At 45.2% G+C, this 124,675-nt stretch overlaps 2 protein-coding genes and 1 pseudogene across 4 annotated transcripts; 1 reads left to right on the top strand and 2 right to left on the bottom strand.

Moving 5' to 3' along the window:
- Positions 1 to 57,921: 57,921 nt before the first annotated feature.
- polr3d (polymerase (RNA) III (DNA directed) polypeptide D) lies at positions 57,922 to 90,636 on the top strand. 3 transcript variants are annotated; one of them, XM_069917583.1, is made up of 9 exons: positions 57,922 to 58,086; positions 64,126 to 64,304; positions 67,554 to 67,597; positions 75,075 to 75,229; positions 77,632 to 77,756; positions 79,935 to 80,100; positions 83,759 to 84,030; positions 85,823 to 85,975; positions 90,173 to 90,636. In XM_069917583.1, the coding sequence occupies exons 2-9, from the start codon at positions 64,140 to 64,142 to the stop codon at positions 90,290 to 90,292; spliced, it is 1,200 nt and encodes a 399-aa protein (XP_069773684.1). In that variant the 5' UTR covers positions 57,922 to 58,086; positions 64,126 to 64,139; the 3' UTR covers positions 90,293 to 90,636. The 3 variants fall into 3 exon arrangements, with proteins under 3 accessions (XP_069773684.1, XP_069773682.1, XP_069773683.1); XM_069917581.1 differs by having other exon boundaries at positions 57,972 to 58,055; XM_069917582.1 differs by lacking the exon at positions 57,922 to 58,086 and adding an exon at positions 63,910 to 64,039.
- A 1,774-nt stretch (positions 90,637 to 92,410) lies between these two features.
- On the bottom strand, positions 92,411 to 93,256 carry LOC138752418 (profilin-2 pseudogene; annotated as a pseudogene).
- Positions 93,257 to 98,482: 5,226 nt separating this feature from the next.
- Positions 98,483 to 108,844, bottom strand: LOC138753951 (WW domain-binding protein 1-like). Its single transcript, XM_069917579.1, has 4 exons — positions 108,666 to 108,844; positions 104,469 to 104,571; positions 103,299 to 103,460; positions 98,483 to 101,728 (listed from the first exon to the last, which is right to left on the bottom strand). The coding sequence occupies exons 1-4, from the start codon at positions 108,825 to 108,827 to the stop codon at positions 101,136 to 101,138; spliced, it is 1,020 nt and encodes a 339-aa protein (XP_069773680.1). The 5' UTR covers positions 108,828 to 108,844; the 3' UTR covers positions 98,483 to 101,135.
- Positions 108,845 to 124,675: the final 15,831 nt, after the last annotated feature.

The following is a 124,675-nucleotide window of genomic DNA, read 5'->3' as shown; positions in this document are numbered from 1 at the left end:
ACAGATTTGTGTTAACCTCTAATTTAATGGTAAACTATATTTCATTTATAAAAATGTCTTAGTAAATTATAATTAAAATATTGTATCTGTATTCTTAGTAAGTTAGCTGTGGGTTGGTACGAAGTCACACACATTTACAGAGAACCATCGTTTTCTGAGAAGAAAGTTCATTCTCGGAGTCGATGTGTCTGGGACAGACAGAGCTAATGGATTTCAAGTGGATCTTAATTCTTCAAGAACTGCTGAAGGAAGCCTCCTGATTTTAATCAAAGCCACTTAAGCCTCTTGAACAGAGATGAGATCAGAGGTTGCTATGGGTATGAAATGGTTTTGAAAATGGAACAGAATTTTGGTGGAAATAGAACTAATGGTCATGTGGTTTCCAAGAATTGGACACACCTCGGTGATGATGTAATGGTCACATGATTTGGAGAACTATATTACCGAATTCAGACATTTGAGTTCAGTTTTGGAAGAGTTCAGTTTGGAGTTTACAAAAGTCAAAACCCCTGTGACACAAGGGTTGAAACCTTGTGAAAGGTGGGTTGAGTTACAGTAACCAGAATTGGTGCTATTGTGGGTTACTCCTGGGAAAGGGGAACACAGAATCAGTGGCTTTTGAAATAAGGAAGACCATTTCACTGTCACTTTGGAAAAGAGGTCAGATTTCTACTGGGTCTATTTTTGTGTGGCCACATTGTTTAACTCTTGTCTAGTTTGTGACTTCATTGTGGAAGAAGATAACCACATTTGTTTCTCCCTTGTCTGGGTTTGTGAATTCATCATGGAAGAAAATAGCCACATTGTGAGTAAAGAGGCCTGAAGATATTGATGTTTAAAAGTGCTTTATAATTATTTCTGAACTGAGAATTTAAGACCTTCAAGCAAGACTAAAATGAAGCAGAACTTTTAAGAATGAGACTTTAATTGTACACATACCCATATATTTACAATTGCGCATAAGGTTAAGTTTAGAGTTAAGTAAGTTAGAGATAAGTAAGAAATGTTATGTTGTTAATAGTTTAATAAAAAAAACTATTATTTTGAATTTACCATTGTCTGGTGAATTTTCCATTGCTGTTCCTGTGTTAATGCTAACAAAATCCTTTTGATCCCAAAAATAATTAAAAGGGTTGTTAGTTCATAACAATGGGAATATATGGTAACCTCTGACCATGTCCTCCTTTGGAATGGCCACCCTGTAAGCCCAAAAGACCAGTTCTGTGCTCTATGACCCAAAACTTAATGAATAGGAAAAAATCCATTGTTTTCAACTGTTTTTTTGATTAACTAGTGTTTCTGTTAAAAGTGCGTCTATTAGTGAGCAGTGTTGTCTGGGCAAGTCATTGGGTGTATTTAAGGGAGAGATTAGCTGGAGACAGGGGTGGATTAAGGCCAACTGATGCCCTAAGCACAGAACAACATTGGTTCCCTCTCGACCCCTTCTTTGGCTTGGCTTCGCGGACGAAGATTTATGGAGGGGGTAAAAAAGTCCACGTCAGCTGCAGGCTCGTTTGTGGCTGACCAGTCCGATGCGGGACAGGCAGACACGATTGCAGCGGTTGCAAGGGAAAATTGGTTGGTTGGGGTTGGGTGTTGGGTTTTTCCTCCTTTGCCTTTTGTCAGTGAGGTGGGCTCTGCGGTCTTCTTCAAAGGAGGCTGCTGCCCGCCAAACTGTGAGGCGCCAAGATGCACGGTTTGAGGCGTTATCAGCCCACTGGCGGTGGTCAATGTGGCAGGCACCAAGAGATTTCTTTAGGCAGTCCTTGTACCTTTTCTTTGGTGCACCTCTGTCACGGTGGCCAGTGGAGAGCTCGCCATATAATACGATCTTGGGAAGGCGATGGTCCTCCATTCTGGAGACGTGACCCATCCAGCGCAGCTGGATCTTCAGCAGCGTGGACTCGATGCTGTCGACCTCTGCCATCTCGAGTACCTCGACGTTAGGGGTGTGAGCGCTCCAATGGATGTTGAGGATGGAGCGGAGACAACGCTGGTGGAAGCGTTCTAGGAGCCGTAGGTGGTGCCGGTAGAGGACCCATGATTCGGAGCCGAACAGGAGTGTGGGTATGACAACGGCTCTGTATACGCTTATCTTTGTGAGGTTTTTCAGTTGGTTGTTTTTCCAGACTCTTTTGTGTAGTCTTCCAAAGGCGCTATTTGCCTTGGCGAGTCTGTTGTCTATCTCATTGTCGATCCTTGCATCTGATGAAATGGTGCAGCCGAGATAGGTAAACTGGTTGACCGTTTTGAGTTTTGTGTGCCCGATGGAGATGTGGGGGGGCTGGTAGTCATGGTGGGGAGCTGGCTGATGGAGGACCTCAGTTTTCTTCAGGCTGACTTCCAGGCCAAACATTTTGGCAGTTTCCGCAAAGCAGGACGTCGACCCACAGTTTAAGAATAAGGGGTAGGAAGGGGTAGGCCATTTAGGACAGAGTCGAGGAAAAACTTTTTCACCCAGAGAATTGTGAATCTGAGGAATTCTCTGCCTCAGAAGGCAGTGGAGACCGATTGTCTGGATGCTTTCAAGAAAGAGTTAGATAGAGCTCTTAAAGATAGTAGAGACAAAGGATAAGGGGAGAAGGCAGGAATAGGATACTGAATGTAGATGGTCAGCCATGATCACAGTGAATGTTGGTGCTGGCTCGAAGGGCCGAATGTCCTATTCCTGCACCTATTGTCTATTGACCCTTCCATAGTCTAACAGATAAGACATTAAGACTCAATAAGTACTGAATGTGAGATAATAGATCAAAAATTCAGTTTTCTTCCAGGCCAGGTCCCACAATTAGATTAAATACGACCTTGTTGCAAACTGTGGACTATTCCACAGTCCGACAGAAGTAGCGACATCCGAACACGATGACCGAGCAGGCAGCATGGGCCTAGACAGCCTTCTTCCATAGGCCAAAAGGACAACGGAGGAAACAGACCAATCAGCAGCTCGTAAAGCCACCAATCGGCCACGCCCACTGAAGACATAGCATCAAGGTTCGGCCGGCCTATAAAAGGCAGAAAGAATGACCCAATAAATCAGTACTGCTTGTACTCTCGAGGGTGAGTGACTTCTCTACAGCTCTAACCCAGAGCGATAACTGCAACCACATGCTGCAACCTGTTTCTTTTTCATTTATTGTGGGGGGCCCTTTTTGTGGAGCCCTAGTTCAGCTGCACCATGGTAAATTGGGCACTGGAAAAGAAATTTGTGGTTCCACCCACCACCACCCCCCCCCCCTTCCCTTGGTGCCCTAAGTACTTACTTATTTTGCTTCATGGTTAACCGAGGCCTGGTCAGGGCATTAAAAATTATGGGAAAAAGGCCGGGCAGTGGGGCCGAGTGGGGAAATGGATCAGCTTATGATTGAATGGTGGGTAGACTTGAAGAGCTGAATGGCCCTATTTCTCCTCTAATGGATGTCTGGAATCGCTAACTGCAAAATGGAGTTAAACTAAGAGCAATGGCTCGGACCAGGAACTCTGATTCTCGGATGGTGTAAATGAGAAATATCCTCCAAATGTGCAATGATTAAGGGGATGTGTGAAGAGAAAATTCCCAGGAGCAAAAGATGGATTGTGAGAACCAGTGGAACCTACACAACATAGAGCAAACAGACTCACTGATGAGTATAATAGGATTCAAAAGGTGTGAGAGAGGAGCAATATTGAATCAGGCAATAAGAAAATGAGAGACGTTGATAAATTACCTGGCTCTTTTATGTGAAAGATTTAAAGTGTGTGAAATCAGCTGAAGACCGTTTCATTCACAGGTGAAGAACTGCCACTGGGATAATATATTGAGAGATTCCGAGTATCTGTGAATCTTCCTGAGCAAAAAGCTGATGACTTTGTAAGTAATTGGTAGAAAAAAGGATTTCTATATATAAAACAAGTCTAGGTATCATTTTCCATGCAATGCAGTAAAGGTGATGTTGGTCGGTTATCATTTTCACTGTGCTTTCTTACAGGATGCCTTGATATTTCTGCTGCCTCACAGCTGAAGTGATAGTTTCGATCCTAACCTTCAGTGCTATCTATGTGGAGTTTACATGTTCTCCCTGTGATCATGTGTCCCCCTGGGTGCTCCAGTTTCCTCCAATGATCTGCTGGTAGATTGCCTACTCATGTAATCGTCGATACTGGGCAATACTTCCCTTCCCCCCCCCCTATATTTTGGCCCAGCCACCCGCCCACTGGAGCTCTCAATGCTCCAACGGCAGACCTGGGCCCCAGCCGCCCACTCGTCTGAGCTCCCGACCTGCAGATCCTCGCCCCAGCCGCCCACACATCAAAGCTCCCGACCTGCGGATCCTCGTTCCGGCCGCCCATGCATCCAAGCTCCCGACTGAAGATCCTCGCCCTGGTCACTCGTGCATCCGAGCTCCTGACCTGTGGATCTTTTCCCCGGGCGCCTGCCCATCAGACCTCCCAACCTGCGGATCCTCTCCCCGGCCACCCACCCATCCCAGCTCCTGACGTCCCAGAAGTGGACTTACCACCCGGTCCCAGTCATCCAAGCTTCTGATGACTTGAATGACTCACGAACTTACTGTGGTTAAAGGTTTGACTCTTTTTTGGACTGAAAAATTGGTACAAACAATTTGACAATTACACAAGTTTATATGGTAAATTATCGCACATGGCAGGACAAGCAGGAAGTGGGGAAAGTAAGAGAGGGTAATAGGGGAGCAATTGGGACTGGAAAAGACTTGTTGGGCTGTAGACTCTCCTGTGTGACATTAATAAGAAAATGATGGAATGGAAAAGGAGACCATTCATCCTTCATTAATGAAAAACTTCTAACAATACAATGATTTATAATGTTTATCTTTATACATGATGTACATCCACACACCTGCCTGTTTGTGGGCTTTGTGGAGCAATCCATGCTGCAAACCAATGCAGGCAAGATCCCTCAACTCTTCCTCCAGTATACCAATTACTGCATCAGGGCTGCCTCATGCACCCGCAATGAACTTGTCAACTTCATTCACTTCGTGGCCAACTTTCACCCCGATCTCAAACTTACCTGGTTCATCTCTGATAACACTCTCCCCTTCCTGGATCTTTCTGTCTCCATCTTGGGAGACCAGCTTTCCACCAACATATACTACAAACCCTCCAACTCCCACAACTACCTGGACTACACGTCCTCACATCCTGACACCTGCAGGGATTCCATCCCTTCTCTCAATTTCTCCTTCTCCGCCACATCTGTTCCCAAGATTAGGTCTTCCAGTCCAGAGCTTCCGTAATGTCTGCCTTTTTCCACAAACGAGGCTTCCCCTCCACCACCATCAGCTCAGCCCTCACCGGCATCTCCTCCATTTCCCGCTCAATATGCTCTGGCCCCCTCTGCCCCCAGATGCAACAAACATAGAATTCCCTCATCCTCTCCTGCCACCCCACCAGCCTCTGCATCCAACACATCATCCACTGTAATTTCTGGCACTTATTACAGGTACCCCACCACCAGACAAATTTTTCCTCTCCTCCCCTCTCAGCCTTCTGCGGGTTCTGATCCCTCCATGAGTCCTTCATGCGCTCATCCCTCCCCACCCATCGCACCCCTGGCACCTTTCCCTGTGCCCACAGGAGGTGCAACACTTGTGCCCTCACCGTGGGCTGGGGCCCCAAACAGGCCTTTCATGAGAAGCACCACTTCACTTGTACATCTAGAGGACTAATTTACTGCACCAAGTGCTCTCTTTGTGGCCTTCTCTGCACCGGATGGTCCAATCGCAGACTGGGGATTGCTTTGCTCAGCACCTCCGCTCCATTCGCAACCACAGCGACCTCCCAGTGGCCAACCGTTTCAATGCCGAGTCACACTCCCACACTCACATGTCTGTCCAGGGCCTTGTGTACTATCCCACCCTGACCACCCATAGATTGGAGGAACAACATCTTATTTTCTGTCTGGACACCCTCCAGCCACATGGCATGAGCATTAACTTTAGTGCTTTCTATTAAACCTGCTTGCCTTTCCCCTCCCCCTTTCCTGTCTTTCCAGTTCACCCACCCAGCCATTCCCCCCTCCCCCTCATTGCTGCTGTCCCCTCCCTCCTTTCTCCACCTATCATCTCCTGCCTTTGCCACCCCTTCCCCCCCATCTCTTTTGTTCAGACACCTGCCAGCATTTTCGCACACCTTGATGAAGGGCTCAAGCCCGAAACGTCGTTTCTGTATCTTTACCTTTGCTACATAAAGGCCACTGTTTGACCGGCTGAGTTTCTCCAGCATTTGGTGTTTTTACTTCAACCACGATATTTACAGATTTTTGTGATTTACTTCTACATACACCAGCTGTGCAGGTACTTGTTTAAAAAAAATCAAAATGGTAAACTTAATTGAATAAGAGGCAATAAATACATGTTAGATACATTTTTCACAGTAATCCTAGTGTATAAAAAGTGACACAATGGTGCAGACAGTTCTTTTATACTGTTGGAGCAATCCCTGATCTGTTTAACAAGGGGAGGTTCAAGAGTCTTATAGCTGTTAGAAAGAATCCGTTCTTGAATTTAGAGGTGCTTGTTTTCAGGCTTCATCCCAAAAGTAGCAGTGAGAAGAGGTTGTGACCGGTTGCATCACTGTGCGGTACAGTTGCTGCAGAGAAATGGATTAGAAGTCAATCCACTGGACCACAAGAGTGACAGAGAGGATCAATGGAGTGTCCCTCCACCTCCCCCCCACCCCGCCCAGCACTGACATGTTCTACCGGGATCGTAGTCTGAAGAGGGTGTGCAAAATCATCGAGGACCCCTTCCACCCTGCACACAGCACCTTTTAGCTGCTCCCATCGGGGAAGAGATTCAGGAGGATCAGAGCCAGCACCACCAGGCTGAGGAACAGCTTCTTCCCACGGGCAGCGAGAATGCTGAACGACCAAAGGAACTGCTCACACGAACCATCCAAGACTCTCATTTGCACACAATATTTATTTATTTAGTTTTATAGATAAAATACTTGTCCTGCAGGTGTATTGTTTGTCTGTATGTGTGTTATATCTGGTTGTGTGTCTGCGTGTTTTGCAGGGAGGACCAGAGAACGCTGTTTTGTACACAGATAACAATAAACTTGACTTGACCAGGGTGATGGAGGTTTATGATATTGGCTGCCTTCTCGAGGGAGTGCCTCACATAGATGACTGCATTGGATAGGACGTCAGACCATGTGATGGATCTGGCTATGTTTGTTATCTGCTGCAGCCTTCTGTGTTCCTGGGCACTTGAATTTCTAGTTCAAACCAGCTTTAGATATGGCCTTTCTGAATTTTCTAAGCTGACAATTCATGTGCCCCAATCAATTTCAGGAACACAGGCATCATTATCACACTACTCCTGATTTGGGGAGGGTACGATCCATTGGTTTTAATCCATATTTCGTGTCTGAATGCGCGTGTGTGTCCTCTGTCGGTCATGGTCGAAGTGAAGCTGGAGTGACCTTTCCAGGGAGCAGGTCAGAGCAAAGTTGATATGGAGATTCATTTGCTGCCCATGCAGTGGGACCACCTCCCCCCCACTTCATGATAATGACAGGTCCAAAGGAATAATGAAAGTCGATACAATTTGGGGCCAACAGCATCGCGGGAGTTGCCGTGTCAGTGCTAGGTAGAGCAGTCGGCTGCCTTCGGCACCCTGACTCCGGATTTTCCCTCGGTGTTTACTCCCAAAGCCTCTCCTGTGAGTCGGTATAGTCACAAGGCAGCAGAGGTTTGAAATCGAAGTTTTCCCTCTCCTAGATGAGTTGCCATACGTGGTTAATAAACTCCATCTTTGCCCCTTCTCTGCTCAGTGATAACAGATCTCCTGGGCATAAGAACTAGCCCACACATGAAAGCCAAGAGTTGGCCTTGGTTGTCTGAGGCTGTTTGAGGCACAAGGCATGAAGAGCATTTGTGTAGCAGCAGGAACATGTCCCCACGACCACCCTTCGGCTATGACATCCTTTAGACCCTTCTCACCATTATGACAGGAACTACTGAGCAAAAATGTTTGTGAATTTAAAATTAATGTTTTTTTGTGGCTGTCAAAACTATGTACAGATTCAAGATATAGAGCTCTTTCTTTCTCACACACACACACACACACACACACACACACACACACACACACACACACACACACACATACCCACACACACACACATACCTACACCCACACATACACACAACCACACACACATACACTCACACACATACACAAACACCTACACACACACCCACACCCACACACACACATACACACCCACACACACATACACCCACACACATACACAAACACCTACACAAACACCTACACACACATACACCCACACACACACCTACACACATACATACACATGCACACATATACACACACAGCCACCCACACACACACCTACACATACACCCACACACATACACACACACCTACACATACACGCATACACACACACCTACACATACACCTACATACACATACACACCTACACACACATACACATACTCACACACCCACAAACACCCACACACACACCCATACACACATACACACACTCCCAAATACATTCACCTACACACACACACCCACACACTGCTGAGTTCCTTCAGCAGTGGGGTTTTTTCTAGAGAGAAATGTTTTATTCAGAGAAGTGTCTCTTTGCAGATGCTGATGCAGTATGCAAAGTGAACGTGTGTACAATCTCCTCAACTGCAAATCTCTGGGAGCCAGAGTGTGAACCACATTCCTTGGATCCCATTCACAACTCCGGGAGTAAAAACACAACCATATGAAAGAAGAAAAATGGCTTTGAGGTGTCTTGGACATTTTCAAAAATACCCGCCCCCCAGTGGAGTGGTTTGAAGAGTCAGTGATCCACACATTCCATTCATACTTGATGCCTCTGTTGAGGAACATAACTGATGCTGAGACTAAAACACTAAAGTCTGCAAACACTGCGGTTTTTTTAAAATTTTTTATTTTTCACACCATAAATCACATTCGCCATGATACACACTTTTTCTTTTTCACACATATACAGTGACTTTTTCTCCCCCCCCCCCTCCTCCCAAGCAACCCCCCCCCCCCCACCACCCCCCCTCCCATCCATTTTAGGTATACAATCTAGGTTACATTAAACCAGTCAGACAATGTTGTCATTCAACAAAAATACACCAGAAATTCTACTGAGTCCATTCTTTTCTTTCCTTCTCCTTCCATCAACTTAGGTAATGATTGTCCCCGGTAGGTTTTCGCTATTGTATTTAATGTAAGGCTCCCATATTTGTTCGAATATTTCAATATTATTTCTTAAACTATATGTAATTTTTTATAATGGAATACATTTATTCATTTCTATATACCATTGTTGTATTTTCAGATTATCTTCCAATTTCCAGGTTGACATAATACATTTTTTTGCTACGGCTAGAACTATCTTAACAAATCTTTTTTGTGCATCCTCCAAATCAATTCCAAATTCTTTGTTTTTTATGTTACTTAGGAGAAAGATCTCTGGATTCTTTGGTATATTGTTTTCTGTTATTTTATTTAATATCTGATTGAGATCTTCCCAAAATTTTTCTACTTTCTCACATGTCCAGATTGCATGAATTGTTGTTCCCATTTCTTTTTTACATCGAAAACATCTATTAGATACTGTTGGGTCCCATTTATTTAACTTTTGAGGTGTAATGTATAGTCTGTGTAACCAGTTATATTGTATCATACGTAGCCTCATATTTATTGTATTTCTCATCGTTCCAGAACATAATTTCTCCCATGTTTCGTTTTTTATCTTTATATTTAAATCTTGTTCCCATTTTTGTTTAGTTTTACCATTTGTTTCCTCATTCTCCTTTTCTTGCAGTTTAATATACATATTTGTTATAAATCTTTTGATTAACATTGTATCTGTAATCACATATTCAAGGTTACTTCCCTCTGGCAAACTCAAACTGCTTCCTAATTTATCCTTCAAGTAGGATCTCAATTGGTAATATGCCAGCGCTGTATCTCCAGTTATATTGTACTTATCTCTCATTTGTTCAAAGGATAAGAATCTACTTCCTGAAAAACAATTTTCTATTCTTTTAATCCCTTTTTTTCCCATTCTCTAAAGGAAAGGTTATCTATTGTAAAAGGGAGTAACTTATTTTGCGTTAATATTAGTTTTGGTAATTGATAATTTGTTTTATTTCTTTCTACATGAATCTTCTTCCAAATATTGAGGAGATGATGTAATACTGGAGAACTTCTATGTTGTACCAATTTTTCATCCCATTTATGTAATATGTGTTCAGGAATCTTTTCCCCTATTTTATCTAATTCTAATCTCGTCCAGTCTGGTTTTTCCCTTGTTTGATAAAAATCTGATAGGTATCTTAATTGTGCGGCTCTATAATAATTTTTAAAGTTTGGCAATTGTAAGCCTCCTTGTTTATACCATTCTGTTAATTTATCTAGTGCTATCCTCGGTTTCCCTCCTCTCCATAAAAATTTCCTTATTATTTTCTTTAACTCTTTGAAGAATTTTTCTGTCAGTTGTATTGGCAATGCCTGAAATTAGTATAATATCCTTGGAAAAATGTTCATTTTAATACAGTTTATCCTTCCTATTAGTGTTAGTGGTAAATCTTTCCAATGCTCTAAATCGTCCTGTAATTTTTTCATTAGTGGATAATAATTGAGTTTATATAATTGGCCGAGATTTTTGTTTATTTGTACACCTAGGTATCTTATTGCCTGCATTTGCCATCTAAATGGAGATTCCTTCTTAAATTTTGAGAAATCCGCATTATTCATAGGCATTGCTTCACTTTTATTTACGTTTATCTTGTAACCCGACACTTCTCCATATTCCTTCAATTTCTTATATAATTCTTTTATTGATAGTTCTGGTTCTGTTAAGTACACTATAACATCATCCGCAAATAGACTGATTTTAGATTCCTTGTCTTTTATTTTTATTCCTTTTATATTATTATCTATTCTTATCAATTCTGCTAGTGCTTCTATAGCTAACGCAAACAATAAAGGTGATAGTGGGCATCCCTGCCGCGTTGACCTGCTTAAGTTAAATTGCTTTGATACATGTCCATTTACTGTCACTTTCGCTAACGGTCCCTTATATAATGCTTTAATCCAATTAATATACTTCTCCGGTAAACTGAATTTTTGCAATACTTTGAACAAATAATTCCATTCTACTCTGTCGAAGGCCTTCTCTGCGTCTAAAGCAACTGCTACTGCAGGTGCTTTATTTCCTTCTACTGCATGAATTAAGTTAATAAATTTACAAATATTGTCTGTTGTGTGTCTTTTTTTGATAAATCCAGTTTGGTCTAAATTTACCATTTTCTGTACATGCTCTGCTAATCTGTTTGCTAATAATTTAGCTATTATCTTATAATCTGTGTTTAGTAAAGATATTGGTCTATATGACGCTGATGAGAGTGGATCTTTCCCTTGTTTTAGTATTACTGTAATTATTGCTGTTTTACATGAATCTGGTAAGCTTTGTGTTTCATCAATCTGGTTGATTACATCCAGGAGGGGCGGAATTAATAAGTCTTTAAATGTTTTGTAGAATTCTATTGGAAATCCATCCTCTCCTGGTGTCTTATTATTTGGTAATTTTTTTTATTATCTCTTGTATTTCTACTGTTCCAAATGGTTCTGTTAATTTATTTTGTTCCTCTATTTGTAGTTTTGGTAGTTCAATTTTAGTCAAAAATTCATCTATTTTCCCTTCTTTCCCTTCGTTTTCAGTTCGGTATAATTGTTCATAGAATTCTCTAAAGTTTTCCTTAATTTCTTTTGGATTATATGTAATTTGTTTGTCTTTTTTCCTTGATGCCAATACCATTTTCTTAGCTTGTTCTGTCTTAAGCTGCCATGCTAGGATTTTGTGCGTTTTTTCACCCAGTTCGTAATATTTCTGTTTTGTCTTCATTATATTCTTCTCTACCTTATATGTTTGTAATGTTTCATATTTTATTTTTTTATCCGCCAATTCTCTTCTTTTAGTTGTATCTTCCTTCATTGCTAATTCTTTTTCTATATTTACTATTTCCCTTTCCAACTGCTCTGTTTCCTGATTATAGTCCTTCTTCATCTTGGTTACATAACTTATTATTTGCCCTCTAATGAATGCTTTCATTGCATCCCATAGTATAAACTTATCTTTCACTGATTCCGTATTTATTTCAAAATACATTTTAATTTGTCTTTCAATGAATTCTCTAAAATCCTGCCTTTTAAGTAGCATGGAGTTTAATCTCCATCTATACATTCATGGAGGGATGTCCTCTAACTCTATTGTCAATATCAAGGGTGAATGGTCCGATAATATTCTAGCTTTATATTCTGTTTTTCTTACTCTATCTTGCATACTAGCTGATAACAAAAATAGGTCTATTCTTGAGTATGTTTTATGTCTAGCTGAGTAATATGAATATTCCTTTTCTTTTGGGTTTTGTTTCCTCCATATATCCAAAAGTTGCATTTCTTGCATTGATTTAATTATAAATTTGGTTACTTTGTTCTTTCTGTTAATTTTTTTCCCAGTTTTATCCATATTTGAATCCAAATTCAGGTTGAAATCCCCTCCTATTAGTATGTTCCCTTGCGTATTAGCTACCTTCAAAAAGATATCTTGCATATATTTTTGATCTTCTTCGTTAGGTGAATATACATTAAGTAGATTCCAAAACTCCGAATATATCTGACATTTTATCATTACATATCTCCCTGCTGGATCTATTATTTCCTCTTCTATTTTAAATGGCACATTTTTACTAATTAATATAGCCACTCCTCTTGCTTTTGAATTATACGATGCTGCTGTTACATGTCCTACCCAATCTCTCTTTAATTTCTTGTGCTCCAATTCAGTTAAGTGTGTTTCTTGCACAAATGCTATATCAATTTTTTCTTTTTTCAGTAAATTTAGCAGTTTCTTCCTTTTAATTTGGTTATGTATTCCATTAATATTTAAAGTCATATAGTTCAACGTAGCCATTTTATACTTTGTTCATCTTCCCTTTCCGTTTTTCCATCATTACCTTTCCTCCTTTTCCATTTCTGTTTTCTTATTTTAAACCCTTTATAAGACAACATTCCTAAAACATCAAACATTTTCCTTATTCTCCTATTTATAACTTCTTTAGCCCCAATCTCCCCTTCCCCTCCTGAGTTGTCCTTTATCCCTTGTCGGACAACCACATCTCCCCTCTCCATTTGGGTTTGCGAATTCACTCGCAAGCGTCAACTGATTTTGCAGTGACCGCTATTCCCCCCCACCCAGCCCCCCCCCCAGAAAAGATTTTACTTTTCATATGTAACAAAGGTCACTCTTTTAATTCCCTCCTTATTCTCTCTATTCCATTACCTTCCCTTATTAATTCTTGTCTACACTATCTATATTTTCCTCTAAGTACAGATACATTCACGTATGCACATTATACCTATACACTCTTATACCTCTTTACCCACATACATATCAATCGTGATCATTTTTACTCTCATTACACGTCTTCATCCCTCAGTCTATTTTGTAATTGTTCTGCAAATTTTCGTGCTTCTTCTGGATCCGAGAATAATTTGTTTTGTTGTCCTGGAATAAATATTTTCAATACCGCTGGATGCTTTAGTGTAAATTTATAGCCTTTCTTCCATAAAATCGCCTTTGCTGTATTGAATCCTTTCTCTTCTTTAGGAGTTCAAAACTTATATCTGGATAAATGAAGATTTTTTGCCCTTTATACTCCAGTGGCTTGTTGCCCTCTCTTACTTTTTCCATTGTCTTCTCCAGTACCTTTTCTCTTGTAGTATATCTTAGGAATTTTACTAAAATAGATCTTGGTTTTTGTTGTGGTTGTGGTTTAAAGGCCAATGCTCTATGTGCCCTTTCTATTTCCATTTCCTGCTGTAGTTCTGGACATCCTAGGATCCTAGGGATCCAATCTTTTATAAACTCCCTCATATTCTTGCCTTCTTCATCTTCCTTAAGGCCCACTATCTTTATGTTATTTCTTCTGTTATAATTTTCCATTATATCTATTTTCTGAGCTAACAGTTCTTGTGTCTCTATAGCTTTTTTATTAGATTCATCTAATTTCTTTTTTAAGTCCTCTACCTCCATTTCTGCTGCTACTGCCCGCTCTTCCATCTTGTCCATTTTCTTTCCCATTTCTGTTAAGGTCATATCTATTTTATTCATTTTCTCTTCTGTGTTGTTTATTCTTCTTCTTAAATCATTAAATTCCTGTGTTTGCCATTCTTTAAATGACTCCATGTATCCTTTAATAAGAGAAAGTAAATCCTTTATCTTGCCTTTCCCTTCTTCTTCTCTTTCACTGTACTCTTCCTCTTCTTCTTCCTCTGGGTTGGCCATCTGTTGTTTCTTTATTGCCCTTTTCTTCTCTTCTTTCTTGTTTTCGTTGTCTTCTATGTTCTCTTCTTGCTGCAGGTGTTCTGCAGCTGTCGTTGCCGGCTGTGGAGATCGACTCCCCAGCTGGTCACCCCTCCCGTCGGTGTGTTTTTTTTCATGCGCATCGCGCATGCGCGACTCCTCGCGCATGCGTAGTTGCGCACTTTTACTCGGCTCAGCGAGCCATTTTTGTAGTCCAATTTCTACCGACCTGAGGGAGCGGGTTTCTCTCTCCACCGCGGGCCTCTTCGAACAGGTAAGGCCTTCTCCTTCTTCCTCCGTTGTCTTCTCTTCCTCTCTTCTTACCGTTGATTTCGATTTTTCTTTTTTTGTCGCCATCTTCTTTCCACCTTTATACTCACTTTTCTTTAACTTTTATTTCTGTGCTTTTGTGTTTTCCTTTGTTTTTTCCGACTTTTCTGGAGAGGGCTGGAGTTCACCGTCCAGCCACTACTCCATCACGTGACTCCTCCCAAACACTGCGGTTGAAGTAAAAACACACAAAGTGCTGGAGAAACTCAGCAGATCAAAGAGTGCCCCTTATGTAGCAAAGGTAAAGCTGGTGCCTGAACAAGATGAGGATGAGGAGCACAGTCCTGCAGGCAGGAGGTGTTGGAACTAAGGGGTTAAGTAATCATAGAAAATATGCCTATGTACTATTCATTATGTATTCATTAATCCAGTACTATGTAACAATTTACTATTTACTTCAATTATACTGTTTAAGGGAAATAGGAATGCAATTAAGTAACAGCCACAGTATGTAGCAAAGTTGGCTGAGTATAGTATGTGCAGAATTTGCTGTCTCCAAACACAAAAGAGAGAAAATGTATGAACCAATTTAGTAGGAATGCTAAGTCATGAGGAGGTGTTGAGTAGAACAGAAGACTATGGCCAGACGAGAACAAAGAAATAATTAGAAATATATGGGGTATGAATTGATTTCTGATCAAGCCAACAGGATGTTCTGGCCTTGAGGATTAAGATGGGAGGTCTACACCCTAGATAACTGCAGAGCAGGAAATTGCTTGAGATAAATCTTATGCAAGGAATCTAGCAAAGAAAGCCAACTCTTGTTCAGTGTAATAATGTTGATCTATATAAACAAAGAGACTGGACAGTAGGAGTCAGTCTTGGGGAATAGCTCACTGAGCAGGTGACCTATGAACTAACGACTGAACCTGAGCTCTGTTAAGCTTTATTCTTGTGCTGTGACACAGACAAAATTAAGGGTAGGGTAAAGCCAGAGTCCGACAATTTGGTGACCCCGATGTGATAAAGATGGAGGTGACGGAAGACAAAGAGACGAAACAATGGTCAATTGTGGTGTGGTGATAACAACAAGTGGGCACTCAACAAAAGGAGGTAAGCAGATGCCTGTTTAAACGAAGTTCTGCTATTGGCAATGATAAAATTGTGTGTTGTCACCACTCTGCAAAAGTCCTAGTAGAAGCCAATGAATAAAGCTTAAAAAATCCGGGGGTTAGAGTCCCCTGGAGAAGAATCCGGGGGTTAGAGTCCCCTGGAGAAGAAATCCGGGGGTTAGAGTCCCCTTGAGAAACCGGGGGTTAGAGTCCCCTGGGGAAAATGGGGGTTAGAGGTCCCCTAGAGGAATAGGGGTTAGAGTCCCCTAGTAGAGAATAGATATAAAAGTTAAAGGTCTTGGCCATTTAGTTAACATATTGCATAAGAGTTATTTGTTTTAGTATTGCATAAGAGTTATTTGGTTGAGTATTGTGTTAAGTTTTTCTTTTGTGGTTACGAGAAAGCGTTAAGGTTCACAGTAAGTTGAAGGGCGGCCAAATTCTACCAGGTGAGAGACTCATTGGATTACGAGGTCTGAAGGAAAAAAGATAGGAATGAAAGATGGAAGGAGAATTAGGGGAATGTCGGGGGTATGGGGGATGTGTATGGATTCCTCCATCTGTGAACCAGCAGTGGGAAAAAACAAGGAGTCAATTAATGGGAGGATTACCAAAGGGAGAGGAAGTAAAGCCTATGAAAACGGTATGATCAGATATGGAAAGAGCTGCAGAGTCAGGGGAAGGTGCCGCTAGGATTAGAAAAAATCAGGCTTGTATGGTATCTAGGAGAAGCCGAAAGGGAGGTGACAAAGGAGGTACAAGAGCATGAGAAAAAAGGACAAGGATCTATCTTGAATAGAAGAAAATTTAAACAACAGAAGGAAGCGAAGGAACAAAGAAGGGCAAATTTACATAATATGACATTGGCTTGCATGGCTGTGGAAACAAACCTTCAGCATTCTACTAAAAAGGCATCCCCTATCACAAAGGAGGAAAAGGGGAAAGAGGTGACAGGGGAGGTTAAGCCATCAGCCCCACTCTATCCAAAGTTACCAGAGACGTGGCCACCACCTTATCCAATTCCCCAAATGCCAGTGATGCAGATAAATGAGGGAATAGTGAATGTCACTGAATTAACAGGACAATGTTAGAAACAGAAGTACCTTCACAGAAATTGCTCGAGACAAAAATTGAGAACAAAGAACATTTATTATACAACAATGCTAAGTTGAGTGCTTTCCCCTTACCCTGGGAATACACACACATACTGGGGCTCACCCAACTTTTATACAGTTTATTTCAGTAAAAAATAAACCCTCCCCCTTACATTCTTCTGCCTCCTGGATGAGTTTGGCATGAGGCAATCTTGTCTGCCTACGTGCTGTTTCTGTGAACTTGGAGGACCAGGGGGTATCCTGCCTGTGTCCCATCATGTCATTGTCCATATTGTTCTTATTCACACCTTCCCAGCCCTCAGGGCTTACTATATGCAGAACTTGCTAATTCTGTCTAAGGCTAGAAGACCCTTATCTTATTTAGACTAACTCTACTTCCTACATCATTCTATTATCTACCCTTATCCTATTCATACTGGCTTTATTCATTACACATATATCCATACCAGCTTTCTTCATCTCTCATATTTTTATATTAGTTTTACTCATCTCTCACACGTATAGAGGTATAAAGTTATGTTATTCTCGACTCCCGCAGGGCTTTATCTTATCCCCAGGGATTTTCAATCAGGTTTTGAAAGAACAGCTGAGGGGGCTAGTACTGCCAGGTGGGGTAGTTCTGATCTAGTACGTAGATAACATCTTATTGGCAGCACTTGAACCTGTCTCCTGTTTGGAGGTCACAAGGCACCTGCTAATACAGCTGTTCAAGGCAGGTTTTAAAGTCTCTTGCTTAAAGCTGCAATGTTGCAGACAAGTGGTCTCCTTTTTAGGAAGAATGGTCTCAGCGAAAGGTACAGGGATCAAACAGTGATTCTACATCATCCAAAACCAAAGACAGTTAACGAAATGCTTTCATTTTTGGGGTTGACGGGTTATAGTAGGCAGTTTATCCCATCATATGGTAAGTTGACACATCCACTGCGAACTTTGGTGAATGAGCAGGGGATGAGGAATCTGGGGGCTACACTTGATTGGACTGCACAGGCTGAGGTGAGTTTTATTCTACTTAAGCAAGCTCTTACTACCGCTATAGATTTAGCAATTCCAAATTATAGAGACCCTTTCTTTTTGGATGTTTCTGGAAAAGCACACACAATTAATGGTGTCCTTTTTCAGAAAAAAGGGGATGGAAGATGTGTGCTCATGTATGTATCACACTGGATCCGACTGAAGACAGACACCCACCATGTACGAGACATGCAGCAGGGGTAGCAAACATTTTACAAAAAGTGGCACACATAGTGATGGGACATGCCCTGACGGTATTAACAACACACAGTATTGTAGCATTTGTGAGCTCGACAGCATTTACAATGACGTCACTGAGGGAGACGAGACTGGAAAACCTCCTGAATGCTCCAATATTACACTTACCCATGAAGGCATTAACATGGCAGACAATATGGGAGAGGGAGAACCACACTGTTGTGAGAAGAGGGTTCTAAGTGTGAGAGACGAGTAAAACTGATATAAAAATATGAAGATGAGGAAACTAATATAGATATATGGGTAATGAATAAAGCCAGTATGAACAGGATAAGAAATGGATATTAGAATGTAGGAAGTAGAGTTAGTCTGAATAAGATAAGGGTCTTCTAGCCCTAGATAGAATTAGCAGGTTTTGCATATGTAATTAGTAAGCCTATATTAGCAAGTTCTACATATGAAGAGGTTGTTGCCCTGAGAGTTGGGAAGGTGTAAATTAGAACAAAGACAGGTTTGTGAATAAGGACAATGAGGATAATGACATGATGAGACACCGACAGGATACCCCCTGGTCCTCCAAGTTCACAGAAACAGCACGTAGGCAGGCAGGATTGCCTAATGCCAAACCTATCCAGGAGGCAGAAGAATGTAAGGGGGAGGGTATTCCTATACTGAAATAAACTGTATAAAAGTTGGGTGATCCCCAGTATACGTGTGTATTCCCAGGGTAAGGGGAAGCACCCAACTTTGCATTGTTGTATAATAAATGTTCCTTGTTCTCAATTTTTGTCTCGAGCAATTTCTGTGAAGGTACGTCTGTTTCTAACAAATGGGGGCTCGTCCAGGATCCCACTCCCTCCACTGACAGAGTGCCCGACGACAGGGGTAGGTGCACCTCAGCTGATTCAGCTGGACTCACGGACGAAGGGTGACTGGTCAGTGGATGAAGCGAGTGATATCCGAGAAGAGGCATTGAGAACAAACAACGAGAGGACGTTAAGGAAGCGCGCTAGAACTAGCTACTGGACCTTGGTAAGAGAAATTTTACTTACCTGTTAATATGGGAGGTGTGAGTAGTAAGGAAGAGAGTTCTAGTGAAGGATGAGAGGATCAGATAACCAAGCAAAGTCTGTTAGGATTAATGTTATCTGATTGGGGTGCGGGGAGTACCCGTGGGTAGGACAAACTGACCATGGTCAGGTATTGTTGTTTGGAATGGGTTAAAAGCCCGATTAAGGGGAGCTCTGTATATTAAGGGGAGCTCTGTATATTGGCCAAAGCTCGGATCCGAGAATGACTGGATGTGTCAAGCATTGAACGTCTGGCTCTATCAAAACCAAAGAGATAATCTTGAGAGCAGGGAATTTGCAGCCTGCTGGCTCAGGGGATCATTTGATCAACTGGTTTTGAATGAAAAGGAATGCAAGGACAAGAAAGATAAGGAACCTTTTGTCCCTGAAACACAAGGATGGGATGTGTTACATTCCCTTCCTCCACCTTATGCTCCTCCTATGCCGGCTCCTATCTTTCCCCCCCCCCCCTATGCTCTACCCTTCTGCACCTTCCCCTCCTCCCCCACAGCTAAAGAAAGGAGAAGAAAGTAGGGGTGGTATGATGACCCTTCACAAAGTACTCGATTACCACCTCTATTGACAAGAGAGAGAGGCGACTTTAATTCAGAGCAGTGTGAGACCCTCCGGGAAGAAAGGGCAGAACCCTTTGATTCATTTCCCAGAGAGCAGGAACCTAGACATAATAAGCCAGAAACTAACTGGATGAGACCTTTACAGGAAGTTCCCATGGGAGGGGGTCTCGGTTTTGTAAATGTGCCCCTGATTAGTCCGGAGGTGTGTAATTTTAAGAGAGAATGCCCAATGCAAGCCAGGGAGACGCGACCTTACGCACTGATGTGTTGGAATATAGGGGTTAATTAATCATAGAAAATATGTCTTATGTATTATTCAGTTTGTATACATGAATCCAGTACAATGTAATAATTTAATATTTACCTCATGGTGAAGGGAAAGAGTAATGTAAGTAAGGGGCAGCCACAGTATGTAGCAAAGTTGGCTGATTACAGTAGGTTTAGAATTGCCTGCTCCCAAAATACAAAAGAGAGGATATGTATGAAACAATTTAGTAGGCAAAAGGAGGTGTTGATTAGCACAGGAGACGATGGCCAGACAAGAACAAAGAGAATCCTGACAGAGACTGTCAGAAACAAAGAGAATGGAATCAGTAAGAATAAGACAGAAGGAGGTGTTGAGTTGAACAGAATAATATGGCCAGATGAGAACAAAGAAATAATTAGAAATATCTGGGGTATGAATTGATTTCTGATCAAAACAACAGGATATTCTGACCTTGAGGATTAAGATGGGAGCTCTTCTTTGGCTTGGCTTCGCGGACGAAGATTTATGGAGGGGGTAAATGTCCACGTCAGCTGCAGGCTCGTTTGTGGCTGACAAGTCCGATGCGGGACAGGCAGACACGGTTGGAGCGGTTGCAGGGGAAAATTGGTTGGTTGGGGTTGGGTGTTGGGTTTTTCCTCTTTTGTCAGTGAGGTGGGCTCTGCGGTCTTCTTCAAAGGAGGTTGCTGCCCGCCAAACTGTGAGGTGCCAAGATGCAAGGTTTGAGGCGATATCAGCCCACTGGCGGTGGTCAATGTGGCAGGCACCAAGTGATTTCTTTAGGCAGTCCTTATACCTTTTCTTTGGTGCACCTCTGTCACGGTGGCCAGTGGAGAGCTCGCCATATAACACAATCTTGGGAAGGCGATGGTCCTCCATTCTGGAGACGGGACCCACCCAGCGCAGCTGGATCTTCAGCACCGTAGACTCGATGCTGTCGGCGTCTGCCATCTCGAGTACTTCGATGTTAGGGATGAAGTCGCTCCAATGAATGTTGAGGATGGAACAGAGACAACGCTGGTGGAAGCGTTCTAGGAGCCGTAGGTGATGCCGGTAGAGGACCCATGTTTCGGAGCCGAACAGGAGTGTGGGTATGACAACGGCTCTGTATACGCTTATCTTTGTGAGGTTTTTCAGTTGGTTGTTTTTCCAGACTCTTTTGTGTAGTCTTCAAAAGGCGTTATTTGCCTTGGCGAGTCTGTTGTCTATCTCGTTGTCGATCCTTGCATCTGATGAAATGGTGCAGCTGAGATAGGTAAACTGGTTGACCGTTTTGAGTTTTGTGTGCCCGATGGAGATGTGGGGGGGCTGGTAGTCATGGTGGGGAGCTGGCTGATGGAGGACCTCCGTTTTCTTCAGGCTGACTTCCAGGCCAAACATTTTGGCAGTTTCCGCAAAACAGGACGTCAAGCGCTGAAGAGCTGGCTCTGAATGGGCAACTAATGCGGCATCGTCTGCAAAGAGTAGTTCACGGACAAATTTCTCTTGTGTCTTAGTGTGAGATTGCAGGCGCCTCAGATTGAAGAGACTGCCATCCGTGCGGTACCGGATGTAAACAGCGTCTTCATTGTTAAGGTCTTTCATGGCTTGGTTCCGCATCATGCTGAAGAAGATTGAAAAGAGGGTTGGTGCGAGAACACAGCCTTGCTTCACGCCATTGTTAATGGAGAAGGGTTCAGAGAGCTCATTGCTGTATCTGACCCGACCTTGTTGGTTTTCGTGCAGTTGGATAACCATGTTGAGGAGCTCTACACCCCAGATAACTGCAGAGCAGGAAATTACTTGTGATAAATCTTATGCAAGAAATCTAGCAAAGGAAGCCAACTTTTGTTCTGTATAAGGTTGAGCTATATAAACTATAGAGACTGGACAGTAGAGGTCAGTCTTGGGGAATAGCTCACTGTGCAGGTGACCTATGAATTAATGACTGAACCAGAGCTCTGTTAAGCTTTATTCTTATGCTGTGTAATAAACTGATTCTCCTATCACTTCATTTAACGAACACGCTGGACTCAGACGACACATAGACTAAATTAAGGGTAGGGTAAAGCCAGAGTCCGACAGATGGAAACAGATTATGAATAGGGGGGGTCACGGTTCTCAGTTAATACACACCATGAGGCTGCAAGGAGAACCATTGGTAAATTTAAGCATAGAACCCCACAGTGACAAGATGACCTTTTTAGTAGATTCTGGGGCAGCCCGGTCTAGTATTTTACAACCACCCGAGGGTGTTAAGATAAAGGGGACAGTGATGATTTCTGGAGTAGAAGGAAGAGATGTTACTGTCCCTGTATTAAGGGATGTAAGAATACAAATGGGAGAAAAGGTAATAACAGAGGATATTTTACTAGTTCCCCAAGCTGGAGTTTGTTTGTTAGGACGAGATTTACAGGACCAATTGGCTATCGGCACCAGAACACAGGAATCAGGTATCGAAGTTCAATTGTATGTATTAAGCGAGGAAGATCGAGAACTAATAAATCCTGGAGTATGGGCAGAAAGAGGCAATAGAGGAGTGTTAGATATTCCTCCACTGCAAGTTACTTTAAAAGATTCTGAACAAGTAATTAGACGAAAACAGTATCCAATTCCTATGGCTGGCCGAAAGGGGCTGCAGCCAGTAATTGACCAGTTGGTGAAAGATGGTATACTCGAATCTTGTATGTCACCTTTTAATACCCCAATTTTACCTGTCCATAAACCAGACGGCACCTATCGATTAGTGCAGGACTTGAAGGAGCTGAACAAAATTATTCTCACCCGTCACCCGGTTGTACCTAATCCCTATACAATAATGGGTAAAATCGATCCCCATAGTAAATGGTTTAGTGTGATTAACCTCAAAGATGCTTTCTGGACCTGTCCGTTAGCAACAGAGAGCAGAGACATGTTTGCCTTTGAATGGGAAAATCCTTTTACTGGACGCAAGAATCAATACCAGTGGACGGTCCTTCCCCAGGGCTTGACAGAATCAACAAATTTATTCGGCCAGGTCTTAGAACAAATACTAGATGAGGCTCCTGGGGAGAGAGAATTGTCAGTTGATACAATATGTTGATGATTTGTTAATTATGAGAAAAACTTACGAATTAGTTAAACAGTATACTGTTGAACTTTTGAATTTTCTGGAGAATAAGGGTCTCAGGGTGAGCGAATCCAAATTACAATTTGTTCAATCAGAAGTTAAATACTTAGGTCATCTGGTAAGTCAGGGAACTAGGAAAATAAGTCCAGAAAGGATACGTGGTTTTCTACAGATCCCCCCTCCCAAGAATGCCCAAGAACTTAGGAAATTCCTTGGTTTAGTGGGATACTGTAGAATCTGGATTGAAAATTATTCTAGCCTGGTCAGATTTCTCTATGATAAACTCACGATTCTAGGGAGCGAAGCTGTTGTCTGGACAGAGGAAGAGATTAAAGATTTTAACTTGGTGAAACAGCACCTTATTAGTGCCCCAGTGTTGGCTTTACCCAACCTAAATAAACCATTTGACCTATATACCAATGCGAAAGGAGGTGTAGCCACCAGAGTACTAACACAAGAGAGGGCAGGCTGTAGACAGCCAGTTGCTTTTCTGTCAAAAGTTTTAGACCCTGTTTGTCGTGGTTGGCCAGAGTGTGTTCAAGCCATCGCAGCCACTGCTATTTTAGTTGAGGAAGGACGAAAGATTATGTTTGGTGCCCCGATGATAGTTCACACCCCGCACACAGTTCACAATATTCTCTTACAATGTGCTGGAAGGTGACTCACAGACTCTAGAATTTTAAAATATGAAGCGATCCTAATGGATAGGGATGATTTGTCCCTGATTACGAATAAAGAACACAATCCAGCAGCTTTCTTGGTTTCTCCAAATTCTGACAATACCATAAATGAGTTAGAGCATGTATGTTTAGAGGTAATAGATTTACAGACCAAAATTAGAGAGGATTTAAGTGATGAGCCTTTACAGGAGGGTGAAAGGTGGTTTATTGATGGATCTTCTCATTGCATTGATGGCACTCGCTATAGCGGGTATAGTGTAGTGGATGGGAAAGAAGGAGTGGTGATGGAAGCCGGTCACCTTCCCGGTCATTGGTCAGCACAATCTTGTGAATTGTATGCCCTCTGTAGAGCTCTCCAGGGTCTAGAGAACAAGGAGGGCACGATCTACACAGACTCAGAGTATGCTTTTGGTGTAGTGCACACCTTTGGGGAGATCTGGAAAGAGCGGGGAATGATAACTGGAAAAGGACAAAAGTTGATCCATGAAAACTTAATTGTCCAATCTCTAGATGCTCTTACACTACCTGAGGAAATAGCTGTAGTTCATGTACGGAGCCATCAAAGTGGTGACAGTCCGGAGGAGTCACGTGATGGAGTAGTGGCCAGTCGGGGAACTCCAGCCCTCTCCGGAAAAGTTTAAAAAAAACACACAAAACACAAAGGCACAAACATAAAAATTAAAATAAAGTGAAAGTAAAGGTGGGAAGAAAATGGCAGCGAAGAAAGAAAAGTCGAAAGCAACGGGAAGAAGAGAAGAAGAAAGAACGTCGGAAGAAGAAGGTGAAGGCCTTACCTGTCCGAGGAGGACCGCCGCAGAGAGAGAAGCCCGCTCCCTAAGGTCAGTTTAAATCCCGAGCTCGGGAGTACAAAAATGGCTCACGGAGCCAAGTAAAAGAGCGCGATGCGCATGACAAAAAAAAACACTGATGGGAGGGGGGACCAGCTGAGGAGTCGATCTCCACAGCTGAGAATGACAGCTGCAACACAACAACAAGAGGAGAACACAGAAAATAAAGAGAACAAGAAAGAAGAGAGTAAAAAGAAAACAAGGAAACAACAGATGACCAACCCAGAGGAAGAAGAAGAAGAAGAACAGAGAGAAATGGAAGAAGAAGGGAAAGGCAAGACAATGGATATATTTCTTTTTAAAGAATATATGGAACCAGTAAAAAAATGGCAATCACAAGAATTTAGTGAAATAAAAAGAAGAATTAAAAGTACAGAAGAAAAAATGAATAGATCAGAGATGGTCATGTCAGATATAGGAAAAAGAGTGGACAAGGTGGAAGAACGAGAAACAGCCATAGAAATGGAAATAGAGGACTTAAAAGAGAAATTAGAAGAATCTATTAAAAAAGTTAAAGAGACACAAGAGCTGTTAGCTCAGAAGATAGATATAATGGAAAATTATAATAGAAGAAATAATATAAAGATAGTGGGCCTTAAGGAAGATGAAGAAGGCAAGAATATGAGAGAATTTATAAAAGATTGGATCCCCAGGGTCCTAGGAAGACCAGAATTACAGGAAGAAATGGAAATAGAAAGGGCACATAGAACATTAGCCCCGAAACCACAGCCACAACAAAAACCAAGATCCATTTTAGTAAAATTCCTAAGATATACAACAAGAGAAAATATATTGGAGAAAGCAATGAAGAAAATAAGAGAAGACAAAAAGCCACTGTAATACAAAGGTCAAAAAATTTTTTTCTATCCAGACATAAGTTTTGAACTCCTGAAGAAGAGAAAGGAGTTTAATACAGCAAAAGCGATCCTATGGAAAAAAGGATATAAATTTATGCTAAAGCACCCAGCAGTACTTAAAATAGTTATCCAGGGCAGCAAAACAGACTATTCTCAGATCCGGAGGAAGCACGAAAATTTGCAGAACAACTACAAAACAGACAGAGAGATGAAGGCATGTAACGAGAGTAAAAATAACCACAAACTATATGTATGTGTGTATATGGGTATATGGGTATGACAACGGCTCTGTATACGCTTATCTTTGTGAGGTTTTTCAGTTGGTTGTTTTTCCAGACTCTTTTGTGTAGTCTTCCAAAGGCGCTATTTGCCTTGGCGAGTCTGTTGTCTATCTCATTGTCGATCCTTGCATCTGATGAAATGGTGCAGCCGAGATAGGTAAACTGATTGACCGTTTTGAGTTTTGTGTGCCCGATGGAGATGTGGGGGGGCTGGTAGTCATGGTGGGGAGCTGGCTGATGGAGGACCTCAGTTTTCTTCAGGCTGACTTCCAGGCCAAACATTTTGGCAGTTTCCGCAAAGCAGGACGTCAAGCGCTGAAGAGCTGGCTCTGAATGGGCAACTAAAGCGGCATCATCTGCAAAGAGTAGTTCACGGACAAGTTTCTCTTGTGTCTTGGTGTGAGCTTGCAGGCGCCTCAGATTGAAGAGACTGCCATCCGTGCGGTACCGGATGTAAACAGCGTCTTCATTGTTGGGGTCTTTCATGGCTTGGTTCAGCATCATGCTGAAGAAGATTGAAAAGAGGGTTGGTGCGAGAACACAGCCTTGCTTCACGCCATTGTTAATGGAGAAGGGTTCAGAGAGCTCATTGCTGTATCTGACCCGACCTTGTTGGTTTTCGTGCAGTTGGATAATCATGTTGAGGAACTTTGGGGGACATCCGATGCGCTCTAGTATTTGCCAAAGCCCTTTCCTGCTCACGGTGTCGAAGGCTTTGGTGAGGTCAACAAAGGTGATGTAGAGTCCTTTGTTTTGTTCTCTGCACTTTTCTTGGAGCTGTCTGAGGGCAAAGACCATGTCAGTGGTTCCTCTGTTTGCGCGAAAGCCGCACTGTGATTCTGGGAGAATATTCTCAGCGACACTAGGTATTATTCTATTTAGTAGAATCCTAGCGAAGATTTTGCCTGCAATGGAGAGCAACGTGATTCCCACACTCCTGTTCGGCTCCGAATCATGGGTCCTCTACCGGCACCACCTACGGCTCCTAGAACGCTTCCACCAGTGTTGTCTCCGCTCCATCCTCAACATCCATTGGAGCGCTCACACCCCTAACGTCGAGGTACTCGAGATGGCAGAGGTCGACAGCATCGAGTCCACGCTGCTGAAGATCCAGCTGCGCTGGATGGGTCACGTCTCCAGAATGGAGGACCATCGCCTTCCCAAGATCGTATTATATGGCGAGCTCTCCACTGGCCACCGTGACAGAGGTGCACCAAAGAAAAGGTACAAGGACTGCCTAAAGAAATCTCTTGGTGCCTGCCACATTGACCACCGCCAGTGGGCTGATAACGCCTCAAACCGTGCATCTTGGCGCCTCACAGTTTGGCGGGCAGCAGCCTCCTTTGAAGAAGACCGCAGAGCCCACCTCACTGACAAAAGGCAAAGGAGGAAAAACCCAACACCCAACCCCAACCAACCAATTTTCCCTTGCAACCGCTGCAATCGTGTCTGCCTGTCCCGCATCGGACTGGTCAGCCACAAACGAGCCTGCAGCTGACGTGGACTTTTTACCCCCTCCATAAATCTTCGTCCGCGAAGCCAAGCCAAAGAAAGAAATATGGGTATATGTATATATATATATATATATATATATATATAAATATGTGTGTGTATGTATATATATGTGTGTACATGAGTGTATCCGTATTTAAAGGAAAATATATAGAGTATAGATAATAATTAATAAGGGAAAGAAAGGGAAGAGAGGAAGTAAGGAGGGAATTAAGAGAGTGACCTTTGTTATATATGAAAATTAAAATCTTTTCTGGGGGGACTGGGTGGGGAGGAGTTACAGTCACTGCGAAATTAGTTGACACTTGCGAGTGAATTCGCAAATCCAAATGGAGAGAGGAGATGTGGTTGCCCGACAAGGGATAAAGGGCAACTCAGGAAGGGGAGGGGATAGTGGGGTTAAAGAAATTTTAGATAGGAGAATAAGGGAAATGTTTGATGTTTTAGAAATGTTGTCTTATAAAGTGTTTAAAAGAAGAAAGCAGAAATGGATAAGAAGGAAAGGTGATGATGAGGAAACGGAAAGGAAAGATAAACAAAGTATGAAATGGCTACGTTGAACTATATGACTTTAAATATTAACGGAATACATAACCAAATCAAAAAGAAGAAACTGCTAAATTTACTGAAAAAATTAAAAATTGATATAGCATTCGTGCAAGAAACACATTTAACTGAAATGGAGCACAAGAAATTAAAGAGAGATTGGGTAGGACATGTAACAGCAGCGACATATAATTCAAAAGCTAGAGGAGAAGCTATATTAATCAGTAAAAATGTACCAATTAAAATAGAAGAGGAAATAATAGATCTAGCAGGGAGATATGTAATGATAAAATGTCAGATATATTCGGAGTTTTGGAATTTATTCAATGTATATTCACCTAACGAAGAAGATCAAAAATTTATGCAAGATATTTTTTTGAAGATAGCAGACACGCAAGGGAACATGCTAATAGGATGGGATTTCAACCTTAATTTGGATTCAAACATGAATAAAACTGGGGAAAAAATTAACAGAAAGAACAAAGTAACCAAATTTATAATTAAATCAATGCAAGAAATGCAACTTTTGGATATATGGAGGAAACAACACCCAAAGGAAAAGGAATATTCATATTATTCGGGTAGACATAACACATACTCAAGAATAGACCTATTCCTGTTATCAGCTCTTATGCAAGACAGAGTTAGAAAAACAGAATATAAAGCTAGAATATTATCAGACCACTCACCCCTGATATTGACAATAGAGTTAGAGGACATCCCTCCAAGAATGTATAGATGGAGATTAAACTCCATGCTACTTAAAAGGCAGGATTTTAGGGAATTAATTGAAAGACAAATTAAAATGTACTTTGAAATAAATACGGAATCAGTGAAAGATAAGTTTATACTATGGGACGCAATGAAAGCCTTCATCAGAGGGCAAATAATAAGTTATGTAACCAAAATGAAGAAGGACTATAATCAGGAAACAGAGCAGTTGGAAACGGAAATAGCAAATATAGAAAAAGAATTAGCAATGAAGGAAGACACAACTAAAAGAAGAGAATTGGCAGATAAAAAAATAAAATATGAAACACTACAAACATATAAGGTGGAGAAGAACATAATGAAGACAAAACAGAAATATTATGAACAAGGAGAAAAAACGCACAAAATTCTAGCATGGCAGCTTAAGACAGAACAAACTAAGAGAATGGTATTGGCATCAAGGAAAAAAGACAAACAAATCACATATAATCCAACGGAGATTAATGAAAACTTCAGAGAATTCTACGAACAATTATACCAAACTGAAAATGAAGGGAAAGAAGACAAAACAGATGAATTTTTAACTAAAATTGAACTACCAAAATTACAAATAGAGGAACAAAATAAATTAACAGAACCATTTGAAATAGTAGAAATACAAGAGATAATAAAAAAAACTACCAAATAATAAAACACCAGGAGAGGATGGATTCCCAATAGAATTCTATAAAATATTTAAAGATTTATTATTCCTCCCCTCCTGGAAGTAATCAACCAGATTGATAAAACACAAAGCTTACCAGATTCATGCAAAACAGCAATAATTACAGTAATACCAAAGACAGGGAAAGATCCACTCGCACCAGCGTCATATAGACCAATATCCTTACTTAACACAGATTATAAGATAATAGCTAAACTATTAGCAAACAGATTAACCGACAATTTACCAAAAATAGTAAATCTAGACCAAACTGGATTTATTAAAAAAAGACGAACAACAGACAATATTTGTAAATTTATTAACTTAATTCACGCAGTAGAAGGAAATAAAGCTCCAACAGTAGCAGTTGCTTTAGACGCAGTGAAGGATTTTGACAGAGTAGAATGGAATTATTTATTCAAAGTACTACAAAAATTCAGTTTACCAGAGAAATATATTAATTGGATTAAAGCATTATATAAGGGGCCATTGGCAAAAGTGACAGAAAATGGATATATATCAAAGCAATTTAACTTAAGCAGTTCAACAAGGCAGGGATGCCCACTATCACCCTTATTGTTCGCGTTAGCTATAGAACCACTAGCAGAATTGATAAGAACAGAAAATAAAATAAAAGAGATAAAAATAAAAGACAAGGAATATAAAATCAGTTTATTTGCAGATGACGTTATAGTATACTTAACAGAGCCAGAAATATCAATAAAAGAATTGCATAAGAAATTGAAGGAATATAGAGAAGTGTCGGGATACAAGATTAACGCAAATAAAAGTGAAGCAATGCCAATGAATAATGCGGATTTCTCAAAATTTAAGAAAGAATCACCATTCAGATGGCAAATGCAAGCAATACGATACTTAGGCATACAAATAAATAAAAACCTCGGCCATCTATATAAACTCAATTATTATCCACTAATGAAAAATTACAGGATGACTTAGAGCATTGGAAAGACTTACCACTAACACTAATAGGAAGGATAAACTGTATTAAAATGAACATTTTCCCAAGGATACAATACCTATTTCAGGCATTGCCAATACACTTGACAGAGAAATTCTTCAAGGAGTTAAAGAAAATAATAAGGAAATTTTTATGGAAAGGGGGGAAACCGAGGATAGCACTAGATAAATTAACAGAATGGTATAAACAAGGAGGCTTACAACTGCCAAATTTTTAAAATTATTATAGAGCCGCACAATTAAGATACCTATCAGATTTTTATCAAACAAGGGAAAAGCCAGATTGGACTAGATTAGAACTAGATAAAATAGGGGAGAAGATACCTGAACATATATTATATAAATGGGATGAAAAATTGGTACAACGTAGGAATTCTCCAGTATTACATCATCTGCTCAATATTTGGACGAAGATTCATGTAGAAAGGAATAAAACAAATTACCAATTACCAAAACTAATACTGATGCAAAATCAGTTACTCCCTTTTACAATAGATAATCTTTCCTTTAGAGAATGGGATAAAAAAGGGATCAAAAGAATAGAAAATTGCTTTTCGGGAAATAAATTATTATCCTTTGAACAACTCACGATACAGTGTTGGCATACTACCAACTGAAATCCTACTTGAAGGATAAATTGGGAAGCAGTCTGAGGTTACCAGAGGGAAGTAATTTTGAATATGTGATTACAGACACAATGATAATCAAAAAATTTATAACAAATATGTATATTAAACTGCAAGAAAAGGAGAATGAGGAAACAAATGGTAAAACTAAACAAAAATGGGAACAAGATTTAAACATAAAGATAAAGAAGGAAACATAGGAGAAGCTATGCTCTGGAACTATGAGAAATACAATAAACATGAGGTTACGTATGAAACAATATAACTGGATACACAGGCTATACATTACACCTCAAAAGTTAAATAAATGGGACCCAACAGTATCTGACAGATGTTTTCGCTGTAAAAAAGGAAATGGGAACAACAATTCATACGTGAAATACAATAGAGAAAACCTACCGTGGACATCTACCACCTAAAATGACAGAAGGAGAAGGAAATGAAAAGAATTGACTCAGTGGAATTTCTTGTTTGTTTTTATTGAGTGACAACATTGTTTGAAGGGTTTAATGTATCTTAGATTCTGAACTTTAAATGAATTGGAGGGGAGGTTGGGAGGGTGGGATGGGAAGAGGGAGGTGGGGGGGGGGAGAAAACGACACTGTATATATATTTGAAAAGAAAAATGTATGTATCTTGATCAATGTGGTTTATAGTGTGAAAAATAAAACATTTTTTAAAAAAAGTGGTGACACTCCTGAAGCACAGGGGAACATACAGGCAGATGCAGCTGCCAAACAGGCTGCGCTCACGGAGAAAATAGACATGCAGCTGTTACTGCCCACCCCTGGAGTATCCTATTCATTCTATTAAACCTGGTGATTGGGTATATGTAAAAGCATGGCAAGATCACCAACTAAAACCTGTCTGGGATGGCGCCTATTGTGTACTTTTGATTACAGACACTGCCGTGTGAACGAAAGAAAAGGGATGGAGCCACATCCAACAAATTAAACGAGCTGCTGAACCACAGACTAACGACATTGATAATCTACCCTCCACCAGATGTGTTGTCCTTCATCCTTCTGATCTGAAAGTTACACTACGCCGGGAAAAAGTGCTGTAATGTTGTTTTTACCATTTACTGTATTGTTTATTGTTGGTTCCCCGTTTTTGGGACATCCCTAGATTACTCATGATGTATTAAGTCCTCCTGGAATAGGGGCAGCAGAGGTGACAATTATTTCACAGATATAAAGTATAGTCATAGTGGGGTATGGGTTAATATAGGATCCCAACATGGACCAGGGGAACAGAACGGCTCTAGAGAAGTAGATTTGATTTGTATTTTGGCCTCCACAGGTATTAAAGAGAGGAGTTTTAAAGGGATAGCACAAAGGAGATGGTGGGACAAAGACAGACAGAATGTTAGTCAGGATTGTACATGTGGCAGAGATAGAGTTAATACATATGCTAATGTTCACAGATAGGCTGCAACTCACAGGCTCAGTGATACTTATGCTAATGTTCGCAGACAAGCTGCAACTCACAGGTTAAGTGACAAGAAACACCCCTCCCCAACTTGGTCTCCTGTAAAGCATCCTTTGGGTCACACAGACATTCGGAATGTTAAAAAAACCACCACTGTAAGGGGAGTTCCAGCTGTAAACGAAGTAAGCTGCTCCAGAATTCTAAAGCTGCTTGGCATTTAAATCGTTTAATCAGACTCCAGGCAGCCTTGGAGATCATCACCGAACAGATAGCAATGGCCCTGAATTTAGGGGCTGAAGAAAGACGACAGATACGAGCCACAGTTCAACAAAACCGCCTGGCTCTCAATTACTCGTTGGCTGCTGAAGGCAGCGTTTGTGAAAGACTGGTTAAGGACAATGCTCACAACGGTCAGGCGGTTAAAGACACTTCTTCAGGAGTTCGAAAATCTTCCCATGCCCAGGTTCAGATGTGGCAACCTTGGTCCGGTGTGGGATGGACTAGACTTTTTATTGGTAACTGGAGTCTGATACCCACAGCCCTTATAGCAGCTGGACTCGCTATTCTGACCATTATGGTGCCCCCCCTGCCTAAAGATTTATGTGCAGTATTTAATTCATCGAACCCCTCGTCAGAGCACTATCACCCAAAGGATGTATGTTTCCCAAATTCTGTCTGATGATGCTGAGACTGCAGTTCGTTTACTGACCCGCTGGGAAAAAGACCAAGTCTGCAAATAATACATTTCAGTTGAGAGATCAGTAATACTGATCTAAAAGAAAAGTGAGGATTGTGAGTGTTAGGAATTAAAGTACCTTTAAAGAAATTGCTCGAGACAAAAATTGAGAACAAAGAACATTTATTACTACAACAATGCAAAGTTGGGTGCTTCCCCTTACCCTGGGAATACACACATATACTGGGGCTCACCCAACTTTTATACAGTCAATTTCAGTATCAGAATGCCCTCCCCCTTACATTCTTCTGCCCCCCTGGATGGGTTTGGCATAGGTAATCCTTCCTGCCTACGTGCAGTTTCAGTACACTTGGAGGACCAGGGGGTATCCTGTGGGTGCCCCATCATGTCATTGTCCTTATTCACACCTTCCTGATTCTCTGGGCTACAGTCTCTTAATATGCAGAGTTGACTCATTCTATCTAGGGTTGGCTAATTTCATATGTATAAATCTGTGTATGGTTAGCTAATTAGAAATGTATGACTTGGTACTTCTGTCCAGGGCTAGGAGACCCTTATCTGATCCAGACTACCTCAACTTCCTACATTCTATTGTACCTTACCATTCCTTATCTTAGTCCTATGGTCTTGTCACAAAGGATAGAAGATTCTTATGTTAATCGTGCTGACTCTGCTTTCCTGCATCCTAAGCCCCAAACTTATCCTGTTTGAACTGGTTTCAGCCATTTTACTGATGAACTTTAGTTTCTTCCATGTTCATAATTTTAGGTCAATTTTCCCATCTCTCACACGAGAGATGAGTAAAACTGATATAAAAGAAAAGTTAGGATTGTGAGAGATGAGTAAAACTGATATAAAAATATGAAGATGAGGAAACTAATATAGATATATGGGTTAATGAATAAAGCCAGTATGAACAGGATAAGAAATGGGTATTAGAATGTAGGAAGTAGAGTTAGTCTGAATAAGATAAGGGTCTTCTAGCCCTAGAATTAGCAGGTTTTGCATATGTAATTAGTAAGCCTATATTAGCAAGTTCTACATATGAAGAGGTTGTAGCCCTGAGAGTTGGGAAGGTGTAAATTAGAACAAAGACAGGTTTGTGAATAAGGACAATGAGGATAATGACATGATGAGACACTGACAGGATACCCCCTGGTCCTCCAAGTTCACAGAAACAGCAGGTAGGCAGGCAGGATTGCCTAATGCCAAACCTATCCAGGAGGCAGAAGAATGTAAGGGGGAGGGTATTCCTATACTGAAATAAACTGTATAAAAGTTGGGTGAGCCCCAGTGTATGTGTGTATTCCCAGGGTAAGGGGAAGCACCCAACTTTGCATTGTTGTATAATAAATGTTCTTTGTTCTCAATTTTTGTCTCGTGCAATTTCTGTGAAGGTACTTCTGTTTCTAACATAAGGGATATTAAAATAAGACCTGATTTACAGGCTACACCCTTGACAGGACCAGATGAAACCTTATTTACAGATGGTTGTTGTTACAGACACCCCAAGGACAGATTAAAAGCCGCCTATGCGGTAGTACGGATAATTACAGAAGGATTTGAAGAAATTATTACAGGGGGACAGTGAGAGGAAAGGAGTCAGCACAACTGGCCGAACTACAGGGAATGATAGCAGCATTAGAATGGGCAGAAGGAAAGGAGGTAAATATATATACAGATTCGGCATATATGGTAGGGACAATACAGGTTGAGCTTAGTCAATGGATTAGAAGTGGGTTTTTAACAGCAGCAAGGACCCCAATTAAACACGAGAAGGATGTTAGGAAATTGGCTGAGGCCCTCCTGCAACCAAGGGCATTAGCAGTTATTAAATGTAAGGGCCATGATAAAACAGATACAATGGTAGTTCGGGGAAATAAGGAAGTGGACACGGCCGCATAAAGGGCAGCAGGATACGGCCCTCAGTTTATTATGATGCAGGCAGATAAAACGGCACATGACTTATTGCCACCTTGTGAGGTAGGAGTAATAATTCAGGAACAAGCGAAGGCATCACCCCAGGAAATGATGGCATGGAAAGAAAGGGGGGCAACCGAAGAGCAAGGACTGTGGAGATCAATGGACGGTAGGCCAGTATTACCATCTGGATTCATGAAACCCCTCCTGGAGGAGGCGCATGGGTTAACCCACTGTGGGGAGAAACAGATGATAAGTTATTTGATACATTGGTGGCACCCCTTCCTGCCGGCGATGGTGGAGAATCATATCAAAGAGTGTAAGGTATTTATAACATATAATGTCAAGGTGACTGTGAAACCTCACGAAGGACAGTTTCCATTGCCTAAGTGACCAGGGCAGGAAATTGTAATTGATTACACGGACATGATAGAGAGGGCAAGGGGATATCGATACCTCTTAGTACCAGTAGATGTGTTCACAGGGTGGCCGGAGGCAATCCCTGCCAAAAGAGAAGATGCAAGGACGGTAAGTAAGTTCCTGATCAACCAGTATATTCCGAGACATGGATTCCCCAGAAAAATTCAGTCAGATAATGGAAGTCATTTTAAGAATAAAGATCTACAGGAGGTAGAAGCGATGTTGGGGTTGAAACATGCCTTTCCCAAGGAAAAGTGGAGAGAATGAACCAAACAATAAAAGGTAAGATTGGGAAAGTGCAGGCACGGACCAAATTAAACTGGGTGGATGCGCTGCCCCTGGCATTGATGTCAATAAGGAGTTTGGTAAGTTATGTGACAGGATTTACTCCGTATGAACTGCAAATGGGGCACCAGTTTCCGGGACCTGGAGCCAGGATTCAGACCACGAAGGAAGAGGTTAGTCCAATGAGATGTAAGCTTTATTATGATAGAAACATAGAAGATAGGAGCAGGAGTAGGTCATTCGACCCTTCGAGCCTGCTCCGCCATTCAACGAGATCATGGCTGATCTTAAAGTTCAGTACCCCGTCCCCGCCTTCTCTCTGTAACCTTTAATACCCTTATACTGAAGAAATAGATCTAATTCCCTCTTAAATATATTCAATGAACCTGCCTCTACTGCCCTCTGTGGCAATGAATTCCACAGATTCACCACCCTCTGGGTAAAGAAATTCCTCCTCATCTCGGTCCTAAATGGTTTGCCTATTATCCTCAAACCATGGCCCCGGGTTCTGGATTTTCCCATCATTGGAAACATCCCATCTGCATCCATTCTGTCCAGTCCTGCCAGAATTTTATAGGTCTCTATGAGATCCCCTCTCAATCTTCTAAACTCCAGGGAGTACAATCCCAATTTGCGCAATCTTTCCTCATAAGTCATTCCTGCCATTCCAGGTATCAGCCTGGTGAATCGCCTCTGCACTCCTCCATTGCAAGAACATCCTTCCTTAGATAAGGTGACCAAAACTGCACACAATACTCCAGGTGGGGTCTCACCAAGGCCCTGTACAGCTGCAGTAAGGTATCCTTGTTCCTATACTCAAACCCTCTTGATATGAAGGCCAACATACCATTTGCCTTTTTAACCGCCTGCTGTACCTGCATGCTCGCCTTCAGAGACTGGTGTACAAGTACCCCTAGGTCTCTCTGCACTTCCCCATCTCTTCTATTGCCATTCAAATAGTAATCTGCCCTCCGGTTTGTATTACCAAAGTGGATAACCTCACATTTATCCACATTGTAGTGCATTTGCCATGTATCTGCCCAGTCCCTCAATTTATCCAAATCACACTGGAGCTTCCTGACCCCCCTCTTCCATGCACACAACCCCTCCTAGCTTAGTGTCATCTGCAGATTTGGAGATATTACATCCAATCCCCTCATCCAGATCATTAATGTAAATTGTGAACAGCTGGGGTCCCAGTACAGATCCCTGTGGCACCCCACTGGTCACCGCCTGCCACTCAGAAAATGAGCCGTTTATCCCAACTCTCTGTCTTCTACCTGCCAGCCAGTTCTCAATCCACATCAATACTTTGCACCCAATCCCATGAACCTTGATTTTGGAAGCCAGTCGTTTATGCGGGACCTTATCGAAGGCCTTTTGGAAGTCCAGGTACACCACATCCATTTACCTGTCACCATCTCAAAGAATTCCAATAGATTTGTCAAGCACGATTTACCTTTTGTAAATCCATGTTGACTCCATCCGATCCCTTCTCTGCTAGTCATATGCTCCGCTATTACATCCTTAATAATGGATTCCATCATTTTGCCCACTACTAATGTAAGGCTCACCGGCCGATAATTCCCCACTTTTTCTCTACCCACCTTTTTAAATAGTGGGGTAACATTAGCTACCCTCCAATCCATGGGTACTGATCCTGAGTCTATCGAGTTCTGGAAAATAATTCTTAAAGCATCTGCTATCTGAATGGCCACTTCCTTAAGTACCCTAGTATGTAGATTATCAGGCCCTTGGGATTTATCTGCCTTCATTCCCATCAATTTCCCCAAGACCATGTCCAGGAATTAGAGATACTGATTTCTTTCAGTTCCTCCCTTGCATTAGTCTCTATGTTTCCCAACATCCTTGTGTGGTTATTTGTATCCTCTCTTGTAAAAACAGAACTAAAGTAAGAATTTAATTGGTCTGCCATTTCCTTATTCCCCATTATATATTCCCCTGATTCCGACTGCAAAGGACCTACTCTGGATTTCACCAATCTTTTCCTCTTGACGTATTTATAAAAGCTTTTGCAGTCGGTTTTTATATTTGCCGCAAGCTTACTTTCGTAATTTATTTTTGTCCTCCTTTGCATCTTGATAAACTAACGGCTCTGGTATCAGCTTTTTCACAACAGGTTACAAGTACCGAACGAAAAGGTGAAACCCCGATCCCATCAGTTGCGGAGTGGGTTCTGCTGAAGGTGACCGAGAGAAAGTGGTCGGAGCCCAGGTGGACAGGACCCTAGAGAGTAGTGGAAAGAACGTCCCACGTGGTTCGACTACAGGGAAAAGGCGAGATGTGGTATCATTGGAGTCAGTGAACAGCAACGGACCCACCAACACGGACACTGGAACAGATTCGAACGGAGATGACTGGGACTCTGTGAAGAAACTACGGACTAAGAATTTTTTTTTTAAACTTTATTTAAAATTTTATGACATGAATAAAATAAAAATTACATTTAAAGAAATAATAAAAAATAAGATAATAAAAATTAGAATACTACATCATTAAATTACACAAATTAACCCCCCCAATAATTATAACACAACATTAATCATCTAATTTAAAATTAGTCCAACCCTCCCCCCAAAATAAAGAGTGAAGAATTAATTAACAATGTTGTAAATAACATTTAAAAAACCCCACTTACAAAAAAAGATAAAACTTAACAACAAAAAAAATTACTAACAACAACAAAAAATATCAATACTAAAATAATACCCTTAAACATATATTTAAATCAAACATAATACATGTATTTAACAAATGAAATCCACTTTAAAACTAAGTTCAAATATTAAAATCATATATCAACCACATATCTGTTATACAAAAAATCATAATTAATAATACATAAATACAGAATTTCCATTAATACCGTTTCCTTTATAATTCATCGAGAGAACAAAAACATCCCTTAGAAAAACAATCAGATAAACTTTTTATTCCCTTCCCCTCCCCTTATATTAAAAAAAAAGAAAAAAAAAGAAAAAAAAATTCAAACTCTTATAAAATTCTCTATATTCATCATTTATAACATCTTCAAAATTCTCTATGGAAATTAACTTAATTTTATTAAACTCTTCTCCCTCAATGTATTTGTACTTAATTTTCTTCTTTTTCTTCTTATCACCTTTCCCCTCATCTTCCTCTTCATCTAATTCAACATCCTCAATTTTTGACTTATTATCTTCTGTGACTTCATCCTCTTAAAAAAGAAAAAAGAGAAGAAACCCCTCTCCCTAAAAAAAAGAGAAAAAAATGAGAGAAAAAAAAACACCTCCTAATTCCCTCTCAATTACAATCAGAAAACAAAAAGAGTTAAAAAATAAAATTATTTATTTTTTAAAAAATAATAAAAAAAAACCTTCACTTCTTAACCCAAAAATTAAAAAGAAAAAAAAACAGGTCGGAGGTCACAACTACCTCCTCCTGTTTAAACCGCCCAAAGTGGTAACTCCCCCAAAATATTGGGTGTGAGATAACTCACAGGTAGCTGATGACTTCTGGAAACTAGTGCGCACCCAGTTCCCTCTCCCAACTTCCATTTCATTAAACTATCATCATTATTTAAACTATTTAAACTCTTCTCAAAAAAAAAGATAAAAGATTTACTTTTTAAAATCAACGTTACCACTTCGGTCACCATTGCTTCCATTTCTTTTAAAAATCTGGATCCCACCTTACATCTCTACTCTCTTTGGAGAACGTGAAGGACTACATCATTCCTGAAACTGCATGATTAGTAGAGACTAGGCAAAGTCCATAACCTCTTTAGGATTGTCAAAGAACTTTGGCTAATTTCCATCCTAAAAAATCCTACAGAGAAAGATTTTTCTTTTTATTCCTCGCGACATAATTATCAATATCAATTAAATTCAAATCTGCCATCATATTAATCACTTGGATTGCCATCTTAGACTTCTTAATTACTCTTGAGTACTTATCCAATAAAGGCTCCAACACCACATTCAAATCTCCCCCAACATCACATTAGAGTTCAATAGTCCAAGTAATAAAGACATATCCACAACAAAAGCTGTATCCTCAACATTAGGAGCATAAACATCAAGTAAAGTCCATGCCTCATTAAAGATTGTACAATTTAATTTTAATAATCTTCCACCATTTTTCTCTTCACTCTGTAACTGAAATGGTAGATTCTTATGTACCAAAATTGCCACACCTTTTGCCTTAGAATTAAACGAAGAATAAAAAACTTGCCCAACCCATTCACGTTTGAGTTTCAAATGTTCCTTATCTATTAAATGAGTTTCCTTTGCCATTGCGACCACTGTTTCTTCCATTTCTTCCAGAAATCAAATTCCCTCTTGCAGCTCTGCCCTCTTTGGAGACCATGGAGGACTACGTCGTTCCTGGAATTGCGTAATTGGTAAAGATTGAGCAAAATCCATAGCTTCTTTAGGATTATCAAAGAACTTTGGTTGATATCCATCCTGAAAAATCTTCAGTACCACAGGGTATCTAAATGTTGCCTTATATCCTTTTTTCCACAATAATTCTTTCACAGAATTAAATTCACGTCGTTGAAACATAATTTCCTGACTCAAATCTGGATAGAAGAAAACACGATTACTCTGAACCATCAAAGGAGATTTGTTTTGCTGTGCATTTCTAATAGCCATTGTTGGAATCTAGGGGTTAAAACAGTATGAAATAAATGATTAATCAATAAGTTTATTTGGACTGCATGAGTCAGGGAAAGAGGAATGTGGCTAAGTGGCTGTCACAGCATGGAGCAAAGTTGGCTGAACAAAATTGGCTGCTCCCAAGATACAGGGAGAGGATATGCATAAAACGATTTAGGAGGAATGCTCAACTGAAGGAGGTGGGAAGTAGCACAGGAGAAACAGGCCAGATCAGAACAAAGAATGGCCCGCAAGAATCAAAGGGAATGGAAAACCAGTCTAGGAGGAAGATTAAGGCACGAGGAGGTGTTAAAGACAACAGCAGAAATTGGCCAGACAGGGACCGAATGGTGATTAGAAATATCTGGGGATGAATTAATTTCAGATCTAAACAACAGGATAGTCTGGCCTGGAGGATTAACATGGGAATGCTACACCCCAGAAATCTGCAAAACAGGAGATGACTTGTGATAACCCTTATGCAAAAAGATCTAGCAGGGAAAACAACTTTTGTTCTGTGTGATAAGATTGACCTATATAAACTGTGCCAACTGGACAATAGGGGTCAGTCTCGGGGAGTAGCTCACTGGCAGGTGACCTATGAACTAACAGACTGACCCAGAGCTCTGTTAAGTTTTATTCTTGTGCTGTGTAATAAATTGACTGTTGAACCGAATACCTTCTCCTATCACTTCATTCAAAGAACGCGCTGGACTCAGACTACACATAGACTAAATTAAGAGTAAGTTAAAGCCAGAGTCCAACAATTTGGTGACCCCGACGTGATGAAGATGGAGAAGTGACGGAAGAAAAAGATACGAAACACCGGTCGATTGTGGTGTGGTGATAACAACAAGTGACCATCCTACAAAGGGAGGTAAGCAGACGCCAGTTTTAACGAAGTTCAGCTATTGGCAAAGATAAATTGTGTGTTGTCACTACTCTGCAAAAGCCCTCGTTAAAGCCAAAGAATAAAACAAAAGGGGGTTGGAGTCCTCCTAGTAGAACGGGGTTAGAGTCCCCTGTAGTAGAAGGGGGTTGGAGTCCTCCTAGTAGAACGGGGTTGGAGTCCCCTGTAGTAGAAGGGGGTTGGAGTCCTCCTAGTAGAACGGGGTTGGAGTCCCCTGTAGTAAAAAGGGGGTTGGAGTCCTCCTAGTAGAAAGGGGGTTGGAGTCCTCCTAGTAGAACGGGGTTGGAGTCCCCTCGTAGCGATCTCGAGAGATAGCTTTAGACACTTGGCCAATTAGTATAAGGTGTATGGTGATGGTTATTTGCTTCTATAGTGTATAATAAGGTATAATAAGACTCTACATCACCTTTGTTGACCTCACCAAAGCCTTCGACACCGTGAGCAGGAAAGGGCTTTGGCAAATACTAGAGCGCATCGGATGTCCCCCAAAGTTCCTCAACATGATTATCCAACTGCACGAAAACCAACAAGGTCGGGTCAGATACAGCAATGAACCCTTCTCCATTAACAATGGCGTGAAGCAAGGCTGTGTTCTCGCACCAACCCTCTTTTCAATCTTCTTCAGCATGATGCTGAACCAAGCCATGAAAGACCCCAACAATGAAGACGCTGTTTACATCCGGTACCGCACGGATGGCAGTCTCTTCAATCTGAGGCGCCTGCAAGCTCACACCAAGACACAAGAGAAACTTGTCCGTGAACTACTCTTTGCAGATGATGCCGCTTTAGTTGCCCATTCAGAGCCAGCTCTTCAGCGCTTGACGTCCTGCTTTGCGGAAACTGCCAAAATGTTTGGCCTGGAAGTCAGCCTGAAGAAAACTGAGGTCCTCCATCAGCCAGCTCCCCACCATGACTACCAGCCCCCCCACATCTCCATCGGGCACACAAAACTCAAAACGGTCAACCAGTTTACCTATCTTGGCTGCACCATTTCATCAGATGCAAGGATCGACAATGAGATAGACAACAGACTCGCCAAGGCAAATAGCGCCTTTGGAAGACTACACAAAAGAGTCTGGAAAAACAACCAACTGAAAAACCTCACAAAGATAAGCGTATACAGAGCCGTTGTCATACCCACACTCCTGTTCAGCTCCGAATCATGGGTCCTCTACCGGCACCACCTACGGCTCCTAGAACGCTTCCACCAGCGTTGTCTCCGCTCCATCCTCAACATCCATTGGAGCGCTCACACCCCTAACGTCGAGGTACTCGAGATGGCAGAGGTCGACAGCATCGAGTCCACGCTGCTGAAGATCCAGCTGCGCTGGATGGGTCACGTCTCCAGAATGGAGGACCATCGCCTTCCCAAGATCGTATTATATGGCGAGCTCTCCACTGGCCACCGTGACAGAGGTGCACCAAAGAAAAGGTACAAGGACTGCCTAAAGAAATCTCTTGGTGCCTGCCACATTGACCACCGCCAGTGGGCTGATAACGCCTCAAACCGTGCATCTTGGCGCCTCACAGTTTGGCGGGCAGCAGCCTCCTTTGAAGAAGACCGCAGAGCCCACCTCACTGACAAAAGGCAAAGGAGGAAAAACCCAACACCCAACCCCAACCAACCAATTTTCCCTTGCAACCGCTGCAATCGTGTCTGCCTGTCCCGCATCGGACTGGTCAGCCACAAACGAGCCTGCAGCTGACGTGGACTTTTTTACCCCCTCCATAAATCTTCGTCCGCGAAGCCAAGCCAAAGAAGAAAAGAAAGAAAGAAGAAAGTATAATAAGGATTTGTTTAAGAATCGTGTACCATAGTAGTGTATAATAAGTATCCGTATAAGGTGTATTGTGTTATAGTTATTTGTTTCTATAGTGTGTAATAAGTATTTGTTTAAGAATCGTGTACCATAATAGTAATAAGTATCTGTATAAGGTGTTCGGCATTTAACTGTTTTTTCATGCACGCTGGTATTGTTGCTGTGTATATCACTGTATTACTCTCGATGTTTTAAGTACTTCTGAAAAAGGGGCAGCAGAGGTTACAGATTGTACTGTTTTACAGGGTAGAGAGGGCATAGAGGCAAGGTATTTAGAATACGGATCAGGGAAACACAGTGGGGATAGGCAGTCACACAGTGAGGCATCAGTGTACACAGACTAACCGCAAAACAAACAATGTACATTTCACACAAAGGGGGAAACTAACAAGCTAACCGCAAAACAAACAATAGACACTTCACACAACCACGAGACACATAATCCCCCAGCTGGCTCTCTCTCTGATCATCCCTGGAGGGGAACACCTGTTTTCAGGGAGCTGCTGGTCATCTGGTGGTTATAATAACGTGGAAAGGGTCGAAGTAGAGTGCAGGGTGTCAAAATCCTACCAGGAGAGAGAGCCAGGGAGTACGAGGTCTAAAGGGATAAAAATCGGAACAGAGATGGAAGGAGTAATAAGGGATGTAGGGCAAGAGTTCGGGGAAGACAGAGGAGTTCCCCCATCTGTAGACAGACAGTGGGAAAATACAAGGAATCAATTACTGGGAGGATGACCGAAGGGAGAGGAAGGACAGGCTAGGGAACGGTACGAACAGATTTGGAAAGAGCTGCAGAGTCAGGGGAAGGTACCACGAGGGTTTGAAAAAATCCGGCTGTTACTGTACTTAGGAGAAGCAGAGAGGGAAGCATGATCACACACAGAAGACAGGGTCAGGAGAACCCTCGCTTCCCTTTGGGATATGCGTTGCGGGAAAGGGGGGAAGTACGGCTTCCAGAAAGATATAGACAGATGCCGCTAATTTATGAGGGTCCGCAAATTGGGGAGAGGTATCAACCCTTCTCATTCACTGACATGAATTGTATTTTGGATAAAATGCCACCTCCGACTGAGGGAGGTGGAGCGTGGATGGGAAAGTTCTGCCAAGTTACGATGGGACATAAGATAGCCATAGGGGATTGGAGAGCATTATTGGGGAAACAGCTTGGGCTGTGGGAGATTCAGCAGGTAGAAATGATCGCAGGAATCACTAGGTGCCTCGATGCTGAGCCATTTGCCAACCATGCTACGGCAATAGGAGGGGCAATGAGAGATAAGTTCCCCGTTCCCCCCGGTGTCATGCAGTCCCTGACCTTTTCCATAAATGATGATGAGGAGATCTCTACTTTTTTGAGTCAGTGTAAGGAGAATTGGACCAATAAAGCAGGAGTACACCCGGCCGCAGATCCCTTGCAGACTACACTCTTTAGGGCTGCAGTAACAAGCGGACTGCCAGCTGTTGTGAGGGAGACGTTAGATAATAACCCTGATATTCCTGGCTGCTCGAATGAGCAATGGGAAAAATATTTGACCCATCACCTGAAACGTTACAGGGCTAAGCAAAAGGAGGACAAACAAACTACGGAGTCTGGCAACTCCTTAAGCTTCAATTGGCAGAGGCTAGGCAAAAGGCAAATGAGGAAAAAAAAAGATTTCCTCAAAGGGTGCGAACCAGATGATTCAGCAGCCACCGCAGCCACCACAAGGGAATGATACTAATTGGCACCCGGCCCCATATTGGGCACCGGGTCCCACCGATGGGGGCAGAATGGGAGGTCCAATGGGGGGATTCCGAGTAAGAGGGAGAGTTCGGAGTGCTCCACGAAGGCAGCCAGCCGTATGTTTTGGATGCGGTCAGCCAGGACACTTGAAGAGAGACTGTCCCCTAGTTTGGGAGCCTCGGGACCCGGGGGCAAGGGGCTATGGACCACCACAACAGGAGCCTTGGGTCCAGCCCCAGAGATCGTCAGTGCCACCCCCGGTACATCAGGCACCCTATGCGGCTCTAGCTCCGAGGAGACAATTCCCTTTGCTGACAGAGGAGGAGCAATATTGCCCACAGTGACGGAGCCCGAGCACCCACGAGCCGGCTAGGTTGGCAGACCCTTTCCTGCAGATTAAAGTTATGGACATGGAAGTATCCTTTTTAGTGGATACGGGAGCCAGATTTTCAACACTCACTGGCACTGAATTTCAAGATAAAACATCATCCTCTAGCGTCCAGCTGTTAGGGTTCTCGGGTACACCAGAAAATCTGCCGTTTTCTACACCACTAGTCACTTCTGTGGCAGGACAGACTTTTACACATCAGTACATTTTGTCAGCCAGGTGCCCTACCAATCTCTTGGGCAGAGACCTGTTGGTCAAGTGCGGAGCATCGATCCTTTGTGGACCCAGCGGAATAGAGGTCACCTTTCCAAATGGATATTCTATGAACTGTTCAATAACTACACTGCATTCCAGTTCTCAGATGTTGTTGGCGGCAGCTGGAGGATCCGCATCTGAGGGACAATGGGCTGACATTTACTGGGGGCTGCTGCAACCTGAGGACCCACAGAAGGGAGGGCTGCTAAAGCTTTATAATCAATGGAAGCCGTGGATCCAGACGTTACACCCGTATACCCCTCCCTCGGACCCTCCCCATATGACCCTCTTTTACGATAGGGATGGGGATGAAATGTATCAGCATGCCTTTTATGAAGAGGTAGAGGGCAGGCAATGGGAAATTAATTCGGACTACATAGTGATAGGAAAGGAGGGAGTGGCCGCTGCGGTGGCACTGACATCTGAACAGCTGGAATGGTATGAGATGGCAGGTGAGGCCATTCCTCATGTCACCCTTGCAATTGGCACTACTCATCAGGCAAAAGATTTGGGACCGATGTGTCGGAACTTGAAGTCCCTAAGGGACTGATCTGACACCCAAATACCGACAGTGCAGTTCTCCTCATCTGGTCAGGCATACAGAATTTTGTCTCCGACACATGATCAAGTCCTCCTTGAGCATAGACAGATTGAACGCTTTCATGGTAGAGAGAAGATGGATCACCCCGACTCGGCCCCTATGCTAGATTCTCTCCCTGAGAACCTGTGGTCAGTGGGACCAGCAGATGTGGGTTTTTGTCAGCAGGTTGATCCCATAACCTTCGAACTGTCAGATTTCACCCCTATTTGGCAGATGCAGTATCCCCACAAACCTGATGCTGAGGAAGGTTTGGCAAAGACCATTGATGGCCTTAGGTATTCAGGGGTGTTGGAACATTCGCGTTCTAGTTGGAATACACCCATTTTACCGGTTCCTAAACAAGACACGGGCAAATATCAGATGGCCCATGACTTAAGGCGCATCAATGGTATTGTGAGTACACCCACAGTTCCAGTACCAAACCCATATACTGCCATGACTGCTTTAACCCCCAACCACAAGTGGTTCTCTTGCATAGATTTAGCGAATGCTTTCTTTTGCTTGCCGCTGGCAGAACCATTAAGAGATGTGTTTTCGTTCACGTATAGAGGTAGAAAGTTGCGGTATACTAGGCTTCCACAGGGCTTTATTTTATCTCCAGGGATTTTCAATCAGGTGTTGAAAGAACAGCTGGGGGGGCTAGCACTGCCAGGTGGGGTAGTTCTGATCCAGTATGTAGATGACATCCTATTAGCAGCACCTGATCATGCTTCCTGTTTGGAGGCCACCTGTCTCCTGCTAGTGCAGCTGTTTAAGGCAGGCTTTAAAGTCTCTCGCTCAAAGCTGCAATGCTGCAGACAGGTGGTCACCTTTTTAGGGAGAATGGTCTCAGCGAAAGGCACAGGGATTTCCCCTGCACATCAAACAGCGATACTACATCATACAAAACCAAAGACAGTTAAAGAGATGCTTTCGTTTTTGGGTTTGTCAGGTTATAGTAGGCAGTTTATCCCATCGTATGGTGAATTGACACATCCACTGCGAACTTTGGTGAATGAGCAGGGGATGAGGAACCTGGGAGCTACACTGGATTGGACTGCACAGGCTGAGATGAGTTTTATTCTATTGAAGCAAGCTCTTACAACAGCTACAGATTTGGCGATTCCAAATTATAAACTACCTTTCTTTTTGGATGTTTCTGAAAAAGCACACACAATTGATGGTGTTCTTTTTCAGAAAAAATGGGGTGGAAGATGTGTGCTCATGTATGGGAGTATCACACTAGACCCAACGGAAGACAGACACCCACCATGTACAAGACATGCAGCAGGAGTAGCAAAGATTCTACAAAAGGTGGCACACATAGTAATGGGACATGGCCTGACAGTATTAACAACACATAGTATTGTAGCATTTGTGAGCTCCACAGCATTTACAATGACTTCGTTAAGGCAGACGAGACTAGAAAAGATCCTGAATGCTCCAAATGTTACGTTTACCCATGAAGGCATTAACATGGCAGAAAATAGTGGAGAGGATGAACCAAACAATAAAAGGTAAGATCGGGAAAGTACAGGCACGAACCAAACTAAATTGGGTGGATGCGTTGCCTCTGGCATTAATGTCAATAAGGAGTTCGGTAAGTTCTGTGACAGGATTCACTCCATATGAACTACGAACGGGGCACCAGTTCCCGGGACCGGGAGCCGGAAGTCAGACTACGAAGAATGAGGTAAGTTCAATGGGATGCAAGCTGTATTATGATAAACTAACGGCTCTGGTGTCAGATTTTTCACAACAGGTCACAAGTCCCAACAGAGAAGGGGAAACACCGATACCTTCAGTCGCGGAGTGGATTCTGCTAAAGGTCATCAAGAGAAAGTGGTCGGAGCCCAGGTGGACAGGACCCTACCGAGGGGTGGAGAGGACGTCCCACGCGGTTCGACTACAGGGAAAAGGCGAGACGTGGTATCATTGGAGTCAGTGTGCAGCCACGGACCCACTAGCACGGACACTGGAACAGATTCGTACGGCGGCGACTGAGAACCTGTGAGCAACTACGGACTCAGAACTTTCTGAACGGGTCCCTTTAAAGAACATATTGGACTCCGGGGACTGTTGATGGTAGAATCTATTGTTGTTTAAAAATCGATGACAATGGGCAAGCAGTAAAGGAGATTTCTTCAGGTATTCGCAAATTAGCTCACGTCCCGGTTCAGACCTGGCGACCCTTGGGCAGCGCATGGCTGGGAAATTTGTTCTCTGGAGACTGGGGATGGATACATACTATAGTGCTAGTTGCTGGATTTGTGGTTTTGGCGTTGATTCTGATCCCATGCATCCTTCCCTGCCTCCAGTGCCTCATTCAACGAGCGCTGTCACAGAGAGACATCCCCAGACCCCAAGGCATGTATTTGTCCCTACTGCCCTCTCAAGAGTGTAATGATTACAAGGGATCAGAAATGCCAACCCTAGCATGTAACCCGGATTTCTCTATCTAATAAGTTAACTGGTGGTTGGTCTCATTTTCATGAGACCAAAAGGGGGACTGTTGGAATCTAGGGGTTAAAACAGTATGAAATAAATGATTAATCAATAAGTTTATTTGGACTGCATGAGTCAGGGAAAGAGGAATGTGGCTAAGTGGCTGTCACAGCATGGAGCAAAGTTGGCTGAACAAAATTGGCTGCTCCCAAGATACAGGGAGAGGATATGCATAAAACGATTTAGGAGGAATGCTCAACTGAAGGAGGTGGGAAGTAGCACAGGAGACACAGGCCAGATCAGAACAAAGAATGGCCCGCAAGAATCAAAGGGAATGGAAAACCAGTCTAGGAGGAAGATTAAGGCACGAGGAGGTGTTAAAGACAACAGCAGAAATTGGCCAGACAGGGACCGAATGGTGATTAGAAATATCTGGGGATGAATTAATTTCAGATCTAAACAACAGGATAGTCTGGCCTGGAGGATTAACATGGGAATGCTACACCCCAGAAATCTGCAAAACAGGAGATGACTTGTGATAACCCTTATGCAAAAAGATCTAGCAGGGAAAACAACTTTTGTTCTGTGTGATAAGATTGACCTATATAAACTGTGCCAACTGGACAATAGGGGTCAGTCTCGGGGAGTAGCTCACTGGCAGGTGACCTATGAACTAACAGACTGACCCAGAGCTCTGTTAAGTTTTATTCTTGTGCTGTGTAATAAATTGACTGTTGAACCGAATACCTTCTCCTATCACTTCATTCAAAGAACGCGCTGGACTCAGACTACACATAGACTAAATTAAGAGTAAGTTAAAGCCAGAGTCCAACACCATACGTAAAATAGTCTCTCTATCACAGTAATTTAAACAGCGAACCAGAACAGGTCTTGGATTCTGTCCTGAAAAAGGTCTCCTTCTCAAAGCTCTATGAGCCCATTCCAACGGACTAAGAATTTTTAACGGGTCCCTTTAAAGAGACTATTGGATTACGGTGACTGTATTTCAGTATTTGAAGTGATATCTCTATATTGAAGTCAACAGAATTTAGGGGGCTGTGATGAACACTATGTGGGGACTATGAATGATGTTGTTCCTAGCCCTTGAAGGGTCTGGAGAAGAAAACAACTGTACAAAGTATTTGCGGTCAGCCTGGGGAGGCCCATAACGAACCGGAACAGTACTTTGCGGATTGGACTGACTTTCCCGAACACTGTGTTGGGGCCCCCATTGGACTGAAGTGTGTTCATAATGGCCAAGTTTATGAGGTTAAGTTTAATAAGGGGTCGGGGATGCCGGTCTTTGCCAAAACTCCTGAGGTCCCATAAGTTAACAGGTGGTTTGGTTGGTCTCATTTTCATGAGACCAAAAGGGGGACTGTTGGAACCAAGGGGTTAAGTAATCATAGAAAATATGCCTATGTACTATTCATTACGTATTCATTAATCCAGTACTATGTAACAATTTACTATTTACTTCAATTATACTGTTTAAGGGAAATAGGAATGCAATTAAGTAACAGCCACAGTATGTAGCAAAGTTGGCTGAGTATAGTATGTGCAGAATTTGCTGTCTCCAAACACAAAAGAGAGAAAATGTATGAACCAATTTAGTAGGAATGCTAAGTCATGAGGAGGTGTTGAGTAGAACAGAAGACTATGGCCAGACGAGAACAAAGAAATAATTAGAAATATATGGGGTATGAATTGATTTCTGATCAAGCCAACAGGATGTTCTGGCCTTGAGGATTAAGATGGGAGGTCTACACCCTAGATAACTGCAGAGCAGGAAATTGCTTGAGATAAATCTTATGCAAGGAATCTAGCAAAGAAAGCCAACTCTTGTTCAGTGTAATAATGTTGATCTATATAAACAAAGAGACTGGACAGTAGGAGTCAGTCTTGGGGAATAGCTCACTGAGCAGGTGACCTATGAACTAACGACTGAACCTGAGCTCTGTTAAGCTTTATTCTTATGCTGTGTAATAAACTGATTGTGAAACTGTATACCTTCTCCTATCACTTCATTCAACGAGCACGCTGGACTCAGACGACACATAGACTAAATTGAGGGTAGGGTAAAGCCAGAGTCCGACAGAGGTAATAGGTGGATAAAGGAGGGAGGACACACCAGCAAACAGGGGGAGGTGGGGTGACCCTGTGACTGGAAAGGGGTGGAAAACTGAAGGAAAGGAGAGCAGAAACCAGGGAAGTTATGTTGATGCCATCTGGCTGGGTAGCGCCCAGATGGAATATTCAGAGTTGCACACCCAATTTATGGGAGGCCTTGGTTTGACAGTGCATGAGGCCATGAACAGACATGTCAGTGTGGGAGTGGGGTGCAGAATTAAAAGGGTTGACCACTCAGAGGTTCCTGTCACTGATGTGAACAGGTCAAAGGGTGCTCTGCGAAGTGATCTCCCAATGTGCGTCCAGTCTCTCCGATGTCCAATGTAGAGAAGGCCACAACGGAAGCACTGGATTCAGTAGCTGTTGCTTCACTTGGAAGGACCATTTGGTGATGGAGGAGGTGCGGGTACAAGTGGAGCACTTTCTGTGGCTGCAAGGAAGGTGCCAAGGTGGGATTAATGGGAAGTGATGATTGGACAAGGGAGTCACGGAGGAAAAGTCCACGGAGAGGGGAGGTGAGGGGAAGATGTGTCTGGTAGTGGCATCATTAGGTCGCGGACATTACAGTGTGCTGGATATAGAGGCTGGTGGGGTGGTAGGTGAGGACGATGGAAATCCTGTTTTTGTTGCGTTTGGGGACAGAGGGGGCCAGGGCAGATGAGCAGGAAATGGAGGAGATGCGGGTGAGGGCGGAATTGATGGTAATAGAGGGGAAGCTACATTTTTGGAAGAAGGAGGACATTTTGGATGATCTGGACTGGAAGACCTCACCTTGGGAGCAGATATGATGGAGGTGGAGGAATTAAGAGAAAGGAATAGAATCCGTGCAGGGGTCTAGGTGTGAAGAAGTGTGGTTGAGTTACTTGGTAGGTTTGTAAAATACTGTCAGTAGAAAGCTTGCCTCCTGAGATGGAGGGAGAGAGATCAAGAAAGGGGAGAGTATCGCCAGAGATTGACCAGGTGAATCTGAGGTCAGGGTGAAAGTTAGCAGCAAAGTGGATGAAGTTGACGAGCTCATCATGGGTGCACGAGGCAGCACTAATATAGTCATCAATGTAGCAGAGGAAGAGTCGAGAGGCCTTGCTGTTGTTCGGGTTCATGTGGGTCCTACAGGTTAAGAACCAGACCAAAGTGCAGGTACAAAGCACATGTTCATTTCAGGGATGGAAATGGGACAACCGAGTCGATAGGTTAAGCAAACTTCTACACATACCCAATATGCAGGGATGACAAGGGGAAAACTGACAGGAACTGTGGAAATTACAAGAGCATACACATTCAACAATTATATCAATTATATCAAGGTGATATTACATGCCCCACCCCTTGACCAATACAGACACGTCTCTAGCTACCTAGCCTCGAGACTCACCCCAACCCAGTATGGAAAGTGATAATGGCAGAAGAAAGGGGCACATGGTCCTTTATAGTTCTGGGGGCAAAGCTGGGGGGGCCAATCGTAAGGGTCAGTGTGGGTCCCATTGGTTGCTGTGGCCAATGGCTCAAAGACAAGTGCAGGGGCTCAGCAGGGGTGAACTGAGGTGATTCACCTGGGCCAATTGGGTGAAGGTCAGGGCTGAGTCCGGGCGGGCTGCCTAGACTGTAACACCTGGTGATTTAGATGGGCCATTCGCAAGGATCACCTTGATGGCTTGGGGTGTCTTTGACCTTGATTGGCAGATAGTGTGTCCTCTGAACAGGAGCACAGCAGCACCACTCAGTGGTGGATGCTGCCTCTCCATTACACTTGCCTGTGTAGGCTTGCGGCATGGATTGTCCCGCAAAGCCCGTGTGCCACGCTTGTGCCCACGCCTCCTCACTCACCACTATCGGGGCCTCAAAGTGAAGCCACATTGTAGTGATATGATTATGTGTACTGGCTGGCCCGCCCTCCAGGTGTATTCCTGCCTTGGCTCCTCCCTGGTCCTGAGTCCCCTCTCCTTCCCGCTCATTCCTAGCCTTGGACCTGGGCCAGCAGTCTCTAGTACAATAAAATCTATCGTTCCCCTCAGTCTTTGTCTGTGTAGTTATTGGGGCTACTGATAGCGCCCAACAATTTATTGTACTAGATTTTGGAGGTCTCCAGTAATGGAGAAAATGCTGTACCCAGAATGGGTGGAAGTTGACCCCCAAGTCCCAGGTGCTTCAGTGCTCTTCGTGGAGTAGATGAACTGCTTCAACAACTTCCTCGATGCTGCTTCTGAGGTGGTCGACTCTAACAAAAAGAAGCTAAAGATCCTTCAGGCATGAGTCGGCCAGAGGGCCTACCTGGCCATCCAAGGCAGCGCGACCTACAATGAGGCGATGGCTGAGCTGCGGGCACTGTACAAGCCTAAAGTGAACGTGGTCTACTCTCATTACCTGCTGGCGTTCAGAAAATAATAGCCTGGTGGGTCCACTGAAGAGTTCATCCGATCCCTGGTCACACTGGGAAAAGACTGTTTGGGGGAACTCACGGCCATGATATCACTAACCCAGTGCGTGGAAGAACTGATTTGAGACGCCTGCATGTCAGATCTGAGGTCGGATTATATCCGGCAACGACTCCTCAAGGAGGACCTTCTCCCACTCAAAAGGGCTATCAACTTGATCAGGACTTTAGACTCGGCCCAGCACCATGCGGTGTTGATCGCGGGCAGAAGTGGTCCATCTCCGTATGTTCCACCATGAGGGGCTTCAGCCTGGGACTCAGCGTCGGGTGTTACCGACCTGACCATGGCTGCAATTACGCCAATGGCATTCTCGAGATGTGACTTCTGCAGGCAGTCCAAGCATTTGAGACGCCTCTGCCCCGCGTGGGGGGCTATGTGTTTGGGCTGCAGTAAGAAGGGCCATTACCAGAAGATCTGTAGGTCTCGACCGCAGCCTGGGAGCAGTGCAGCGTGCATTCCAGAAGAGCTTCCGGTGCTGACCATGTGAGTGGTAAGGGGAGCGCCATCTTGTCAGCCACCGCTCCCAACCTCAGCACCTCGGCCTACCGCCCCGATGATGTCACTTCTGACTGCCACGACTCCACTTCCACCTTCTTCCACATCGAATACTGCGTGATCAGCTTGGAGGTCGCCATCTTGGGAAGGCCTCCCTACCACTGCCAACGATGAAGGAATGCCTATCCTGGCATCAGTGACTCTGAACCAAGCCAGCCCTCACTCGATCTCGAACTCCATGATGCGGATCGAGGTGAATGGGCATAAAACAAACTGTCTTTTTGATAGCGGAAGCACGGAAAGATTGGTACTTTCCCTCCCTGTCCAACCCATGACCGAGACGGTTTCAATGGCTTCAAGTGACCGACAGACCAGTATTCAGGGGTATTGTGTAGCGTCATTGACGGTGGGGGGGGGGGGGGGGGGGGGTGGGAATGTTATAACAATTTTGTATTGTTAATTATGCCTCACCTCTGCGTGCCATTCCTCCTGGGCCTCGACTTTCAGAGTCAGTTCAGGAGTGGGACGATGGCGGTCAGGAGCCCCCAACCACCACTGACCATCCACAACCACTAGTCCCCGGCACCGCCTTGTGGTCCCAGAACTCAGCCTCCGGCACTGTCCTATGGCCTCAGCACCCAGCTTACCATCAACTCCCCCTCCGTCCAGCCATTTGAATCTATACAGGTTTCAAGGTGGACGGGAAACTTTTCCACTTCCTGCAGGTGCCCTTCAGGGTTACTAATGGTGTTTCTGCTTTTCAGAGAGTAATGGACCAGGATGGTGGAGAAGCACGAGCTGACGGCAACATTCCCCTACCTCGACAATGTCACCATCTGTGGCCATGACCAGCAGAACCATGTTCTGCATACAGCCAAGTCCCTCAACTTGACGTACAACAAGGACAAATGCGTGTTCAACACAGAGCGCCTGGCCCTTCTTGGATGTGTCGTGGCGCATGGTGTCATTGCCCCCGACACTGACCGCATGCGACCACTCATGGAGCTTCCAGTCCCAAACTCCCTGAAGGCGCTTAAGAGGTGCTTGGGGTTGTTCTCATATTATGCACAATGGGTGCCCAACTACGCCGATAAGGCCCACCCCCCTAATCCGTACGACCCCCTTCCCATTATTGGCGGAGGTCCAGGCTGCTTTTGACCAAATTTGAGGAGACATCGCTAAGGCCATGATGCATGCCATGGATGAATCCGTCCCCTTTTAGGTGGAAAGCGATGCCTCTGATTTTGCACTGGCCACCACATTAAACTAGGCAGGCAGGCCTATTTTTTTCCCGCACCCTGCATGGTCCTGAACTCTGGCACTCCTCCATCAAGAAGGAGGCTCAAGCTATCATTGAAGTGGTGTGCCACTGGCGGCACTACCTAGCCGGTAAAAGATTTACCCTGTTGACTGACCAGAGGGCAGTGGCCTTCATGTTCAGTGCCAAAACAACGGGATAAGATCAAGAATGACAAGATTCTGAGGTGGAGGATTGAATTATCCATCTACAACTATGATATCTTGTACCGGCCGGGTAAGCTCAATGACCCCCTAGATGCTCTATCCCGAGGGACGTGCGCCAGCACGCATCTCGACTGTCTCCAAATCTTGCACGACAATCTGTGTCACCCCAGAGTACCAAGGTTGTACCATTTTGTCAAGACACGAAACCTCCCGTACTCTCTCGACGATGTCCAGACACTGCCAGATCTGCACTGAGTGTAAGCTACTGGCCAGAGAAGGCACAGCTCACCAAGGCCACTCGACCTTTCAAGTGACTCAGTGTCGACTTCAAGGGCCCCCTCCCAACCACAAATAGGAATGCCTACTTCCTGACGGTGGTGGATGAATTTTCCAGGATCCCCTTTGCAATCCCCTGCCCGGATATGACCTCAGCTATGGTTATTAAGTCCCTGATGACCTCTTCAGGTATGCCGACTATATTCATAGTGACCGGGGGACCTCGTTCATGAGTGAGGAGCTGCTTCACTACTTCCTGACCAGAGGCATAGCCACCAGCAGGACCACCAGCTATAACCACAGAGGTAATGGCCTGGTGGAAAGGAAGAATGGCACTGTCTGGAAGGCAATGTTCCTAGCCCTCGGTTCCAAATATTTGCCAGTCTCCCGCTGCAGGATGTCCTGCCCGAAGCTCTCCACACCATCCGGTCATTACTGTGCACTGCTACTAACACCATCCCGCATGAACGCCTCTTTGCATCGGTAAATGGTTCCTCCATCCCTCCCTGGCTGACAACCTCAGGGCCGGTTCTGCTTCGGAAGCACGTCAGGGGCCATAAGACGTATCACTGGTTGAAGTGGTGCACCTCATACATCCAAACCCTCAATATGCATTTGTGAGGTACCCAGATGGCCACAAGGACACTGTGCTAATACGAGACCTGGCAAGGGCTGGAGACCCTGAGACTGCCTTGCCGGCTACTGACCATGCCGCGGACCCAATTGTGCTGCATCAGAGCACGACCCTGGAGTCTGAGCTGCCTGCATTGCAGCTGGACGTCCAGGCATCTACCCCCTCGTGCAGCAGCAGAGGACCCCCCCAGCACTCCGGGAGTCCACCGCCAGCACCCCAACCCTGACAGTCCCTGCAGCAGATGCTCCCCTGTTGGTCCCCTTTCAAGAGGAGCGCCGTATGGACACGCCGGTTCCACGGTGGTCCGGCAGACAGAGGAGGCTGCCCGTGTGGCTCAACCTCTAGCCGTCTGCTTCTCCCGCCCTTTTGTAATAAGTGTTAATACTACTGCTGTTGTTCTTACTGTACTGTCATGGTAATGGTTATTGCTGTTATTACCCCCGATTTTGCTGTCTGTTTTCCGGTGGGTTCCACTTTTAAAAAAAAGAGTGGGTGAATGTAGTGATATGATTATGTGTACTGGCTGGCCCGCCCTCCAGGTATCTTCCTGCCTTGGCTCCTCCCTTAGTCCTGCCCATGTGACCCCGGGCCGTAAAGGTCGAGTCCCCTCTCCTTCCCGCTCATTCCTAGCCTTTGACCCAGGCCAGCAGTCTCTAGTACAATAAAGCCTATCGTTCCCCTCAGTCTTTGTCTGTGTCATTATTAGGGCTACTGAGAGCACCCAAGGCACACTTTACTTGTGTACCTGCAGGAGTCATCTGCTGGTTCAGGTGCTCCTGTTGCGGCCTCCTCTGCTGATTGGAGAGAGTGGACTCAGACTGGGAGATCAGTTCCCTCAGCCCCTTTACTCTGTCCGCATCAGTTATGGGGGAATCTCCCAGTGGCCAACCATTTCAATTCTGCGCCCCATTCCTGCACTGATATGGTCTCAAGGACTGTCACCCATAAGTTGGAGGAGCCACACCTTACATGTAGTTTCTGTCTGGGCACTCTCCAACCATTGACATCAACTTCTCTGGCTTCTGTCAGCCAACTCCCTGTTCTCCCTCTCTTCCACATACTCTTTCTTTCCTCCAGCTCTTCACCACCTTCTCTCTTCAATCACAGAGCTTTCCCCCTCCTCTTGTTTGCTGGTGTGCCCTCCCTGCCTGTGGGCCTGCACTCCTCCCCCTGCCCCTCCACCATTTTGTTTGGGTAACTGCCTTCATTTTGCTCGTACCTTGATGAAGGGCTCCAGCCCAAAACGTTGGTTCTGTATATTTATCTTTGCTACATAAAGTGCACTTCTTGACCTGCTGAGTTTCTCCAGCATTGTTTTTTTTATATTGAAGCTAAGTATAACCACTGTAAAGGCTCTGCGGGGATAAACTACAGTCTCAGACCATTAGAACAGGCCACAGTCATCTCCTGTTTGGAAATAGTCCCCATTTTAAGCCCACTTTGTCACTCCCCCATACCATACCATAACCCCTGCTCTTTTTCCACAATATCACTTGTCATTTTCATCTCCTGCTATACCAGGCCTCATATACAGCTGGACCATCCCATCCAGATTCCATCTCAGCTGTATACTGATTTATTGGATATAGTTTCATGAATAAAATATATTTTTAAAATTAAAACCGTCTTCTTCATTCTGAGGAACCTAATGCTTCTCTCAATCACTGAAGTCCAGAATTAACCTGAACAATTTTGGCATCTAAGTAATGACAACATCAATGAACGAACAGAATATTGACAAATACAAAGGGGTTTTTTATGCTCAATATCAATAAGCATAGAATTGATATTTTATCTATTATTTTACACTTAATTATACTCTTAAAACTGTTGTTCTTGGAACTTGATGGACCTTAAAACTCTGGAGATGTGGTTGAGAGTTGCTCAGTTTGACACAAGAAGCTGCATTTAATTACGAGAGAGGTGCAAATAAATTTGATGCGGGTATCAGAATGAGGCCACATTAAAGCACTTAGCTACTTCCAGCACAATGAGTGAGACCAAACATCTTTCATACAACGAGCAAGCCCTTCAAAACTTCTGCCTCGCTTTCCGGCGCCATGTCAGTGCGGGGCAAAGCTCGGCTGCCAGTCGCGCATGCTCACTCCGCGAGAAAGCCGCGAATTGCCCCGCAGCAAGATGACAGCTCAGCGTGGCCAGGGTTCGGAGTGAGAAGTGATTTGCGAGCGGAAGGGGAGACAGGAATTCGGTCGGGGAAGAGAGGACCAGGAAAGAGCAGACGATCGGTTCAGGTACCAGGCGAGAGGTTCAACACGCGTGCAGGTAACTGCGGCCTAGTGAAGGATGAGGATTGTGCTGCAGCTGGAGTTGGCTGCAGGCGAGGCCGTACACCCTGTACCAGCTCCCCCCACGCCCTTGTAAGAGCCCCTTCCTCCCTCATTCCCTCCCGCACCCCTTCCCCCTCCCTCCCGCACCCCTTCCCCCTCCCTCCCGCACCCCTATCCCCCCCTCCCGCACCCCTATCCCCCCTCCCTCCCGCACCCTTTCCCCCTCCCTCCCGCACCCCTTCCACCTCCCTCCCGCACCCCTTCCCCCTCCCTCCCGCACCCCTATCCCTCTCCCTCCCGCACCCCTTGCCCCCTCCCTACCTCCCGCACCCCTTGCCCCCTCCCTACCTCCCGCACCCCTTGCCCCCTCCCTCCCTCCCGCACCCCTTGCCCCTTGCCCCCTCCCTCCCTCCCGCACCCCTTGCCCCCTCCCTCCCTCCCGCACCCCTTGCCCCCTCCCTCCCTCCCGCACCCCTTGCCCCCTCCCTCCCTCCCGCACCCCTTGCCCCCGCCCTCCCTCCCGCACCCCTTGCCCCCGCCCTCCCTCCCGCACCCCTTGCCCCCGCCCTCCCTCCCGCACCCCTTGCCCCCGCCCTCCCTCCCGCACCCCTTGCCCCCTCCCTACCTCCCGCACCCCTTGCCCCCTCCCTACCTCCCGCACCCCTTGACCCCTCCCTCCCTCCCGCACCCCTTGCCCCCTCCCTCCCTCCCGCACCCCTTGCCCCCTCCCTCCCTCCCGCACCCCTTGCCCCCGCCCTCCCTCCCGCACCCCTTGCCCCCGCCCTCCCTCCCGCACCCCTTGCCCCCTCCCTCCCGCACCCCTTGCCCCCTCCCTACCTCCCGCACCCCTTGCCCCCTCCCTACCTCCCGCACCCCTTGCCCCCTCCCTACCTCCCGCACCCCTTGCCCCCTCCCTACCTCCCGCACCCCTTGCCCCCTCCCTCCCTCCCGCACCCCTTGCCCCCTCCCTCCCTCCCGCACCCCTTGCCCCCTCCCTCCCTCCCGCACCCCTTGCCCCCTCCCTCCCTCCCGCACCCCTTGCCCCCTCCCTCCCTCCCGCACCCCTTGCCCCCTCCCTCCCTCCCGCACCCCTTGCCCCCTCCCTCCCTCCCGCACCCCTTGCCCCCTCCCTCCCTCCCGCACCCCTTGCCCCCTCCCTCCCTCCCGCACCCCTTGCCCCCTCCCTCCCTCCCGCACCCCTTGACCCCGCCCTCCCTCCCGCACCCCTTGCCCCCGCCCTCCCTCCCGCACCCCTTGCCCCCGCCCTCCCTCCCGCACCCCTTGCCCCCGCCCTCCCTCCCGCACCCCTTGCCCCCGCCCTCCCTCCCGCACCCCTTGCCCCCGCCCTCCCTCCCGCACCCCTTGCCCCCCCTCCCTCCCGCACCCCTTGCCCCCCCTCCCTCCCGCACCCCTTGCCCCCCCTCCCTCCCGCACCCCTTGCCCCCTCCCTCCCGCACCCCTTGCCCCCTCCCTCCCGCACCCCTTGCCCCCTCCCTCCCGCACCCCTTGCCCCCTCCCTCCCTCCCGCACCCCTTGCCCCCTCCCTCCCTCCCGCACCCCTTGCCACCTCCCTCCCTCCCGCACCCCTTGCCCCCTCCCTCCCTCCCGCACCCCTTGCCCCCTCCCTCCCTCCCGCACCCCTTGCCCCCTCCCTCCCTCCCGCACCCCTTGCCCCCTCCCTCCCTCCCGCACCCCTTGCCCCCTCCCTCCCTCCCGCACCCCTTGCCCCCTCCCTCCCTCCCGCACCCCTTGCCCCCTCCCTCCCGCACCCCTTGCCCCCTCCCTCCCGCACCCCTTGCCCCCTCCCTCCCGCACCCCTTGCCCCCTCCCTCCCGCACCCCTTGCCCCCTCCCTACCTCCCGCACCCCTTGCCCCCTCCCTACCTCCCGCACCCCTTGCCCCCTCCCTACCTCCCGCACCCCTTGCCCCCTCCCTACCTCCCGCACCCCTTGCCCCCTCCCTACCTCCCGCACCCCTTGCCCCCTCCCTACCTCCCGCACCCCTTGCCCCCTCCCTCCCTCCCGCACCCCTTGCCCCCTCCCTCCCTCCCGCACCCCTTGCCCCCTCCCTCCCTCCCGCACCCCTTGCCCCCTCCCTCCCTCCCGCACCCCTTGCCCCCTCCCTCCCTCCCGCACCCCTTGACCCCTCCCTCCCTCCCGCACCCCTTGCCCCCTCCCTCCCTCCCGCACCCCTTGCCCCCGCCCTCCCTCCCGCACCCCTTGCCCCCGCCCTCCCTCCCGCACCCCTTGCCCCCGCCCTCCCTCCCGCACCTCTTGCCCCCGCCCTCCCTCCCGCACCCCTTGCCCCCTCCCTCCCGCACCCCTTGCCCCCTCCCTACCTCCCGCACCCCTTGCCCCCTCCCTCCCTCCCGCACCCCTTGCCCCCGCCCTCCCTCCCGCACCCCTAGCCCCCGCCCTCCCTCCCGCACCCCTTGCCCCCCCTCCCTCCCGCACCCCTTGCCCCCTCCCTCCCTCCCGCACCCCTTTCCCCCTCCCTCCCTCCCGCACCCCTTGCCCCCTCCCTCCCTCCCGCACCCCTTGCCCCCTCCCTCCCTCCCGCACCCCTTGCCCCCTCCCTCCCTCCCGCACCCCTTGCCCCCTCCCTCCCGCACCCCTTGCCCCCTCCCTCCCTCCCGCACCCCTTGCCCCCTCCCTCCCTCCCGCACCCCTTGCCCCCGCCCTCCCTCCCGCACCCCTTGCCCCCGCCCTCCCTCCCGCACCCCGTTCCCCCCGCCCTCCCTCCCGCACCCCGTTCCCCCCGCCCTCCCTCCCGCACCCCGTTCCCCCCGCCCTCCCTCCCGCACCCCTTGCCCCCTCCCTCCTTCCCGCACCCCTTGCCCCCTCCCTCCCTCCCGCACCCCTTGCCCCCTCCCTCCCTCCCGCACCCCTTGCCCCCTCCCTCCCTCCCGCACCCCTTGCCCCCTCCCTCCCTCCCGCACCCCTTGCCCCCTCCCTCCCTCCCGCACCCCTTGCCCCCTCCCTCCCTCCCGTACCCCTTGCCCCCTCCCTCCCTCCCGCACCCCTTGCCCCCGCCCTCCCTCCCGCACCCCTTGCCCCCGCCCTCCCTCCCGCACCCCGTTCCCCCCGCCCTCCCTCCCGCACCCCGTTCCCCCCGCCCTCCCTCCCGCACCCCGTTCCCCCCGCCCTCCCTCCCGCACCCCGTTCCCCCCGCCCTCCCTCCCGCACCCCGTTCCCCCGCACCCCGTTCCCCCCGCACCCCGTTCCCCCCGCACCCCGTTCCCCCCGCACCCCGTTCCCCCCGCACCCCGTTCCCCCCGCACCCCGTTCCCCCCGCACCCCGTTCCCCCCGCACCCCGTTCCCCCCGCACCCCGTTCCCCCCGCACCCCGTTCCCCCCGCACCCCGTTCCCCCCGCACCCCGTTCCCCCCGCACCCCGTTCCCCCCGCACCCCGTTCCCCCCGCACCCCGTTCCCCCCGCACCCCGTTCCCCCCGCACCCCGTTCCCCCCGCACCCCGTTCCCCCCGCACCCCGTTCCCCCCGCACCCCGTTCCCCCCGCACCCCGTTCCCCCCGCCCCCCGTTCCCCCCGCCCCCCGTTCCCCCCGCCCCCCGTTCCCCCCGCCCCCCGTTCCCCCCGCCCCCCGTTCCCCCCGCCCCCCGTTCCCCCCGCCCCCCGTTCCCCCCGCCCCCCGTTCCCCCCGCCCCCCGTTCCCCCCGCCCCCCGTTCCCCCCGCCCCCCGTTCCCCCCGCCCCCCGTTCCCCCCGCCCCCCGTTCCCCCCGCCCCCCGTTCCCCCCGCCCCCCGTTCCCCCCGCCCCCCGTTCCCCCCGCCCCCCGTTCCCCCCGCCCCCCGTTCCCCCCGCCCCCCGTTCCCCCCGCCCCCCGTTCCCCCCGCCCCCCGTTCCCCCCGCCCCCCGTTCCCCCCGCACCCCGTTCCCCCCGCACCCCGTTCCCCCCGCACCCCGTTCCCCCCGCACCCCGTTCCCCCCGCACCCCGTTCCCCCCGCACCCCGTTCCCCCCGCACCCCGTTCCCCCCGCACCCCGTTCCCCCCGCACCCCGTTCCCCCCGCACCCCGTTCCCCCCGCACCCCGTTCCCCCCGCACCCCGTTCCCCCCGCACCCCGTTCCCCCCGCACCCCGTTCCCCCCGCACCCCGTTCCCCCCGCACCCCGTTCCCCCCGCACCCCGTTCCCCCCGCACCCCGTTCCCCCCGCACCCCGTTCCCCCCGCACCCCGTTCCCCCCGCACCCCGTTCCCCCCGCACCCCGTTCCCCCCGCACCCCGTTCCCCCCGCACCCCGTTCCCCCCGCACCCCGTTCCCCCCGCACCCCGTTCCCCCCGCACCCCGTTCCCCCCGCACCCCGTTCCCCCCGCACCCCGTTCCCCCCGCACCCCGTTCCCCCCGCACCCCGTTCCCCCCGCACCCCGTTCCCCCCGCACCCCGTTCCCCCCGCACCCCGTTCCCCCCGCACCCCGTTCCCCCCGCACCCCGTTCCCCCCGCACCCCGTTCCCCCCGCACCCCGTTCCCCCCGCACCCCGTTCCCCCCGCACCCCGTTCCCCCCGCACCCCGTTCCCCCCGCACCCCGTTCCCCCCGCACCCCGTTCCCCCCTTACTTCCCATCCTTCCCCCCACACTTCTCCCCCACCGCCCTCTTCTCTCCCTTTAGACCTGTTTGATTCATTTTTCTACCAATTAGTTTCTTTCCTTTTCCTGTAAACCTCTGCAATTTTTCCTCTTGTGCACATGCCCATCAAACCCCCCACCCCATTCGTTTTGCCATTTCCCTTTTTTTAAAACAGGTAATTATGCCGGCACGTAGAACGATCCGAAACTTAAAAATGTTGCCTCAAAAGCAGCATCATCATATACACCAGGTCTAAAATCCAAACCTTCACATCGAGGTCTCATCACCACTGCCATCTTCCTCCTTCCCTCCATATCCTATCCCCATCCCGCTGCCTCTCACTCAAGTGTCCCGGTCAGGCCCTTGGCACACCTTCTTTGCACTGACAACCCGGCTCACCTCCTGGTAACAGCAAAAGCAAAAGAAGTTTGCAAATGTCTCATATGTCATTTTGCAGAAGGCGTGAATGTGCTTCAAAGATTTTGTTGGGGACCATATTTAAAGTTAGTCTTGCATGCACATTGAGGGCATCACCCGTTCAGCAGGGCAAATTGCGCGTGTCCTGTTAGTGATGAACAAAGTCTCAGCGCTCCTCCGTGGGATCCTTCCACCCAGCCTGACTGCTCTCGGCTCAGTACAGACTTAAAACGGCCAGTCACAAAACCAGAAGGTGTTTTAAGATATGTGTGGCATTGCTAAAGGCAGAGCTGCTGAAATAAGTGCTGCAAGCAAGTAAACCAGTAACTGTCGTTTATTCAAACCACGCGCGTTCCTGTTTAGGGAAGGCGACAGGCTCAAGGAAGTGATGTCATAATGCTGCTGTGAAGCCTGGCTGTTCCCCTGGCAACGCGCTCCTGCAGCCTGGAACTTCTGTGCGGTTGGGGGGGAGCCCCTGTGTCCTGCCGCGCTGGTTGTTCGCCATGGCAATTCAGCCCGTTATGTGCGGAATTGACCCGGCCCACTAGATATGAAATAAAATTAAAATCTTCACAGGATAATTTGGTATTAAAATATAGCATCACTCCACTGGTCAGTGGAGAATGCCAGACTGGGTGGGGGTGCCTTTACAAAGGGAATATCTCAAAACCAATATATTAGGTGGAAAATCTGTTGGGGTCATCCTATACACGAGGCGTCATATACAGTAAATGAGCTGTTTGTCTTTGGGATGTGACAGGAAACTGGAGCAGCATGTGGTCATAAAGATAATATTTTAACCTTCTCACAGTCAGGATCGAATGTGGGTCCCAGCAGCTGTGAGGCAGCAACAAACTGTTGTAGCACAGTTGCTGCCATATCTTGGGCATTCTATCCCTTCAAGGAGACCAGATTTTTAAATGCTAAAAAAAGACTGTGGAGAGGTCGGAGGGAAAGTATTTCCATGAAGTCACGGCTAAAATGTCCTCGAGATGCGTAGCTTTTTGAAACTTATTTTTTTATCTTTCAGAACAGCAAGCTGCTATGTCTGAGAGAGGACCCAGCGGTGACCCTGGCCACCCAAGCGGGATCCGACCCACCATTACAGTTGGCAGGGGTCTTCCAGGTCGCCGGAGCTCAGCGGCAGTCAGTCCCGGGCGCTTGCCCTCTATCCGCTCCCGCGATCTAACCCTGGGAGGAATGAAAAAGGTTGGAGAGAGGGCCGTTGTGCTTCAGGTTCCAGGGACTTGGCAGGGATCCTAATTTCCAGGCCAAAAAAGTAAAAACGCAAAGCTGGAGAAACTTAGCAAGTCGAACAGTGTCTTTTATACGGCAAAGATAAAGATACATCACCAACGTTTTGGGCTTGAGCCCTTTGTCAAGGTGTGAGCAAAATGTGGGCAGGCGCCCAAACAAAATGGTTGTGGGGAGGGGTGGTTGGGGAGGAACATAATGTCATAAGCCCCTTTCAGGTGGCCAGAATACCCCAACTTAAAGCCACCTAAAATACCCGAATGCGGCTGTTGGGAGGCCACCCGAAAATGGAGAACCCTGACTCGAGGAGTTCTTACCCAACCCTCCTCGGATAGGTGTATTCTCCGCTTCTGAGCGCTCCCCCCATGGCACCTGAAAGCGGGCGGGGCTACAGCCACAGTCAACAGTCCGCGGCGCCTCTCCCTGCTGCGGACCTTTCAGGTGCCAGAACAGCCCCTTCAGTGCTGCCACCCGAATGTCACTTCAAACGGCCCCGGAGCCGCATTCTCCCAGCTATTACACCTGAAAGCGGCTATAGGCAGGAAGTAAATGGTGAAATTTATGGGACTCTGCTCCTCCCTCCTCCACCCTCGCCAATTTGTTTTGGCTCCCGCCACATTTTGCTCAGACCTTGATGAAGGGCTCAAGCCCGAAACGTCAGTTCTGTATCTTTATCTTTGCTGCGTAAAGGACACTGTGACCTGCTGAGGTTCTCCAGCGTGGGGATGATAACGAGATTATTAGTCTGCCAGAATCTGTAAAGTTCATGATGTATTATCGTCTCTATCAGCTGCTAACTGTTTTGCATTTGCAGCAGTTATTTTTCATTTCCAGCCCTCAGTTTCTATTATTGGAGCTCACTGGTGCGTACTGAGCTGAGATTAAAACATGCAACAAGGTTGTGGAGGGAGTGGTGCTGTTGATGAGTATTCGTGTCATGTAACGCGATAGCATTTCAGTAACTTGAACATCTGTGCTGAGCTGACATGAATGCAGTTTTGAGAGTGCTACTAGTTTGTGGCTCATGCTGTCTGTTGGTGGAGATGTCAAACCAAAACTCTGCCAACCCTCTGGCAGACATAAAATATTCCAAACGGCCATTTGAAAGCATTCTTGATAGCTTTGTAAAATAGCATTAGTAAAACTGCTCATCTATTTCAATGGAGTGATACACAAGACTCAACAGATGCTCTGATTGTGGTTAAAAACACAAAACACACTCAGCAGGTCTTGCAGGTCCGTAGGTGGTAAACTGGCATTAGAGCCACATCCCCTCCCCCATTCTGCCCTCCTATTCATGTCCAATTATGCTTCTCCTCCCCCAGCTTGCCTGCTTTTTGCTCCCACTTTGAGGAAGGGCTCAGGCCCGAATCATCGGTGATCTTTCTTTACCTCCTACGGGCGCTGCGAGACCGGCTGAGTACCTCCAGCGTTTGTGTGCTGTTACGGATATTTTAGTTGCTATTTAACTGGAGCTTCGTGATGCCATCATCATCACCCTGTATAAACACAAAGGCGAGAAATCAGACTGCTCAAACTACAGGGGTATCACACTACTCTCCATTGCAGGCAAAATCTTCGCTAGGATTCTCTTTAATAGACTAATACCTAGTGTCGCCGAAAATGTCCTCCCAGAATCACAGTATGGGTTTCACGCAAACAGAGGAACTACTGACATGGTCTTTGCCCTCAGACAGCTCCAAGAAAAGTGCAGAGAACAAAACAAAGGACTCTACATCACCTTTGTTGACCTCACCAAAGCCTTTGACACCGTGAGCAGGAAAGGGCTTTGGAAAATACTAGAGCGCCTCGGATGCCACCCCAAGTTCCTTAACATGGTTATCCAACTGCACGAAAACCAACAAGGTCGGGTCAGATACAGCAATGAGCTCTCTGAACCCTTCTCCATTAACAACGATGTGAAGCAAGGCTGCGTCCTCGCAGCATGATGCTGAAACAAGCCATGAAAGACCTCGACAATGAAGACGCTGTTTACATCCGGTACCGCACGGGTGGCAGTCTCTTCAATCTGAGGCGCCTGCAAGCACACCAAGACACAAGAGCAACTTGTCCTTGAACTACTCTTTGCAGACGATGCCGCTTTAGTTGCCCATTCAGAGCCAGCTCTCCAGCGCATGACGTCCTGTTTTGTGGAAACTGCCAAAATGTTTGGCCTGGAAGTCAGCCTGAAGAAAACAGGTCCTCCATCAGGTCCTCATGCCCAAAAAGAATGGTGCTTCATCTATGACTAATCAGAGAAATTAAAGATAATATTAAATCAAAAGTTGCTAGAAATAGCAGAAGGCCTCCTGTTGACTGCTGAATGTTGACTGTGCATCTTCAGGCTCCTGTACCTCCTTCCTGATGGTAGCCTTGAGTAGAGGGCATGGTGAGGGTCCTTGATAATAGAAACTGCTTTGTTGAGACACTGCCTCTTGCAGATGTCCTTAATGGAGTGAAGATTAATGCCCATTAATGCCCATGGCTGAGTTTCCACTCCTCTGTAGCCTTTCCCTGTGTGTTGGCACCTCTATTACCAGACAGTGACGCAACCAGTCAGAATGCTCTCCATGGTACACCTGTAGAAACTTGCAAGAGTCTTTGGTGACCCCCAGGATAGATCTTCAGAGATGTTGACACCCAGGTCCTTTCCACTGCTAACCCCTCAATGACTGGTTCATCTTCGCTTGATTTCCTCCTCAAGTCCACAACCAGACCCATGCCAGTGTGCGGTGACCCATGGCTGTCTCTGAATTAATGTGGCATGCTACTCAGTTATGCAAAGCCACTGTGATGTGTGCAAAAAGAACTGTGATTCAAAAATAAATTCCATGTAAACGGACACTTTTATTGCTATGATCAATTGAATCAATTGAATGTCGTAAAAGAACAAAGCCACATGTTCGTTCTGCTATCATCCGAAGTACTGGCATGGCAAAGGAATACCCAGCAAGTTCTGAGGACCTGTCCCACAGAACTGCCACATAATAACCTGGTGTGCTGTCAGAACCTTTACCATCCCATGTGACAGTCTGCACAGATCTACCGAGGTTGTGGCACACTGGTGTGTAGATACCATGCCATTGGTCAAGACTGAGCCTGCGACCTTGACTTCAGATAGCATCATCTGACAGGCAGTGAAGTCGATTTTATTCGCCATTTGTTGATTGAACTGTGAATGATATTTAATGTCCTCTCTTACAGAAAACCTTTACCCCAAACATCATCACCAGGAAAGTTAAGGAAGAGTAAGTATTCATTTGTAATGAAGAATTTGTGTCGTTTTTAATTTATTCTAAGAGATCTGGGTGCTGGCAGGTAGGAAGAGTAACTGGCCTTCAGTTGCATAAACACTAAATGCTGGAGGAGGAGCTCAGCCGGTCTCACAACATCCATATTACCAAGGTTTCTAGCCTGAGCCATTTTTCAAGGTGAGAGTAAAAGAACAGGAAGGTGTCAGGATAAAGACTGAAAACTGGTTGGGGGAGGATGCCAGACCAACAAAAGGTTGGATATAATAACAGGAAAGGTGAGAATTGATTTTTGCTCTGTGGAAAGGAGACAGAGGGAAAAGGGGAAGAGATAGAGAGAGAGAGGGGGGGAAAGGCGACAAGGGGAAGAAGTGGGGGGGGGTGGGGGGTTCACAAAAGCCAGAGAAGTCAATGTTAATGCCATCCAGTTAGAGGGTGCCCAGTCGGAAGATGAGGTGTTGTTCCTCTAATTTACAGGTGGTCTTAGTCTGGCAGTGCACGGAGACCACATCAGCAAGGAAATGTGTCGGGGATTGAAATACCTGGCCACTGGGAGATCCTCGTAATTGCGGTGGCAGGCAGTCCCTTTGCTAACGTGTCTGTCTATGGTCACATGCTAATTGGAGGAACAAAACCACATCTTTCTGGACACCCTCCAATCAGGTGGCATTAACATCAACTTCTCTCGTTTCTGTTTAATCCCCCCCCCACCCCCTGTTGCTTTTCCCCCAGCTTGTGTGTATGCTCTCTTCCTCCCCCCCCCCACTTTCCCTCTGTTTCCATTTATTTACAGAGCCAAAATCTATTCTCACCTCTCCTCTTAACATAACCTTTTGTTGGTCTGGACTCCTCCCTCTGCCAATCTTCTTCATTCTGATACCTTCCTGTTATAACCATATAACCATTTACAGAGCGGAAACAGGCCATGTCGGCCTTTCGAGTCCGCACCGGTTCACTTGAACAACTCCACTAGCTCAATCCTCTCGCTCTCCACCAATATCCCTCCAACCCCCTCACCTCCATGTACACATCAGGTTCCATTATTGTCACATACCACATTAAGAATGTAACATACACAAAATTCTAACTTTTGTCTAGCATAAGTATGATGAGGTTCTGCAAAGAGAGTTCAGAGTTAGGCACTAGGTTGAAGGGCATGACCTCCAGGATTGTGATCTCAGGATTGCTACCTACGCCATTCTTTTGCTTGTTCCTTGAAGGGCTCAGATCCAAAATGTCGGTAATATATCTTTACCTCCTATGAATACTGTCAGACCTGCTAAGTTCCTCCAGCATTTCTGGGTCTTTTTACTACAATTACAGGGTGTCGTGCTTCACTACTTGTTTTTGTATGCCCTCCGATCATACACTGATAGTTTCTTACTATGGTAGAGGTGTAGGCATGGCTACCAGCCCCCCCACATCTCCATCGGGCACACAAAACTCAAAACGGTCAACCAGTTTACCTATCTCGGCTGCACCATTTCATCAGATGCAAGGATCGACAATGAGATAGACAACAGACTCGCCAAGGCAAATAGCGCCTTTGGAAGACTACACAAAAGAGTCTGGAAAAACAACCAACTGAAAAACCTCACAAAGATAAGCGTATACAGAGCCGTTGTTATACCCACACTCCTGTTCGGCTCCGAATCATGGGTCCTCTACCGGCATCACCTACGGCTCCTAGAACGCTTCCACCAGCGTTGTCTCCGCTCCATCCTCAACATCCATTGGAGCGCTTTCATCCCTAACGTCGAAGTACTCGAGATGGCAGAGGTCGACAGCATCGAGTCCATGCTGCTGAAGATCCAGCTGTGCTGGGTGGGTCACGTCTCCAGAATGGAGGACCATCGCCTTCCCAAGATCGTGTTATATGGCGAGCTCTCCACTGGCCACCGTGACAGAGGTGCACCAAAGAAAAGGTACAAGGACTGCCTAAAGAAATCTCTTGGTGCCTGCCACGTTGACCACCGCCAGTGGGCTGATATCGCCTCAAACCGTGCATCTTGGCGCCTCACAGTTTGGCGGGCAGCAACCTCCTTTGAAGAAGAGCGCAGAGCCCACCTCACTGACAAAAGGCAAAGGAGGAAAAACCCAACACCCAACCCCAACCAACCAATTTTCCCCTGCAGCCGCTGCAACCGTGTCTGCCTGTCCCGCATCGGACTTGTCAGCCACAAACGAGCCTGCAGCTGATGTGGACTTTTACCCCCTCCATAAATCTTCGTCCGCGAAGCCAAGCCAAAGAAGAAGAGGTGTATTACCTTTGGACATTGGTCATGAGAATCAATCCTGTGTATCTGACTTCCCTGGGGGATGTTTTTGTCGTGAACAGAACCTAATAGCCTGAATACGCCTTAGGTTATCTAATCTCGGAAGCTAAGCAGGAATTGGCCTGGTCAGTACTTGGAGGGGAGACCGCCAAGGAGCACCAGGTGCTGTAGGTTTCTGTGAGGGGTGCTGTAGGTTTCTGTGAGGGGTGCTGTAGGTTTCTGTGAGGGGTGCTGTAGGTTTCTGTGAGGGGTGCTGTAGGTTTCTGTGAGGGGTGCTGTAGGTTTCTGTGAGGGGTGCTGTAGGTTTCTGTGAGGGGTGCTGTAGGTTTCTGTGAGGGGTGCTGGAGGTTTCTGTGAGGGGTGCTGGAGGTTTCTGTGAGGGGTGCTGGAGGTTTCTGTGAGGGGTGCTGGAGGTTTCTGTGAGGGGTGCTGGAGGTTTCTGTGAGGGGTGCTGTAGGTTTCTGTGAGGGGTGCTGGACAAAGTGGCGACTCTGTCCGCTTTATGGTAGACAAAACCTAAAGTATTTTCATGTATGTTACCTTTGTTCATTCTGTGGAATCTGTGAAGGTTTCAGCGACTTTTGTAACAATATTAATATTTGGGGAGAATTTATAAGATTTAGAGTAGGTACGTACACTCATTTTAAAACAGATCTTATTTGAAAGACTGAAGAATTCACATTGCAAGATCTCTGGAGAATGTAATACACATTTCACAAGTAGGTGTTAATTGAACTGATGTCATAAAATGCTTGACCATTGTCTTGCTGGAGTCATGCTGTCTATCAGTACCCTTTCTGGAAACTGCTCACAGAAAGGTCAATTCTGGATTGTTTACCAGAGGTCTGGAAGGCTGGCAGCAAAACTCTGCAGGCCAAACTGCATGAGTTTTTCAAGCTCTGCTGGGACCAAGGAAAGCTGCCTCAGGACCTTCGTGATGCCATCATCAGGATTCTCCTAAATAGAATAATACCTAGTGTCGCCGAGAATGTTCTCCCAGAATCACAGCTTTCGCGCAGAGGAACTACTGACATGGTCTTTGCCCTCAGACAGCTCCAAGAAAAGTGCAGAGAACAAAACAAAGGACTCTACATCAACTTTGTTGACCTCACCAAAGCCTTCGACACAGTGAGCAGGAAAGGGCTTTGGCAAATACTAGAGCACCTCGGATGCCCCCCAAAGTTCCTCAACATAGTTATCCAACTGCACGAAAACCAACGAGGTCGGATCAGATACAGCAATGAGTTCTCTGAACCCTTCTCCATTAACAATGGCGTGAAGCAAGGCTGCGTTCTCGCACCAACCCGCTTTTCAATCTTCTTCAGCATGATGCTGAAGCAAGCCATGAACGACCTCAGCTATGAAGACGCTGTTTACATCCGGTACCGCACGGATGGCAGTCTCTTCAATCTGAGGCGCCTGCAAGCTCACACCAAGACACAAGAGCAACTTGTCCGTGAACTACTCTTTGCAGACGATGCCGCTTTAGTTGCCCATTCAGAGCCAGCTCTTCAGCGCTTGACGTCCTGTTTTGCGGAAACTGCCAAAATGTTTGGCCTGGAAGTCAGCCAGAAGAAAACTGAGGTCCTCCATCAGCCAGCTCCCCAGCTCCCCACCATGACTACCAGCCCCCCCACATCTCCATCGGGCACACAAAACTCAAAGCGGTCAACCATTTTACCAATCTCTGCTGCACCATTTCATCGGATGCAAGGATCGACAACGAGATAGACAACAGACTTGCCAAGGCAAATAGCGCCTTTGGAAGACTACACAAAACTGTCTGGAAAAACAACCAACTGAAAAACCTCACAAAGATTAGCGTATACAGAGCCGTTGTCATATCCACACTCCTGTTCGGCTCCGAATCATGGGTCCTCTACCAGCTTCACCTACGGCTCCTAGAACGCTTCCACCAGCGTTGTCTCTGCTCCATCTTCAACATTTATTGTAGTGACTTCATCCCTAACATCGAAGTACTCGAGATGGCAGAGGCCAACAGCATCGAATCCACGCTGCTGAAGATCCAACTGCGCTGGGTAGGTCACGTCTCCAGAATGGAGGACCATCGCCTTCCCAAGATCGTGTTATATGGCGAGCTCTCCACTGGCCACCGTGACAGAGGTGCACCAAAGAAGAGGTACAAGGACTGCCTAAAGAAATCTCTTGGTACCTGCCACATTGACCACCGCCAGTGGGCTGATATCGCCTCCAACTGTGCATCTTGGCGCCTCACAGTTCGGCGGGCAGCAACCTCCTTTGAAGAAGACCGCAGAGCCCACCTCACTGACAAAAGACAAAGGAGGAAAAACCCAACACCCAACCCCAATCAACCAATTTTCCCTTGCAACCGCTGCAACCATGTCTGCCTGTCCCGCCTCGGACTTGTCAGCCACAAACGAGCCTGCAGCTGACGTGGACATTACCCCTCCGTAAATCTTCGTCCGCGAAGCCAAGCCAAAGAAAGAAGAGAACCTATATAACAACTTGTGAAGAAGAAGAAAGAACTCCTGTTGTTTTGTTCAGGAAGGTGGGGGTTTTGCAAAACATGAGTCACATGATAGAGAGTTGAGTTAACACCACAGTCAGTTAGTCAGTCAGTCAATGTGTGGGAGGGACACTGACAACTGAAAAGTGCAATCCAGGGAAAACTGTTTGAAACTGATGAAAGCAAGTTCCAGAGCAGTGGATGGCTCGAAGTGCTATCTGTGTGATGTTTCTCTTGAAATAGAGGAAGGAATGGAACTCTATGGTAGCTTGAAGAAAGAGGTTATCATCTTAAAGACCCTGATGGGGAAAGTTTCATCAGCGAGACCCTGAGGTGACTAGTGGTGTTACCTCAGTTGTGGAAATCCTGGAGCAACAAATACCTCTCTCTGCAAACCCTTCAAAAAATGTCCTGAGTGGTAAACATTTACCTTTCAAGCACCAACCCTGGTGAACTTCATACATGTTAAATTCTGTGCACAGTATAGTGATTGCCTGCAACCAGTGATTTTGGAAGAAGGAGAAGTGAGATTGAACTGTGAACCAAAGAACTTTTCTTGAATTTACACACACATTACATACATGTGCGCTTAGAATTAGAAGGGGGTTAATTTGGGTTAGTTAAGTATAGAGTTAAATTAATGTTTGATTCTATTTTCATGTTTGAAGTTGATTAAAAATAACTTGTTTTCAAAGCCACTTGTCTTGGTGAATGTCTATTGCTGCTGGGTTTTGGGGTCCTTTGGGCTCATAACACTCTCTTTCATCATATGTGGGAAAGGGTCAGAAGTAGAAAGGTGGGAGTAGAAGAGAAGTTTAAAGGGTCTGTGATGGGAGTTAGGAGAACAAGAATGTCATGGGAAGTGGTGGTGCTGATGGCAGACCGTCAGGAGGGTTTGTCTGGGGAGTGAACTTGTGGGAATAATTGAATGCTGAAGTAGCAAAAGAGCGACAAACTGGAAATGTGAAGTACAAGTAGTTGATTATCTGAATTCACTGTTGTTACCGAAGACATCTTTGTGTCAGATTGGAAGACAACTAGGAGGGCATGAACAATTTGGGATGAAAGGCCTGTTTTGGTGCTGTAAAAGTATAATTTTATGATGCATTGTCCTATGTGCATGCATTAGGCTTTATTGAAGCATTATTAGGGTGGGGGTGGGTCAGAGACCTTGAATTCAGAGTGGGAATAGTGTGGAGAATTAAATTAATATCAGCAGTTGGAGGCTCAGAGACACTCTTTACGTACACTGGACAACAAAGATTTTGCTTCCTGAACACTTTTGTGGATTTTGAGCTGTTGATCACGAAAATCACTTTAAAATTTTCCTTATCAGGTACCTTTTTTTAAAGATATTTTTGTGATTTCCTGTCATATCGTAAGTCTACTAGTATATTGCCCACAAAGCAAGCTGGTTTGGGCAGTCCAAGCAGGCCTGGGTATGCACTCAGTGCGTGTGTTCTGCAAATGTTGTCTTAGCCCTGGGCACACTTAGTCAGGATAGATGCAGACAGGCTCTAAAAGCAGCTCACATATACAGTACATTACACTGATATAGATTAAACACATATTGATGCACATGTTCTTCAGCACACTGAGTGTACTTACCAATAACATTTATTGTCTTCAGAACGATTCGTTACAGCAGAAATGTCTCGTCAATATTGCAACAGCTGCGATTTTTTTTTTATCTGGAAGCAAATCATTTGAAAAAATTGTTGTCCAGTGACATTCGCGGAAGTATTTGACTGAGGGATCAGCTCATCTGCAGGTGGTTTCCCCAATATAGAAGAGACCCTATGAAAGCAGGACACAAAAGGGCAGTGTTTTACCTTCTGTAGGAGAAGGTACAATGAGAAGAAGAATGGCTGATGGTGAAGGTGGAAAGATTAATGATACCTTCTGATTGGTGAAACAGAAGAGGACTGGTGGTGGTTTTATGCTGAAGGCATCAGGAATTTTTAAAAAATTACCTATTTTAAAATTTAGACGTACAGCATGACCCCATTCCGCCCAAATACCCCAATTAACATGACCCCCAACATTTTGAAGGGTGGGATAAAACCGGAGCCCCCAGAGGAAACCCACGCAAACACTGGGAGAATGTATAAACTCCTTACAGGCAGCGCTGGATTCGAACCCGGGTTGTTGGCACCGTAACAGCGCTGCGCTAACCGTGCCGTGAATTATGGAGGAATGTGGTGGCTGGGAGGTGAGGACTGGGAATTTTGACTCTCCCGTGTGGGATTTGAGAGCTGAACTGGAGAAAGTTGAACAGAGCCACTGAAGAACCCTGGCACCTGCAGTGGGAAAGGTACTCAAGTCCTGTGTAACTGCAGTGACTTTCTTTCTCCTGGATTTCTATTACTTCGCAATAAACGCTTTAATTAACTTTTGTAATCTTATTGTATCTGCTCAGTTCCTGCAATTCATAATTTACTCACTTCACAATTTTTAAAAAAAATGCATTTCCTTCTAATAAAATGGGTAACAGCATCTTCCCAAATTAAGTTCCATCTGTCACTTTCTTGCGAGAAAGCCTCAATGTTTCTTTGTGAGTCTCTGGACACTTAAGTTTATACTGGCATCACATCCGCAAGATTGTGAGGTGCTGAAGATGGTAAATTGCTTCATTAAGAATAGAGATTCAGATCCTAAATGATAAAGAGCTTTTATTCCAACATGTCAAGTGAAATTTTCTTCCCTTCAGACCAAAGGAGGAAGAGGCATCGCAGAAGAAAGAGAAGAAAGAGCGAGAGAGAGATCGTCAGAGAGATGGCCGAGGCCGAGGAAGAGGCAGACCTGAGACCATTCAGTCCCATTCCATCTTCGAGCAGGGACCTGCCGAAATGATGAAGAAGCGAGGTGAGAGATGAGAAGTGTGCAGGGACACTTACAGTCCGGCGATTCCTACTCGCATTTGTGGAAGCTAGCAACACCAAGAGGAAGAAAGATGTCCTTTGTTAAATGAACTGATACTGAGGCATACCTTGCCTCTGCTGGCTTCCTCGAGTGGCAGACTAGTCAATCCCACACCCCTGCTCACTTTATCATTTCCTTCTTTTTCAGATATTAGTCCAATTCCCATTTGTAGGGATTTTTAAATGTTTGTCCTCCATAATATAAGGGTGGCACAGTAGGCGTAGCGATAAGCGCAATGCCTTTACGGCACCAGTGATCGGGACCAGGGTGCGAATCCCATGCTGTACTTTCACCCTGTGTCTGTGGGTTTTCCCGAGGACTCCAAGTTTCCTTCCACTGTTCGAAATGTGCTGGGGGTGTAGATTAATTGGGTGTAAATTGGGTGGCACGGACTCATGGGCCTGTTACCCTGCTGTATGTCTATACTTAAAAAAAAAATTAGAAATCATAACCACCCCAAAAGTTGTTTTGCTACTACCACTGATCGTTCTGCCATTCATCTTAAATCTCTGGCTATTTGATCTTTCAGACAATGGGAATGATTTTTATCTATTTACTCTTTCTAAATCTAATGACAGTATCATCATTTTTTTGATTCTGCATTATTGCAGACACTACCGAGACCAGTAGTTAAACCTGCCATATTCTCAAGATCACAAAATATAGGAGCAGAAGTCGGCCCATTAAGTCTCATCCACCATTCTAATCATCTGACCCATCCTCCCACTCAGCCCCACTCCCGTCTTTCTCCCCATAACCCTTGATGCCCTGACTAATCGAACACCTGTCAATCTCTGCCTTAAATACACCCAATGACCTCACTTCCACAGCCGCCTGGGGCAACAAGTTCCACAGACTCACCACCCTCTGACTAAAGAAATTTTTCCACATCTTTATTTTAAATTGAGGCCCTTTTTATCCTGAAGTTGTGCCCTCTTGTCCTCAACTCCCCTCCCCTCCCATGCGAAACATTCTTGCCACATCTACTCTGTTCAGGCTTTTCAGCCTTCAAAGTGTCCCCCCTCATCCCTGTACTCCAACAAGTACAGTCCAAGAGTCGACAATCATTCCTCATCTGCTAACCCTTTCATTCCTGGTATCATTCCAGTAAATCTTCAGCCCTCTCCAACACCAGCACATTTTTAATTCTGTGTGGGGCTTTGCTAATTTCAATATTTAACATCTCCTCTACATATATCCAACCAGAATTGCATCGGATTGAACATCACTTGCCAATACTGTATCAGTGTCCTTTTTTGGAAAAGTACCAGTGTGTAACTGGGAGGTTGTCTGTTGAGCACCACTGAATAGTGCCACTATTTAATCTGCTGACTAGACCCAGATTTTAACTGGATTTTTAGATTTTTTTGGTGGGTGGGAATCTTTCTTAAATCTTCGACAACAAACTTTGCACAATGTTTTCCCGGGCAAATATGGTCACACATTTGCTTTAGCTTTGCCCCCATGGAGCATTGGGGTTGCCTGGCTTCAATCATCATTGATATACTTGTGGTCTTCTAACTTGTGGAATGAGAAAAAGGAAGGGTGTCATACTTTTTAAATATTGAGAGATTGCTCATAGATATCAGAATATTTTTCTAAGTACAGTAAAATCCCGATATCTGGCACCTAAGGGGTTGATAGATGCTGGATAAGTGAATTTTCTGGTTGCTTGAGATTGCGTGTTGGGTGATTGGTGTACTAACCCCACTAGGGATGCCAATTTCAACCCTTTGGATGCTGGCCATATTTAACCTTTCATACTATATACTTCAGACTGGGTCCATGGGTAAACTACAGTATAAGAGGTTTAAAAATTGGATTGAACCAGCTGGTGGTTGGGTATAAAACCAGTCCCAGGAAACAGGGGCATGGAGTATATGTGCTTGTTGGTAGTCTCTGAAAACAGGCACATGAGATCCAAAGGATTAAACTTTCATACTTTTTGCCTGTTTATTTTCCACAAATTTTTCTGCCTGTTGCTCGAAATCTGGATAACGGGGATTTGACTGTCATCATTGTAAATTAATGTGCAGGTGTAGCAAGCAGGTTACGAAAGCAAATAGTACATCTTCCAGAGGAAGATCACTGGTACCAAAACCAGTCAGTTGTACCCTTGAACACACGGTGTCCTACAGATGTCAACACTCTTGTAGCAGGACGCAGCTTCCACAGGAAATAAAAGGCCGTCAAGGTTTCGAGTCTTGGCCCTTCTTATGTGCTGCACTAGACCCAGTTTTTTCTTGTTTATCATTTTCTTGTCGGGTGTTTAACCGTTTTCTCTCGTCTCTGGTTATCAGAGATTCCCTTTGTATAATCTCACTTTCACCTGTTGGGTTTCACAGGTGGTTGGGATTCCTCCATGGATATGAAGGAATTTGGAACGTCCCCCATCATTAACATAAAGAAGGAAAAGCGGGAGACAGAGGAGGAAACCAAGCAGATTCTCCGCATGCTGGACCGGGATGATGTAAGCAATCGCTAAGGGGCTTTTAATGGAGGCAGTGTGATATGGATGTGGTATGAGAGATTAAAAAGGAAAACTGAAACAAGTATAGTAAAGCCCCAGGTATCCGGACAAATGTATTTTCCAGCTGCTTAAGACTCACTCTTACAATGTCTAAGTAATAGACCTGCATTAAGAATAAGCAGTTTAAAAGATTTTTTAAAAATACTGTATTTGCACCAAACAAACCTCACTTGCATGAATATATAAACCTTAAAACATTTTACTTTATTTTCAGTCACATTCTTTGAAAACATTTAACCGTCGCTGCAACTGCAGGTTCCTCCCCCTCCACGGAGCCGCCCGAAAGACCAACAATAACATTATAAATAATTAACGCCCCCCTCCTCCCAAGTTTACATCTGGGGCAGCTCTTAACTAAGCAAGGATTAGGAGTGACTTTAAGAGAATGGCGAGCTCTTCATCCTGGGTGACCACATTGCTGTTTCACACAATTTTATTTGGACAGTAGCTCAGCAGTGGTCTGGATGGCCTGGGTAGAAAAGAGAACAGTTTAAAAAGTATTAGCATATGAGGAATGTTTGACGGCTCTTGGACTGTACTCTTTGGAGTTCGGAAGAATGAGGGGGGACCTCATTAGAAGCATTTTGAATGTTGAAAGGCCTGGACAAAGTAGATGTGGCAAAGTTGTTTCCCATGGTAGGGGACTCTAGAACAAGAGGCCACAAAATCTGGATTGAAGGGTGTCCATTTAAAACAGAGATGCAGAGGAATTTCTTTAGCCCGAGATGGGTGAGCCTCTGGAATTTACTACTACGGGCAGCTGTGGAGGCCAGGTCATTGGGTGTATTTAAGGCAGAGTTTGATGGGTACCTGAACAGTCAGAGAAACAAGGGTTGTGGGGAGTGGGGCTGGGTGGGTCAACTCATGATGGAATGGCGGCGCAAACTTGATGGTCCGGACATCCTTCTTTGCCTACGTCTCATGGTCCAAGTGACTGCGATCTGCTGATCCGCAGCCTCACAGGTTTGGGCGCACTGTACAGGGTTAGGATGACTGCCCCTTTGAGAGAAGACTTTGCTGACAATCGCAATGAGGTCTAACCCAGGCAAGGGATCCATCTCCTTTACACAGGACCATCTGGTGTTGCATTGGAATTGGATTTAGAAAAGAACAACACAACTCTTTTGAATTTATAACAGTGATTTAAAGGAGCTGAAGGCAAATGGTCACAGTAATCCCTGGCACTTTCCTTCACGGTGCCAGTGACCAGGGTTTGAATCCAGTTGTGTCTGCAGGGAGTTTGTATGTTCTTCCCGTGTCTGGTTGGGTTTCCTCCAGGCATTGCGGTTTCCTCCCACCCTTCAAAACAAACAGAGGTTGTTGGTCAATTGGGTGTAATTGAGCTGCAGGGTGTCGTAAGCCAGAAGGGCCTGTTACCGAGCTGTATGTCTAAATTTAAATTTAATTTTAAAATTGTGCAGATGATGAAATTGAGATCAATCCAGAGCAGTGATCGAGAAATGTTATATACGTTGTGAGTTCCTTTTGTACTTCAGATTTAGTTTTTTTGTCAGAGTACATCACCTACAACCCTGAGATACTTCGTCCTGAGGTCGAGGCACATGGTCGTGCAGACAAAAACCTGACTCATTGTAAACATGTAATCAAATAAAGAAATATAAACAACTGTAATACAGAGAGAGGAAAAATATCAATAAAGTGCACAAGTAAGAGTTCTTAAATGAGTCCCTGATTGAGGAATCTGACGGTGGAAGGGCAGCAGCTGTTCCTAAACCTGGTGGGGCGAGTCTTGTGGCACCGATACCTCTTTCTTGATGGCAGCAGCGAGAACAGAGTGTGTGGTGGGTGGTGAGGATCCTTGATCGTTGCTGCTGCTCTCCGAAGACAGCGTTGCCTGCAGATGTTCTCAATGGTGGGGAGGGTTTTACCCGTGACGTCCTGAGCTGTGTCCACTACCTTTTGCAGGGCTTTTCGCACAGGGACATTGGTGTCCCCATACCAGACTGTGATGCAGCTGGTCAGCACACACCTATAGAAATTGCCAGGGTTTCCAACGTCCTAATTCGGCTACTTACAGCTGATTGATTCTTTTTTTATTGCCTTTTAAAGTATTATCCATTACGCTGAATACTATTTCTTGTACTTGCTTGTGTGTAGTTTATTGATGATCCTGGTTTGAAAAACGATGCCCGGAACACGCCTGTACAACTTCCACTGGCCCAGTCAGGGTGGCTGTTCAAGGAAGAGATGGAGGATGAGAGCAGGAAACCTGAGCTGACACCAAAGGAGGAACCGATGGAGATGGGTATCTCTTCTGTGAAAGGTACGACTATCATTCACTGCTGGGGCAGAAATGAATGAAGCAGTGCGAATAAACACATGGAGGTATGAGCAGACTGAGTTTATTAGATACCATTATTAAAGCATAATCAGTTTGATTTTGTGCATGCAGTTAACCACCTTCCCCTGGCACTTTTCTTCACAATCATATGCGTGATCCCTTCACCACTGTCCAGGGGGCTAATCACCTTTTCCAGGTGAGGGAGAGCTGGAACCTGGCCTGGCCCGGCTCATTTGGTGCTTGCAATCTGGCCTCCCCTGTCCATTGGGGAAACCAAATGTAGACAAGGTAACCCTTTCACTGAGCACCTGAGTTCTGTCTGAAACAGCTGTATCGAGCTTCTGGTTGCCTGCTGTTTTAACTCTCCTTCCCCCTCCCATGCTGGCCTCCTTGTCCTCAGCCTTCTACCTTGCTACATTTACGCAAGTGCACGTTAGAAGAACGCCTTGTATTAGGGCTTGGCAGCCTACAACCCATCCTACCTTCCCCATCCTCCACTCCCCCACCGCTGCTCACCACCCCCACCCCCCATCCCCAGTTAGTTCCATCTGCCCATCACCCCTTAGTCATCTGGTTCCACCAATCAACCACCAGGGTCTGTGCCCAACCCCTTCATACTGCTACACAATGGCAATATTTCCTCTTCCTCCTCAGTCCTGATGCAGTCTTGACCGGAACCCTCACTTACATCTTTTCCCTCCAGAGATGCTGCTTGACTTCCTGATCCAACTAATTGTGGAATGGGTACAGAACCAATTTAATGCAGTAATTTATCTCGTGTTTTAGATTTCATTGTGCAGTACGGTAACAAATCCTTCCAGCTTACAAACCAGTGTCCCCCAAATATACCAATTAATTTACAATCCCCCTCTGTTTTGAGGAGTGGTAGGAAACCAGAGCCCCCGGAGAAAACCCACACAGACACAGGGAGAATGTACAAACTCTTCACAGACAGTGCAGGATTCAAACCCCGTTCCCGATCAATGGCGCTGTAACAGAGTCGCACTAACGATATTTAGTTCCAGCAGTTCATTGATAGCAGTTCAAAATGGAAGGCATGTTAAAATTGTGTCAGAAAAATGAGTGGACATGTTGAATAGCTGCAATTAACCTGTGCTGGGACCACAGGTAAGGGAAAGGCTCAGCTATGATGTCAACATCATCTAGATACAAAGAAACATTGGTATTTAAACAAAAATAAAAACACAACGCTAGAGAAACTCAACAGGTAAAACAGTGTCCTTTATAGAGCAAAGATAAAGATACAGAACCTACGTTTCTGGCTTGAGCCCTTTGTGATGGATTATATTTTATATTATGTATAGATATGTTTTTGGAAGGTAGATTGTGGGGTTTTTAGTTAGGTCACACACAGATACAAACACTCCAAATAGATCTCATTTAAAATGTAAGAGCTTGGCTCAAGGCAGACAGTCCAAGCTCCGAATGCCTTTGCAAAAACTTTGAAGAATGCCTATAGAGACTTCACAAATTGGACTTGCTGTGGAGTAATGGATTATTGTTTTGGAAAGCAACAGATGGACCGACTCGGAAGATTTGGTCCGGTGCCGCAGTCTGATTGCAGTTGGCTGTTCTAAGAGGATCATGTGGTTTTCTCTAAGAGAGAGAGAGAGAGAGAGAATTCAGTTCTACAGTTCAGCAGCAGCAGCAGCTGGGACTGGAACAGGACAAGCTGGCAAGCTTGTGGAAAACCCCATTTTTAAGATGGGCTGTGAGTTCTTAGTTCAGCCTGGTCAAAGCCCTTGTGGTCCATACAAGAGGAGATGGCTGGCTGCATAATGTTTCACCTGAGATAAGAGAAACGGAAAAAGAATTCTATGGTGACCTGAAAGAAAGAGGTCATCATCTGGAAAACCCTGATGGGTCAAGTTTCTTCGGCAAATCACTGAAGTGGGTGATTGGAAGGAATCATTTGTGTGTCCAATGAGCAACAAATGTCTGAAACCCAACAAGAACCTTCCTGAGCGGTAACCAATTACCTTTCAAGCATCAAAGCTTGGTGAAGATTCATAAATGTTAAACTCTGTGTACAGTATAAGAATTGCCGGATACTGGTGAACTTGGAGAAATGAGAAGTGAGATTGGACTGTGAATCAAATAACTTTTCTGAACTTATACACACATTACATACACGTGCGCTTAGAAGGGGGTTAAGTTAGGTTAAGTTAATAGTAATAAGTTAAAGTTTGATCCTGTTTTTCAGTTTAAAGAAAATTAAAAGTAACTTTTGTTTAAGTAACCATTTGTTTTGGTGAATTTCTATTGCTACTGGGTTTGGGAGTCTTCTGGGGGCCCATAACACCTTCATCAATCTCAAACCTTGACGAAAGGCTCAAGCCCGAAACGTCGATGATGTATCTTTATCTTTGCTCTATAAAGTACGCTGTTTGACCTGTTGAGTTTCTCCAGTGTTGTATTTTTAACCTCAATCATGGCATCTGCAGACTTCCGTGATTTACTCTTGGTATTTAAACAGCTCTATGCGGTCACAAGAAATACCAAGCACTTTATATATAGTGAGGCATATTTGTGATGGTCAGCCTCCATGGAGACAATGTGGAAGCTGACCATCACCGTGTTTGGTGATGTTGGTAGAGGGATAATTGAAGGGATGGAATAAGACACAGTTGTCATACACCTTGGAAACAGATCCCGTTGACCAATGAATCCGTGCCATCCATTTAGGACTTGTTTAAACAAATTGAATGCTCATCTCATTTTATTCTCCCCACATTCCAATCAACCACCCCGCCCACTCCACCAATGTACCCCTCATCAACACTCCCAGGTTAATTTACAGTTGACAATTAATCTATTAATTTGCACATCTTTGGGAAATCCATACAGTCACAGGGGAACGTGCAGACTCCATTCAGACAGGCCAAGTTGCTGGATCAGAATGGCAGTGACTCCACGAGTTGCACCAACAAGTTTTGACCTTTTCAATAGCACCAATTAGACGGAGCCTCGTTTGAACATATCATCTGAAAGTCCCCTCCTCTGGGCAGCTCGACATGCCCTCAGAACCACATTGTCCTTTTGCCCCAAATTACGTGTCTGCAGTGGGTAGTTGGCTCCATTAGGGAGGCGAGGATGAAACCTGCAAGGAAGTTAAATTAAATCTAAATTTTGAGACATGGCACGGTAACAGGCCCTCGACCTAGTGCTGCCCAATTACACACAGCCCCACCCCCCAAAACATTTTGAACAGTGGGAGGAAACCCACACTGACACGGGGAGAACAACAAGCTGCTTACAGATAGTGCCAGATTCGAACCTGGGTCGCTGGTGCTGTAACATGTTACTAACCAGGCTGCTATAACTTTCAATCTTTGAGCAGTTGGAGGAAGTCAGCGAGTCAGGCAGCATTCATAGGTGGAAATGGTCAGTCGATGTTCTGCATTGGGTCCTGGACCACTGACTGACCGTTTCTCTCCATGGACGCTGTCTGGCCCACTGAATTCCTCCCGAGTCCTCATTTTTTGCTCAAGGTTCCAGCATCTGCAGGTTTTGTGTTTTTCTGTGTCTGCTTCCTTTAGTACTGAAGGAAGGACTGCAAATGACAGAGCCTGTGGCATCTGCATTAAGCAGTTGCTTAGAGCTGTTGCTGTGCTTTCAGTAAAGGATGAACCTAGTGAAGAAGATGTGGCGAAAGACAGCCCTGCGCCAGAGAGGCCAAGCTCGGTGAGGAAGGCTCCAGCTATCCCGAAGAACATTTCAGTCGCCGAACTACTCCAGGCGCTCAGTGTGTGCAAAGATGACGAACTGCTGTTCCTTCAACTCCCCGACACGTTACCGGGACAGGCTCCCACCCATGAAGAGAAGCCAATCAAATCTGATGTTCAAAGCGAGGATGGCCAGACTATGTTAATGAAGCAGGAAAAGAGTCAGGTCTGTGTTAAAGAGTTTGCTTCTGTCACTGCAGGGTTCCAATCTTGGTCATAGATACTCGTGGAGATTATGAAATTACCAAATGCGGTTCTGTTCTATGTTAAATGTAACAGTGGGGACCCAGGGTTGAATTCTACTCACTATACACCTAGGGCTGTGGGGCTCAGTATGACTACGACACCATTTACAAATTCACTGACGATACCACAGTCTTGGGCTGTATTAAAAGAGACGATGAGTCAGCGTACAGGAGGGAGATTGAAAGCTTGGCTGAATGGTGCCCCAAACCACACTCAGTGTCACCAAACTAAGGAGCTGATTGTTGATTTCAGGACGGGAAAACCAGATGTGTATGGTCCAGTGATCATTGGGGGACAAATTTAAGTTCTTGGGAGGAGGGGGGGGGATTTATCCTGGACCCAACACACTAATGGCATCGTGAAGAAAGCACCTCTACTTCCTCAGGAGTTTGCGGAGATTTGCTATGACTTTAGAAACCCTGGCTAATTTCTACTGAGTTGTGGTGGAAAGTGTTCTGACCGGCTGCATCACGGTCTGGTGATGGAGACACCAATACCCCTGAGAGTAAGGCCCTGCAACGGGTAGTGGACACAGCCCAGGATGTCACAGGCAAAACCCTCCCCACCATCGAGAAAATCTACGGGGAACGCTGCCGTCGGAGAGCAGCAGCAATCATCTGGGATCCACACCACCCAGCATACACTCTGTTGTCACTGCTGCCATCGGGAAAGAGGTGCAGGTGCCACGAGACTCGCCCCACCAGGTTCAGGAACAGCTGCTCCCCCTCCATCATCAGACTCTCAATGACAAACTCAAGTCAGGGACTCATTTAAAGTCTCTTTTTATTGATCAATTTGTTTACATTATTTGTAAACATGTTTACGTATCGTTTAGAGCAGTGCACTACCAATAATTGGTAATTGTGCCCACAGGTAAAAGAATCTCAGGGTTGTATGTGATATCATGTATGTACTCTGACAATAAATCTGAACTTTCTGAATTACAATTGGTACACCCAACTTTACGAAGGAAGTATGTTCCTGAGAAACCATTCGTAAGCCAAAAATTCGTAAAGTGAAGACCCATTATCAGTTCTTTGTAAAAACCAAACAGGGGTTTCTTCGTATAAGCAAATTTTAATAAAGCGAGTATTTGTAAAGCAGGGTTTACCTGTAATAAAGATGTATAATAGTTTCTATGCAGAAAAAAATCAAAGTTTCATGAAATAATTCCTGATTGGAATCTAATTGAGGCTTTTGGGTATAAAATGCAAGTTTATATTTGGAATATGTTGGGTTCATTGCAAGACGGTTAGGTGATATCCAGGTGTTGGACAATATAAATAAAAATTTCATTACTTTATGATCCAGTGAGTTTTACCACCTCTGATCCCATCATTTGGAGTGGAAATCAAAGTACAAACATGACATCACATACAACTCTGAGATGAGATCAATTCCTGCGGGCCAGGCAGAATTTTCACTTGTGCAGAAAAAAACTGTACTCAAGAAAAGATTCAAAAGAGAGAAATGTAAACAAGGGCACAAACAAACTGCAATACAGAAAATAAACATTCGGTAGTAAATGAGTCCCTGATTGAGCTTGTGGTTGAGGGGTCTGGTGGTGGAGGGAGAGCAGCTGTTCCTGAACCTGGTGGGGCGAGGGCAATTGCAAATGATCTTGAGGTGAGCTGCTGCCAAATGAGAGCTGGGCAGATGATTGCGTCAGGTGAATTAAGTTGTTTTTATCAGCCAATGTGTGTGCCCTGCAGGAACTGAAACAAGCTGAAAATACTTGCTCGCTGATGGATTTAACAGAGGGCCAGATTGGGAAGCTACTCATCAGGAGGTCTGGGAGAGTGCAGCTAGTTCTGGGGCAGGTCACCCTGGACGTTACAATGGGAACAACCTGTTCATTTCTCCAGGTGTGTACTACATCATATTTTCTGAACTTCCTGCAACAGTTGCTTTAACTTTGTGTGTGAGTGTTCCAGAACCATCCAGAACTGAAACAGCCCAGGTTTAATCATTTAGTGAGTAAAGAAACCCTGGGTTTTCTGGTTGTTGGAGCAAAAGGTTGGTTATAAAGTGAACAGTTTAATTCTTCACCCAAAGTGGGCTGCTCCTCATCAGGGAAGATTCTGTAAGTTTTCACACATCTAATGGCAGTTTTGGTCACCTAACTACAGAAAAGATATCTATAAGATTGAAAGAGTGCAGAGAAGGTTTGTTGTATTTCTTATAGTTCCGGAGCATAGCTTTTCCCATGTTTCATTCTTTATCTTTATGTTTAGATCTTGTTCCCACTTTTGTTTGGGTTTACAGCTTGTTTCCACGTTCTCTTTCTCTTGCAGTTTGATGCACATGTTTGTTATAAATCTTTTAATTATCATTGTGTCTGTAATCACATATTCAAAACTGCTTCCTTCTGGTAACTTCAACCTGCTTCCCAATTTGTCCTTCAAGTCGGTTTTCAATTGGTGGTATGCAAACATTGTACCGTGAGTTATACCATATTTGCACTTCATTTGTTCAAAAGATAATAATTTATTTCCCGAAAAACAATTTTCTATTCTTTTGATCCCTTTTCTCTCCCATTCTCTAAAGGAAAGGTTATCTATTGTGAAGGGGATTAGTTGATTTTGCTTCAATATTAATTTTGGTAGTTGATAATTTGTTTTTTTTTTCCTTTCTACGTGAATCTTCTTCCAAATGTTGAGCAGATGGTGCAGTACTGGTGAATTCCCATGTTGCACCAGCTTTTCATCCCACTTATATAGTATATGTTCTGGTACCTTCTCCCCTATTTTATCTAGCTCTAATCTGGTCCAATCTGGTTTTTCCCTTGTTTGATAAAAATCTGATAGGTATCTTAATCGTGCTGCTCTATAATAATTCTTAAAGTTTGGTAGCTGTAGGCCTCCTTGTTTGTACCATTCTGTTAATTTATCTAGTGCTATCCTCGGTTTCCCCCCTTTTCATAAGAATTTCCTTATTATTTTCTTTAGCTCCTTGAAGAATTTCTCTGTTAGGTGAATTGGCAACGATTGGAATAGGTATTGTATCCTTGGGAAGATATTCATTTTAATGCAATTTACCCTCCCTATCAGTGTTAGTGGTAAATCTTTCCAATATTCTGTTGACTTGTAATTTCTTCATTAATGGCTGATAATTTAATTTGTATAGATGGCCTAGATTATTATCTAGTTGAATACCTAGGTATCGGATTGCTTGTGTTTGCCATTTAAATGGTGATTCTTTCTTAAACTTTGTGAAATCCGCATTATTCATTGGCATCGCTTCACTTTTATTTGCGTTGATCTTGTACCCTGATATTTCTCCATATTTCTTCAATTTCTTATGTAATTCTTTTATTGATATTTCTGGTTCTGTTAAGTATACTATGATGTCATCTGCAGATAGACTGATTTTATATTCCTTCTCTTTTATTTTTTAATCCCTCTTATTTTATTTTCTGTTCTTACCAGTTCTGCCAAGGGTTCTATAGCTAACGCGAGCAGTGAGGGAGATAATGGAGAGTGCAGAGAAGGTTGACTAGGATGTTGTCAAGACTTCAGGAACTGAGTTAAATTTAGACATACAGCACTGTAACAGGCCATTTTGGCCCATGAGTCCATGCCGTCCAATTTACACCCAATTAACCTACGTTTGAACAGTGGGAGGAAACCACAGCCCCCAGGGAAAGCCCATGCAGACACAGGGAGAACATACAAACTCCTTAGAGTTCAAACCCCCGGTCTCAATCACTGGTCCTGTAAAGGCGCTGCACTAACTGCTACGCCAACCGTACCGCGCTTAAACAGGCTAGGACTTTATTCCCTGGAGCATAGAAGAATGAGGGGAGATTTGCTGGAGGTATTTAAAATTATGAGGGGTCTAGACAGAGTAAATATAGGTGGGCTTTTTCCACTGAGGGTAGGTAAGATACAAACCAGAGGACATGGGTTAAGGCTGAAAGGGGAAAGATGTAGGAGGACGTTAGGGGGATCTTCACACAGAGAGTGGAAGGAGTGTGGAATGAAATGCCAGTTGAAGTGGTGAATGCGGGCTCAATTTTAACATTTAAGAAAAATTTGGACAGTTACATGGGTGGGACGGGTATGGTCAGGGTTCAGTTTAGTGGGAGAAGGTAGAATAATAATTTGTTATGGGCTAGAAGGGATGAAGGGCCTGTTTCTGTGCTGTAATGTTCTCTGGTTCTATGGAACCTTGTTAATACCATTAGACTGATTGATTACCGAAGTGGGTGATACTGGTCTGTAACGTTTCAGTGACCCATGATTGAAAAGTTCATATGGGTTGAGAGGCCTGGAAAACTGCTGCAAAACCCTGAACGGACATCCAGTGGGTAGTATTACTGCCAAGAGATGACAGGTCATGTGCTTGAGAACCACTCCTGGGCCATCACTTCACCTGAGACATTAAACAGATGCCTCCTCTGAGGTGGTAAAGGATTGAAGGGCAGAGAAGTGTAATGAACTCTAGTGTGAGAGACAATATTCATGCTTTAACAATTACTATATTCTCTTCATTCTCATTTTTCTGTGCAGCCCGCGACGTTCTGCTGACCAGTGTAGACCTACATCAATCCACACCTTCTTTACCTCACACCCAGAACCCTCTATTTTTCTTGTATCCATGTACCTATCTAAGAGGCTCTTAAATGTCCCCATTGTACCAGCCTCCACCAACATTACCGGCAATACATTCCAGGCACCCACTACTCTCTGCTTTTTCAAAATAAGAAATCTCCCTCTGACGTCTCCCCTAAACTTTCCTCCCCTCACCTTAAATGGATGTCCCCTGGTATTTGCTACGTCACCTAGGAAAAGGTTGCTGGCTGTCCTCCTTATTCATAATTGCGTACACATCCATGAAGTCACCTTTCTCTTCATTCTCTCCACCTTCAAGGTGGTGCTAAGTAGAGAACGTATGTAACAATATATAAGAGATGGAAATATGGATATGACACTTAGGATAGAAAAGGACTTTGAACAGTTTTCTCTTGTAAAGTAATTTATTGTGAATAAAGTTTATTTTGGGGGGAAAAACTGACGACAAATCAAATGTTGTAAATTGTTTTAGGATGTTCTAGATGATGGGGTGGTAAATTGGATTAGTAAGAATGCAGGTAATACTAAGATAGATGGCATTGTGGAAGGTTTTCAAATCTTACAGAGAGATTTGGCCAAGTTAGAAGAGTGGACTGAAAGTTGGCAAATGGAGTTTAATTGTGAGGTGCTACATTTTGGAAGGACTAATCAAAATAGGGCATACATGGTGAATGGTGGGGTGTTAAAGAATGCAATTGAACGGAGATCTCTGGGAATAATGGTACATAGTTCTCTAAAAGTGGAATCTCAGGTGGATAGTGTAGTGATGAAGGAATGCTGGCCTTTATAAATCAGAGCATAAGAGTTGGGAGGTAATGTTAAAACTATACAAGGCATTGGAGAGGCCAAATTTGGAATATTGTGTTCGGTTCTGGTCACCAAATTATAGGAAGGATGTGACCAAAATAGGGAGAAAGATTCACCAGAATGATACCTGGGTTTCAGCACCTAAGTTGTAGAGAAAGGTTAAACAAGTTGGGTATTTATTCCATGGAGCGTAGAAGGCTGAGGGGAGGATTTGATAGAGGTATTTGAGGGGGATAGATAGAGTACATGTGGATAGACCTTTTCTGTTGAGGATAGGGGAGATTCAAACAAGAGGACGTGAGCTGAGAGTTAAGGGGAAAAAGTTTAGGTGCAGCACAAGGGGAAGCTTCTTTAGTGTCTGTGTGGAACGAGCTTCCAGTGGAGGTGGTGGAGGCAATATCATCTTTTAAGAAAAGTTTGGACAGGTATATGGATGTAAAAGATATGGAGGGTTATGGGCAGAATGCAGGTCAGTGGGACTAGGAAAGTATAAGTGTTTTGGCATGGACAAGGGCTGTAATGGCCTTTTTCCATGCTGAAATTGTTAATGGTTATGCATGGGCATCCTGAGGTCACAAAGAGTTTAAAAAAACATCCAGGATGTAAATTGCTTTCCCTGTAAGGTCAGCCCTAGGGCTGTGAAACATCATCCTGACTGTTCTCTTTTATTGGTTTCTTCAGGAGCTCATCTCGATTGGAATTGGAGAGAACAGGACAGGAGAAATGACAGTGTTGGGACACATTAAACACAAGTTGGTCTGTTCCCCTGACTTTGAAAAGCTCCTTCGGCAAAGACTGTAGCTGGAATTTAAGAATGAATATCTTGCAAGGGAAAACAAGTTGGAAACAAAAGTTGTGCTCGAGTTCCACAAGTTCTCCCCAAGCAAAGAATGTCAGGCTATGAAAGGTCGGCTCTCTTAAAAAAGATTGGATCAAAAGTTGCTCCTGGACGTGTCAAGATGAGAATTAATTCCATTTTGCTCTTCTGCAGACTCGACACGGTGCTGGTGAGGTGATGGCTAATGTCACTGTAGATACAGTAAAACCCCCACTATCCGGCACTTGTGGGGATAAGTGAATTTGCCGGTTGCTTGAGGTTGGCAACCTAGCTGCCAAGCGCCACCTCATTAAACTTTTTGTATTTATTTTCTGGAATTTTTTTGGTGGTTGCTGGAGTTCCAGATAATAGGAATTTTACTGTATTACCATGCAAGTGATTTATGACTGCACTCTCACTGTATATAATCTTCAGTAATTTCTGGAAAGTGAGAGTGTGAGCTGGTGAAGAAGCCTCACTGGGGTAAACCAGCCATGAGGAACTCGGTTTACATTTGCACTGTTTCACATTTTCTTTTCAAGTTTATAGTGCCAGGGACAGACGGAGGAATCCTGCAACTGGTTCATGTTGATTACTGCAAGACCGTGCCTTGTTTCTCTGACAGTGAATGGGGAGGAGTGGTTGGGACAGGAGCTGTACCTAACACAACACAACGGTCAACATTGACCATTGCTGTGATGTGGCCCTGTTACCTCTACTACTGAATACTTTGAATTTGTATTAATTATTTAAATATGCTTTAAAATATTTTAAGGCAGAAGGTATGTTCTATGAATTTGTTTCAGGAATTAAAGCAATGTTCAATTTCTGAGTTACACTACACCAGTATATTTCCAGCTCTGGAAAACACGTCATACCTAGACTCATAGTCTCACAGCACACAAACAGGCTGTTCAGCCCAACTTGCCCATGCCAACCAAAATGTCCCACCCACATTAGTCCCATCTGTCTGCATTTGGCCAATGTTCCTCTAAACCCAAACTTTTTAGTCCATCGACCCCTTCATGGAATACTTGATTCCTCAGCCCAGGCATGGAATCCAGGGTGGGGGGTGGCAGGTGGCGGCAGCACTGGACAGTGGGGGGGAGGGGTATGTGTGGCGGCACTGAGTGGGATGGGGTGCTGCTAAAGGTACAAAGAGCACATCTTTCTTCTTTGCTCCATCCGTCCTCCCGTTCGCTCTAATACAAAGCCAAACACAACATGGTGGCCACCAAGGCCCACTCTCGCGAGAGGTTGTCCACCACTGCCAAAGGCGCCATTGATCTGTCCCTGATTTCCACTGTAAAACTTCAATCGACCCCCCCCCCACCACAACCTGGCATTATCGACCCCCTGACATTTATTGACCCCCCCCCCCCCCCGAGGTCAATATCGACCACTTAGAAGATCCCTGCTCCAAATGCTATCCATGTAGCTGTCTTAAGTTTTTTCTGAAGTTTTGCAAAATGTAGCAGTTAGTGCAACACTATTACAATGCCAGCAACTCAGGTACATACACACGCACATACACACTTACACTGTCTGACCTGAACACAATACTCCAAACAGACCCTCACCAATGTCACATGACTTTCCAACTTCTATATTCAATACTCTAACCGTCAAAGGCCAATGTGCCGAAAGGCTTTTTCATAGGAGATGTTAACGTCCTATTAAATATGCTGGATCTCAGCACTAACACATCAGTCTAATTCCCCCACATAATCTATTCATTGGCTTATCTTTCCTCTTCCCGCTTCCCAGGCCCCGGTTTCCCAGGCCCCGGTTTCCCAGGCCCCGGTTTCCCAGGCCCCGGTTTCCCAGGCCCCGGTTTCCCAGGCCCCGATTTCCCAGGCCCCTGCAACAGCCAACTAATGTTTCAATCAGCATGTCTGCGTCACACGGAGAAACCTGGATCACCTGAAGGAAACGCACGCGGACGCAGGGAAAGCGTGCAGACTCCACGCAGGCAACACTGCAGGATTGAACTTGGATGTTTGCCCTTGGAAGGGAGTTGGATTCGTTGTTTGCATATCTTTCAAATATTTTTGAGGAGCTTCAACCATCTTTTCACTCATCAGAAAAGACAAAGAAACATCTAATATTTTGAACTTTATTGGAAAACATGAATAACATTTCTATTCCATTCACCACTACAAACTTACTTCTACGTTCAAGGGTACAATATACACTGATGTTAATATAGTCTGTCCGTCATTTACCACCGTCAGGACATTAGCCTCACTAGGTTAAAGGCAGCAGTGAAAGCTGGTCACAATGAATCTTTGGAGCTGCTCAGGAGAAGATTTTGTGGAAATTCATTTGCGTCCAAGGTATTGTCCAGATGTGGCTGCAGTGAAGATCTTCTAACAGCCTGATCTTTGAATGTAGCTGGCCATCTGAAATGCCTTTTTATTGAGTGTTCCTCCATGTACACCTCTCTTGCCCATGATCATAATGAAGACTTTCTTTGACCTTGCAATGGCTATGCTGTGGCAAGAATTATTACCATCCCTTCTTTTCACCCTGATGTCCATGGTGTAATCCCCATCCAGGTGGAAGTTATCGCGGACGACAAAACACTTCTTGCCCCCAATGGTGAGCCCCTTGATGAGGAAGGTCTTCCTGTCATTGCTAACAATGGCTCTGATTTCCTTTGAGCTTATTTGTTTAAACACTCCGTCCTCTTTGGCAGCCAACAGCCTGGGACAGGAGCAGGCCAAGACAGCTGCATCTTCACATAGCCCATCTGCAAGCAAACTTCTCACGTATTCTTCCCAGCCAAGCATTCTGTGGATCTGATATTGCACCTGTGTTTTATTAATAAAGAGCAAGGCCCAACGGTACCTTTCAGCTCAAATTTTTCACCTCGAGGTTGGTCAGAATTGTAGCTGCCAGAGCGTGTGCACAGGAAAAAGCTCGAAGAGATTTGAGAGGCCAAATTGGTCGCTGCAGGTCATAAACAGAGTGGGGCAGTGACAACCCAGGCCATTTATGAGATCATAATACATTTTGAAATGTTAATGTTTTATCACTGACTGGCCAAGCACCTGTGGGAAAAGCTCTCTTTGGCACCTGATGTGTCGCTCAACTTTTTTCTTCTTTGGCTTGGCTTCGCGGACGAAGATTTATGGAGGGGGTAAAAAGTCCACGTCAGCTGCAGGCTCGTTTGTGGCTGACAAGTCCGATGCGGGACAGGCAGACACGGTTGCAGGGGAAAATTGGTTGGTTGGGTGTTGGGTTTTTCCTCCTTTGCCTTTTGTCAGTGAGGTGGGCTCTGCGGTCTTCTTCAAAGGAGGTTGCTGCCCGCCGAACTGTGAGGTGCCAAGATGCACGGTTTGAGGCGTTATCAGCCCACTGGCGGTGGTCAATGTGGCAGGCACCAAGAGATTTCTTTAGGCAGTCCTTGTACCTTTTCTTTGGTGCACCTCTGTCACGGTGGCCAGTGGAGAGCTCGCCATATAGCACGATCTTGGGAAGGCGATGGTCCTCCATTCAGTAAGTCGCTCAACTTACTGAAGCCTGATATACGGTGCCCTCTGGTCCTTGAACCATTCAACTCTCCTCCAGATCAGAACCAGAATTTACTATCATGAACGTGTCATACAATTTGTTGTTTTGCGTCACAGGGCAAACATTTATATAAACCACCTTACAGTGATAAAAAATAGTACAAGAACAAAGGGAAAAAGACAAAGTAAGGCAATGGTTCATTGTTCGTCCAGCAATCTGATGGCAGAGGGGAAGAAGCTGTCCTTGTGCCGCTGAGTGCTCATCTTCAGGCTCGGGTACCTTTTCCCGATGGTAGCAGAGTGAAGAGGGCCTGGCCTGGGTGGAGGGTGATTGAGGATAGAGGCTGCTTTCTTAGACACTGCCTCGTGTAGATGTCCTCGATGGAGTGAAGTCTTGCTTGTGATGTCACCAGCCGAGTTAACAACCCTCTGGAGTTTATTCTTGTCCTGAGAGTTAGTGCCTTTGTACCAGTGATTCAACCAGCCAGAATGCTCTCCTCAGTACACCTGTAGAAGTTTTTGAGCATCTTCGATGAAATACCGAATCTCCCCAAACTCCTCACATAGTCGCTGGCAAGCCTTCTTCATGATTGCATTGACATGGCAGGCCCCAGGATAGATCCTTGGAATTAAATGCAGCTCAGGCTCCATGGCCAAGGGTGTTAAGCGAGGCTGCAGGCAGCCAGCTTCTGGGAACCAGGTGGGTGATGATGGGTTCAGGACTCACGAGCTTCTTATCAATTCAGAGATTTGGAACCAGGGGTCGAGGAGCTGTGATTTGGATCCAGGTGGTATGGATCCGGGGAGAGCAGGGAGTGGAGACCACAGAGTCCTGACAGCTCCCTACAGGCTTTAAACGGGGTCTGTTAAAGGAGTCAGCTGTTAAAATCCTGTGACCGCAGGGGCCAAGATGCTGCAGTGCTTGTGTTGGACAGACTGGCACAGTGCACCAGTATAGGGGATACCACTTCCCCCGCCCCCCCCCCCCCCCCCCCACCCACCCACATTGAGGAGAAGTGGAGATGACTGCAGTAGCAGACCAGCAAGGGGCTCTACCGCTGAAGGACACACGCAGCAAGCTGTTGGCGACGAGGGTGAAGAATCACACCAGCTTCGGGCTGCTGGAGACCAGCTCATGAGAACCAAGCCTCGGAACCAGGATTAGAGGAGGTGCTGAGGGCAAAAAGAACTCCCGAAGGACCCAGGGCACTGAAGCCTCATCATGTCTTAGACTTGGGGAGCTAATGTTCGGAACTCAACTGGAGTTTGGTATGGTGGCAGAGGCAGCGAGAGGGCTAGGGCTGTGAGGCAAATCCACAGACAAGTAGCCGCTTTTAGGTGTTCCGAAGATTAGGCGGCTAGCAGAGTTCAGCTGGCACGTTTGGGTGGCCACGGAATGGACGGCTTTCTGGCACTTGAACGTGTCAGCTGACTACTAGCCGTCTAGCAGCGAAAGCCGGCTACTCGGGACAGCAGTCTGACAGCTCGCCTCCCCGCTGCCTGAAGCCCCCAGCGCGGGACTTCGGGGCTGGGGTGGCCGGCGGGGGAGTGCGGGGCTGGGGCGGCCGGCGCGGGACTGCGGGGCTGGGGCGGCCGGCGCGGGACTGCGGGGCTGGGGCGGCCGTCCCCGAGAATCCTGACTCTCACCTTTTAAATTTAGCGGGGTTTTGTGTGCACCCGTAGTCCCACGCCAGCTGACAGTTAGCCTGCCTGCTGTTCGGCACCTGAAAGCTGCTAGCAGCTTTGCCTGAGCTTTCAGCTGCAATGGGGAATACTCCGAGCAGGATATTATACCTCCAGGAGAAGGATAGGGTGAGTAGACCTGGCTGGCTTTTCCCGTTTCTGATGGCCACCCGACAGCCCCACAGGAGTATAAATGGTATCTGATCACGACTGAACAATGTGGGTAGTTTCAATGTTTCTGAAAGCAGAAATGCTGGAGGAACTTATTTTTACTGCAGTATCTGCAGACATTCATTTCACTCTTCAGTCTTGTGTATATGATAGTTGAAGTGTAGTAGGGCAGCCAAACCTTTTCAATGTATCTAAAAACACGGAAATGCTGGATGAACTCAGCAGGTCTCACAGCGTCCATAGAGGCGCCAACTCTCAGGACAAGAATAAACTCCAGAGGGTTGTTAACTCAGCTTGAGACTTCACTCCATCGAGGACATGGACAAGTGGCGGTGTCTTAAAAAAGCAGCCTCTCTCTCCTCAAAGACCTCCCCACCACCCAGGCCAGGCCCTCTTCACTCAGCGGGGAAAAGGTCCAGGAGCCTGAAGACGAGCATTCAGCGGCGCAAGGACAGCGTCTTCCCCTCCGCCATCAGATTCCTGAATGATCAATGAACCACAGACACGGCCTGACTTTCCGTGCAATGTTATTTTATTTCTAGTGATGTTGTGTGAATGTTTGTACTGCGATGCTGCTTCTGAACTACATGACAATAAATACTGACAATAAATTGTCACTTTTTACAATCTTGTGTAGATAATTGAAGTGTTAGTCAGCCTTGGGCAGATTAAAGGGCAGATTGAACTCCATGGAGATCAAGATCAACCTCAGTCCCTTGGTTGACACACAATCCGCTCTCTGAAACAATCCAGTCACAGGATTCCCCCAAAAGTAGCAGTGGCACACAAGAGGGCAGTTGGATGCAGTGGAGTCCTGCTGCAAAAGCCTGAGTTGAAAAGGCTTGGCTGAAGTGACAATTCCATTGGGCAGGGCAGGCTCCAAAATCGAGTCCATATCACCATACACAACACAGAACAGGCCAGTTTGGCCCTACTAGTCCATGACTGTAGTTCAAGCAAACGGGCCCACAGTGAGGAGGAACTGTTTTCCCCGAGGATGGTGAATAGGAGGAATTGGCTGCCCATTGGTGACCTCACGCCCTTCAAAAAAGTCCCAGGGTGTAGGTTAATGAGGTTCACCTCATTGGGCAACATGGTCCCGCAGGGACGAAATGGCCTGTTACAGTGTTGTCTGTTTAAATATACTGTATTTGATAAAGTTGGATATATTTTCACATGGTCAGGAAATTAAGGGATATGGGGGGGTGGAACCACGATCATCTTTTTTTAAATTTTATTTAATTGCATCATTACAGGAAAAAATGAATAAAACATTACTCAAATCTCCATAGCCAATGATACAAAAAAAGTACTTTTATATATTTTCCCCCCTCCCCCAAAAAAGAAACACCTGTGGCAGCATGTGGCGCGTTCTCAGCACAGGGCTCAGAAGCCCGCACTGGGGGGGGGGGGGACGGGGACACGTGATGCCCGGGTGCCGTCAGCACCCCCCAGCGCGGTTCTCAGCCAGGTCCGGGCTGGGAGTATAAGGCCAGCCACGCAGCCTGCAATAAATCAGTTCTGCTCACTGAGCTCAACCCTTTTGGTTGTGTTCTTTCAGTAGCACACACCTACCATTTAATATACAATATTAGCATAGACAATCATTAATTGTTATTAAAGATTACTAATTAAGAGGAGTGGCTAAGATAGAAGAGGTGGATGAAAAATTATCCATATAGGGTTTCCAAATACTAAAGATTTTCAACTCTCTTCCTTAAACTGAACTATGATCATCTTGAATGGCAGAGCAGGTTCGATGGGCTGGATGGCCTACTCCTGTTCCTATTTCTTATGTTCACTCAAGTAGTTCAAGACATTTAATTTACAAACAAAATTGTGAGCTGGTGGCTAAGGGCATGAAGAGCCACATTCATGAGTTTTGTGACCCTCTGTAAAGAAGGTCAACTGTTCAGAACAGCCATTCTCAACAGGTCTCAAAAGGCCTCTGATTGTAAATGATTTTATTGACAAAAGATAAGCATGGAAAAATGGTAGGAATAAAACGTGCACAATTTATAACAGGTGGGGGGAGGGTGAAACCATACCAGGGATAAAATACACACACACACACAATGAACTGGGAACAAAACAAATCCAGGAAGAACAAGAGGATGCCCCTACCAGCCCTTGACTCTGCAGACACAGCTCTATGCTACTAGGGACTATTTAAAACACTCCCAACCCTTTAACAGTACACACCTTACCAATAATTTTTCCAGCACCATTCCACAGCATGGTCCTTTGAAGATGGCAAAGAGAGCAGGCAGAGCACACCTGGCACTCTTTATCGTGCTGGAGGGTACAGCCCAAGTCATTTACAAGGTTCCAATGTCTCAATAGACTAATCAATTACAGCAGCCAATGGCCCAAGGCCAAGTACAGGAGGGCTGGAGGATCCTGCCCAGTTAATTTACAGGGTATGGGGAATGGCTCAGGGCCAGCAAGGTTAAGTCGATAACAAAGGCCAATGGCTCAAGCACAAAGGCATTTAAATTAGCCAACAGCAAGATGTGCATGAATGGGAGGGGCGGGACCAAACATTGATTGGCAAGTGTTCCGACCAGGTAGAAGCAGTGCTGTCACATGGCAGCCACGGCCCTTTACAATACAGCACTGCAGCCCAAAAAAAGGTCATGAATGGCTGCTTTAGAATGTGTCCTGAGGAAATGGAAGACAAATAATATTGTAGATCCTTTTCATCACACTTTAACTTATTGTATTCAGGACAACTGCACCTAGACTCAGACATGTTTGTTTTTCAAGTTCTATCACAAGAAAAATAATTCAACTCGTAATCTTGCATAGCAGCAAAGTAAGTTTTCATTTATTTTTTTAATATAAAAGACTTCACTTTAATTCAGAGAACAATGAAATCACACCATAGAACATGCATTTCTATCGACATTCTTATCAAATTACAAAATTAAAATATTCCATATTAAAAAGGCATCAAAGTACTCCATGACTGCAAAAATGATTTCCCTCAAAATAATACTAAGGACATCAGATTCTTTACATAAAATGACAAGGGATCCCAAGAATTGTTCAATTGCCCCTATCTTCTGCACCCCCTTTGCTCTCAGAGTTCACGAGCGATACCTTCATTTCCCATTGTCCTCAGATGCAAACGCGTAGAACCTTGAAGTTCCAACTATCCCTTCCTTTCATCTTAGTATGGAACTTTTTTACCCAAAGGATCCTGTACCATCATGGCCACAATGTGCTATTTCTCCCATATGATCAACTTTTGTGGTTCAATTTTCAGGGAACCTCACGAGTTTATTTTGCTCCAACCAGTTTGGTTTATTTAAAATCTGAAAGTACCTTTTACCAAGATGATCCATGGTCAGCACGGATGTTGTGAGCCGAAGCCTATTTCGATGCAGTACAACTCTGATGGTTTCCCAATTGCTCACTGTTCATTGGAAGGTCAGTTTTCAGAAGCTACTCTCCTTTTATCTCCAGATTTTCAATTTTACTGCAAGTAGTTAGGCAAGAGCCACAGAGTGCAAGTTTTATTCATTTACATTGCCTTTCATTGACTAAAAACAAAAAAAAAATCAATGTTTCTATTATGGCTGAATTTATCAAATATCTGTTACAGACATTACTTTGCACTTATAACACTGGCTTCTCAATATATCATCCAATCATTTATTATTGAATTCAGAGCGCACACTGAAGAGATATGCTCCACGTCCATTTTATTGCACTTTATCAACCTCTATTTTGTTGATTCGTTATGAACTTATTTGTGCTTCTGTATTCAAAACACCCTACCAATTATAATTTTGCCCCTCCATCTATAAAATATTTTGCAGTAAAAGACCAATTCAACAGTACAATAATACACAAAAATATTCCTGGTTTATATATCAAAGGGGGGGTTTTGATTTATTCCATTTTCATAGTGTTTATTTAGCAGCATTCCAGACAGCTGACAAGACTGACTCTTTTCTCCACTTGAAAGGACTAACAGAACCCAAGGGGGAAGATTCCAGAGCTATAGATACCACATAATTGCTTTAGATCCTGCAATGTACTTTTTTTTTTAAAATGCAGGCAAGTGCTGCCAAGATAGATTTTACTCTTTCACTCTCTGCACCCAAGGTTGCACATTCTTAGGCAACTCTGTACTCGTTTGATTCAAAGTAAATTGTCATAAGTACCCAAAAGCTGAATTATTGCCTCAATGGGAGAAACGACACACTCAAGCCAATATATTAGTATCATCAAATAATCTTCGCTTGCTCCCACTCAGTAATATTCCTATAACTGCCAGTATTTCAATTGTTATAATATAGTCCAAACTATTCTTGCCATTCTTAACTCAAGTTTAGCAGGCAAGAATGTAAAAAACTATTGCATACCTTGCCATAATTTTGAGGAAAAAAAAAATCACATATCCAGAAGACTAAATACTAGTGTCAACACAGGTTTATGCATCAATTGGGCAGAAGACCTGTAAAACAGTCAGCATCAATCACTATACAGGTACAAACTGTAGGACTCCTATAACTGATGCCTCAAGTTTGGCTTTTTTTAAAATAATGGAGACACTGTACCCATCATAAATGTTTGGTATATCATTGAACACAAATATTCAAATGGTAAAAGTTTTTTTCCAGTTAAACTTATACCAAAAGTACCACAAAAATATACTTAATGCCAAATCTAAAATTAAACTCAAGTAAACTTGTACTTAAATATACGAGGTATTAGTGCAGTCTAAACAACCTTTATTAAAACAAAGACTCCCCTTCAAAAGAATCAACAGGAGCCTGGGAATTTCTGACGGCTAACATCGCAATCCAACAGATCCATCTTTTAATAAATTACTTTGATGAGAGAACTGTTGGGATATGGCAATAAACCAGTTAATGTGCTGCACCACAGGGCATAGAGACACCATGTACTGACCAGTCAAACGCTAGGCAGCAGTTTTGTCAGGAACTCTACAGGAAGCTGCATGCAGTGATGCCTTTAAAGTAGCCCTAGAAACTTGCGCATCCCAAAAGCTGCACATGAGCGATGGGAAGAGGCCTGGCTGGAAAAAAAAAGTCTAATTTTCTCTCAAAAATATGCTTGAGGTTAGAGAAATGTTTCCTCTCTCCCCACCCCACCTTTGCAAAGTTTTTTTTAAAAATGGAGTTTGTTGTAAATGGCAAAACAAACCTCAATTTCTTTTTCCCCCCAATAAGGGGCTCTGAAGACAAAAGTTTGAAAATTATCCACACATTATATTGCTACAATTTTTTTTTTAAATACTAAGAGCTCCAGTCTATTTGTCGGCCACCCAAATGTAAACCCTGGGCAGTTTGCAAACTCTGGCTCGAGCTGGATTTACTTGGGGCACCTTTTGGAAAACATTTTGTAAGCCCAGAATTAATGCTCAACAGTCATCAGCCACAGATTGCACCATCTGTTTTACTCAAGTACCAGTAACAGTGGCACATTATATCCCATCACTGTTCTTTTCCTTTTCTTTTGTTGAACATTGTTTAGCCTGAAGGCTTTGAGCTGGTTTGAAGACTTGCGAGTTACAGGAGGACGGTGCCTCACAACATTCTTGGGCACCCACACCATCCATCAGATCCACGTCCTCGTCCATCCGGCACACACACACCTCTATGCCCGAATCTCCGGTGATCCGTCTCTGCCGCGAAGAGCCATCTTCCTTCATTTCTCCTTGGTCACACAAGTGAGAATCCATCTCCAAGGTTTTAAAATCAGCAGATTCCTCAACTTGAATTCTATCGCCATTTACTCCGTCACTTGAGCAGCTGACCACAGAAGTGTCGGGCACCGGATTCTCATCTTCCTGTTCACAAGCAGATGAGCTGGATTCTACTTCTTGCACTGTCGTCTCGCCCTCTTGGACTGGGGAGGATGTAGGCTCCTGCAGCACAGGCTGGCTCTCGACAAGAGCATTTACATGGCGAGAGGCTTCGGTGTTCTGTTGTTGTAATTCGGTATAGGGTGGAGGGGGTGTTGGTGGGTGGCCTGCCACTTCCTCGTAGTCTGGAAGCTTACAGTTCGTCCAGAACCCTAATGTGGGAATATAAAGAATTAAATGGTGAAATACAACTGTTGTGACACATTTTGTCACTTTGTTTAAGTGTGGGACAATGTTATATTAGTTTCCATCATAATTATACTCAGAGGTTCAAGTATTGGAGAACATGGGATACTTTCTTCTCCTAAAATCAGCATCAACTTCTTTATTCAGGAATAAATCCAGAACATTTCCACGTTTTATATATACACTATTTCATTTAGTCTTGCCAGGAAATCCAAAACATGAAAAGACTTTTCGTTAAAGACCTGATGTATTTGGATATCTCCTACAGAGTTTGCTCTGCTATTTAATAAGACAATTTATAAGTTCAATCTCTCAGGTATGAATATATTCAATGACCCAGCTTCTACAGATTGGGAGGTAAATAGTGCACAAGGCTCTGAAGAAATTCCACCTAATCATTAAGGAGTTTGAAGCTTCCCACCCATTTCTAAATTTCTACACAAAGGCAAACAGCAACTCAGCAGCTATTCTGTCAAACTAATTCAGAACCTTTGTTACGGATTTGTGACATCTATTGTTTTTTTTTGGGTCTGATTCCCTTCATTTCAGGAATATTATTCTAAACACCAATGAGTTCAGGCCTAATTTTTCCTGGCAAGGTTTACCTTAGGAATCAACCCAGTGGAATGACTGAACCCTCTTCAATGTAATTCATCATTCCTTCAGTAAAAGAAATCAAAGGAGAGCATATACTTCAAGTGTGGCTTGACCAATGGCCTTTACAGTTACAGCAGGACATGTCAATATTGATATTCATCCACTCCAACATATCCCATTGTTGTTGATAAAGTCACTGTGTATGATCCAATAATCACTGGGGGAGTCCGAGGTGGCGGGGTGTGAGCAGATTCAAGTTCTTGGGAGTCACTATATCAGAGGATCTTTCCTGGACCCAACACTCTAATGGCATCGTGAAGAAAGCACGTCAGCAACTCTACTTCTTCAGGAGTTTGCAGAGGTTTCGTATGGCATCGGAAACCCTGGCAAATTTCTATAGACGAGTGGCGGAAAGTTGTGCTGACCGGCTGCATCGTGGTCTGATACGAGGAGCTTCAAGCCTGTGCTAAAGGCAGTGGACACAGCCCGGAACATCACAGGTAAAACTCTACGGGGAAGAGTTACAGGGAATGCTGCTGTCAGAGAGTTCTATGGTTCTTAGGATCCACATCTCCCAGCACATGTTCTGTTCTCACTACTACCATGAGGAAAGAGGTGTAGGTATCACAAGACTAATACCACCAGGTTCAAGAAAAGCTGCTCCCCCTCCACCATCAGACTCCTCAACAACCAGCTCAATCGGGGACTCATTTAAGGACTCTTAATTCATTGTTTCATGTCCCCACCATCTTGTAACATTTCCCTTCTCAGTTATACATGACATTTCATTGATTTTTGTTTACACGTGTACATTGTGTACTCTTTCGGAACTACCTCTCCCTTTCCCTCAGGAAAAAGAATCTCAGGGTGGGTATGTGATGTCATGTATTTACTCTGACAATAAATCTGAGATCAGGTACATTACACAAGTATACTCACTCAAATCCAGTGGCTGTGTTGTGTAGGTGCTCGCACCTTGATAGGCCATCAAGCTGATCTCTCTCTGCCGCTGTTCCTGTTGTAGACGTAGCTTCACACGTCGGTGGCGATAAGCACAACAGCAGCTGAGCATGATGATTATTGTCCAGACCAACCAGAACCCTGCCATAATGAAGAAGAGACAGTTGTCAGAACTGCTTCTTCCTTGCGCAGGTTAACATGCACAACTAATTGAGGTTGAACAAAATCTTTTGACTTGTCCAACTGGAATTATCGCAACTGCAACACATACCATTATATACCAATACCATGCAGTTTACACCTATTTCAATTAGGTCTTTGGATTCAAAATACCTGCCTCAAAATTGGGACAAACAAGTCTTGTTTTAATACATCATCTCAAAGATAGCACCTGTAATAATGCAGGGTTCCAATCATTTTAAAATCAGTCAAAATAGACAGTTATGAGCAGCAGTTAGCGCCACGCTGTTGTGGCACCAGCGAACCCGGGTTCGAATCTGGCACTGTCTGTAAGGAGTTTGTATGTTCTCCCCCATGTCTGCGCGGGTTTCCTCCAGGTGCCCCGATTTCCTCCTAGCCTTCAAAATGTACCAGGTTGTACGTCAATCGGGTATAATTGGGCGGCAAGGGCTAGAGGGCCAGGAGAGCCTGTAACCGTGCTGTAAGTCTATATTTATTTTAAAATTTTATTAAAAAGGGTGGCACAGATGGCATAATGCTGAGACAGGGCACTGTCTGTAAGGAATTTTTATATTCTCCCCGTGTACACGTGGGTTTTCCCCACCGTTTCCTCCCACCGTTGTAGGTCAATTGGGTAGCATGGGCTCGTGGGCTGAAGGGGCCGGTTACCTGTCAAGGGCACTTAATAAAGGTTAGAGTAAAATGCCCAGCCTCAATTTCATCCAGCAAACAGCAATGAAAAAAGTTTCATTCTGTGAATATGGCAGCGATTTAACAGGGTGAAAATATTGTTCAACATCACATCTCAGTGCAGGGGCAGCAATAACTCACTCAATGATCTGTGCAACTTGTGGCTAAAGGATTAGATGCCTTCTCTTGTAAAGAGGACTTCAATTCTCGGATCTTCATTAAGAAATACTAAGAAGGCAATACCAAAACAGGATTCTCTGCCCCCCCCCATAAACTTACACCACAGTTCATAATAGTAAGTGCAACATTCCGTCTCCCCACAGCAGTATCCCGTTTCACACCAGTAAGGCTCATTGTTCACTCCGAAGCAGAGTTCTTTGGCCTAAAAACAAGAATAAAGATAGTCCACAAAGGAGTGCAAAAAGAATAGGTAAAAAGATATTGTGGATTGACTGCTGAAGACAAAAGGGAATTCTCTATACTTACTTATCAACTAAAGTGACAGTTTTTAATATATAAACTCCCATAAAAAAAGGTTTAAACATTTTAAAAAATAGATTGAGTAACCAAAGTGCAGATTTTATATTGCCATAAAGATCCCAATGGCCATAAATGTTCTCTGATGAATGCTCCAAATTTTAGGGTGGAAGGAGGTTTTTGAATTTACGAGATCTATACACCATTTCTTGATCAAACTTGTGATGCAATTGATCCTCTGAGATGAAATTATTTCGGCACATCAAATGCATGGCACCAAATTATTGAGCTATACTCTTTCCAAATCCTTTGAAGGTTGTGAAAAAAAATTGCATTACCACATCATCTTGTATGATCTTAAAACCCTTTAGGCCCATCATATATTTTTCAAGTTCTTTTTTCCTCTATTATCTTTCAAGATCTGGGCATTAGTGACAAGGCCTTGCAAACACTGTTTTTCTTTTTAAATTATTTTTTATTGATTTCACTAGAAGAAACCTTTTATACATGATTTCTAACTGATTACATAATTCAATTCATGGTATGTACACAACATATATAAATTGTAATACAGAATATACACCCTCATTATCAGGCAACACATCTTGATCCAAAGCTCGGATTCTGATGTTAAACAGAAAAATAATAAGATAGAATTAAGAATACCATATGGGGACTGTAAATCATCCTATTCTATAATGTGATCATTTTTAAAATTATTTTATTTAAATTTTCCATACATGTATTTCCCATTTAGTTAATAAAGTTCAAGAATTACACATGTATTTATAATTCCCCCTTCCCTAACCATCCCCATTAAAATATTATTTAAAAGTACAGTAATATTAACTAAAAAGGAAGAGAAACTTCTAGGATTGCTCTGTGATGTACAATCAAATACTCAAGACACTAACCAATTTTCTATATAGTCAATTTTTATAGGATCTCTACAGGGCTCAAGGGAAAGGAAGATGACTGTTACATATTTATGTCTAATATTTGCATATACAGGCACCATATTTCCAAAAATATTTATTTCTCCAATTATATGCAACTTTCTCTAAAAGGATACGGTTCTGAATTTCCCCATTCCATCTTTCCATACCCAATGTGATCATTCTTAATTGTCTACTATAGCCTCGTTTTCTCTTGAAATAGATATATTAAAAAAAACCCTCCACCCATTAATCCTACACCTCCTATTAAACAAGGATAACCTGCAGCTATTAAGTAGAATCAAATCACGCCTCTCAGACATCAGACAGGGAATCAGAGAATGCACACAACTAAATTTTCAAGTTGAGATAGAAATCTGTGAATGGGCCCACATCTTATTGAATTCAACCTTGACATCTTTAATGCTATATCTAATTTTCTCCAAATGCAAGTAAGACATAATATCATGCAACCATTGCATACGAGTAGGTGAAGAACTATCTTTCCATTTCATCAGAATTGCTCGTCTGGCAAGTGACCTCGTCTGGCAAGTGAGGTAAAAGCTAGGATTTTTTTTTTGGGTTGAACTCAAGGGTGTTATCTCTTCTTGAAAGAAGATGCTTTTTTTTAATTAAACTCCTGCAATCCTTCCAGTGAAGCTACTCCACACTGCAGTTGGGCAAGTAGATGGATACAATTTATTGTCATGTAGTAAAACGGAACTGTAATATTACACAAAATTGCTTGAAGCTCCAGGATTTCAACCCAACAACATTTCAAGTCAGGTCAAGAATTTCTTCAGCCAGAGAGCGGTGAACCTCTGGAGTGTGCTGCCACAGGCAGCTGTGGAGGCCAGCCTGCTGGGTGTATTTAAGACAGAGATTGAGAGGCATCTGAATAGTCAGGGTATCAAAGGTTATGGGGAGAAGGCAGGGGGGTGGGGCTGAGTGAGAGAATGAATCAGCTCATGATGGAATGGCGGGACAGACTCACCAGGCAGTATGGCCTACTTCTGCTCCAATATCTTTTGGTCTTATGGTGTAAAACTGAGAAGGGGAATGTTACAAGATGGTGGGGACATGAAATAAGCTGCCAGAGGAAGAGGCAGAAGCAAAGGTCGACTGTAACACTCAAAAGGCACTTTGCCAAGTGCATGGATAGGAAAGGTTTAGAGAGATAGGGGCTAAATTTAGGTGAATGGGACTAGTTTGATTGACAAGTCAGGCCAAAGAGCTGACTCTAATTAATAGGAGAGCCCAAGAGTAGTGGCCTTCCCTACCATCTGCCATCCTTACCCTACTTGACTGCAATGTTCCTTTTAAAACAGAGAACGCTACAGTGAGGGCCCATTGGCCCTAAATGTTGTTCAGACCTATATATTCCTACCAAAAAAAACTAACCCCTTCCCCTCGTTTTTTCTTTCATCAATGTGCCTGTCTTTTAATAGAACACTGAAGTAAAACACACAAAAGTTTGCAGACACCACAGTGGAAAGCACAATGCTGGAGAAACAAGCCTTAGAAATGTTCATTCCACTTTCCACAGATGTTTATGAATATTTTTATTTATTCATGATATATGCTTTCTATTGAATAAATAAAAATATTCATAAACATCTATTATTTTATCTCACCATTCCTGACAGGCCCAAAACTTCAGTTACCCTTTACTTCCCTTTGCTGCATGACCTGATGAGATTCTCCAGCACATTGTTCTTTTAGTCAAAGACAAAAGTCTGAACATGTTGTGATTGAAGTAAATCATGACGCTGGAGAAATTCTGCAAGTCAAACCATGTACTTTATAGAGCAAAGATAAAGATACATAATCAATGTTTCAGGCTTGAGCCCCTCATTGAAGTACCATCAAATCTATTCCCCACACCCTTTAAGATGGAAAATTTCATGTCATTATTGAAACTTTCTTAATTTGAGGTCTATCTCTTTCGTAGAGGTTTGCAAAATAAAGAGGGGATATAGACAGAGTAAATGTGAGTACGCTCTTAGATTAGGAGAGGTAAAGTTTCCAATGTATTTAGAACAGAGCCGCCACTTTGTCCAGGGCCCCTCTCAGAAATGAGGCCCCAGCGAGGAACAAACCCAGGTTTACCAGGTTAGTGCTCCAACCACTGAGAGGTGAGGCCCCCAGCGAGGAACAAACCCAGTTTACCAGGTTAGTGCTCCAACCACTGAGAGGACATGGTTGGGGGGGGGGGGGGGAGAAAGAGAGAGGGGGGAGAAGGAGGGGGAAGGGGGGGGAAGGGGGGGGAAGGGGGGGGAAGGGGGGGAAGGGGGGGAATGGGGGGGGAAGGGGGGGAAGGGGGGGGAAGGGGGAAGGGGAAGGGGGGGAAGGGGGGGGAAGGGGGGGGAAGGGGGGGGAAGGGGGGGGAAGGGGGGGGAAGGGGGGGGAAGGGGGGGAAGGGGGGGGAAGGGGGGGGAAGGGGGGGGAAGGGGGGGGAAGGGGGGGGAAGGGGGGGGAAGGGGGGGGAAGGGGGGGGAAGGGGGGGGAAGGGGGGGGAAGGGGAAAGCATCTTCACTCAAGAGAGTGGTAGTCATCTAACGTGATAAATGCGGGCTCACTCTTAAGTTGTAAGAATAAATCGGATAGATACATGGATGGGAGAGGTCTGGAGGTGCAGGTCAGTGGGAGGAGAGGAATGATGTTTGGGCACAGGCTGGAAGGGCCGAATGGCCTGTTTTCGGTGCTAGAGTGTTGGAGGAGAACGACTATCTCGACTTCACCGTGCAATACATGGTATGAACGGCAAATGAAGGTGACTTCTGGTTCTATTTGTCCCCTGTGCTCACTACTGGAGTGAAAGCTCCTGCTCACTGAAGAGAGGGCACCATTTCAATAACTTTCCCCCACGTCTCGTCGGTGCAAGGAGTTTCTCTCCACCACCCCCGGGCTGCAGCATTTAAACGGGGCCCGGTGCCGGGAAGGAGGCGAGGCTGCGGGCCCTTCCCCGGACACCGTCTACCCCCCCTCCCCACCCCCACACCCACCCGTCCCGGGGCCTACCCGGGCACGCGAAGCCTGCCGCCGGCCCGAGGCCCCTCCGTACCTCGGCGTGAAGCTCCATCCGCGACGGCCCGACGGGGAAGGCCGGGGAGATGAAGAGGAGGAAGGCGACGATCATCTTCTTCATACCTCGGGCGCGCTGCCCACGCTCATCGAGCCCCGGTCTGCCCCCTCCTCGAGTCTCCTCCGCCGCCCCGGCTGCCATCGACAGCCCAGCTCCCGCCCACCGCCACCTCGGATACGCCGGCTGGCTGCTGGTCCGGCCGAGCCATTGGACAGGGTCCGCGTCAATCACGGCCACGGCCGCGCCGCCTCGGCAACGGCTCGGCTAATGGGAGGTGGCTGGGTTGCGGCTGGACCTCCCCATTGGTTGGAACGCGCGTCTGGACGTCCCAGGAAAACTTTCCAGAAGACTTCGATAAAGTTCCAACAACTTGATCGCTCACTTCCCTTCCTGAGTCATTGCGGCTGAAACTTGTGCAAGGAGTTAAACGAGAAAGTCTGCAGCCGCAGAAGAAACTTAGCAGCGTCTATGCACTTATTAGAATTTGCACAGAAATAACTTGATTGGGGGAAAAAAAATCTTTAAAAGGTTTGCTGTTCACAAGCCTTAGAAATGTTCATTCCACTTCCCACAGATGTTTATGAATTTTTAAAATTTACTGGTAGTATATGTTTTCTATTGAATAAATAAATTGGCTCTAAAGGTGTCATAAAGGTGGTGCTGGCATATAATTGGGATGAAAAATTGGTACAACATAGAAGTTCTCCAGTATTACATCATCTACTCAATATTTGGAAGAAGGTTCATGCAGAAAGAAATAAAACAAATTATCAATTACCAAAACTAATATTGACGCAAAATAAGTTACTCCCTTTTACAATAGATAACCTTTCCTTTAGAGAATGGGAGAAAAAAGGGATCAAAAGAATAGAAAATTGTTTTTCAGGAAATAGATTCTTATCCTTTGAACAAATGAAAGATAAATACAATATAACTCAAGATACAGTGCTAGCATATTACCAATTGAGATCCTACTTGAAGGACAAATTAGGAAGCAGTCTGAGTTTACCAGAGGGAAGTAACTTTGAATATGTGATTACAGATACAATGATAATCAAAAGATTTATAACAAATATGTATATTAAACTGCAAGAAAAGGAGAATGAGGAAACAAATGGTAAAACTAAACAAAAATGGGAACAAGATTTAAATATAAAGATAAAAAAGGAAACATGGGAGAAGTTATGTTCTGGAACGATGAGAAATACAATAAATACGAGGTTACGTATGATACAATATAACTGGATACACAGGCTATACATTACACCTCAAAAGTTAAATAAATGGGACCCAACAGTATCTGATAGATGTTTTCGATGTAAAAAAGAAATGGGAACAACAATTCATGCAATCTGGACATGTGAGAAAGTAGAAAAATTTTGGGAAGATCTAAACTAGATATTAAATAAAATTACAGAAAACAATATACCAAAGAATCCAGAGATCTTCCTCCTAAGTAACATAAAAAACAAAGAATTTGGAATTGATTTGGATGATGCACAAAAAAGATTTGTTAAGATAGCTCTAGCAGTAGCAAAAAAATGTATTATGTCAACCTGGAAATCGGAAGATAATTTGAAAATACAACAATGGTATATAGAAATGAATAAATGTATTCCATTAGAAAAAATAACATATAGTTTAAGAAATAATATTGAAATATTTGAACAAATATGGGAGCCTTACATGAAACACAATAGCGAAAACCTACCGGGGACATTCACTACCTAAATTAACGAAAGGAGAAGGAAATGAAAAGAATTGACTCAGTGGAATTTCTTGTTTATTTTTATTGAATGACAACATTGTTTGACTGGTTTAATGTATCCTAGATTTTGTACTTTAAATGGACGGGAGGGGGGAGGTAGGGAGGGTGGGATGGGAGGAGGGAGGGGGGGGAGAAAATGGCACTGTATATATTTGAAAAGGAAAAAGTATGTATCATGGTTAATGGGATTTATGGTGTGAAAAATAAAAAAATTTTTTAAAAAAACAGTCTTTTTGGGGGAGGATACTCTGCAAATCCTTCCAGCACCGTGTCCATTTCACGCCACTTCATGAAACGAAGAATACCGCTTTGTTTGAACACATTAGATAGCACGCGGGTGACGCACATCCGGAGAACTCACATGAGCTACATTTTCGCGAGAACTTTCCACTTGCCCGGAGTTTTTATTTGATATGTGCGCCAAAAAAAGGGCTTAACTGTTATTTAATTATGTGTAGATTGCTGCTTAGACCAGCCTTTAGCTGTCGAGGACCAGCGAGAGGGAAAAAAAAATCTCCAGACTGTGGTGATACACCACTAGCCGACTGCAGGGGGCGACCTGTGTACCTGCAGGAAGAGCACTGGAGCCAAAAGGCAACACCTGGCCGGCTGTCAATCAGCCGACCTGAATGGACCAAGCCCCACCCGGTCGGCTGTCAATCACCCTCTGGGATAGAAGCTACATCCGGCCCCTTGAGGTCACAGCTCCTCTCACAGCCAGCTCTGTGGAAGTTTGTGTGGAATAAAGCCTGTTGAACAGAAAAAAAAAGGTGGTACTGGGGATGACCTCCCACTGCTGCACAAATGCTCTTCATGACGCGCGATTCTGACAGCCAAGTCCAACTCCTGGCCTTCACGTGTGGCTCGTTCTTAAGCCCAGAGAAGCTGTTCTGACTAGGGGTTTACAAATTGGATTGTAACATGAGTTTAACCTGCCAATTGGGTTTGTTAAATATATCAAAACATCATCTGCAAATAAATTAATCTTATACTCTTCATCCCTCTTATCTGTTCATTCTGCCTTATTATTTGAGCTAATGGTGTAAAGGCCAATTAGTGGGTAGATTTTTTTTTAAAACTGCTCGGGTAGTCAAGCCACCTTGGAGGTGGATTGCCAATCCGTGTACACGTACTGTGTAGCTGTTGGCGGTTAATTTGTGAGTGATCATGGCTGCCCGGGAAGAAAATACCCAGAGCGGTTCCAGCAGCATGGGGGATTACAGGTAAGAAGAATGGCCATTACTTCTGCCCCAGATCAGTTCCCACAAGGCCCACTCTGCTTCCCTCCGGCATGGCAGCATTTCTCCGCCCCCCCCCCCCCCCACCACCAGCCCAATAGTGTTCCCCACCCCCCCTAGCTCCGACTCCACGATCCTCCCCCAGCCCTGACAGCATTCCAACTCCGTGCTCGCCCCGGCCCAATTCCACGTCCACTTACCTTTTGGAGCCCAATGCAGGGAACTGGTAATTCCCTGTGAGGCCTCCGACGAGTGTGTGACACTGAAGGGGCAGGAGCGCCCTTAAATGTAGGGTCCAGTGTGTAAGGGGCTGCAGGGGCTCACTACACAGGTAGGATACATGGGTCCAGAGCAACCCCATTATAAATGCCGACTGACAGGAGAAGGGGCAAAGACTGGCGCCTTGAAACCATTTGCTCTGGGCAGATGGAGCTCGTTAACCACAGATGGGAACTCATCTAGAAGATTTCAAACATCCACTGCCTTGTAGTTATACCTTGTCACGGAAAAGTCTTTTGAAGTAAACCCCGAGGAAAAACCCGGAGTCAAAGTCCTTGAGGTGGCTCACTGCTGAACCCAGCACTGGCATGGCAACTCCTGTGGTGCTGCTGGCACCAAACTCTTTTGACTTTTGTCATTCCTTTGGACCTGTCATTAGCATGAAGATGTTGGGGGGGGGGGGGTCCTCAATGCATGGGCAACAGATGGATCTCCATATCAACTCTGCCCTGGCTTGTCCCCTGGAAAGGCCACTCCAGCTACTATCAGTACCCATGGTCGACCCACGACCAAAGGAGGCCCAAAAAAATTTAATATATTAAAATATTCATAAACATCTATTATTTTGTCTAATCATTCCTGACAGGCCCAAAACTTCAGTTACCCTTTACCTCCTATGGATGCTGAATGACCTGCTGAGATTCTCCAGCACATTGTTCATTTAATAAAACATGAAAGCCTAAAAATGCTGTGAATGAAGTAAAAACACAACGCTGGAGAAACTCAGCAGGTGTCCTTTAAATAGCAAAGATAAATATGCAACATTTTGGGGTTGAGCCCTTCATCAAGGTATGAGCAAAATGTAGGAGGGTGCACAAACAAAAGAGAGGGGTAGGGGAGGTGCACAGACCCTCAGGCAGGAGGTAATAGGGGAATAAGGGAGAGAGGGCACACCAGAAAACAGTGGAGGTTGGAGGGGGTAGGCTCTGTGAATGGAGAGGGAAGGGGGTGGAGAGCTGAAGGAAAGAAGACAGAAGGATGGGGAAGTGAGGGAGATCAGGGAGTGGGCGAGCAGACGCTAGAGAAGTCGATGTTAATGCCATGTGGTTGGAAAGGGCTCAGATGGAAAATAAAGTGGTGCTCCTCCAATTTACAGGTGGTCTGTGTTTAACAGTACATGAGGCCATGGACAGACATGTCAGCCCAGGAGTGGGGCGCAGAATCGAAGTGGTTGGCCTCTGGGAGATCCCTGTCATTGATGCGGACAGAGCAAACGTGCTCAGCTCAGCGATTTCTCAGTCTGCGTCCAGTCTCTCCGATGACTCGACAGGCTTCAGTGAGAAGAGGTAAGAGCCGAGGAATAGTTGGAGTTGAAGTCAAAAAGGGCCACCCTATTTGAGGAACATAAGGATTCAGCAGGTAGGTGCAGGTAAGGGCAGGTTTGTTAGATATCATATATTTTGTTCATCTAGTGGGAATGGCACCGAAGGCAGGGGAACACTCCTCTTGCAGAATGTAGGTCATCAGGGAAGCCAGCAGTGTTCTTGACGATTTCATCTGCAAGAAGTACATCCAGCTGCAGCTCCAAGTTAAGGAATTAGAGCTGGAGTTGGATGAATTCCTGATCATTTGGGAGGGGATGGTAAACAGGTGTTACAGGGACACTATCACACTTAGGAGGCAGGAGGAGGGTAGATAGGTGATAGGAGAGGGAAAGGGAACTGGCAGGCAGTGCAGGGAACCCCTGTGGCCGTCCCCCTCAATAACAAGTAGACCATTTTGGATACTGTTGGTGGGGGGAATCGACCTACCGGGGAAAGCCACAGAGATCAGATCTCTGGCATGGAGTCTGATCCTGTGGCTAAGAAGGGAAGGGAGGAGAAGAGGCAAGCTATAGTGATGGGGTTTCCATAGTTAGGGGGACAGATAGGAGATTCTGTGGAAGAGATCGAGTATTCCGGATGGTGTGTTGCCTCCCTGGTGCCAGAGTCCGGGATATCTCAGATCGTGTTCACAGCATTCCCAGGAGGGAGGATGAGCAGCCAGATATCGTGGTCCATGTAGGCCCCAATGACATGTGAAGGAATGGTGAGGAGGTCCTGCAAGGAGAGTTCAGGGAGTTAGGTGCTAGGTTGAAGGACAGGAGCTCCAGGGTAGTGGTCTCAGGATTGCTACTCGTGCCACATGCTGGTGAGGTTAGAAATAGGAGGACAATGCAGCTTAAATGTGGCTAAAGACGTTAAGTAGGAAGGAGGGGTTCAGGTTTCTTGGGCTCATTGGGCTCCCTTCCAGGGAAGGTGGGACCTGTTCCAACAGGATGGTTTGCATTTGAAATAAAAGGGGACGAATATCTTTGTGGGAAGGCTGTTCTGGTGGGTTTACATTAGATATCCAGGGGGAGGGGAACCAGAGTGCCAGAGCAAACAGAGGAATGGAGGAGCGTAAAGATGGTGTTAAAATTGCATGCACCCTTAGAAGTCAACAGGTGGAAATGTTCTCAGGTGCATCTATTTCAATGCAAGGAGTGTTGTAAGAGAGGCAGACGAGCTTAGAGCATGGATTGGCACATGGAATTATGACATTGTGGCCATTAGTGAAACTTGACTGCAGGAGGGGCAGGACTGGCAGCTCAATGTTCTGGGCTTCCATTGCTATAGATGTGATAGAACGGTGGGGGAGAGATGATAGATAAAAGGGGGAGGAGTAGCATTGCTCATCATGGAAAATATCATTGCTGTGGTCAGGCAACACAGACCAGAGGGCTCATCTACTGAGGCTATATGGGTGGAGCTCAGGAGTGGAAAAGCTATGAGTACACTCATGGGGTTGAATTATAGATGAGAATTGGAGGAACAAATCTGTAGAGATAGCGGACAGACAGCTGCAGGAGACATAAGGTTGTGATAAAAAGTAATTTTAGTTTTCCACATATTGGTTGAGACTCCCATACTGTAAAAGAGCTGGGTGGCTTGGAGTTTGTCAAATGTGTTCAGGAAAATTTTCTAAATCAACATGTAGAGGTATCAACGAGAGATAGTGCAATACTCTATCTTCTATTAGGGAACGAGACAGGACAGGTGACAGAAGTATGTGTTGGGGGACGTTTTGGATCCAGTGATCATAATGCCATTTATTTCAAGTTAATTATGAAGAATGATAGGTCTGGGCCTCAGGTTGAGATTCTAAATTTGAGAATGTTTGGATTGGGATGTTGTTTTTGGGCAAGATGTGCGAGTAAGTGGAGGACCTTCAAAGGTGAAATTTTGAGAGTTTATATGTTCCTGTCGGGATCAAAGGTAAGGTTAGAAGATATAGGGAGCCTTGGTTTTCAAGGGATATTGAGGATCTGGTTCAGAAGAAGAGAGAGGGATACAACAAGTATAGGCAACATGGAGCAAATGAGGTACTTAAGGAGTATAAAAAATGCAAGAAAACCTCAAGAAAGAAATCATGGTCTAAAAGAAGACATGAGGTTGATTTGTCAGACAATGTGAAGGAAAATACTAAGAGTTTCTACAGGTATATTAAGAGCAAAAAAATAGTAATGGTCAAAATTGGCCCCCTTGAGTATCAGAGTGGTCAACTTTGTATGGAACCAAAAAGATGGGAGAGGTCTTAAATATTTTTTTTTCATCAGTATTCATTCAAGAAAAGGGTCGTGGGAAGTAAGGCAGTGAGGTCATGGAACCTATACAGATTAAAGAGGAGGAAGTTCTTGCGGTCTTAAAACAAATAAGGATGGATAAATCTTGAGGGCCTGACAAGATATTCCCTCAGACCTTGAGGGAAATTGCAGGGGCTCTGGCAGAAATATTTAAAATGTCCTTGGCCACAGGTGTGGTGTCAGAGGATTGGAGAGTAGCTCACGTTGAAGTCCAAAAGTAACCCTGGAAATTATAGGCCGGTGAGCCTGACATTAGTAGTAGGCAAAATATTAGAAGGTGTTCTAAGAGAGCGGATATTCAATTATTTGGACTAATTATGAATAGTCAACATGACTTTGTGCGTGGTAGGTCACGTTTAACTAATCTTAGAATTTTTCGAGGAGATTACCAGGAAAGTAAAAAAAGGAAAGGATGTTTACATGGACTTTAGTAAGGCCTTTGACAAGGTCTCGTATGAAAGGTTAGTCAGGAAGGTTCAGACGCTCAGTATTCATGGTGAAGTAGTGAACTGGATTTGACAATGGCTGGATGGGAGAAGCCAGAGAGTAGAGGTGGATGATTGCTTCTCAGGAGGCCTGTGACTAGTGGTGTGCCTCAGGAATCAATGCTGGGTCCATTGTTGTTCGTCATCTATATCAATGTGGTAAAATGGATCAGCAAGTTTGCAGATGGCACTAAAATTGGAAGCGTTATGGACAGCGAGGAAAAATGGGCTGAAAAATGGCAGATGAAATTTAATGTGAGGTGTTACATTTTGGAAGGACAAATCAAGAATTGGTGAATGGTAGGGCACTGAGGAATGTGGTAGAACAGAGGGATCTGGAAATACAGATGCATAATTCCCTGAAAATGGGGTCACAGGTGAAAAGAGTTGTAAAGAGAGCTTTTGGCATATTGGCCTACATAAATCAAAGTATGGAGTATAGGAGTTGGGATGTTATGGTAAAATTGTATAAGACATTGGTGAGGCCAAATTTAGAGTATTGTTTGCAGTTTTGGTCACCTAACTACAGGAAAGTTATCATTAAGATAGAAAGAGAGGATTTACTAGGATGTTGCCCTGACTTCAGGGACTGAATTATAGGGAAAGGACTTTAATCCCTGGAGTGTAGAAGAATGAGGGGAGATTTGATAAAGGTATTTAAAATTATGAGTGGGACAGACAGAGTAAATGTAGGTAGGCTTTTTTTCCACTGAGGGTAGGTAAGATACAAACCAGAGGACATGAGTTAAGAGTGAAAGGGAAAAAGTATAGGGAGAAACATGAGGGGGAACTTCACACAGAGAGTAGTGGAACAAGCTTCCAGCTAAAGTGATGAATGTGGACTCAATTTTAACATTTAAGAAGAATTTGGACAGGTACATGGACGGGAGGGATATGGAGGGAGGAGGGTTAAGGACTGGATGCAGGTCAGTGAGACACAGCAAAAAAAAATTGTTCAGCACAGACTAAAAGGGCCAAATGGTGTCTGTTTCTGTGCTGTAATGTTCTATGTAGAGAAGGCCATTTGTGCATTTCACTATTTTATATAAGGTTGTTTCATATCAGGAATGAGTTGCGGGAGGAAACTGTAGAAGCGGCTACACCTTTGATGTTGAAAAGACATTTGGACAGATATGTGAAGAGGAAGGGGTTCAAAGGATGGGGACCAAATGCAGGCAAAGGGTAACAAGGTGGCCCTGAGTGCCACCTTGGTCAGCGTGGATGAGTTGTAGTGAAGGTCCTGGTCTTCACCACATGATTCTTCACAGGTTTTTGATATTCAACAATAGGAAATGCTAACATGAACATTACTGTGGAGAGCATTCTGACTGGTTGCATCACTGTCTGGTACAGAGGTGCCAATGCTCAGGACAAGAAAGAAAATCTCCCGAGGGTTGTTTACTCGGCCTACGACTTCACAGGCACCAGCCTTCACTCCATCAAGGTCATTTACAAGAGGCGGTGGCTCAAGAAAGCAGCTTCTATCCTCAAGGACCCCCACCACCCAGGCCATGTCCTCTTCACTCTGCTACCATCAGGGGGAAAGATACAGGAGCCTGGATATAAGCACTCAGTGGCATGAAAACAGTTTCTTCCCCTCTGAGTGATCAATGAACCACAGACGCTGCCTTTACTTTGACATTTTCTTGCACTTTAAAAAAAATGTATTTTGTAATGTGTATAAAAATGTTTGCACTATGATTACTGCCTCAAAGTAACTAATTTTCTGGCGTGTTCATGACAATAAATTCTGATTCTGAAAATACAGAATTGTTTAATTCATGAAGCGTTTATTTTTAAAAGTTAACATTACAGGCCAATGCCCTTTAATCAGACCACGGAGTTCCCATTGGAATTTTATTGGTATGAACCATTAACTCTGCTACATGGAACCCTTATGGATGAAGAAAGCCATTTGACCTGCTCTTGAGTTTGTCCCATTTCTTACTCTGTGATTACTGTTTGACCTGCTGCTTGGAAAATGTATACTTCAAAAAAACATCATTTTAATGCATCATATTAAATGGGCTGCAGTATCTCCACAAAATGTGGTGCAGTATGGGTCAGCAGGTCACCATATAGCTCAGGTTTTACAAATATTGTAATCTGAATTCTGATTACAAGTCAAAAGTAACAAGCAGATGCAGAAAATCTGAAACAAAAGCAGAAAGTTGAGGAAATACCCAGCAGCGTCGGTGCAAAGAGGAACTGAAGTAGCAGTTCAGGTCGAAGACCTTTTGCCAGAACTAGGATAGAGATGAAATGGGTTCGTTTTCAGTAGCGGGAATACGTGGTAGACCAAATGGAACGTCTCCAACAGGTGTTAAAGTCCTGACCGCTATCCGACGAACAGTCCGACAGAACCCAATGGGCCTGGACCTGCTTTTAGAGGAGAAAGGGAAAGAGTGTTGAACTTACATCCCCGATGAATCATCTAATATAACCAACCTCTCCAAGTTAAAATGAACAACTCCAGCAGCAAAGGCAGTTCTGGTTGGTGGCCGTTTAACTTGTTGGGCAACTTTTGGGGATATCATCTTGCTGATAAACATTATAGTTAATGGTACTATTCAAAGTGGCTGACAATCTGGTAAAATGTGCACAACAGGTTAACATCTTATGATGAATTATCATGGAATGATAAACAGGAAGGAATGTCAAAGTCTATAAAGAGTATCACTTAGAGGTTAGAAATAAATCCGATCTCATACAGCTCTGCAAAGGTTACATCCTGCTCCTATGCTAATTGGGCCCCATTGAATCCAACAGAGTTACTGGCAAAATCATTCATATGTTGAAATGCCCCACAGTCAGAACAAGAGATTCACCTAATCATCTTGAAATTGACACAGATTGTCAGGTGGGGAGAGCATTGATACTGCACTGCCAGAGATCACACGAGGAATGTCAGTGTTTGCCACAATGGTCAAACAGGATCAGAATCATTATTCTAACGGGACAAATAATTAACCTCAAAAACAAACCAAATGAACAATGCAACCCGATGTAACTTACAAGTAACTTGCGAGACTCTATCAAAGGATCGAAGCTCTGAGACAATTATCGGGGATAACTGATCGGTTTCCATTTCCTCGCTGTATGACAGAAATCATTTCCATCCATTTGTATTTGTGTGAAAAACCAATCAAACAAAGCATGTGAGTAACTTACCTGTAATGTTATGTACCACCGAATAGGCAGAAATATGGTTTAAAGCAGGTATCCTTGCTGCCTGTAATTTGAACTGGGTTCAATACAGACCTGAGAGTCAGAGCTGAACTTGTGTCTTGTATCCCTTGTTCCCACTGATGTAATAATTGGGTGACCAGTGTGAATAAACTGGGTTGAATTCTTCATGGTTCTGCTGGAGTTTTCTATTTCAGAGCGGTCGGTCAGCAGGATGTAACCTTCGCAGACCTGTATGAGATCGGATTTATTTCCAACCTCTAAGTGATAAACGTTTACATAGGATGAGACCAAATTGTAGCTCAATATGCTTTATTGTTTGTGTGTTAGTAATCACAGGGATATAGGGCACACCCAGGAGGCAAATAGTGAAAAAATGAGCCAAAATCACAGCTGGAAATCTGGCTGAAATAGTTTATGAACTCCTACAGAAATGAACAATTTTTAGGTGAACAAGAGTACTTAAACTGCCGATTTGTTATCGTATTCAGAAATACAATTCAAGTGAATAAACTTATGTCATATAAATTTCCAGTTACTAGTCATGTTGTTTGCAGAAAAATATTTTGGAATTTCTCAATCACAAGACTGTAACGCTAAATAAAGGGTGGAATTGTTATTAGGTTTGAGATTGGAAAATGAGTAATTTCCATTTGGAATTGATTAACATTCTAAACTGGGTCCAAAAATACATGCAATTTCCTGCTTGTCTGGATAAAGATATATAAATTTCTGGTTTACAATTATATGCTAGTTGGTGTGTGTGCAAGAGGGGATTGATGGCATAAACCAGCCTATTTACTCAGCCGTGAAAGGATGTTCCTCTGATGGGAGGCCTGTGTCTCATGGTGTGTTGCTGCTCTTGGTTTTGGGTTTACTGCTGTTTGTCATCTATAGTGAAGATTTGGATGGCAATGCAGTTAATATGATGGGTAAATTATCAGATGACACCAAAATAGCTGGCATAGTGCAGCCATTCTCAGTGGGGGAGGGTGGGAGTTTGGGGGGTGAGTGGAGGAGGGGTGGGAGGGGGAGGCTTGGAGGTAAAGGGTGGAGGGTGGATGGAGGTGAGGAGTGGGAGGGTTAGGGTTAGACAGGGTGAGGGGCTGGGGTGTATGGAGGAGTTAGTGGTGGTGGTGGGTGGGAGGGATGGGGTGGATGGAGGAGGGGTGGGGAGTGGGGAGAAGGCTGGGGGTAATGGAAGGGTGAGGGGTCAGGGGTTAAGGGGTGGGGAGGTCATGCGTGGGAGTGGTGGTGGTGGTGGGTGGGAGGGATGGAGGTGGATGAAGGTATGGTAAGTAAGGGGGGACAGTTGGGGTGGAGGGGTGGGGGGTGTTGAAGTCATGGGTGGGAGGGATAGGGTGGATGGAGGAGGGGTGGGGAGTGAGGGGGAGGGTTGGGGATGATAAGGGTGAGGGGTTTGGGGTGGAGAGGTGGGAGTGGTGAGATCGTGGGTGGGGGTGATGGTGGTGGTGAGGGGGGTTGGTGGGGTGGGGTGGGGGGTGGTGAACACAGCACATTTAAGGAGGGCCATGGATTTATATCATAATTTTTGAAATGTTTTTAAAATATGAGAGAAGTACGGAAGAAGCCAACTAAATGACTGCTTCACTGGGAAGGAGGCCCATTAATATTGAGCATAGTCCTAAAGTGGGGTCACAGCCAAAAAAAGGTTGAGGATGGCTGGTGTAGTGGACAATGAGGAGGGATATTTAAGTTTACAATAGGATCTAAAGCAGTGATTCTTAACCTTTTTTTTCCATTCACAGACCACCTTAAGTAATCCCTGTGCCATCAGTGCTCTGTGATTAGTAAGGGATTAAGTTGTCATTGGTCTATTTCCTTTGGAGTTACGAAACCGTGCACATAATGAGTCAATTAGGGATGATTAAAACAGTGGTTTTCAAACATTTTCTTTCCACTCACACTCCACCTTAAGCAATCCCTTACTAATCACAGAGCACCTATGGCACAGGGATTACTTAAGGTGGTCTGTGAGTGGAAATAAAAAGATTTGGGAAGGTGGGCCACAAAATGGTAAATGGAATTTAACTCTTAACAAGTGTGAGGTGTGGCACTTCTGTAAGTCAAACCTGGGCAGTACTTAGCATGGCTAATGGTGGGGCTCCAGAGAGTGTCATAGAACAGAGAGTATGGTTTCTTAAAAGTGGTGCCCAAGATGGACAAGGTAGTGAAGCTTAGTGTTTGAGCTCGCCTTCATTGGCAAGGTGTTGTGTACAAAAGTTGTGAATTTGTAACTCAGATGCACAAGGCATTGGAGAAACCACACACTTGTGGCATTCGTGCAACTCTGGTCACACAGATTTAAGAAGGACATTAATAAATTGGAAGTGGTGCAGATCCACCAGGATGTTGCTGGGTCTGGAGGGGTTGAGTCTTAGGTAGGGCTTGAATAGGCTGGGTCTTTAGTCCCTAAAGGGAAGGAGGCTGTGTGGTAGTTTACAAAATCATGGAGGAGGTTATAGATAAAGTGAATGTGCTCCCTCTTTTTCCCAAGGTAGATGATACTGGCACATTCCAGGCTGCAGGAGTAGGTGCTGAGGGACACACTGAGTGTGAAAGTGCTGTGGGAAACGACTAAATGTGGATTCTTTCTATTACTGGGCACTGAGGAGCTGAGACCAAGGGGAAGTCTGTCAAACAGCAGTTGTGGGGGGGGGGGGGGTGGTGGAAGAAGTGACAAGGTACCACAGGCGTAGTAATGGGGTACTTAGATAACAAATTGTTACATCATAGACCAGCAGCAATAGAAATTCACCAAGACAATGTTATTTTTAAAACAATATTTTTATTAATAATAATATTACAGTTTACTTAAATCTAAACTTAACCCCAACTATGTGGGAATATGTGTGTGTGTGTGTGTGTGTGTGTGTGTGTGTGTGTGTGTGTGTGTGTGTGTGTGTGTGTGTGTGGATTACCCAAACCATTTCATCGTAGCCAAAATTCTAGAAAGTCATTTCAAAGTTCAGTTTTAGAAATCCTGTGTTGAAACCCAGAATCTTTAAATTGATGTTCAGAAGTAACTATGAAGTAGATGAGGCACTTAGTGATCAGACTGCTCAAAACTCACAAATCCTTATCAAGATGCTTCCAGAGAAATGTTCTTTCATACGAATGATTGTCACAACTCCCCTCTTCCTTGTGTAGGGAAAACAAAATGTGTGGCTGCCACGATGCTTCCAAAAACCCAGGCAAAGATCAGATGAAATGACCATCAGAGTGGTCACGATCCAATGAAGCAATGCTCCTGCTTCTTTTACCCAGAATGGTCAATCAAAATGACCATTACAATGGTCACAGTGGTTCACTGGCTTCCTCTGACAAAGAGAAGCAGCAGAAGTGTCCATTTCACAGAGCCATTGCAACTCTGATCATTTGCTTGATTAATACTAAAATCGGTTTCAATGTCACAAAAACAGTTGTCTTTCCTTGAATAAACAATCCATGGTTCTAGGTTTTTAGTGGAGAGCATTAAATTTGTTTGTGGTTTGGACTCAGGTGTCAGGGTGTCTGGAAATGTTTGAACTGTGACCGTTTGCACCCTGCTCCAACCCCCTAAGTGACACTCACTAAAAAAAATAACAGAAGCTTGCAACAAAATGTAACATTATACATTGATGGGAATGTATAGATATGATTGACACTATGTGTGTTTCAAGACTTTGAATGGTTTTCTTTTTTACAAATTTGTTGTGAATAAAGTCTATGTTTTGGGAAAAATGATGTAAGTAGAGGGCATAGGTTTATACTGAGAGGGGAATGATTTAGGAGGGACCTGAGAAGCAATTTGTTTCACTCAAAGAGGGTGGCCCATATCTGGACTGAGCCACCAAATGAAACTATGGAAGTGGCTCGGTAACTACATTCAAAAGACATTTGGACTGATTTATAGCTAGGAAGGGCTTGGAGGAATGTGGATCAAATGGGATTAGCCCAGAATGCCAAACTGGTCCGCAAACTGCTCTATAAAAGAGATCAACCAAAACTGCTTCTCGGTCAGACCTTGAATGTAGTGACCATAGGCGAGTGAAGTACTGGGAATGTTTTGGTTGCTCACTGGGGTCATCACTGGAACATTTTCATTGTGCTCTTTTATTTCCTAATCTTCCATCCAGAAGAGAGCCTGCGCCGCTGGCATCTGCCAGGCCTCGGACTAGATGGGGTGAGCAGGACTGGCATTCATCTCCGTGCTGTTCAGAGCACAAGTACTCTCGATTCCTGTGTTAATCAGGCACAACGTGAGCGCAGGCAATTTGCCAAGAAATGAAACACTTGTTGGCACTGATTCTCAATGCAGAAAGACAACACTGACGTCATGTGCGCAATGGAACCAAGCACAGCTCGAGGTGTTAATTACTAGAAATAAATTCTTGATCCAATCATTAAAACTAAATCTGGTTTCAGGTGACTCACTTGCTGTCCTTGTAAGCTTTTTATTCTCTTGAAACTTATGATTCCATTTTTATTCTCGTCCAGGCATCTGGGCCATATTTAACAGCCTGGGCATGGAACGAGCAAGCAGTCTTTCCATACTCAAAATGAACGAGATCACCCAAGGCTCCATTGATCATGAAGGAAGCCCAGATTTGGGGACTGGAGGGTGAAACACAAAAGTCTGCAGACGCTGCGATTGCAGTAAAAACACACTAAAATGCTGGAGGAACTCAGCCAGTCGTTCAGCGTCCATAGGGCACTAAGATATATTGTTTTGGGCCTGAGCCCTTCTACAAGTATGAGCCAGAAGCAGGAAATCTCAGAGTACAGGCAGATCTGGTTGGAGAGGAGGTCCAGACCAACAAAAGGTGTTAATTGGATATGATATGGGAAGATATGAGAATTTATCGTCTATGCACCCATTAGCCTCAATCCGCCTGATCTCAGAAGCTAAGCAGGCTCAGGCCCGTTCAGTGCTTAGAGGGGGGAAGTACTACTTCTTGTGTTTCTAGCACTAATCATCTTGGATAAAGTGTGAGCCGTGGCAGTATGTGCTGGCTGAGTATTGTCCAACAGCAAACCTTTATCCTGCGTGCACCATGAGTCTCTATGGAATGCTTCATCAAAACAGCATGTCTGGCAGCATGACTTTTCAACTCCACTTCCCATTCCTGTCCCTCCACTCCCAGAATTAGCCCCAATGCAAACGAGAGGAACAACATCTCTGCAGGCCCTCTCCTTCCAATCCACTCTGCTGATCCCATCTCGTACTACACCGACATTTCCTCCCCCATATGGTTTCGTCTATCTGCCTCCACCCATCATCTCCCTACCTCTTGTCTCCCAAATTCATCCACCTCAACCCCCACTCCCCCCCCAACCCTCCAAAATTTGGCTCCATCGCCCTTCCTCAGTCCACCGATCGCCCACCGGCCCCCATTTCTCCCATCCCCCATTCCTCTTTATGCTGG

This window comes from Narcine bancroftii, chromosome 2, assembly GCF_036971445.1.
Source record: "Narcine bancroftii isolate sNarBan1 chromosome 2, sNarBan1.hap1, whole genome shotgun sequence".
NCBI classification, from domain to species: domain Eukaryota; kingdom Metazoa; phylum Chordata; class Chondrichthyes; order Torpediniformes; family Narcinidae; genus Narcine; species Narcine bancroftii.
Note: the sequence above shows the minus strand (reverse complement) of the source record. Positions and strands in the feature narration are given on the sequence as shown.

Excerpts from the sequence above, each read along its gene's own strand:
- polr3d (XM_069917583.1), top strand. The coding sequence starts at position 64,140 with ATGTCTGAGAGAGGACCCAGCGGTGACCCTGGCCACCCAAGCGGGATC. Across the intron at positions 64,305-67,553 it reads CCCTGGGAGGAATGAAAAAG|AAAACCTTTACCCCAAACAT; the intron begins GTTGGAGAGAGG and ends CCTCTCTTACAG. Across the intron at positions 75,230-77,631 it reads CGAAATGATGAAGAAGCGAG|GTGGTTGGGATTCCTCCATG; the intron begins GTGAGAGATGAG and ends TGGGTTTCACAG.
- LOC138753951 (XM_069917579.1), bottom strand. The coding sequence starts at position 108,827 with ATGGCAGCCGGGGCGGCGGAGGAGACTCGAGGAGGGGGCAGACCGGGG. Across the intron at positions 104,572-108,665 it reads GGATGGAGCTTCACGCCGAG|GCCAAAGAACTCTGCTTCGG; the intron begins GTACGGAGGGGC and ends TCTTGTTTTTAG. Across the intron at positions 101,729-103,298 it reads AACACAGCCACTGGATTTGA|GGTTCTGGACGAACTGTAAG; the intron begins GTGAGTATACTT and ends TTCCCACATTAG.